General features: G+C 39.1%; 3 protein-coding genes across 3 annotated transcripts in view; 2 read left to right on the top strand and 1 right to left on the bottom strand.

Annotated features, from left to right (window-relative positions):
- Positions 1–4,150: 4,150 nt before the first annotated feature.
- On the bottom strand, positions 4,151–5,695 carry LOC139449688 (sodium- and chloride-dependent betaine transporter-like). Its single transcript, XM_071231191.1, has 3 exons — positions 5,627–5,695; positions 4,573–4,740; positions 4,151–4,276 (listed from the first exon to the last, which is right to left on the bottom strand). The coding sequence occupies exons 1-3, from the start codon at positions 5,693–5,695 to the stop codon at positions 4,151–4,153; spliced, it is 363 nt and encodes a 120-aa protein (XP_071087292.1).
- A 2,978-nt stretch (positions 5,696–8,673) lies between these two features.
- LOC139453737 (sodium- and chloride-dependent betaine transporter-like) lies at positions 8,674–82,479 on the top strand. Its single transcript, XM_071235205.1, has 14 exons — positions 8,674–8,770; positions 47,836–48,042; positions 74,845–74,976; positions 75,390–75,684; positions 75,775–75,907; positions 76,165–76,299; positions 76,385–76,488; positions 76,969–77,093; positions 78,397–78,509; positions 79,162–79,299; positions 79,603–79,702; positions 80,998–81,098; positions 81,891–82,058; positions 82,354–82,479. The coding sequence occupies exons 1-14, from the start codon at positions 8,674–8,676 to the stop codon at positions 82,477–82,479; spliced, it is 1,974 nt and encodes a 657-aa protein (XP_071091306.1).
- A 52,331-nt stretch (positions 82,480–134,810) lies between these two features.
- LOC139449697 (sodium-dependent proline transporter-like) overlaps positions 134,811–144,179 on the top strand; it is a 16,484-nt gene continuing 7,115 nt past the window's right edge. Inside the window, exons 1-7 of the mRNA XM_071231203.1 lie at positions 134,811–135,027; positions 138,594–138,725; positions 140,721–141,015; positions 141,175–141,307; positions 141,926–142,060; positions 142,602–142,705; positions 143,223–143,347. Of these exons, the coding sequence (XP_071087304.1) occupies positions 134,811–135,027; positions 138,594–138,725; positions 140,721–141,015; positions 141,175–141,307; positions 141,926–142,060; positions 142,602–142,705; positions 143,223–143,347 (1,141 nt within the window). The remainder of the gene's footprint in view (positions 135,028–138,593; positions 138,726–140,720; positions 141,016–141,174; positions 141,308–141,925; positions 142,061–142,601; positions 142,706–143,222; positions 143,348–144,179) is intronic.

Below are 144,179 nucleotides of genomic sequence, written 5' to 3' on the forward strand. Positions count from 1 at the left end.
GTATAGATGTAGCCCTTCATCAATAAAGGCGCAAAATAGTGATCTAAAACTTATAAGAATAGACTTTCACTTTCTTTGAGTTCATTGGAGTATGAACCACTTACTAATTTGTCAATAGTGTAACTTTGTATGCAAACTATACCTGAGACATATCTCATGGTCAGCAGTTGTGCCTCAAACAAACATGAAATCCAAATCATTACGAAATCAATATTGCAAAACGTTGACTGACACAATGGACAGATGTTTTCCGCACACAAAGTCGTCCAATGTAATCTTATCAATCGGTTGAATGTAGTATTTTGGTTTGGTTTGTTGTTTAACGCCGCACTCAGCAATATTCCAGCTATATGACGGCGGTCTGTAAATAATCGAGTCTGGACCAGACAATCCAGTGATTGATATCATGAGCATCGATCCACGCAATTGGGATCGATGACACGCATCAACCAAGTCAGCGAGCCAGACCACCCGATCCAGTTAGTCGCCTTTTACGACAAGCATAGTCACCTTTTACGGCAAGCATGGGTTGCTGAAGATCTATTCTACCCCGGAATCTTAAGCTTCACGGGTCTTGAATGTAGTATCCTTTGTCAGTGGGCCGATGAGATAGCATGCCGATTTAATGTTTGCTCATCACGCCATCGATTCAAGTTCAATTTCCCGCATAGGTACATTGTGTCATGTTGTGGTTACAGTAACTTGAAGTAACAAAGCAACAACTAGGCTATGCGACATAGGTGCTAATTTCAGTTTTATGTTCATGCATGTATATGCATAATAGATTAATGTAGATTTATTTTGTATGTCTTTTCCTTTTCTTCGCAGATATTATATGATAGTGCGTAACATTTAACATCACACCGACACAATTTGCATTAATTAACAGTGGGGACTCGGGACCTTTTTTCTCCGGCATCCCAAATTGGACGGTTACCATAAAAAAATAACACAGGCTCATATTAATGGTAACATACATGCAGTTTGTTTGTTTTGTTTGTTTGTTGTTTAACCCCGCAATCAGCAATATTCCAGCTATATGTCGGCGGTCTGTAAATAGCATACGTATACAAATGTCAAATACGTTATTTTATTTTCAAGTCAGATTTTTTTGCATCACATAGAGTTACTGTGTTAAATTAATGTACCACTGTCAGTGCACTTATCGCCTGGTCCATCACGTTATTTTCCTTTTTGTTTACTGCTGTGCGACTTCAGGCAACACACTTACTTATTTATACATATGGCATGATCAATACATAATATTCATCAACCTTGAACATATATTGTTAGATTAAACACAGAACTAATAAAGTAAACGTACTGCCAGAACTCCTCTGTTGAAGTATGTCCAAATGCACTTGAAAATGTATGAGATAGGTTTGAGTCCAGCATGACCGTTGTGCAGACACACAGAGTGGTGTGTTCCATGAGTTACCACAAGTTGTCCCTGAGAGTGAGTGAGTGAGTTGGGTTTAACGCCGCCTTTTAACAGTGTTCAAGTCACATCACGGCGTGTCAGCTTAATGTGGGAGGAAAGCCCGAAGTGATGCAGGTCTCAGACGTTTACAATTAACACTTCGGTGAAACCCACGAGCACGGGTATGGTGGTGACAAACCTAGAAACATAATCGGGGCGAACCGGGATTCGAACCCACAATCATAGGTTTCGGGCGCGCCCAAGGGACGCAACTCTGCACAGTGGTTGACGTTTATTGTCATATGCATTCTTGTTTCTTTGTGACTTCATGAGAACACTGGGTTTTGTCAATACTATAGGAGTTAAGACTTACCTATCACGTTGTTACGACGTAATTACGACCCACGCTTCACCTATTTACGACACCATAAGACTCATCATATCGAGCACATGTATATGTACATACTTGTTTGAGTTAGTGAGAGAGTTGGTTGGGATGTTGAATTTAGCAATATTCAAGGAAAAATACAGAAGATCACACCAGAATTGGGCTTTACCTACTGTATTCATTCGGGGAATCGAAATCGAGCCTTTGACGTCCAGCATGTCATGTTCATTCATCACCTATACTTGTAAAATGTTCTGATGAAAAGCAATTGTTGTTGTCAATGGGGTCTCTGGTGTGAAGTAAGTCATCTTTCTGTTTCATGTGTGTACCAGCTGAACACCAGCACTAGTTTGCCTTTTACATGTATGTAACGTGGCAGTGAGAAGTCAGTGTAATCAGAAGATTTCAGCTGGACAGCCCTGGACGGAAGAAAGAAGTGACGTAGCATATCCATATCACAGGAGCATGAAGAAAGTGCGATAATTTATTCTGACGAATTCAAGAACAATACACCTCAGCTAGCTAGCTATATAGCTAGCTGAGTAAAATAGGAAAAAGGAAAAAACACAAAAACGGGTGAAACACTTTAAAGCCCCCCAGCACAGACGTTGGACTACATGATGACATATGAACAATTAAACAAGCTCAGAACCGAAAACACATACATGAAGTTTTGTATCTTTCAATATTCCTATATATGATTCTGCAAAATTTGAAGAAAAGCTCGATGAAGGTAAAGGCTATCCCTAAGCAAACAATTTGATCTTTCCTTCAAAATATACCTGATGGACATTTATACTCTTTGAATATGTTACTCTGAAAATCACTTGCTACGTCGCTACTTATCGTAGTAAACAACTTTTTCAGTAACATCGATCCATGCAATTGGGATGGATGACATGCATCAACCGAGTCTGCGAGCCTAGTCGCCCTTTACGGCAAGCATGGGTTGGTGAAGAGCTATTCTTCCTCGGATCCTCAAGGGTCTATGTGTTCATGGTACCAGATCTGTTTCGTTATTCAGTATGAATTGACAACCGATTTGAACAAATCCTTTGATCAGTAATATAAGCAGATGTGTTGGATAAACTATATATATTGTTATTTCCGACGATGTTCTTAAGCTTGAGATGATTCTAAATAAATACGATGATGATTGTGATATGAAATCGAATCGAATATTCATTGAACTAAAGAACGGAAGGAAGTATTGCTGAGGCACATTTGTATATTTATTACCTCGAGCCCAGACACATACATTTATTCCACAACCGATAAAATGCTCTTGTTTACATGAGAATAACAAGCAAGTTCATTGTACAATTCCAACTTTATCATCAGCACATCAAGCTACGTACCAGAAGACCTTTTGGAAGTTGTCCGAAGGCCTTGCATGCTGTAACCCTGATCATACAAATATAACGTATTTGACTACCAGGCGACTTGGTACTTTCGTTAAAACTGATTGTCGAAAATGTTGCATGAAGGAAGTATGAAGTGGTGTTGAAAGTGGCATAAAATTTTTGTAAGAATCCGCTATGCGGATTCATACAGTTTGCACATCGGTTTTGCGATTCATACCTCAGTGAACCGAAAAAAATACACAGTCAATGCTTATAATTAAATTCGACAACGTAAAACATGCTTAATCTACAATAGTATAACTAGAAACAGTTGTATATATCAAAACAGACAAAAATGACGAGATAAATAAACATTCAGGGTGTAGGAATACATACTGTGGCGTGACATGAATCAGGTGATCGTTTATGTAATGCACCAAACTTGACACGTCAGTAGCCAATCAACGGAGAGTAGGATCAAAACAATGTTGACATGACCTGTCAGACTGTAACGAAACGGAAGAAATATGACTTGGAGAATGCGGGAGTGTCTAATGACATGGCCAGCTACCACCAGATTCAAACATCAGTTCCCTAAAAACGGGAAAACACAGTTGGAAAAATGCTAGTTAGAAATGAATCCCGAAGACATGAGAGTTGTGGAACGGAGGCAAACGGGAAAAAAACAGGCGAGCGAGCCTGCACGTTTGCGGTTTCATCCCTTCTCGGCCTCGGTTTCAAAGGGTAGTCTGGGCAATGAATATGCATGAATGTCGCTAAATGTCCTGTGCATGACGATACACGTGAGCAGAAAGGTGGGACTGAAATACTTGGATTCCCCGACATTCCGAAGTAATAAAAGTAGTGCCCCTAGGTGGGTGTGTCTTAATTTTTTTCCGTTCATTGGGAAATGAATGCAATAACACGTGACCAATTCAGCTAATTAGAATGCAGAATTTTCAATGAACAAAACGGAAATGTAATTATGTGTTGCTTCTTTTATCGATTGAAAACATGCAGAATGGTTTCCTTCAAGTTGGTCGACACGTCTCCGTCCTCCGTAATACCATATCGCTGTCTGCATCGTCGCCATTCAGGGCTTGGTGTTATGGCGGTCTTCACACGCTGAAATGATTAACAACTTATTTCAAACTATTTCCACATTATCATTATTGCCCCTATATTGTATCGACAGGGACATGCCTATAATGTAGTGTGCAGTTTTGCGGGCGACCTTGCAACGAATAAGTGGTGGGAAAATGTTATGCAATACTACATAAAATATGAAGGGCCGAAAAGTTTTGAAAATAATAAACCAGGTTATCCTAATTTAGATTTCGAGAATGAGTCAGCGGGTCTTCTGTCATAGTGTGTATCAACTGCACCAATTTTACACAATATATTTAATGTATAATACAAACCTTAGCGAAGGAGCCTCTCTGCATCAGAATATATATCACCATGGTAACAGGGATAGGGACTACTGACACTACAGCAATACACCAACCAATGGTGACAGCGATTGATGGGTTATCATAGTTCCCGTATGCTGGTGGCTTGTAGCTAGAGATGGTTAGAATCATAGCTGCCTGTGTAAAAGAAAGAGAGAAAGAGTATACTCTTTAAAATAATCCCAGTTTAAGATACAAAATGGCACAGCCGCGCTGAGGCATAAAAATACACTAGGCTAATATATGCTAACCGAAATATATAATATATAAGTTGGTTCGACATTGGGTTAACTAAACATACTCCCGGAAATGATAAATGTAGAACCATGTTTATTAGAATTATAAATACTCATTATTATGTTATGTTTAGCTAACATAATTGTTTCAGGGTTATCAGAATTTTTCTAAACTATCTGGAAATTATTAGATGATGTTTCACATGTAAATGAAACACATCACAACACACCTGCAAACGTTTTTAATCAACCAATGTGCGATGGCCACACACGAATCATGCTGATGTGAAAAGTTCAGCTTACGTTGATGCATGAATATAAGCGACAACGTCCTGTCCATAATCATAACAGATCTTTGCTAAAAGTATAGATTATTGTACGGAACTGACTATATAATAAGCGCGTGAATCCAAGAAATAGTTACTGATGCTTGTTTTGTAAGAAGTATGTATGGTCAGCCATAACCACCGTGTCTTTGTTTAACGTCTAAAATAACGCCCGTGATATTGTGCTGACGTTACTGAAATTCGGGCCTAAGTTTTATGAGTTACAGTTATCAATCTCATCTCAATCAAACCGTTATTGTCCCACCAACCATTCTCCGAATGTACCCTTCTGACACAAAATTGGAAACAAGGTATTTACACATAAATAACTTGAGAAATTGTTATGTCGTTCATATTCGTCATTGCATGTCTAACGAGCAACATACACATTTCATACGCTTTGTGATACACCTGAATCACTACAAGAGTATTAATTCATTGGATAACAGTATTACACTCTACCAGCAGCACGGACGGTACAATGATGAAGCACATCAGCTTATAGACAACTGGAAGCCGCTTTCCAATCATAACTTCCACGTCAACAGAGAAACGTTTCACACCTAGTAAACATGAATGAAACAAGTACAGAACACATGTTGGACGAATCTAATAGAAGTCTAAATGTGCGTTCCGATATAACTGAATTGAAGCAAATACAATAGTGTATTGATCCTTATCCATGTCATTCTAGTAATCGTCAGATTGTTACTTTAATAGAAAAATAACCCTCCATTATGTTGCATACATGAACCAAAAGAAGTGTGTATGTGACACTTCCTTAACGGCATACTTGACAAGTATATATACTCAAAGGCAAAAGTTACTTTCATTTACAAACCTTTAAACGAATGTATTCATTAAAGAAGAAACGTCGCTGCTATGGCCATTAATGTGACATCATCAACAACACAGCCACATCAGACACTGTTCCAGTCGTGGTCGATAACAAGTTACCATTCCTCGCAATGACATGGATTCGAACCACGCATCTTCAACACAGGCTTTAAACAGCAACACTCACCTTCCGGACACCTTACAGGACACGCGTCTCTAAAAACGTTGAGGTGAACCTTACGCGAATGATCTGTGGTGGAATTTCGGCTCAAGAAAGACACAAATGATTGTGATGAGTTTGTGATGAATATTTGAAAGCTGCGAGATGCCGTGATAACATTTTGTCAAACGGCCGTTTTACTGGTTTTCCAACAGAACAGGACAGCTTACATCACAATAACGCCAGACCCCTTGTTCTTTGAGTTGTACAACGCTATCTGACTCATAACAATATTAATGTGTTATCCTGACCTCAGGGACCATCTGATCTGTGACCAACTAGAATGTCCTGGATGAAATGGAAGGATGTTAGCAAAGTCTTCAAATTCTTCAACAATTTTGTAGGAGCTCCGGCTTACCCTTCTTAGAAAATGGAAGAGTATTCCTCAGGCCTTTCATCAACACTCAGGGGAGACGTGACAGGCATGCATCCATGCACAGAATGGATACACTCGCTATTGACAGTGTGAACTTGCCTCGGAAATCCATCGTGTAACATAACTAATTTGCCATTACCAGCAAGGCTCTTCATATAGACTGCTGCTCGTTACCCTACCTTCAGACATTGTCATTTCCGTGGGATATAATTCAACCCAACCAGTAAGCGCGTTTCATAGATTCTCCTATTCTGCATATCAAATTGCCTTTTCCATTGAGTATATATAGACTATCAACACAAATGCAAATCATCATAGAAAGCCATATTCTGAAATGTGTGTTCTGATGATGAACTAATCAGGGATTCACAAATAGTTCAACAAGTCAGTGTTAATATACCCATAGTTAGAAACAACGGAAACATTTGAACACAAACCATACAACCATCCAACAACCAGACATTCCAATACGCAGACGACGAAGCAAATCACAGCACCCACATACCAGTCTAGTAACTGGAACATGTACGTTCCGGCCTGAAATATGCAAGGGTAGTTGGTCGCAGATGGATGAACATTGCAAGGTATGTTGTTAATTATGTTCATCAGATTATACTGACCAGACGACCTACACGATTGGCTTTGTTTAAGTGTTAACTTTGAATGAGTTGGATTGAAATGTTTTCAGATGTTGTTTACAAACACATTAGGTGGAAAACATCCGAAATTATCAAACCAATGGAATAAGATTATTCGTTTTCATAAAATGTCACATGAATCTTCCAACTATGCCATATCATTAACTAATTGCATGAATTCAAATCCTACATTAAGGCACAACATACACAACTATATCGTAATGCATTTGCTCACATTGTTGGTAAAGATAAGTCCACAAACGAAAACTGCACCCATAAGCCAAGCAGCTGTTACAGTTGGAAGATGTTTCTTGTGCAATCGTCTGGGCAGAATATCCTTCACATATCCAGTTGCTGTCGATAGTTCCAAACTGTTCACATATAAGGTCTTGGTTTACATTATATGGAGCATTCATATACATCAACATGTCCCAGTCGTCTAAAGGCACAATAATTATCTCTGCTGTTTTTTTACCCTTATTCATAACAAATCTGATGAATCGCTCAGATTAAGATGTTTCTAAGTGTGTCAGACTCGTTCACCGAAAAGGTAACCACCTCGGCCTTTCATCACTTTGGGCTTTCCGTGCCACAAGCAGTGTCATGACGGAAATACTCTCCAGAGTGGCCTTCCATCCAACTAACTCTCACTCACAAGTTCTCACTTGTCTCTTACATTATAGTGGCTTCTTTGTGGTAACTTACTGACGGAAGATCAAAATTGCAAACAAGCAATCAGTGAGTGATTGAGGTATAACTCAACGTCGCTTCGACAGTATTTCGAGAGAACGGTTACATCGATTCATATCTGAAAACAAAGGACAGTACGTCGGCAGCAATTGAAAAGAGTAGATTAAAAACTAACTAAAAGTGAAACATCACCACATACACCATTATTCAATTTCATACACTTAGAGGGGGCACGGGTGGCCCAGTCGTCTAAGGCGCCCCGATTCGCTGTGCAGAGTTGCGTCCCTTTGGGCACGCCAGAAACCTATGATTGTGGGTTCGAATCCCGGTTCGCCCCGATCATGTGTCTAGATTTGTCAGCACCATACCCGTGCTCGTGGGTTTAACCGAAGTGGTAAACGTCTAAGACCTGCCTCACTTCGGGCTTTCCTCCCACATTAAGCTGACACGCCGCGATATAACTGGAATACTGTTAAAAGCGGCGTTAAAACCAACTCACTCACTCACTCACTCACTAATACACTTAGAATACGAACAATAGACCACCAGAGACCAACACTAGTTCGCATGATTCAGCAACAGTCTAAACCAATGGTATACCATGGTGTCGAAGCCCATCATCAACACGACTAAGAAGAAGAGCACCGACCACAGCTGGGGGACAGGAAGAAGTGATACTGCCTCAGGGTAGACTACAAATCCAATGCCTAGACCTTTCATGAAACACAACAATGAACTAATGGTCATTATGAGAAACAAGGGTTATTTGGATGCATATGGCGGCAGCTGCAGTCACAATGACTGGCGATTCCAGCAGCAGTTACAGGACTACCACATGGCCTTCAGTAAATGCAAAAGCGACCGTTACTAGTTTTTACAGTGTAATTTATATATTTACACAGAGACACAATGGCCACGCATATTCGACTTTTGTAACATTTGGAAAATGGACACAAAAAATTAATAAATTTGTTCTGTCATTTTAGGCATGACATAAGATGTAACTAGGATAGGATACGTTTTATTCCATACTGAAAGGCCTCAGGCCCATAGTACAATTCTGTTTTCGGGAGTGGTTACAGATCCGTTTAACAGATTATATTCTAATTAACATGGCATGATAAATGAACATTGATAGTTTATTTAGAGTATCTTCATCAGTTGTTGACATGATCATTTTAATTTTTTGTAGAGTGGGATGTACATAACAAGGCAGATCATTGTATTTTCTTCTAAGGTGGTCGTATTTTGGACAAACTAACAGAAAATGAAAGTCATCTTCAATAACATTTAAACCACATTGCTCACATATTATCAATTCTCAGGTTATGTTTCTATGCCTGCCTACTTCGATCCTACGTCTATGAGACCTGCATCTAAATTGTGCTAAACTTATTCTAAACCTTTTAAAGTTGATGTCAAACAAATAGTATTCTGGGGAAATTGTTGTCTTGAAAAGCTTGTAATAATTGCATTTTTCTGAACTTAAAACATGCGATGCACATTTTTGTAAGTATATATCCTTAAGTCTTTGGCGTAAAGATACTGAAAATGAATCTGGATTGTTTGATTATGCCAAACATACCCATAGCCTCAATAATTTTATAACGACTTTACATCATATACCCAATTGCGGATTCCATGTTTTTCATACAATAACATCATATTGTAACATTTTCTAGGTAATCTATCAATAGGCATTTTAACAATCTGGAACCAATACTTGAGAATTCTAATATGTTGAAATATGTAAAGTGGTACACGTCCACATTCACCATATACCATAACACTCGATGTAGAGTTTTTTACCCCAAGGAATGGTTTACAAGCATATAGATGGACCAGTTCAATAGTTCAGTATTCAGTATGCCCCTAGACCTCTGCTCCATATAAAAGAATTGGAGTAATTTTTGTATCAAATATTTTAAAAGAGGTTTGATATGAAATATCAGTGAAAGTTTTTAAATATGTAAGATTCCCATTAGTATCTTTTTTGCCTGCATTGCTGCATTACTGGTGTGGTAATTCCACGATAATCTGCCTGTGAAGGTTACCCCCAGATAATTATGAGAAGAGACAATTTGTAACGGTTGTGAGTTGAAGAACCATTTTTCCCTACTTCATAGTTTATTTCCCTTTTTAAAAACTAACACTTTCTTTTTCTCAGTGTTCACTTGAAGTTTACAATTAGAACAGTACAGCTCCAGTTGATCTATCAAATTCTGAAAACCTTTTATCGTACTAGAGAACAGGACTATATCATCAGCAAAAAGCAATCTGGATGCAGCTGTATGCCATCCGTACAATGTTCCTTAATTTGTGCAGCCAGTTCATTGATGAAAAAACAGAACAGGAAGGGGCTAAGAATACAGCCTTGGCGTACACCAATGTTACATGTGAAGACATCAGAGTATATTCCCCGATTTTTAACACATGACTTTACATTTTGATAAATATTGCATAATAATTTATCCATTTTATTTTTCGTTATACACGTTATATTTTCGGATAATGCGTCTATATCCTGTATTAGGATTAAACACTGTAGTTAGCGAGCCTTGGCGATTATTCACACGTTTAAGATTCACTTCAATAGGTTACAGTTCAATTCTTTTTCTATATTATTTAAAGTTGCAGAAATACAATGTACCAAATTATCAACATATTGGACTTGAAAATGGACACCTGTATATATATTTGTTTCGTTTCTTTGTATCATAAACAAAGAGTAAGTAGTTTGTGATTGGTAAACGGGTGGCCCAGTCATGTCATGATTTGCGCTTGCGTGTTCATGCACTGTTAACGATTTTGATGTTTGCATGTTTGTTGGCAGCATGATATTCACTCACGTATGAAAAGCACAAAATGATTGTTTAGGCGTCAGGTGCTCATACAAACACGTTTGTGCAACTGCAAAAAGCATCGTCTATACGCCGTGGGTATGCAGCAAACGGGAATGACGAGAAATGTGTTTGCCAGACATTTTAATGTTCATCGAAACACAATGTCATCTCTTTGGAGACGTTATCTACACAAGGACAACACGTGACTTGCCGCGTGCCTGTCGTCCACGTGTGACGTCACGTCAAAAGGACAACCATATTCGGTTGGTACATCAACGGGATCGATACCAAACTGTCACATTAACAGACGGACAACTCCTGAGCCGAGATCAATTAGTGGCAGAACCGTAAGCAACCCGACCCTGACGTCAAGCGATTCGCCCATTTTGGCCGCCACGTCACCTTTAAGACAACAAAAATGGGAAAACATACCGTTCGCAGATGGGTCTAGGAGTCATCTGGATAACTCTGATAGTCGTGCAATGATCTACAAGCGTCACGGAGAACGGTTTGGCCACGCTTGCGTTACTCAACGTCGTCAGTTTGTGGTTGGAAGTGGAATGGTATGGGGTGGCATCACAGTAGGATAACGTCCGTCCACATGTTGCACGTTTTGTAACAGACTTTTGGAGGCAGCATCACATTGCTGTACTGCCATAGTCGACTGTTTCTTCAGACCTCAACCCAATAGAACATGTCCGGAATGAGATAAAACCGCGCCTGCGACAGGACCAGACAGGTAACGCCCAGTAACACCTCCCAGGCTTATTGCACCAATGACCTGATTTCTCAATGCTCCACCACTGCCTCGCCTTTCGCCACTCAAATAGTGATGAAAACCCGTATTGAGTTGTTACACTGCCCCTCTTTTGGGTGGGTAGCTCTGTTATCAGATAAGGGATTTATCAATGCATATATTATGATAAACATTGCTAAGACAAATGACCATCCTCTTTAAGGATGATGATAAGATTTACATGCTTTAAAAATATTTAACCTATTTAAATATGAATAGACCTCGGCAATGTCGGACAAATCCATTTTATGCACAGGTGAGTATTTCCCGCATATTCTCACAATCCTCCCGTCGATTACCTGTATCGTTTGTCCAAATACCGATGGTCCTCGGGTTTATCTGCATTGCCCATCTACATCAATGGGAACGTATTCACTAGACACTCTCCACTCAACAATAACGTCGTCAAAATATACGACGTCATCAAGTTGCGGTCGCATGTTTGCATATCCAGAAATGACGTCATTATAGAACAATATTATAACGTGAAATAGACCACGCTCCGTTCTTCTTTGCGATTTATCGCGTAGCTATCTTATATTAGGGTACAATGCAGACTTTGTAAAACTTAACTTACGTACGTTTTTATGTTTGCATTCGTATCACTTGTTTACGGGCTCAATGTGATGCAAATATATCGATTAAATTAAAACAAAAAATGGCACCCTCGTGTTTAAATTCAGTTCCCTGAAAAGACTTAAAAAAAACAATATTCGTCCTTAGAGGGCAATGCGTAATAAAAGTACATGCAACAGTGAATTTTGTTTATATCTTTTCTTCTATTTTGGTGCAGATGACCAACTTCTATTTTTCATCACTAATTGATTTAATACCATCTTTAGTTAATTCGATCATCGAAACTGTGGTTTTGGAATTATAGGACTAAATTATTCAAAATGAGAAAACCAAATATGTTTCTAGTTGTTTAATATCTTGATGAAAATGTCATGTTAATTAAAAACAAATATGATTCTCCTCTGATCAGAACCCTCTTCGACTTTCCTATTGTGTTGTCTCATCATACTAAAGAAAAAAGTTTGTGTTGCTTCATTGATTTCTAGAGCTAATTAGGGAGACAATGTCCTATTTCAAGAAATACTAATATATAATGCATGCAGAAGGTAATCAAATATCATATGAACCGTATTTATTACTGAATTGTTCAGTGTGTAGTCGGTGATGCAGGATTCGATATCAACAAAAGCATTTTCTATGAAAGGATTTGGCTATTGTTATAGGTCTTGGTGTAGAGCTTATTCTCAGAAGTCATGGTTCCATGAGTTCTCGTGTAACAGGAATTCAAACACATATTAATGTGTGGATGTATGAATGTAAATACAAGACGTCAACACCACAGAATAACAGCTCTCGACTATCCGCCGAAACAGATTCCATTGGGCGTAAAAGCAAACTAGCAGTCAAAATTATGTGAATGGATCACTGAAAATCACCCGAGGCGAGAAGGTGGAAAAGCAATTATAGAAGACGGGGATATCGCCGAGTGCTTACATCCCCAGGCATAATTATAACCATGGAGGATTGCTTCGAAACTGTTTGGGAAAGAGGGAAAGAAGAAAAGAATAACGAAAATGTCATAATATATGGAGAACATATGTCAAATTTCAAACAAAGACAATACTGAATTGTTTGATAGGTATTACTTAGAAGTTGACGGATGACAAGGTAGACACAATTTTATGGATAACAACTTCTTTAATACTGTTGTTACTGTTAATCCTCTACTGTTAATCCTCCACCTACTATATATATTCTGTACAATGTCCCTCATTCAGTCTTGCTTGACAAGGGTATAAGGATCTATACCGAAATGTCGCTTCTACAGTATTAAAGAAGTTGTTATCCATCAAATTGTGTCTACCTTGAAAGACAATACTGGCTCGTTTGCCTCCCTATACAAAAGTGGAACCTGGATATTTTTGCACGTGCAAAATTTGTTTCTCGTGACAATAATTATAAAGCTGTATATTCCCTCGGCATGACTTCACACACTTTTTTCTTCTATGCGTAAAGTATGTGTATAATTGCCGAAATTGCTAGGAATCAGGTTTTCGGGTTCGAATCCCAGATTCGCTAACTATTTAAGGAAACCGATCTCAGGTATGACAGGTTACTGTTTTGGGTGTAGATGTTTGTTACCAGAGAGGGAACAGGTTATTCGAATAATGTTTGTAAGTAACGATTTCAGTGTTGGACTGAAACACTGAATATCCACAATGGGGTTTAACCGTAGGAATGTTAGGGAATGTTCCTTGGGCACGCATGGTCACCTTGCTATAGATAGAAATTAGACCGAAAGATTGTCACGTGATCAGATATGGCGGTAAACATGATTTTACATCGGTGAAGAAAAACGTTTTGGGTGATCACTGAGTGACCCGGAGTGGACATAAGGTACCAGAGAACACTTAGACAGCAGTGGGAGTGTGTGTAGACATTTGGATGGCCAGGATTGGCCTGTTCAGTTATCGAGGTAAATCCATTGTTGCTTTTCGCCCAGATGTGACGCTACCAACATGTTCATGCCTTTGTTTAGGTATGTCACTGTTCATATTGACACTGCTGATTGTTGCCGGATATGTTGAGACGAACCCAGAGCTACATGTATACGACAACGCCAGGCAGAGCCAATCACAGTCTTTGGAAAGGGTACAGACAAGGTTGTAAGTCAGAAATGTAACAGGTGCGTGTGTACCTCCTGAGAAAGACGATCACTTTGTCACTGCATGTACATTGTCTGACCTCGATATCACGCTAAAATCAATCAAAGCCGAAATTACCTCCCTTCATAGCAAGTTTGATATGTTTACAAGCGACTTTGAGAATAAAAAAGAAGACATTATGAAGGAAAATCGTGAGCTTGGTCACCTCATCGGAAGAACAGATCTATAGCTTAGAAGGCCATTCTCGTCGGAATAATTTAATTTTTCATGGATTAGAGGAAAAGTCAGGATAATCTTCGGAAGCAAGTGAACAGAATGTCAGGGATTTTAAGTGACCCGTTGAATTTGGAAACTGCTAATTCTGTCCATAATGAAAGAGCTCACCGTTTGTCTTCCAAGACAGGTAGACGTCCAACAATTGTAAAACTGACTTTGTTTGCAGATGAAGCGTTAATACTTGATGCAGCTTGGAAAACATTGAAAGGAAAGCAACATTCAGGGTATCAGAGGATTATACTGAATGGATCAGATGGATCAGATTCAAATTGATTACCATTAATGACGAAATTCCGTGATGACAACATTACATTTCTAGATTATGAGTCTTCAGCAACCCACGCTTGTTGTAAAAGGCGACCAACGGGATCGGGTGGTCAGACTCGCTGACTTGGTTGATGCATGTCATTGATCCCAATTGCGTGGATTGATGCTCATGATATTAATCACTGGATTGTCTGGTCCAGACTCGATATTTACAGACCGCCGTCATATAGCTGGAATATTGCTGAGTGCGGCGTAAACAACAAACCAATCAACCAACCAACTAAATTTTGACAAGCTGATTGCTGACGGAACTGTGTATGTGTATGATGATCAACAGGATGATATACGCCAGGTGGGCCAACGACGAAACTGGACAACTACACCAACTACATCACTATCCAAGTCTTACCCGAGGCGGAAATATGACAGTGGCCGAGTAATGATGGATTCGATATGTGCTCCTGGAATACACATAGACTCTCATCGAAACTTTCTGACACTGAATTCCTGACTTTGTTAGAACAATTTGATGTGTTTTGCTTGAAAGTATGTGTTTAAAATGCAAACCAATCGCTGACAAATTTATTTCAGCATTATGACTTATTTCATAAGGACGCCAAATGAATTCAATTTGGTAATCGCGGACGATGGTCTGGCGGGGTGACTGTTGGTATGAAAAAGATACTTTGAATGAGTATACATGTATATGAACACTGGGAAAATTACATTTTGTTTCAGATAAAACATATAACATTGCCATAGCATCTGTTAATAAGATTTATCCATGTCAACCCAGTAGGCTCGACTTTGTATAACCATTTAGAAGAAAATGGAATTGAACTTTGAGAAGATAAGCTTCTGCAGATTCTGGTTGAATTTGGGAAGGTTGTCAGTTTGTTTTGTACGGCGATTTCAACGCAAGAACGTCTAATGATCCAGATTGTGTTATAGATGATGATGATGTTTCGTATTTACCAATTGGACAAGCTTACAAGTCAGTTTATGTTGACTATCCAAGACATACAAGTGGCAGTGTTGTAAAAACAGCTGTGCAAACTTTTAAATATACATATCATAAATGAGCACACAAAAGGAGATACGCCCGCAAATTATACATTCATAACCCACCAAGGATGTAGTATTGTTGACTATTTCCCCATTTCAAAAGACATTTTTTACAATCTCTGATTTATTCTTCGCACTTACTTCTTACTTCGTACGGAATCTCACTTCGGGCTTTCCTCCCACATTAAGCTGACACGCCGTGATATAACTGGGATACTTTTAAAAGCAGCGTTAAACCCATATGCCACTAAAATGTATCATTAAAGATATATTACAGCCGTTTCAATCAGCACCACCAACAAATATTTTACTACTGATTCGCACAATCAGACGTACGCCTCCTGAAAGTGAAACAACCAACTTCCGAGAATTACTATGTTGTACTCTTACTGAACAGGAGTTTAAGGAATACAGTGGATTAGTCGAAAGTGACATAAATGCAGCTACTTGTAGATTAACGGATATCTTTTCGTATTGTGGCAGTGAAATGTTTCTTCAAAACATGAAGAGGCGTTCTTTTCGATAACAAACTATTTGGTTTGGTAAACAGTGCGAAATGCTAAAAAGAGAAAATTGGAGATTCATATCAGAGCATAATCCTCGGCTAGTGGAGCATAGACGGGGGCCCATTGCCATCTGCAGCTGTGGCGCCGCAATTCGCTTGCAGGGTTGCGTCCCTTGGGTGGGTGAGTGAGTTGGGTTAAACGCCGCTTTTAAAAGTATTCCAGTTATATCACGGCGTGTCAGCTTAATGTGTGAGGAATGCCCGAAATGATGCAGGTCGAGGATCCCAGACGTTCATCACTTCGGTGAAACCCACGAGCACGGGCATGGTGCTGACAAATCTAGAAACATAATCGGGGCGAACCGGGATTCGAACTCACGACCAAAGGTTTCTGACGTGCACAAGGGACGCAACTCTGCACAGCGAATCGCGGCGCCTTAGACGAGTGAACCATCCGTGCCCCCCGAAGTATTTAACAATACATTTTTTTATGCAAAAGAGTGTGACATATGCAGTTATATGAAAATAATAAAAGTCTTATTCTCATCAAAAGTCATATTCACTGTAATTAAAATAAAAAACCAAGTTAACTAATGTGAAAATAAAAAGCAGTATTTCCATAGCCCTGGGATGACGCGACTACTCTCATCCAGAGTTACCGCCCTTGGAAGTTGTCTCCCCTGGGTTGTCTGTTGAAGGAAAACCTTTCAACAAGTGATATTGACCGCGAAATGTCACGTATCAAGCAACTTTGACTTGATTAAGACTGCCAACATACATGTAAAGTTTGAAGAAGCTGAAAACACCAAAAATAATCAGATGTGAGAATGTGGATATAATTTTACCGTAGCAACAAAATGAAAACGCTAAGATGAAAACTGGGATGGTCATTATCATTTTTAGAGTACAGTAAAGTACGGTTATAACGAAAACGTATATAACGAACTGACGGATGTAACTAACTTACTTTTTTGGTCCCGACTATTTGCTGTAGTCATGCTTTACATATGCTTTTAACGAACTACGGTTATAACGAACTAAAATATGTAGTCCCTTTGAGTCCGTTATAACCGTACTTTACTGTATATTTAACAGGGGAGAAGGGTAAAATGAATCCAGAATAAATTGAACCTGATCAGTTAAGCAAATACCTGTCTGTATTCTTCTTGTCTGTGAATATGGTTTTGATATGTCACTCGATGGAACGTACATCGAATTTGACAAAAAGTATGAAATAGTCTCTGTTTACAAAGCTCAACATTTAGGTATCCATGCATTCGGTGATTAAATATGCATTCATTTGACGTTGATATATATCTTTTCTTAAATGGCTAAATAGTAACAGAAAAACAAACCACAGTGTGAATTGTCAGTTGGTCTCATTTATTCACAGTATGAATACTTTACTATTACCAGTTCTGGCAATACTACGTTCTCTGACAGATCGCTCCGTCTTTGGTAAGAATATGTGTACGTTGTGTACCAGGTGACACGATTCGCTGAGCATATTTGCACCGCTTGGAAAGTGCAATGGTCGTATGGTTGTGGGTTCGAATGCGGGATGCCCTCTGAATATGATCATTGGTTTGTCAGATCAATGTCTGCGTGCCTGGGTGTAAACAATGTAATAAACGTTAAAGACATGCCAAATGTGGGGCGGTCGGGTAGCCTCGTGGTTTAAGTGTTCGCTCGTAACGCCGGTTCGATTCCCGACATGGGTACAATGTGTGAAGCCCATTTCTGGTGTACCCCGCCGTGATATTGCTGAAATATTGCTAAAAGCGTCGTAAAACCATACTCACTCACTCACTCACTCACACGCCAAATTTCCATCTTTCCTCCCGCCCTATCTTGAAACGCCGTCAAGGAAGTGAATTATTGTTACACCAGTGTTAAACATCATCATAACCTGTAGTTATTGCTGTTTTCGGGTGGAACTGTATCCTACATCTACCATATGAAAGCCTGCTACTCCGACAACCCCGCCTTACCACTGGAGTTTAACGTCTTCGCTTATTGCACTAATATCGTCAGACGTGCTTGCACGTCGATCCGAGCCGAGCAGCCCTTGTATCCCCTTGGGGTAACAACAAGTACCACCTTTTAACGTATTTCTGTATGACGCACCCTAGGATTGGAGCACTGACTCGCCTCGCTCCAGACACACGCTCTATCCACTAGACCATGGAACCGGTCCACTACTGGGAACAAGGAACACTATACGGGAAACTTGATCCGGACAATTTTACAGAGAACGGTAGCGTCAGGATTAAAGTGTTTCGTCGAAAACTCAGTTCCTAACAGTCCGCGATGTCATCGGCTGGTATATTGCTGAGTGCGACGTGACACAACATTTACCACTTCACTCAATCTGAACCCACGTTTGCTGAGCTAAATCACCAAAGAAATTTAAATGCACGAATCAATGAGCTTAGCATAATATACACATGCACAAAAGTTAAGCGCCACCCACCATATTTGTGAGCTGTTACTTTTGGCACTTAATGATGGCTATTATAACGAGACGTACGATTGTTATAAGCCGTATATGTAAACCTCATGTGATGCAAAAGTTATCCCAAAGCAAGTTTATCTTGTGTTCCAAAAGAATATGAGCAGAAAGGAATTTTACCGAAGACCAGAAATTGAAGGATTAGAAAACATTGAAAAACTTTTTTTGTCATGTAACTGTCATGATATCAGCAGACCATATCAGGTCTCACATAGACACCCTAGGGAGTGCAGAGTCTATTGCAAGACGGAAACGTCAGTAACGTGTGTATGATCCACGGACATTGACCACAGCTTCAACCCTACGCCTTATACTCATTACGTTGTCAAGTCGTCGAATGCTTCTCTGAGGCAAACGGATCCATTCTTCATGAATTGCGGCTTCACGTCCAGCGAAATTTTGAACTGGCGGATTTTCCGGTCAAGAATGTCCCAGAGATGCTCAATCGGATTAAGATCCGGACTACAGGCCGGCCAAGGAAGAGTGGCAATAGCTTCTTGACGCAAATAAGCCAAAACTGCCCGAGATCTGTGTGGTCTAGCATTGTCGTCCATGTAAACAGGTCTTGTTTGAAGAGGATGGTTGTACAAATTAGGGACTACCACTGGACGAAGAACGGCATCATGGAATTGTTGGCCATTCAGGTTTCCACGAATTGTCACCAGCGGAAGTTTGCAGCCGAAGGAAACACAACCTCATATCATGACAGACCCCCCGCCCCATGCTAAGGTCTTCTGGATGTGCCTTGGTGCAAAACGAGTGTTACGTTGCCTCCAAACACGTAATCGACAATCAACAGTTCGTAGCAGCATTCGACACTCGTCATACCAATGGATCCTTCTCCAGTTGATCAAGTTCCATCGACTACGGGCACGACACCATATCAGACGATTCCGCATGTGCCTCTCAATCAGTTGAGGACGTTTTACTGGTCTTATGGCGTAATAACCAGCCGCTCTGAGGCGACGCCTTGTGGTCATCGTCGAGAGTCTCTGATGGGTAATCCACTGCAGTCTTAAATCTGTTGAAGTGGCAAATGGATTTCGTCTGACTATCTTGAAAAGACGTCTATCCTCTCTGTTAGAGTGCTTTCTTGGGCTACCAGACCTATGCCTGTCATTGACATCATTGGTTTGACCATGTTTGACAATTAAACGAGTGATAACACTGTGATGACGACCTATTTGTCTTGCAATGGCCATGCATGACATGCCAGCATTTTTCATGCCCATCACTTGCCATCTTTCAGCGTTCGTTAACTTTCTCCTCACCATGGCTGATTTTCAACCTCTATTGGAAGGGGAATCTCACACAAGAGCAAAATGCAACCACGTGTCTGAAACTTGAATTTCACTATTTATAGGGTAGGGGAACTGCAGCAACACGTAAAGCACACTTTCCTTGTGGTATCTGGACAAATTTGGGTTCATGAAACTGTGGAGGCCTAATTCAGTCATACCTCATCAGATTTTGTATTTCTGATTCCCACACGTGAAATCAAGAGACTATGAATATGGTGGCGTTTAATTTTTGTGGTGTGTATATATCAATGGTTCACGTTTCAAGTTTCAAGTGGGTGAGAGAGTCCCATTATCGCACCACCTCGCGCTTCATGTCATCAACTTTTGTCAATCCCTTTTGGTTCACCGACTCCTTCATGAGTCCCCACACATTTTCTATAGGATTTAAGTCCGGACTGAAGCTAGGCCAGTCCAAAACGGTCACATTGTTGTCCACAAACCACTGCCACGCATGTCTTGCGGTGTGTTTTGGGTCATTATCATGTTGCAAAATCCAAGTATTTCCATAAAAAAAAAACATCTGCATTTGGGATCAGGTGAGCTTCCAAAATGTCTGTATACCTTTCACTGGTTAAATTACCCTCAAAGACATACATGGGCGTCATTCCAAGTGAAGATATCCCTCCCCAAACATGAAACTTCGGACTGTACATTGGTCTCTGGTACAATGGAACGGAATGAAATTTTGTCCACATTTTAACATTGTTAGGATATACCCATACAGAGCTCTCATCTGTGAAAATAACACTGTTCAAGTCAAAGTTTTCATACGCCAAACACCACTCTAAACGTTTATCCTTGTGTTCTTGTTTCAAGAGCGGAGAGGAAATTCCTTTCTTTTTTTTCTCATCCAAGTTCAATCAAATTTCTTTTTACTGTAGATTTGGATTCATTTACTGTCCCTCTATTTACCATTTCATGTTAGATATTTGAGATACTCGCCCTTCTGCTTTTAGAAGCCAAAATACCCAGTCTCACACGATCACCAAACACCAGTTTTCGAGGTCTCCCCGCTCCTTTTCTGTACTCAATTCCTGAACCATTCTCAATATTCTTCTTAACTCTATACACTGCAGACAGAGGAGTATCTGTGCTCTTTGCTAATGTAGCAGCATCAGTGATGCCTTCATCATGGAGCTGTAGAATCAACCTTATTTTCTCCTCTCACTCATGTCTGACATATATCAGGAAAAGTCGTCTGCTCCATAATCTTATGTCTTATCAATGTTTATCATAATAATTATATTCATTGATAAATCCCATACCTGACAACAGAGCGACCCACCCAAAAGAGGGGTAGGGTACGTAACAACTCAATATGGGTTTTCATCACCATTTGAGTGGCGAAAGGCTAGGCAGTGGTGGAGCAACCAGATCATTGGCGCAATAAGCCTTCGGAGGTGTTACTGAGCGTTACCTGTCTGGTCCTGTCGTAGGCGTGGTTCTAGAGAAACAGTCGACCATGGCAGTACAGCAATGTGATGCTGCCTCCAAAAGTCTGTCACAAAACGTGCAACATGTGGACGGGCGTTATCCTACTGTGATGCCACCCCATACCATTCCACTTCCAACCCCAAACTGACGACGTTGAGTAACGCAAGCGTGGCCAAGCCGTTCTCTGTGACGCTTGTAGATCATTGCACGACTATCAGAGCTATCAAGATGACTCCTAGACCCATCTGCGAACGGTATATTTTCCCAATCTTGTCGTCTTAAAGGTGACGTGGTGGCGAAAATGGGCGAATCGCTTGACGTCAGGGTCGGATGTTGTGCTCCCTCAGCGGGTTGCTTACTGTTCTGCCACTAATTGATCTCGACTGTTAATGTGACAATTTGGTATCGATCCCGTTGATGAACCAACCGAATATGGTTGTCCTTTTGACGTGACGTCAAACGTGGACGACAGGCACGAGGCAAGTCACGTGTTGTCCTTGTGTAGATAACGTCTCCAAAGAGATGACAATGTGTTTCGATGAACATTAAAATGTCTGGCAAACACATTTCTCGTCATTCCCGTTTGCTGCATACCCATGGAGTATAGACGTTGCTTTTTGCAGTTACACAAAATTGTTTTTATGAGCACCTGACAGCTAAACAATCAATTGTGCCTTTCATACGTGAGTGAATGTCATGCTTCCAACAAACACGCAAACATCAAAATCGTTAACAGTGCATGAACACGCAAGCGCAAATCATGACATGAAAGTGAGTGAGTGAGTTGGGTTTAACGCCGCTATTAACAGTATTCCAGTTATATCAACGCGGCGTGTCAGCTAAATGTGGGAGGAAAGCCCGAACTGATGCAGTGATGAAACCCACGAGCACGGGTCTGGTGCTGACAAACCTAGAAATATAAACGGGGCGAACCGGGATTCGAGCCCACAATGATAGGCCTCTGTACAGTGTGTCTGTACAGCATCTCTGTACCGCGAATCGCGGCGCCTTGGGCGACAGGGCCACCCGTTTTTACCGTTACCAATCACATACTACTTAGTATTTTAGTACTTGATACAAAAGAGGTCACAGATGGCCGAGGGGTCCAATGCGCCAGGATTCGCTGTGCCTTGGGCAAGCCAGACACCTATGATTGTGGGTTCGAATCCCGGATTGCCCCGAATATGTTTCTCGGTTAGTCAGCACTACATCCATGCTCGTGGGTTCCACAAAAGAGGTAAACGTCTGAGACCTGCATCACTTCGGGCTTTCCTCCCACATTAAGCGGGGCGGTCGGGTAGCCTTGTGGTACAAGTGAGCCAGCATTTAGACCCAACTCACTCACTCAATGTTGTAATGGTAAATTCTCTTCGTTGTTTACCATAACCAATCACAAACTACTTACTCTTTGTTTTTGATACAAAGAAACGAAACAAATATATATACAGGATTCCATTTTCAAGTCCAATATGTTAATAATGTGGTACATTGTATTTCTGCAACTTTAAATTGTATAGAGAAAGAGTTGACCTGTAACCTATTGAAGTGAATCGTAAACGTGTACGCCAGAAAATAATCGCCAAGGCTCGCTAACTACAGTGTTTATTCCTAATACAGGATATATACGCACCATCCGAAATTACACTGACGTGATAACCTCTATGTCTCCCAAGGTGCATGCGTTATTGTTTGTAGTGGCATGACAGATACCAGATAGTTTTCTTTAAGTTTCTTTAAGATTTGCAATACGCTTTACTGGTAAATGTGTACGAATTCTAATCTTGTTTCTGTTTCTTCTAGGTTTTGTCAACCTTGCCCTGCGGAAACCCGCCACCCAGAGTTCGCAAATTCACAAGCGTGGGCCCCAGAATGCAGTCAATGGTTTCTACAACATAGAAAATGATGAATCTAAACATCTGTTTTGCAGTTATGTTCGGGGCAAATCTACGTTAGTGTGGTGGCAGGTAGATCTTCAAGCAACAGTTACAGTGGAAAGTGTCAAAATAACTTAAATTAAATAATGATATTCAGGAACGTTATCACTGCATGACCATCCTCCTGTGTGAAACACCGCCTCCGTGGCCTAGTGGATAGATCGTCTTCCGGGACAACGGAAGGTTGGTCGTTCGATCCCCGGTCGCGTCATATCAAAAGACGTTAAAAGATAATTGCTGTTTATCTGCCTTGCATAGAGGGGATAAACGAGAACTGGTCGGTTCGGAATCAGTACACTTAGTCTGAGTGGAGTATCCATGTTAAACTACGGCATGGTATCTCAGTGGGCTAGCACTATAAAACTAGAATTAGTCAGGACTATAACTAGCAAAAACACACATATAGCACAAAGACCCGTGATGATCCGGGTTAGAATTCAGCAACCCATTCTTGTTGTCAGAGGCGACTAACGGGATCGGGTGGTAAAGCTCGCTGACTTGGTTGATACATGTTCTCAATTTCCAATTGCGTAGATCGATGTTCATGATGTCCATCACTGGATAGACTGGTCCAGACTCGATTATATACAAGGCGCTGTCATATAGCTGGGATATTGCTGGGTGCAACGTCAGTCAGTCAGTCACTCAGTGAAACTGCACAGTAGCCACTACAAAAGTGGCGTTGCAGATTGGTTTGGTGTAATATTATTTATGAACATCCATAAGACTTTAGTGACTCTTCATATAGCACCGTCTAATGTCTAATGCCTCATTCGAAGAAAACAGGTACTAACAGTCTAATTGTGACAAATGCCACAAATCAGAATGTAGGATTGTTAGGGTTGTTCTAGGATAACGAACGAATCTAAAACCTATTAACATATGATATATTATGTAAATACAAAATAGGCAAATAGGTCCAAAGCACATTCTATATTTCCTCAGATACTTTGAGTATGTTTTATAGATTGTACTCATGTGGAGAATGGACTCTGAATTGATTAGCGGGCGCTTTAACCACTAAGCCGTCCTAACACTCCTGCATGAACTATCATTCATGTAAGGCAACGACATCAGCAAGAAAAGGTTACACTACCCCTGACTATCGCGGACTGCTCATCAGTAAACTACCCCTGCCTATCGCGTACTGATCTTTACTATGCTACACATACCTTTCGTGTATTGATTTTCACCGTACTTCCCGTACCCATCGTGTACTGCTCTTCACCTACTGCCCCTACCTATCGCGTACAACTGTTCAAAATACTACGAATTAGTCCAGTTAATCTCTATTTCCTTCATGATAATGAATATTCTTCTATGTATTTTCGGCGATATGCAAGCCATATGTATTGGCCTGTAAATAATCGAGTCCCGGCCAGACAAACCAATGGTTGGTGTTATAAGAAACGATCCGCGCCCCCATAGTTCGATGGCACATAATCAATCAAGTCACATAACCTGACTTCCCGATTCATAACTTCGCTAATCCCTAAACATGCGGGTCAGAATAAGTTTTCAGGAAAAGGCATCAAGGGCGACTTAGCATATCGTACGAGGCGACTTAAGGGAACGGGTGCTTAGGCTGTTGCATGTCATCGTATCCCAATTTTCTGGATCTATGCTCAGGATGTCAATCCCTGGATTGTGTTTTCTAGACTCGTATTGCTTGAAGCGTATTGCTTGAAGGCATGTCTAATGTCCGTTGCTATGCGCCAGACAATGCCAACAAAAAATATGTTACCAATAATCAGTCAGATCACATGTCAAAATGAGAGTATGTGACCAAAACTGAAATATACTATATATCTCGTCTACGTTGTATTCAATCCCCAGCCACGTCATGCCAAAAGTTTCTCCTTGTTGTTACCCTGCCTGGCGCTCGGCATAAAGGGGTTAAAACAAGGACTGGTCGTCTCGGAGTCTGTATACTGTGTCTGAGTGGGGTATCCATGTTAAAGTGTGGCATGGTATATGTTCCTCAGTGGGATAGCACAAAAGAGCGGCATAAGTCCGTACTAGTACAAGCAGCCACGCCACATACAAACACACACACAGACACACACACACACACAATCAATGAGCACGGATATGGTGCTGACAAACCTAGAAACATAGTTGTGTGGCGATGTAAATATACGCGACAAAACCCTGATATATCTGCTCAAAATAGAGTCCGGATCCACTGTACGATTTCGACTCTTTCAACATTTGTTTATGAATCATTATCAAATAGTGGTGATACCAGTCCCATGTTTTCTAATTTCCGTATTGTTTATATCTTATATATCGCTAACTATTATATTTTTAATTGTCAATGATATATTGACATCGAACAATGGACGACATTTCGATATTATAGTTCGCGCTATAATTAGATTCATCATGGGAAAGTACTGGTGTCAGCAGACTTAACTTTAGGCCCAGAAATTCAATTTTCGTAGTTTAAATTATATATTTACAAAATAAAATCCAAATGGACCCCTGAACAATGCTTGGTTCAGGGGCTAGAACAGGGGCAATCTAGACTTGCCAAAACATTCTCGAATTGAAGTTGGGTTCTTATTTAAATATATTCTCAGGGATCTGGGAGACAGACTACGGTGCCAGTATCGCATGGAATACTGATTAGAAAGGGGGAATCCTGCTAGGGTTAGTCTGGGCCATTGTAATCGGATAATTATGTTGCTAAGTCTAGAGTTTGGACTGCTGACAGAATGGAGTGAGTGAGTTATCATTGCTTAGCGCCAGCATCAGCAATATTGCAGCTATTCGCTGTCTTATCTTTCCATATGAAAGAAAACATGATAAGAGTGATGCCGAAATGATCAGTCAAATGTCTATTCAAGCGTAAAGACAGACTTTTGAACAGATAAGATTTTGGCATAGTGTTTAAATTCTTTTAAATATGATAAAATCAGGTGGTTAGAAACTGTTTCAAACACATCAAATGAGGTATGGAGAAGAAGAAGAAGAAGATGCAGATAAGATCCTTGTTTGGACATAACTCCATAATATATTTCTCTGGTTCGAGTACAGACTTATATGTAGAATAAGGGTTTAGAAATGATGAAGAAATAATTTAGCATGCCAATTCTGAATCTCTATGTCTTTACATCTTTGCTTAAAACATTGTATAAAATTTGATATGCTGCCACACTCCTGTGCGATCCAAACATACGTAAATCCGGTTTCTAATAGCAGCAAACGAACATGGGTTACCCTGTTGTGGCAGCCGTTTTCATCCTGTGATTTCAACATGTCATTACATGCTTTTGGGTATCGATAACTATCCATATACAACAGCCTGCACCAATAAATTATACAACGACTAAAATAATTAACACATAAGTACGTTCTACCTATGTATGGACATTATTATGAAAACGTTGACGGATACAGTTGTGAAATAAAGGGGTTATTTTTCTTTCGGGAATGTCAATGTAGAGATTAAAGCAATACCACCACGCACATCGTCTGTTTTTATAAAATATATGACATTGTGATTTGATATTCATAAAAGCTCCACAGACGCTGCACACTTACGACAAAAACCAGCAGCATCACATATATGAATATAACTTTTTTGTATACAAGGTACATTGATTACTTTGAAGTTAAATTATGTATCTAAATGGTAATTTTGTAGGTTTAAAAACACACATCCGACTTTTTAGTAGTTTTGGTCAAACAGGTGTCAAGTCGCTGTCTCAAAAGGCTCGATTTGCTTAGCCCTAAAGATTATTACGGCAAGCAGCGCTCAGCCCGCTAGTTGGTCATAGTTTCTGAGCCATGTTATTTTCCCTTCCGCCCAGCCCTTACTGTAATGGTATAGCCCCCCAAAAGCCTTGAATTTCCACAAGCCAAGGTTAGGCTGTAATTTCCATCTCACGAGGGTCATTTTTGAATTAAATACAGTTGCTTGTTTCTATCAAAAAAATACTTTTTCAAAGAATGAGCCTTAATCCAACCGGCTGTCCAAAATATCCAATTCAAGTCTATAATTGTTCTGCTAGTCCAGATAACCTGGTGGACAGGTTATGTGTGCATGCAAGCGTAAATCCTTTATAAAGTAGTGGCCATACCTTCAAACTGCCCCTTCCCATAGTAGAGCAAAGCAAACTTAGATTTTCCTTATGTTTTTTGTCCAACAGACTAGAACATGATGGATGTGGTCAAATGTGTTTTGGTGTCAGATAGTGTTTTGGTGTCAAAATGCACTTTTATTTTGTAAAAATAGAGAACATCAAATAAAGTCCCCCAAAATGTAGTGTATCCATTGCTTCCTTATTTTTATCATTTTTGTGATAGTTAACACATATTAGAATTTAATTATTATAAGGTTGTAATTATAACCCCTCACAAATGGAGAAAAGGCCAAATATGGTAAATTTTACTCTATTTACATTTTTCAGTTATTGGAAAATAAACCGATTATTAGTAGTATTATCAACTAAGCCATTTGATATCTCAAAATGAGCTGACACGTCTTATGATGAGACGGCAGTGTCCATATTCCATATAACATTAAGGATTTTAAAAACAATTGGTAATATGTTACCCCACCCCCCATTTTGTCAATATGTGCAATGTTTATATTCCCATTGCTAATTTCAATAATAACAGATTTATACAACACATACGTATCAGCGTTTGGAAATACCTTTTCTATGTAGGATGTCATTAAAGGTTTGCCTAAAATCAATGATTATTTAAACCACTGAGGATATATATAGTATAAAAATGCTACTGGTGCACATACAACTTTGTTGATGTTCTGTGTATGCTTGGTTAAGCCCTATAGAATATACATAGAAACAAACACAAAATGTGCACAATAATATCAACGTAACTGCTCCCCCTCAAAATGGACAAGCAGATGATACTGTGGACTCAATCTCAAGACACATAGAGGTATATAAGGAAAATAATTTATGGTCGTCAATAGAGGTTATCACGCGAGTGTGTTTGGGGATGGTAAATATCCTGCATTAGGAATAAACGTTGTATTCAGCGAGCCTAGGATATTTTCCATCCCCAAACACACAAGCGTGATAACCTCTTTATCATATAACGTCATTTTTTAATTCTCTGCTGGAAAATCGCTTTCCTCTCACAAACATTACCGAAACATTGCGAGTTTTCATGGAATGCGCGCATTAATATTTATTACGTCACTGGGTAAGTGATGTGTCAGTCGGACAGTGACAGTAGCCAATATAGTTCCAACTGAATTATGTTTTTAACACATTGGCAAAGCAACATATACGTGAAACAACAATTGTTTTTTGCCTTTCTCGGCAATCCATCGGTCTATCCGCTAGAGTAACTGCCCTTTGTCAAAGGGAAGCTACTCTAACCCTAGTCTATGAGACGTCACGGCCACGTTCATACGTCGTTGACAGTCGGCCTGTCCTGTCATAACGTTAAGAAGTGCAGTCAGATTTATACACAGCGACAAAACGAAACAAGGTAACATCAAACATCTTTCTGCCAAATCCAACTTTTTTTAATTTATTGAAAATGTTTCAAGCCGCAGAGGTCTACAAGCACAGATATGGCTACTGATCCCGCTTGGCTAGGCCTAATGCCCTCCCTGTTTCGAAATTTATATCTCCAAACTTGCCAAATTTTTTAAAATGCCTTAGCTACGTTAGAGTTAGACACTGATTTTCAGTATATTAGACTGTTCTTTTGATAATGATAGCTATTATCCCTGTAGTTTATCCGGATTCCCGATGGTTAATTCTGACTCGATTGCCGAATGGCAAGGGCGACGCCATGTTTGTTTATAAACACTGAAAGTAGTCCCTACTTGACCTTTGATATTTGCATCTCTATCCGCATATGACCCCAACGGATATCGTTTTTATTCGTTGGCTTTATCCTGCCGAGAAACCTAACCATTATATGATAAACTCCTTTATTATGAGGAACACAACGTTTCGGACTTTATACTTTCTCTATGAAGCAGAGGGCATATATATTTTCCTGTAAGAACAACAAAAGTAATAAGATAACAAAGGTGTGAACTTCACAAGGGAAGTCAGCAGTTAATTGGCGCTGATTTGCAATTAGCAATGGACAAATGGAACAGTTAACAGTCTCCGGGCCAATGGCAGAGGCACCAGCAGCGCAAGTCCCAACCCTAGATCCCCTGCAACTGTGACCACCAATACGCTGGAGAAACCCTCAAATCCCTCAACACCAGACACAAAGAACTTCAGACCTCTGTCAACAAACTATGCCGGAAATCTGCTATTAAATCAGCGCCAATTAACTGTTGGCTTTCCTTGCTTAGTTTCCACCTTTGTTATCTTATTACTTTTGTTGTTCTTACAGGTACGTATAATAGGGTCTCTGATTCATAGCATTAGTTCAACTGAAAAAGGAGTAAGTATTTACTCCGAAATGTTGTTTTCCTCAAAATAAAGAAGTTGATATCCATAAATTCCCTACTTTATGTGTACCACTTCTTAATGTCATTCAAAGACTACATGAAGGTACCTAAACCTCATAATCTGAAATATATCAGAATATTTATGAATACAATATTGCTCTCAATACCCAAGGCACTGTATGATTTTATTTGTAATTACATACATGATTCTTCATAAGAGGATGTCAATTTACCACACACCGCGTACAGTTCGGTATGATTAGTCTGTCAAAAGTAACAACAAATGAATATGACCGAGAAATAAACGAGAAATATCTTTACTCATGGTCTAAGAACAATATTGTAGCTATGTAGCCATCCTGCGTTCGAAACACACCTCTGCACTTGCACACAGCAGACGTAATTCAAAATTAACATATCGGTTTTTGGTTTCCACAAAAACACTCAATGTGTTATGATGTCACTGGATTTTCTGTCTGGTCCATTACTTGATTCTCTAGCCTCTTTCAATAATACTGTCGCATGGAAGGCGACATATAACGCTCACGTTTATGCAAATTCTGTGAGTGGCAGGTGTTACCGGTAGGGCAGGCCATGTTGACATTTCTTACTGATTTTCAGTGATCTATTCATATACTTTTCATGGCTATTTTACTGTTACGTCCAATAGAATCTGTATTAACGGATATTCGAGACTGGTTGTTCTCTGGTGTTGACGTTTTATAACTGTTAAAAAATATTTTGTTCTGTTATCTGCTGCCATTCTGAAATTTAAGGGTCGTGTGTATAAGATGTTACCTCATTTACAGACTGTAATAGTGTGTTATGGTATAAACTAGGTTTAAAATATACTTAGCTGTAAACATGCTTTGGATTCATGTCGCTAAAAGGAACAAAGTATTTGAGTGTTTTAAAGCTATGCTTTAATGATATGTCAGGGGCTCAATATCCCCAAAGTGTGGAGTATGCATGTAGTTATTGGTGTAATTCATTAGTTACCCCCTACCTCTTGCGAGTCAACACGGGGTACGTTTACATACATCTACTGTCCTAACAAATGTTATATCAAGAGTCTGGAAGAGTCAGAAGAGATATGTCAACTGTTGTGCGATGTTAGTCGAAACACATTTAGACATTAAATACTTGATTACCTTAATTATCTCACCTCTTTGCTTTGATAAATACAGCAGCGAGCAAGTATCGAGCAAAGATTTTAAAATGTACATATTGAACGGACATGTTTAATATCTTCCATGGTGTTGATGTTGTCATGTTGTAAGCATCCCATAGCAAGATACACAAAATACCAAAACTGTTTAAATGGTTTACAAGGTTAGAGGGTTAGAAAGAAGGTTGGGTGGATCGGTGGAGTGTGCCTACCTCTAATATGAAGACAGAGATCATGTAAGTTGACTAGAAATAAGCTGGAGAAGGATAAAGATAACATGTTATGAAAATTATTTGAACTCACATTCACTGAACGATACACTGTTTGGGACCCAAGCTTCAATACCGTAATTGAACTGAACTGAGATAATCAAGACTGGATATTCTCTGGATCTTGAACATTGTGATACGTTATATTCCTTTGGTGATGTCTGGTTATAAATTCAAAAACGACAGCTTTCTCAATATTGCTGACACTTGTTGAAATGTTGAAGAACTTGTTAGTTTGGATTGAGCCCCCTGGATGTGTCCCTAAACTCGGCTAGAACATTCGTCCTCCTGCTATACTTTTGAACACTCTGGATGACCTAGGCTGTGTCCAGGCTTCCAACACTGACAAGATAGCTACAATGTTCACACCTACAGAAGATGCTTTCAAGCAACACATGATGAGAGCCATGTTTCTGACGACAATATGGCTGCAGATACATCACTCATCTCTTCTGCAGTGACAGATCTGGACTGCCACATACTGAACACTGCACCTGCTCTAGTTGTTAACCTAAAGGCTTGAGTGACAGTATCAGTGGTGGCAGTGAATTAATGTATCCTACTGCATTAGAGAAAAATTATTGGATTTGTTAATGAGTTACTGACAATATTGAAGCAATTGCATATTAGTGCTTCACATTGACACTACAAAGTAAGCCAATATGATCAGCAGTTATAGTTCATATACCGATAGCCTATCAACTCCGAAGTATCACTTCTTAAACGCCTCCAGCATCAAACTTTTATCTAAGCACCAAAGTATGTCCAGAGTGTTTTATACTTGTCTAAGAGACCACTAAAATGGATTGTCAATCTGATTGTTTGTCACCATACCCCGACGGCGTGCGTAGAAAGATGATCATCTCTAATTCAGTGAAAAGCTAAATCCTTGACGGTAATCGCCTTCTAGCTGATGAGATTATTTATTGTTTCAGATCTTCAGTCAAGGCGTGATTGAAGCCAAACGATTCACATATTGCAAACATTTCCATCCAGTACATATCCTCTGACTTTAGATACTACAGTACCACCAAGTATAATTAAAGTTGGTTGTTTCTCTGTGCCTAGTTACCTCTAAATCACACGACATACTCGCTGTTTCAAATAAGATTGGTTGGTTGGTTGTTTAACGCCGCACTTTCAAATAAGAGAACTTTGGACGTGGTCAGTATTCTTGTACTCGTAAGGCTGCTCTCCTGTGGTGAAATTGGCCATGATGGTAACACATGTACTTCTGAAATGCTCAAACTGTCAAGGTGATCATATGTCATCTTTAATGACTGTAGGGAATATATGTTTCAACCTACCGTACAAAAGATAAATAGGAACAAAACATCAGCTTCTCCGATGACAGGAAACAAGCAAAAGTAGTCACATCTTATGTCATGCCTAAAATGCCAGGACAAATTCATTTAAGTTTTGTGGCCATTTTCCAAATATGACAAAAGTCAAATATGCGTGTTTATTGAGTCTCTGGGTAAATATATAAATTAGTCTGTAAAAACTAGTAATATCCGCTTTTGCATATTTTGAAGGCCATGTTTTTGGCTTGTAACTGCTGCTGGCTTCGCCAGTCTTTCTGACTGCACCTGCCGCCATATGCATATAAATTACCCTGGCATGACTTCACCAGATGTGTAGATGAATGAACATAGTGTTTACGTTTTGTTCAATGTATCTTCCACCTTCCTCAACTATCCGCTAATCAGATCTGCAGACTTTGTAAGATCAACCACAAAAGCCCTGTATCATCATGGGCGACTTAAATAATCATAATCACCTATGAGGGAGTCCTGATACAAATAATATCCCAAACAATCAACCCGATAGGAGTAACATAAAGGCTTCCTCACGTTCGCGTGACATTTCTCCAGTGGAAGCTCCACCACCATGAATCCACAACACATTATACAATGGAATTGTAGAGGTCTTAAGAAGAATTTTAATTAAATACAACTTTTAACCAAAGATTCTAAACCGTCAGCTTTTTGTCTCCAAGAAACATATCTGAAACACACAGATCTATTTGATATCCGTCAGTACAGTGATAAAGCTACAGGAGGTTCGTCCATCCTGGTGAAGCAGAGCATAATGCATAGCCCTGTTCCATTCAACACTACTCTTCAAGCTGTTATGTCCGTGTTACTTTGAACACAATATCTTCCACCTTCCTCAACTATCCGTCAATCAGATCTTCAGACTTTGTACGATCAGCTCCCGAAGCCCTGTATCATCATGGGCGATTTAAACGATCATAATCCCCTATCTGGGAGTACTGATACAAATAATAAGGGAAAAGTCCTTGAAGATTTTATCTCGAACAATGAGTGAGTGAATGAGTTATTATTTAACGTTACATGGGCAGTATTTCAGCCATATCGTGACGAGAAGTTATACATTTATGATACATTTATGAAACATATATTTAGACTAAATAAAAAGCTGTCAACGATGGACAGTAGAATAACTAGAATATCACAGACTTGATTTAAAACTAGTTGAGAATATAAAAAAACCCAGTAAGCATTAATGAACAACACCATAAAAATGGGCTAGAGATCGTCAGCCACTGATGGGAGATCACCATACTGTGGACCATAGGGACTTAAAGAACCTTTGCTTCCTGCATGGACCCGGGCAGGATTTATATCATCCCTTCAGTCACTGGCGACAGTGTACCAGTTAAGCCTGAGATTAAAATAACGAATATGCTACGTTTAAAAGACTGGTATGCAGAAAAAGTTGTGTTGGAGCTATATCATGAAAGTAAATATTCGCAGCAGAAACGAATGATTTAATTCTTATTCCTAGTGATGGAACAAGAGATGTTTTCTTATTGTAAATATCTTCGTAAAGAGGATTAAATACGCAATTAAATACTGGATTTGACTGATTGGAATATGATTTAGTGATGTACTGTAAAGATATTTTCAGACGGCGTTGTTTAAGAGAAGGCTCATCCGCTTCAACAGACAGACTTTGAATACGAGAAGTGCGAAAGGCTCCAAGGCAAAGCCTCAGTCCTTGGTGATGGATAGTATCAAGTTTTTTAAAATTACTTATACAGGCCCCACCATAGACGATGTAGCCGTAATCAAGTTTTGAACGGATCAGTGACCTGTATAAGTGTAAGAGGGTTCTCTGAACCCCCTTCCCACTTTGAATTAGATACAACTTTCAACAAATCGAGTGCCTTCAGACATTTAGCTTTAAGTGATTTAAAGTTAGATGGCTATCAAAGATGAGTCCCAAGAATTTGGCCTCTTTTACAACTTTGATAGGGAAGCCATTCAAAAATATTTCAGAGTCTTTATGCGGCTTATATTTTCTGCAAAAGTGTATACAGTTGGTTTTAGATTTAGAAAATTTAAACCCGTTTTCGAGAGACCACTTGTGAATTTTATTTAGACAGATTTGGAACTGCCTCTCTATTGTATGCATATTTTTACCACGACAAGATATATTAAAAGCATCCACGAACAGTGATCCATCCACTTAATCACTTAAAACCTTGGACAGACTATTTATTTTAATATTAAACAAGGTAACAGACAAAATACTGCCTTGTGGGACACCCTGATCCTGATTATAATGGTCCGACAGGGTGGAAACCCACTCGGACTTGAAATTGTCTGTCTGTTAAAAGTTGTGATATAAAATGAGGTAAACGACCTCTCAAACCAAAATCATGTAATCCTTTAAAATGCCATACTTCCACGTAGTATCTTATGCTTTCGCAAGATCAAAGAAAATTGATACTGCATGTTGTTTATTTACAAAATCATTTTTAACAAAGGATTCTCTAATCGTACTAAATGGTTGATAGTACTTCGATTTTTTCGGACACCACATTGGATATTTGTAATTAGATTATTGGTTTCCAGATACCAAATTAATCTATTATTCACCATTCGTTCCATGGTTTTACATACGCAACTTGTTAAGGTTATAGGTCGATAGTTAGAGGGATCTGTAACATCCCGGCCAGGCTTTGGTATTGGGACTACAATGGCATTATGCCATGAAGGAGGAAAATTCCCTGATGTCCATATTTGATCAAATATATCTAAAAGTGTCTCCAGGCATGATTCAGGTAAATGTTTTAAAAGCTGGTAGTGTATGTTATCAGCTCCCGTTGGCGGTATGTAGCTCATGTAATGAGAAGACTTCATTATAGTCTTCACCATTATCAGAAATGAAATTTACTTTTATCTTTTCCTGCTGTTTCTTAAATTTTTGAAACTCTGGGACATAATTAGATGTTGAAGAATGTTTTGCTAACGTTTCTCCAAGCTTATTTGCAATATCAGTTTTACTCGTTAATAACGTGTCACCTTCCTTAAGATGGTGAACAGATGATTTTGAACCTTTTCCTTTTATTTTTTGTACTATATTCCACACCTTGGATATGGACGTGTGGGAATTTATTTTGGAGACATAGTTCCTCCAAGACTGACGATTATTTTGATTGGCATTTGTAATTTTAACCTTATCTAGATTATATGGACTGTAGGATTGCGGCGGAAATACTTTTCCGCTTTCTTCCTATATTTTCTTGCCTGTTTGCATTCGTTGTTAAACCATACTTTACGCATATGTGGAATTGCAGAGGACTTTTAAATTGCTTCATCAGCAATTTCATTCAACATGTCCGAAAACAACTGTATAGGATCTTGAACGTGTTGAAAAATGTCATGTGTTAACTTTTCAGTGGATAATAATTCATATAATGACCAATTAGCCTTTGTAAAATTCCACCGTGTTAATGGTGGACGATCAGTAGGGTTAATAGTTTTAAGGATGGTAGGGAAATGATCACTCCCACAAAGGTCATCATGAACTGACCATTCAAATTCGTTGTAAAGGTTTGAATCTGTGATTGACAGATCCAGTGCTGAATATGTACCAGTAGCTGGATGTAAATAAGTGTTTGAATCGTCATTACATATGCAAAGATTGTTGTCAGAAATAAAGTCTTCAAGCACATTTCCCTTACTGTTTAGTATTTGGTCTTCCCTATAGAGGGTTATGCCCATTTAAATCGCCCATGATGATACAGGGCTTTGGTAACTGATCCTAAAGATTCTGAAGATCAGCCTGCTGAAGAGTATTCAAAGGAGGAATATACAAGGAGCACAAAGTAAGTGTAATGTGCAATGTAAGTCGGACAGCTACAGCTTGAAGATTTGTATTGAGGGGAACAGTGCTATGAATGATGCCTTGCCTGATCAATACAGTAGAACCTCCAGTAGCTTTATCACCTGGAGGTGAAAACGATAGCAATTGTATTGCCTTAAATCAAATACATCGTTTTGCTTTAGATATGTCTCTTGGAGACACAGTGCTGATGGTGTAAAGTCTTGAACTAGTAATTGTATCTCATTAAAGTTTTTCCTCAGTCCTCTGCAATTCCATTGAATTATATGAGGCGTTTGAGTCATGGTGGCTCAATTGGTGTCCTCACACTCGAGCGTGAAGAAAATGAACTCCTAGCACTGACCCGAGAAGACGGAGTTACCTCCATATCCGAAGGTCCAAAGGAGTTATGGACAGGCACCTCTGAAGGAGAGGGTCTCCTAAGATGTTGTCTATTTAGCTTTTTACTTTCTGTGTTTGTCATGCGAACATTTCCTGGTTTTTCAATAATTGGTAAAGCTTGTGAATCAGTCTGTGATTCTGAAGATGATGTACTGGGCTGACAATCTGATTTGTTTGGCTGAATGACAGATGTTGTTTCAACTGGTTTAACAGAGTGAACCCATGTCAACTCAGTCTGACATTCTATGGATGAAGTGCCAACAGAACGAGATACTGCAGCCGAATAAGTTTAAGTTGATGGCAACTGATTAGCTACTTGCTTTTTGGCTTCAAGATATGAAATAGTGTTGTGATGTTTCAGTTTTAATATCAGGGATTCAGTTTTCCATAAAGGACAGGACTTTGACCATGCTTCATGTTGGCCATTACAGTTTGCACACTTGACGTCTTCCCTACATCCATTGCTGTCATGTTGACCACCACAATGCTGGCAAACCTTTGATCGATTACAGGTTTTGGAACCATGGCCAAATTTTTGGCAAGTATAACATTGGAGTGGATTGGGGACATACACCTCCACTCTGATATTAACATAACCAGCTTTAATTGAACGAGGGATACTTGGTCTATCAAATGTGAAGAGATAGGTGTTCAGGGGAGTGATAACACCATTGACCTTTTTGGTGAAACATATAACAGCTGTCACCGCTTGATCCTTTAACTCTGTAACAATATCTTGTTCAGACATGTCCGAAAGGCATCAGGCTCTGTCTCGAACAATGCCTCTACTGGAGTTTAAAGTCTTGTGTGCTGAAACAGCAACCTCAACATTTGCAAACTGACTGATCGATAAGAGGTTTAGGGATTGCTGTTTCTTCAGACATTCCACAAGAATAGAACCACTACGGAGACGAGTGACATTTTTCACTTCTCCACAATGTCTGTTAATAGCTTTTGAAATAGCAAACGGATTCAATTTTAAAGGTAGTTTGTCAGCAGCCTCGATCACCAGGAATGGGGACCATGAATCAAATTTGTTGGGAATGTTCCCAGAATCATCTTCTTCAAGACGTCGTTTTTTGTCGTAGCGAATTGAATCTCGAGCAATGACTTATGCATCTTCAATGATGGTGCTAATACCTATCTCCATTCCACTGGCACATACTCTGCCCTAGATCTTTCACTGACAGATTCAAAATATTTTAAATGATTCCGAATGGTCGGTCCATGAAGACCTTTGTGAAAGTGACCATTTTCAAACAATACTTATAACTATTAATCCGTCTGACGAATAACCTTCAACAAGGTGGAACAATTGGTCTTTATTCCAAACACTATGTTCTGAAAAACTAAAACCTAACAGTTTCAGGAATGTTCCTGATCCTATACAACTTTTTTTAGATATATTAAATTCTATTCTATTGGAGACGAAAGCATTCCTAAATCCTCTTCAAACCCTCGTATACGTAAACCATGGTTCGATAATAATTGTAAACAAGCTTGGAAAAATAGGAAGAAAGCCGAGAAATATTTTCGACGACATCCAACTGTCCACAACTTGAATAATGTTAAAGTTATGTGCGCTAAAGCAAGACGTACCTTTAAACAGAATAAACGTCAATCCTGGAGGAACTATGTATCCAAAACCAATTCCCGCTCACCCACGTCCAAGGTGTTGAACATGATTCAAAACATTAAGGGCAAAGGATACAAATCTGGAGTTCACCATCTCAAAGATGGTAATACACTTTAAAATGCTAAATCCGAAATTGCCAACAAACTTGGTGATACTTTGGCAAACCATTCCTCATCATCAATCTATAATCCTTAATTTCAGAGGTTTCAAAAACAGCAGGAAAAGAAAAGAGTCAATAGTAACTCTGATAATGGTTAGGATTATTATGATACGTTTTCAGTCAATGAATGATATACTGCCCTAGGGCAATCTCATGACATTGCAGCAAGAGTCGGCAGCATCCACTATCAGCTCCTGAAACACTTGCCCGATTCATGTTTGGAAATGTTACTTAGTATATTTGATGAAATATGGACAACCAGAAATTTCCCTTCTTCGTGGCACAATGCTATTATTACTTCTATTCCAAAGCCTGGGTGACATCCAGTGTGGTTTTCAAAAAAACAGAAGTACCATTGACCATTTGGTGCGTTTAGAATCGTTTATTAGAAATTCCATTGTCAACAAACAACATACTGTATCAAACTTTTATCTAGAGAAAGCATATGATACAATGTGGAAACATGGTCTTTTAAAAGATTTGCATGAATTTGGATTGAGGAGCAGATTACCTCAGTTCATATTTCAATTTTTAAACAACAGACAATTTCGAGTACAAGTGGGCCCTACCCCAGATCATTTTGATCAAGATCAGGGTGTCCCTTAAGACAGCATACTATCAGTCACACTTTAAAGTATTAAACAATAACGTTGATGGTTCACTTTTCGTGGACGATTTCAACATTTCTTGTGGTAAGAATATGAATACAATAGAAAGACAGCTACAGCTCTTTCTAAGCAAAAAAACACTTTTTGAAGCAGGATGCAGCAGAAATATTGTATTTTTTTCGAATGACATCATGATCATAATCCCTCATAAAAAGATCTCTCTTATTTGTCACTATCATCAACTAAACTGCCCCTACTGTTCTCCAACCATCCGTGTTAAGACTGTCCTCACAATATAAAAAACACAATATATGAAATCAAAAACATTTCTCCTACAAGATGCAACGGAAATAAAAAAAATTCGAATGACATCATAATCATAATCGCTTGTAAAAGGATATCTCTTATTTGTTACTATCATCAACTAAACTGCCCTCAAGGACCCTTTAGTTCTCCAACCACCCGTGCCAAGAGTGTCCTCACAATGAGACATATGGTAACTGTGAACTCAGCAAGAGGGCGGGTCTCATCTGTCATGTTGAGAACGAGCAGCCTTTGTGTGGTTTTAAACATCGTATAACAATTTAGCAAACTTTGATATATAAACAGCAAATATTATTCATTTTAATGTCATCTTGATATATCAGATGAACCTTACATATTCTTTGGAAACTGAACAAAAATAGCTAGCATGAATATCATAACGTACTTAGCTAGTCTATACTCATAATGGGCGACCTTTTTCAATTTATTTTCCCTTCACTAACCGGCTAGGTGCGCTGACGCAACCTTAAACTGACAGTGCATGCGGGATGCGCAAAACAAAAAGGACATGTTACTATCTCACCTATAGACAGTTAACCAGTACAGCCTCCACCTCTGTCACTAACGGTCATGCTTGCATATCTATATGCATATGGACAGTATATCTTGTCGCCTAAAGAACGATCTATCAATTATAATGTCCTGAGATATATGTCCGTGATCAATGATACTACAGAGATGACCACGACTGCTCATGTTGTAATATGAAGACACTTGATAATCGTTCGTTGCGAGGCGGTGAGATCCGCTGAGCCTTCATTCCAGGGCACTTTGTGGACGTTTTGCAATCGGTACTCAACGTACTGCCCTTGTATGAATATCATACTTTAAAAAAAGACTTTCATTGTATACGTACCCATATCTATATCATATAATCGCCGATAAGGCTATATACGTAATACGTATATATGTACTATAACTGAGAGAGGTGAAAAAATCTGATATTACAAACAATGATGACACGTGTGTATATTGCAGCTGAGTAACTGATTGTTTTTTGGATACATGGTAGATTTTCATTTGGTAGATTTCTAAAAATATATTTTCAGAATCAAACCAAACATGAAATCATATGTCAGGGGACATAGAATTAACATTCAAAATTCATTTGTTTTATTCTGAACGTTATTTTTATTCAATTATTAATAAAGGCACAGATGTATAATAATTATGATTCAGAGGAAAAGGTCTGTCACAGATGTTTGTGTGCTGCAATTGTTGACGTATCTCCAATTTTATTACATTGAAGTCCACGGTAGTATGGAAAGTATTTGTTATATACACAAATAAAAACGTTAAGCATTCCCTAATATATTTCATTATTGTTTGGTCCCAATATTTGTAACAGTCATGAAAGCTTTAATTACGGGAAGAATTATGTTTTCTCAAGATGATGTAATCAGTCATGCGTGACATGCTCAGACAGGTGATGTAGGACCGTCCCAGATCCGGAAGACCTCCTGTGACGACACATCGCGAAGACAGGGACCTTCTTCGTCTCATACGCCGAGAACGCTTTTTAACAAGTACTCGTCTGAAACAGCTGTGGTTGTACATGCCCAATCGTCGTTTCAGCACCAGAACTGTCAGGAACTGGCTAAAATCAGCAGGACTGAGGGCTAGACGAGTCATAAACGAGTCCCTTGTTGAGAGATCACAACAAAGCTGCTCATTTAGCATGGTGTAGAACTGGAATCTGAGACGGATCCATTGGTCAGACGAAAGTTGCTTTCTTCAAACGAGAGTTTGGAGGCACCGGAACACGGCCTACAACCCCAGGAACATTAAACCGACTGTTGCATACAGCAAGGCATCGGTAATGCTTTGGGGGTGTATCTCTCATGATTGAAGGTTGAATGTGGTCACCATAAGGGTCAACTTAACTGGGTCTCAGTCCATCCGGGACGTTTTGAGGCCAGTCGTCGTTGCTAATTTTGACAACCACCCTCTTGCTACTCGACCTCAGTACATGGATGACAATGCCAGGCCTCATCGTCCGCATGCAGTCGTGGATTACATGAGGGCCAATGCAATAACAACTCTACCCTGGCCAACAATCAGCCCAGATTTCAACACCCTTGAACTTATTTGGGATATTCTGGGGCACGATTTACGCCAAATGGAAGCAGCATTGCATCAGGAGTGTTTGTTGTTGACCCATCAACAGATCAACAGATGCATGGGACGTAGGATGGAATGCGTCACCCGGACACGTGGCAGTTATACCAGCTTATCATCTGTTTCATGTGTCATGTTATGTAGAGACTTTAAAGAACATTTTCACATGAAACATCAAACGAAACTCGTTTACTTAATCCTGCAGCTCCATACTTTTTTTAGGTATTGTCTAAGGTCAAATAAAGTAACAATGTTACCTTGATGTTTTTGTCAGTAAATTTTAATCACAACTCACCAACATCTCCTTATTTGTTGTCAAATGTTTGTTTTATCCGTTGACATTGGTATCGCCCAGCTCCTGTGGTCAGTCATCCCATGCCATGATTTTTGCCATTTGTCATTGTTCAGAAATAAGGGTGTGCTTTACTTTTTCTTTTGAGTGTATTTTTTCATCAGTTAAGGAATTGATGCGGGAAACACAAAGGCTGATAATTAGAACGAGTTTGCATTACTTTGCTGATGCTATGATACCCCAGACTGACGCAACGCTCCTTTCCGGCGAAGCAAATGCAGTGGCAATATACCGTTTTTCAAGGCGCTTTCCCCCTCCATCTTCCATCCTGACAGTGTCAATTCGTGTTTTAGTTGAAGCCTGAATACAACATCTGGCGACGAGGATGGGATCTCTTCAAAATTGAAGATGTGGATGACATAATAGACGCTGTAATAATAAACGGAGGGCGTGAAATTGCTAGAAATTACCAGATGATACGCTGTGGTTAGACAACTACTAGAGGCTAAGAGGAAAGCTAAATTACTTCTTTACCCAAGCCTCCCCCCAAAACAAAACAAAAAAAACGAAAAAAAAACGACAAAGCATGACCCTCAACCACCAGAATTCCGGCCTCCACCGACACAGGGGCGCAAACCATGGCAAACAGGTTGCCCAATTTAGTCGCCTCATATGGCAAGCAATGGGGTGCTGAGGACACACTCTACCCTGGGTCCACACGGGGGAAGAGCTATTGGCGTTACCCAGCACTCACCACTCTTCATGAGTGCCTACAACAAAAGAAGAAGAGGTGATCAGTACAAAGACGAAAGGTACAAGATTCGCATGGAAAGTAATTCAGAGAGACAGAATACAAAACACCATAATATCAAGGTGGCAGATTACGTACTGTTACGACAGAAGAAACAGACTAAACTGACGACACCACATGAACCAGCATTCTACAATGTTGTCAGTGTGAAATGATCAACAATAACTGCGAAACGATAAAGCGATGGGAGAAGTGTGACCAGACATTCGACACATTTCAAGCATGTGGACAGTGTGATTTGTGATCTGAGACCACATGCAAACACAAAATACAGTGGTGATAGCATAATAAGGTATATTCACCCAGCGGCGACTGTGGTCAAGCTTCCGAGATGGGCTAGGCAGGGAATCAAGGATGATGAGCGATCCTCACATGAAAGCTGGTTCCAAAGCGATGAAAATGCGTGGAAGTGAGAAACCAAATGTGTGACTTTGTGACATGCTACTGTACCCTTATATACAGTCCAACTCGCTTACAGAACACAACAGAATACCCTATATCAGTGAACAAACTCATGCATTAACTCTGACACTTGAACTGTTTGCTCAGATGACAAATGTATTAACTTAGCATCCAAGTTAGCTAATACTTCAGAATTGTTAAGCGTAGGGTTAGCCAAGTAAGCAAACTTGAAAGGGTCAAATTCTCATCAGTATCACAATTTGATACAAGGTGAAACAGTGGCAACACACTTCATAGGTACATTGTCATTTCTTTCATGTCACTGTCTAATCAGCTGTATCTTTTACGACGGTCTGATGTTTGGACAACATAAGTAGTAACACTGACTTTCCTGTCAATAACATACGGGACCCGTGAAGATCTGGGGTTGAATAGGTCTTCAGCAGCCCATGGGCATGCTTGTCGTAAATGGCGACTAAGCTTATCGTGGGGGGCGACTAGCGGGATCAGGGGATCAGGCTCGCTGATTTGGTTGATGCAGGTCATCGTGTCCCAATTGCGTAGATCGATACTGATGATGTCAATCATTGGATGGTCCGGTCCGGATTCGATTATTTACAGACAGTCGTCATATACATGTAGCTGGAATATTGCTGAGTGCAGCATTAAACAACATGCAAACAACAAACAAAACTACGGACCGTGGAACCTAGCACGTAATGATTGACCCAGGATTGACAAAAACAGCAAGACCTTATCCCCAAGACTGAACTTTCTCTCTTGAGACTTTGTCATATTGTATTTTCATTTTGTCCTGGTATTCGTTCAAGTTGTCCCTTGCAACTTTACAAGTTGAGACATATGAGACATATCCATTTCAGACATTTCATTCAGCCAGTGTTCTTTTTAGTGCTTTAAGTGCTTTAAAGATCCACGGCCAGTATGGCCAATGACAAGGTCAAAAGGACTAAAACCTAGGGACTCCTGAACTGACTCCCTCACAGCAAGCAACAACAAATGAACGCCTTCATCCCAATCCTCCTCAGACTTAAAACAGTAAGTCCTTATCAAATTTCTTAAGAGTCTGGGGGCACGTGTGGCCCAGTCGTCTAAGGCGCCTCGATTTGCTGTGCAGAGTTGCGTCCCTTGGGCAAGCCAGAAAACAATGATTGTGGGCTCGAATCCCGGTTCGCCCTGATTATGTTTCTAGGTTTGTCAGCACCTCGTGGGTTTCACCGAAGTGGTAAACGTCTGAGACCTGCATCACTTCGGGCTTTCATCCCACATTGAGCTGACGCGCCGCGATATATTTGGAATACTGTTGAAAGCGGCTCTAGATGCATAGCCTGTTGGAAAACCCCTGACATGTAATCGTTTTTCTTGGAAAACGCTATTACAGAGAACTTGTGTCAACTAGGTATATTCATTCATAATAAGGCCTGTAAATCAGAGAAATATGCATATCAAGAAATATGTCACCAAATTAATGCGAGTGGAGACAGCTTGCCTCGAATGTGTCATGAAATTAATGGGATTAGCCCTGCCTTTGAGGTGCAAAACAGATAATCAGCTAATGAAAACACCAAGACTACAGAATGATGTAGTAATGGCTGATATGAGTTCGATTGAAAGCTATCATTTGTAATCTTCAGAAACTTCAACTGTCCATTTAACTTCTATGAAGTCAAAAGCAGGAAACTTTATCCTCATCTTTCAGGAAGTAAAACATGAAAGAGTAACATATACATGCATTAAATTGAACGATACTTGCCCATGTGACCAAAGCTGAATCTTCTCTCAACTGGCAGTAGTTACAAAATGCCCCTTTTGTGCTTGTGTATAGTGTCCCAAGAAGAAATTATTGTGATGTATGTGATGTGATGTACGTGATGTACTCACTGTTTCCTGAATTGGTCGCGCAATATTGATAATGATATGTTGATAATAATGTTTATATAAATAAGAAGTTGATATGATCATAGTCTTCTATATCCCCCACCCATTTTAACACGTTATGGTCCCAAACCAGGTAACTGACCCAACATTTCCCTTAGCCCATGTCAAAATAGCTGCAATGGAAATTCTCAAATAAACATTTCTAAAACTCCTTAATATCAAATGGCACCTGTTCAGTATGTACTTTATATATTGACATGCAATGTTTGGTAAGGAAATATTTAACAGTTTATTTGTTATACTCCATAAGTGAACCCACCCTATATGAAAACTTAAATCAAACTTGTTGCCATGGAAACGTAAAAAAAAATTTCTTTACATTCCTAAATAGCAAAAGGCACCATTTCAGTATGTGCCTGGTAGACATGCAAAGTTTTTAAGAAAGTATTAAACAGTTTTTGAGTTACGCTCCGGAAACGAACACCACCCTTTTAGAACCTAAGTCCAACTTGTTGCCATGTAAACGTAAAAAATAAAAATTTCTAAAATTCCTAAACAGCAAAAGGCACCAGTTCAGCATGAGTCTGATAGACATGCAAAGTTTTGTAAGAAAGTTTTGAATGAGTTTTGAGTTATGCTCCGGAAACGAACTCTACCCTATAGAAACTAAGTTCAAATGGTTGCCATGGAAACGTAAAAAATAAATAAAAAACTGTTTCCTAAATAGCAAAAGGCCCCAGTTCAGTATGTGCCTGGTAGACATGCAAAGTTTTGTAAGAAAGTATTTAACGGTCCAACTTGTTACCAGCGAAACGTAAAAAATAAAATTTTCTAAAATTCCTAAATAGCAAAAGGCACAACTTCAGTATGTGACTGATAGATATGCCAAGTTTCAATCAAATACACTGAATTATTTCTGCTCCGGAAAAGGAAATGATTACGGACGGACGGACGAACAGACAGACTGGCTGATCGCTATATCCCCCCGCATTATATGCCGGGGGGATAAAAATTCGAGGGGTCGTCGTCCTGACATTCCAAGCTACAAACTGTCGTTGTTTACAGTTGTCAATTGCTGTCAACACATGATAGGATGGGCCGTCTCCCTACCAATCTGAAGATGTATCATCAAGCGCACTGACTGCACGTGCAAGTCCTGGTTTCTGTCCCGACTTGAGAGTTGTGACGCAATCTGAGTCAAGGTCGTATGTGTAAATATTATCCTCGATATAAAGCTTATCGAATTTCAGATATGCTTTTTGATCATTTTCACGACCTTGAATCATTACAGGTAGCAATTTCTTTCTCTTCTGCCTTACCCTCAGGGAAAAATCTTCTGTGATAAACTTACCAGTGTTTTTCAAAGCCTTTGCAGCCTTCAAAATAGACACTTTGTCCTTTTCGTCCGCTATATTTCAAATATATCGTGACGACATAAAGTTAAGACTGACAACAAATATGTTTTGACCTTAAATAACTAGATGATCACAGATTGTATTTAAAACAAGGTTGAATGCATGTAAAGGAATAAACGTCCATTTTGACAACACAATATACAAACGGGCTATAAATCGCCAGCAACCAGAGTTAGGCCACCATACTAGGGACCGTGGGGACTTACACACTTCTGCTACCAGCACGTTTCCCCCGAAAACATTACACCATCCCTTCTTACTTACAATATGTATTCATCGTATATATCAAAAGTATTAATATGATACTGCTGCTGGGTTCGTCAGTTATTATGACTGCAGCTGCTACCATATGCATGCAAATATTCCAAGAGCATCCACAGTAGATTGAGGACATATACATAATTCATATAAATTACTACTAATACGTCCCATATATCTTTCATTTCAAGCAGCCAACTCCATGAGGACGCATCATGCATATATATAGGCACGCGAATCATCAAACACTTTTCCAAATTGACAGAACGTCGAGGGGAGCTAGCTGTAACTGAATAGTAAGTTTAATTGTTAACTTTATTACTTCATTCTCTTGCGTTTCTTTTAACTCAATGTAGACGTATCTTAACCCGATACGACTGTCGCTTCTGTTTCGGTAGACCATATTGTCAGTTTGAAATCACTTGGTTTCATCACTGACGGTATGTGTAACTTGGTGAATCTTATTTCCGGCCTTTGCATCATGGATTAGATTTGGACTCCAGCAACCCATTCTTGTAGTAAGAGGCGACTAACGGGATCGGGTGGTGTGGACTCGCTGGCTTGGTCATCTTATCCCAGTTGCTTAGATCATGATGTCAACCACTATATGGTCTGGTCCAGATTCTATTATTTAAGACGGCTATCATATAGCTGGAATATTGCGGCGTTAAAGAACAAACTAACACACAAATCATGTTGGCGGGTAACATAGTATTTGATGCGCGTATTTAATATACATGTATTTAATTCCGTCGGTTGCTACCGCTGGTCCCAAATGAAATGTCCGGGCATAAAATGCTCAGTAACTGCAGCATATCACATACACAGTTCTGAAGTATCATTTCGTGCATAGGGATTTTGCCTATACGTGTTTTCTGGTGGCCACGTGACCCAATGCCCTTGAATAAAAGTATCACCATGTTCACCCCACGTCCCCGTACGTAGATAACAAGAAACGTTCCCTTATACTATATTTGAGTTTTTTTCACTTTCATTATCAGGATATCCGCACGCCCTGCTGAGGATGAGTAGGGAACAGACCGAAAACGTTGCTCTTCAGGAAGAGCTCTATGTAAGATGTGATGAAGAACACACGGAGAAACCACAATGGTCCAACAAACTTCAGGGCGTCGTTGCCCTGCTTGGATATTCTGTCGGTCTGGGTAACTTGTGGCGGTTTCCCTACGTCTGTCAAAGGAACGGAGGAGGTACGGTCTTGCACATTATATCTAATGCCCCCATTTCAATACGACCACGAATATCCCAAATCACCCCGAATAGGAAATTGTTCTTGCTCGTAGATGAATCTCAATCATTTCTTGAAGTTCTTAAATGAATCTTATTTGATTCCCAAATATTCGTACAGTTTGCGGGAGTTCGTCGAATCGGAGTGAAAGTTTTTGTTTGTCAAAATCTTTCGTGGAAGGGTCCCCGAATTGCAATTTAGTGGCTGTATCGTAATCCAATCGTAATTGATTCTTAAATTCCGTAACAGCTTCGTAATCGATTCTTTTGCATTCTTGGCTATTCTTAGCGATTCGTGGCTCCCAAAATCTTTTGTCCTCAACCCGAAAACATTCCGAAACAGCCACGAATGTCACGAATCAACTACGAATCATGTAAAAATGATGTAAGAACAACACGATTACCCAAGGACCATGACCAGAGCAACACGCGCTCTCCGTTGAGCCTCCATTGTGGAAATGATGGGTTGGCCAGCCTTTTGGGACCCGAGAACATGCCGAAGTGAAGGGATAAGTACCGATTTTCACAAACTATTCGTAAATATGTCGTATTAGTCGTATCTTATACGTTGCGATCGTCCTGCATTCGTACATGCATTCGGCATAGTCGTAACTTAGTCGAAGGTGATTCCTACAATTCGTGCATGATCCGTACATGAATCTTGTAATTCGTACATGTTTCTTAATCCATTCCTGGCATTCTTCATATTTTTCAACCCGATTAGCCACGAGTTTTCGTAACTCCGTCGTACGTTTGTCGTAACTGCTTCGAACCTCCTACCGATTCTCCACAATTTCGAAAGTTTCCGATTCGGGATGATTCGGGATATTTGTGGTCGTAGGGAAAGAGGGGCATAAGAGCGAATTCTACCAAATGTTTTATGATTAGACTTAAATGAGAGTCAGTTCCAGTTAGCTGGAATTCACGGTGATATTTTCGTTTCTCTGTCGTATACCTAGTTGTACGGATATTGACACTGATATCAGTGTATTTAATTTGCATAATTCTTGCTAAGCATAACTATTTGCTGCATGCTGTTTGGTGAATTCACAAAAATTGTTCCATTGTGTTAAATGATAGTCAGTTCCAGTTATCTGGAATTCACGGTGATATTTTCGTTTCTCTGTCGTATACCTAGTTGTACGAATATTGACACTGATATCAGCGTATTTAATTTGCATAATTCTTGCTAAGCATAACTATTTGCTGCATGCTGTTTGGTTAATTCACACAAATTGTTCCATTGTGTTAAAATTGTTCGATGTCCGCCTTGAACACGTCCTTTGACACTTATTCAACTATTGCCATGTCGCAAAAAGAATTACCTTTATTGCGAAAAAATGGAAGCTCGGAATCGTTAAAGCATATAAACGCTGGGGGGAGTTTGGAATGATGCAGGAGAATAACCTAGTACCTTTTTCAATGAAAGTTGTCATTGATTTCATCGATAGCTTTAGTCCGTACACAGTCAGGAATTAAGTTGACATGAGCATTAAGCTATATAGGACATATATCAAATACAAATTTCCCATCAAAAGAAAATTGAGCATACTCTAGACATGAACCAAACTCTTTCCTGACGTCTGGAATAGTGTTGGTATTGATAGAGGTTGTACCCCATTTGTCTAAGACCCCAGTTGCTACTGGAGTATAGAGTCCTAATAGACTTAATCCTCTCTGTAATTAAGATCAAATAAACAGTTTGTTAATTTGTGAAATAATTGACCTACACGGATTCAATAGGATTATAGAGTTATTTGTTTTATTTTCTACGAGCATAGATTTAACTAATGAACCATTTGGTCATGAAAACAACTTTAATCTAAAGTTCTCACCACGGCTATACACAATAAGCCTTTACGTAAGGCAAATACAAAATATATAATCTCTGTGCATAAATAAAACATTGACAGGGGACAATACAATAATACACAAAGAAAGGTAAGAAATTGTGATTATTGCCTTAATGTTAGAAATTGTCATACATTGGAAGATGAGTTTCATTTTGTACATTTGTCCAATTGTACATTGTACATAAACATATTATTGGCATGGACAAAACTAATGCAACCTTTTCAAAGAATATGTTGGAAAACTTGTAAATGTTGGTAAATACCTTCCTGATTGTACAAAAATAAGATCAATAAGTAGTCTGGTTCAAATTAAGAACTGGCTATGTTCATACCTGGACATCTGACTTTGAGTCAGGTAATATTGGGACGAGGGACCAGGAACTGACCATTTGATATTCCGGAGGGCTAGGAGTTTTTTATTGAGACCAGATATTTTTCTATTTATTTTTTATTTTAATGATTTGGGGGGACAATTTATGTATTGTTCGATATGAAACGGCCGGCCCCTAACTCAAATAAAGGTGTTTTTGTTTCTGTTCTCTTCTTACGCAAGCATTGAGTTTTCTCAATGTACTTGTTTTTACGTGGTTCATAAGTGCTAAGTGATGTGAGCATGTAATGTACCTTGATGGACTAATACATTACACCTTGTTGAATTATTTCTGTGTCTATTAAAGCCTTTGCAACAATGTAAGTCATGTATTCTCACGAGGTGTCTGACAAATGGGGTATCATCGGGACTAATCCATTTTATCACCATTTCTAAAAATCAAACATCAAATCATAGCAATGCGAAAATAGAAACCTTATCAATACCAAAACATCTTATATAATTGTCTACAAAAACTGGTGTTGAACCTGAGAAACAAGCAATGGATAGAGGGAGAACTCAACCGTCACATTTGTGATTTTAAGGTATCTGCCACATGGGGTAAGACGTAATGGAAATGCATACATTTCCAAGTATCCAAATCATTTGGTAATATTTACAAATATGCCAAGTTTGGAAAGGAAGTAGAAATGCACACATTTACATCAATAGAGGTTATCACGCGAGTGTGTTTGGGGATGGTAAATAACCTGCATTAGGAATAAACATTGTATTTAGCGAGCCTTGGCGAGCTAAATACATAGTGTTTATTCCTAATACAGGATATTTACCATCCCCAAACACACAAGCGTGATAACCTCTTTATCATATAATGTCATTCTTTACTTCTGTGCTTCAAAATCGCTTTCCCTCTCTCACAAACATTACCGAAACATTGCGAGTTTTCCTGGAATGCGCGCATTAATATATATTACGTCATAGGGTAAGTGATGCGTCAGTCGGACAGTGACAGTAGCCAATATAGTTCCAACTGAAATCCGTTTCTTATACAGTGGCGAAGCAACATATACGCAAAACAACAATGGTTTATATTTTCCTTTCGCGGCAATCCATCGGTCTGTCCGCTAGAGTAACTGCCCTTTGTCAAAGGGAAGCTACTCTAACCCTAGTCTATGAGACGTCACGGCCACGGTCAGACGTTGTTGACAGTCGGTCTGTCATAACGTTAAGAAGTGTAGTCAGATGTACGCACAGCGACAAAATGAAACAAGGTAACAATTCAAACATATTTGGTTCCAAATCCAACTATTTTAATTTGTAGAGAAGGTTTCAAGCCGCAGAGGTCTACAAGCACAGATATGGCTACTGATCCCGCTTGGCTAGGCCTCGTGCCCTCGCAAAATTGTTTCGAAATTTATATCTCCAAAGTTGCCAAAACTTATAAAATGCCTTAGGTACGTCACAGTTAGACACTGATTTTCAGTATATTAGACTGTTCTTTTGATAATGATAGCAATTATCCCTGTAGTTTATCCAGATTCCCGATGGTTAATTCTGACTCGATCGCCAGATGACGAGGGCGACGCCATGTTTGTTTATAAACAGTGAAAGTAGTCCCTACTTGACCTTTGATATCTGCATCTTTATCCGCATATGACCCCAACGGATATCGTATTTATCCGTTGGCTTTATCCTGCCGAGAAACCTACCCATTATATGATAAATGTTTATACCCGTCCATTATGCAGGAGTGTTTTGTCATATTTGCCAGGGCGTGGCGACACTAAACCAGATTTACGCTGGTTTTAGTAATATTCCAGCAATATCATCACGGGGGACACCAGAAATGGGCTTTAACTATATGAATGACATTTACATGTGTGTGTATACCATATGGAATAATTTGGACATTATAATTTCACGCTTTATTTTAGACGTTCGAAATGATACATTTCCCTTAAATGTACAGACATTTATAGGATATTGTTACGATTTCACACGTTTGACGCAGGTTTGGCATATATAAGGTAAAACTGGCATCTATGCGTTTGAAATATCTAGAGAAATACAAGCTGAATGAATGATGCCTCAATGCTTATTCTACCATGAATTTGGAATTTACTCGATTCTGATTGGTCAATCAGAGGCTATTAAATCACAATAAACCCCCTCTGGTTGAAACTGGTTGAAACAGCTGGCAATACAGCGGAAGCTATAGCTACTATTCGTAGAAAAGTACTATTTTCAGTCATTATCGGTAGGCATATTTAAATAATTATATCTACAATTACAGGTGACAAAATGTACAGATGCGGTTACTATAATTTTCAAAGGATGTGTGGCAATACATTTCGTGCAGAAAACACGATAGAAATTTACAAAGGGAATGTGTTTTACGTTTTGGAGACAACAGAGAGCATGGAAATTTGGCGCTTTTCTATGTACGACTGTGAAGTTGCCGTGCTTGTATGCCTTCAATGCCTGGCATATGTTCGAGTGAAGTTTAACGGTGTTCACAAGCTGCCTGAGAATATACAGCGCCGGACTTTGTTAGGTGATTCCGTAATTCAGATCGATAACCCACTCAACACACTGAGCACAACCCATGCCGCTTCACTTAATACACTTGCTAACACCAAAGAGTTCACGTTTTATTTTGTCATGGGAGAATGGAGATAAATATATTGTGTTTTCAATGTAGAGCTAGGTTACCTGTAGATTTAACTGCGCTAAATCCAACGTTTGAAACCTCACGCTGCGCGTTCGGTTCCGAATTCAATTAAGCGGGGTTAAATCTACAGGTAACCTAGTTCTACAATCAAAAAAGCAGTATGTTTATCTCCTAAATCAAAAGCATATTGGAAATACATGGACATATAACTGAGTCAATCTCTGCATGCGCTCTGTATCCCTGCAGAGTAATTAAACAAGGTCAGTCTCCTGAGACTGGACAAATAATGCTCAGTACACGAACCAGGGATATTTAATTGAAAGTGGCCATGGGGAAGATCTTTTAGAATGCTGTAAACCCTTAAACCTATTTGGAATGTTTTAAACTCTATTTCATGGAATATTTAAAATCCCAAAATAAAATAAATACAAGCTATGGATCTCATGTGAAAACATTTAAAGATGTGCTGGATGATGTTATTCATCAGAACAAATATGATTTTACCCAAGATGAACATGGTAAGCCCTTAAGTCATTGACGCGTTATACATCAAGGGGTATATAGATATCATAGCAAACGATTAGGTTATATAGATTCCTTTGATATTTTATGCCAACTGTATGTTGACTTGTTCAATCTTGTCTTTTTCTACTGCTTACGTACCCGAAGCATGGTAATATGCGTTATTAAACCAATATAAAAGAAAAAAAGGTGAGAGTCGGGCTTTTATTTAAATGGCACATCACTTTATTGAAGGAATGTTTCTTACATTCGTAAATATCAATAATCAATGCAAAAGAAAAACTGATCTAGATTATCCGCCGAAAAAATTACAACTTGACGTAAAGATCAAACCAGCTGTAAAAATAATATGAATGGACCACTGAAAATAAGTGATGACATCAGATGTTCGCGAAAGAGGAAAGTAATATTGCAAAACCGACAGTTGTTATATTTGGAAGAATAAAAGCAAACATATCCTTCACCTTTGGAGAACAAAAGCTGGAAATATAGAAATTTAGAACACCAAACCACAACCTTCCCATTGAGACTGGAAGATGGAGCAATAGTCCTGAAGAAGATCGCATTTGTAAAATATGTACCTCACCTGGCATTGCAGACAAATTTCACTTCATTTCACTGCATATATTTCAATGTCGGGTTTTCAGAAAACAACGAAAAACATGTATCGATACTAAATACCTAAACTGCCCAAACATTGTGTTTCTAAAACGTCTCATATATACTCCTTAATGTCAAGATTTATAGCAACTTGGTAGGTTCCGAACAGTTATTAATACAGATTTAAATAAGTGTTAATGTATAACGAATATAATCTGAAATTGCATTTACTAATGGTGTACAGCAATAGTTATGTATTAATGTATACTCCCTGTCGTCTCGATTCACTGTTCATATTTTATATGTCATGTATTATATAAACTGTCCTCATAAAAAGCCCTATGATTAATGGGAACTGGTGAGCTAACAGAAGGGTCCAGTTAGTCCGGTTATCACAATATTTAGCCTAGCATGTGGAGAATAAAAGGCCTTACTGTGGCTCTGAACATGTTTTAACGATTTGGCAAACTTTGATATGTAAAACGGGAACTATAATTCAGTGACAGTAATCTACGGTTATAACGAACTCAAAGGGACCACTCATTTTAGTTCGTTGTAGCCGTGGTTCGTTATATGCATATATACAGCATAACTACAGCAAATAGTCGGGACAAAAAAGTAACTTCGTTATATCCGTAGTTTACTGTATGTTTCATCTTAATATATCAGGATAATCATGTTTACTTTGGGGATACTATAACAATAAATAAAAGTTTCATGAATATACTATCAAGTATATGCTCATAATTCCCTTTATTCACTCATGCGGTTGATTCTTCATTAAAATTCCTTATCAATACAGTAAAGCATGAAATTAGTCACCACATAAAGACAACTGGCCTAAAATGTGTCATGAAGTTAATGTGTGTGGACCTGAATTAGAACTTAAAAAGCGAATCAGCAAACGAAAACAACAAGACTGGTGACTTAGAATTCCACGATCTAGTATTAGCTGCTAGAAGTTGGATTGAATGATATCATTTGCTCTCTTCACAAACTTAACTTCAACTGTTGATATAACTTCTATGAAATCAAAAGCAGGAAAGTTTAACCTTATCTTTCAGGAAACACGAAAGAGCAACATGAATTGAATGGAAATGTGCTTGGATGTACTTCACTGTTGCTTGGATATGTTGCACAATATTGATGACGATATTGTTACGTGTCGATTTCCAATTTGAAACAATATGTTAACCCAGAAATCGGTATTAAATGAATTTTACCATCAACAATTTTATCAAACAATTAACTAGGTTAACAAATCAATAAAATTCACTGCACAGCAATTGATATGGCAGTGCACTATACAGTGGTAGTACAATATTCAATGGCAGTGTAAAATGTGAGAGCAGGGGAAATTACTATGACAAGATTAATAATCACCTGGTCGCAACAGTGGTCAAGTTTCCGAGGTTACATCCCATTAGTGAGACATCCCATTAGTGAGACACCCATTGTAAGACAGTGGAGTAGGTGGGATTAATTAGCTAACACAGCCAGTCTACCCACTTAACAATGGTCACAGCCCATGATTAGCGGATTAATCAATAAGAGTAGGCCAGTAATTCTGTTTGATTATTCTCAGGAAATAACTTAGTTAGGAGCTAGTAGGAGCTTACTAAAAAAGTTGAGATGCATGTTTTGATAAAACTTACTTATTACACATATAAATCCCCCCTAGTCTGTGAACACCCTAAACTTAAAATACCCAAAATAGACACAACACTAGCTAGCCAAATAAATAAACAAACCGACCCAAACATAGCTAAAACTACCACACTAGCATACATACACAAAAATTGGCCAAATTGGTGTCACATTTACACGGACGGATCCTCAGATCCGACCTCCAAACACACGGGTTTCGGAGTCCATACCACACAACCAACTAAAACCACACAATCCTTCCGACTCCCAAATAACCAATCAATATTCACGGCAGAACTAATGGGCATGGCCTCAGCCCTCCATAATCAAGAATCCAAAAACCACAAAAAAATCCTAATACTTACTGACTCCCTAAGTGGACTGCAAGCCCTCCAAAACAAAAATACCAAAAACGACCTAAATTAATAAATCAAATACTTAAAAGCTCCAACGACCTAACAAAAGCAGGCAAACAAATAACCTTCTTGTGGATACCCGCCCACGTAGGAATATACGGTAATGAAAACGCCGATAAAGCAGCTAAACTATCCCTCAAAATCCCAGAAATAAGCTTAAACTTACCCATCTCAAAATCAGAAATTAAAAGTGTAAACAAACAAAAAATCACAAAAAATGGCATAATCTATATCTAAACTCAAATAGCCAAATCAAAAGAGTGCTCAGCAAACCACTAACCAAACAAAAAATTCTCCATCCATCAAAAAAAATCGACAGAGTAATCACTAAACTCCAAACAGGACACACCAACCTAAATAACCACCTAAAAAAATTTAAAAAACACACTACAGGTAACTGCCCACACTGCAAACAACCAGAAACCCCAGAACACGCACTCATCCACTGCACACACTACCTAACACATCGAACCGCATTACAAACCATCCTCAATCTAAACAAGGCTCTCACTCTAGAAGCAATACTAAACCCACAAAATAAACTAGAAAACTTCAAGGCCTTAGGCGTATTCTTAATAAAAACGGAACTAATAAAACGCATCTAAAACCATAATAACCTACCAAATCAAAATCACAAAAACAAACAATCATCCACCATACCCAGCTCCCTTAGTTCTCCTCCCCAACCCCATCGGCATCTATTCCAAATCTCAAAATTCCCAAATTCTATATAAGCAACCCCTAAAGCCCCCTCTTGGATTGCACAGACCACCCTCGCCCCTTTCGGAAACACATTAAATGGCCTGGCCGGGCCCGTGTGCGAAATACGCGTCAGTCGGAAAGCGCACGTTAAATCTCCAAAGTAAGTAAGTAAGTAAGTAAGTTCCTAAATAGGGTAGGCCCTAAAACTCAATAAGCGCTCATCTATAAATTATCATGGACTTGCTTTCAAATCACCCTAAACAACAACAAAAATAAACATCATAAATATCTACCACTGGCATCAACAAAAAATCCAAGCAGAGGATCTAAACATACTTCAACAAATAGGCAAAAAGTCAACAATTTTCCTAGGAGACTTTAATGCCCACCACCCCTCCTGGGGCACGGGGGAAAAAATAGATAATCACGGTAAAATAATCTCTGAATGGATAGAGGCCAACGACTTCGTATTACTTAACAATAACCAACCAACCAGATATGATAAAAGCAATAGAGACATGTCGGCTATCGACCTAAGTATATGCACCTCACACTTAGCCCAAAGCACTCAATGGGAAGTTCACGACGCCCCACTAGGAAGTGACCACTTCCCATTAAACATAACCATAGGAAATACCAACGTCCCCGACAAACCCGAAAACTCAGAACCCAAATTTAACTATAACCAGGCTAACTGGGATAAATTCCAAAATATCTGCAAACAAGCCAATCTAAACGAGATAGAACATAATGACCCAGAAACCTTCTGCAAAAACCTAACAGAATACATAATCACCTCAGCTAAAAATTCAATACCCTTTAGAAAAGCAAACAAATCAGGCAAACCCTCAGTACCCTGGTGGAACGAGGAAATAGAACAAACCAGACAAAAACGTAAAAAAAGCCTTCAATAAAGCCAAACGCGACCATAACTACATACCTATAGCCCACAAACTAAACCATGAGGTCCAAAACCTAGTCAAAATAGCCAAAACCAGGGACTGGAAAAATTTTTGCGAGGGATTAAATAACCGCACAGATGCCAGGACGGTCTGGCGCAAAATTCATGCCATTAGAGGCCTAAAAAGACACAAAAAAACTCCTAATATAAATAACTCAACCAACCCCAGCGAAAAAGCAAATAACCTAGCTAAACACTTTTCGACCATCAGCAGTAACAAAAACTTCAGTGATAAATTCCAAACAAAACTCAAAACAGAATCCAAACCTACCAAAGAATTAAACGATAACCTAGAAATAAACCAACCCTTCACAATAGAAGAACTAAACTATGTACTCCAAAACAGGAAAAAGGGAACAGCCCCAGGACTAGACCTAACATCCTACCAAATAATCAAAAAACTCCCTCCCAAGCTACTACAGTCACTACTCAAACTCTATAATCTAATCTACCTAAACGGCCAGGTACCAACCTCTTGGAAACAGGCTCTAGTTATCCCTATCCCTAAACCCGACAAACCTACAAACCAAGCTAACTCTTACAGGCCAATATCTCTGACCTCAAACTTATGTAAAGTAATGGAATCTATGACCAAAAATAGATTACAACACTACCTAACTCTAAACAACACCATAAATACAGACCAAAGCGGGTTCACTCCTGGCCGCTCAACTCTAGACAATCTCGCCCGGTTAGAACAGGAGATCAAAACAGGACAACTCAACAAACAATATACTACAGGCATCTTCTTGGACTTCTCAAAAGCATTCGACATGGTTTGGCACAACGGGCTAATTCAAAAACTTAAAGAAATAGGACTAAAAGGACAAATCGTTAAGGACTTCAGGACTTCCTAAATAACCGAAAAATCACAGTGGGTATAGACCAGGTTCTATCGGACCAGTGTCCCCTAGAAAACGGCACTCCCCAGGGCAGCATTCTTAGCCCAACACTCTTTAACATAATGATCAATGACCTCTTCGAGGGCCTATCCCCTAAAATTAAAACATCCAAATTCGCAGATGACGGAGCCCTCTGGATCCGCACAAAAAGTATGTCAACTTCCCAAAATCTACTCCAAAAATCCCTAAATAAAATACAGCAATGGGCAGACAAGTGGGGCTTCTCCCTAAACTCCGAAAAAACTACAGGAATAGTCTTCAAACACCGAAAAATGAAACACACCACCCCAAATCTTAAATTAAACAATAAACCAATTAAGTTCCAAAAACAAACCAAATTCCTAGGGCTAATCTTCGATCAACACCTAACATGGGAGACCCACGTTAAAAACTTAACAACTAAATGCAGCAAAGATCTAAACGCACTAAGATGCCTCACCGGCTCCAACTGGGGGGCCTCCAAAGATACTCTACTCTCTCTCTACACATCACTAATTAGGTCTAAATTAGATTACGGATGTGCGATCTATGATACGCTTAGCAATAACCTAACCAAAAAACTAGACTCAATCCAATACCAAGCTCTTAAAATAGTCACACGTTCCCAACATGGCACCTCTCTCACTTCACTTCAGGCCTTAACAGGAGAAATGCCACTAAACCTACGTAGGCAACACTTAACCCTTAATTTCTGGGCCTCGTCCCAATCAAACCCTCTCATCCAAAACCTCATAAACGAAAATATCCGCCCTCGTAACCAGGCTCTAACTAGGAAGCACCCTTTACTTACTCCAATATCTCAACGAATTTTCAACTACCTAAACGAAAACCAAATAGATAACCTCCAACAAAACTGCAAACCATCAAATATATTTACCCCAAAACTAAAAATCCCCAAAGTAGACACATCTCTGGCAAACTCAATAAACAAACAAACCGATCCAAACATAGCTAAATCCACCACACTAGCTTACATACACGAAAACTGGCCAAATTGGTGCCACATCTACACAGACGGATCTTCCGATCCGATCACAAATCGCACTGGTTTCGGAGTCCACATAGCACAACCAAATAGGAACACTCAATCTTATCGACTCCCAAACAACCAATCCATCTTCACTGCAGAGTTAATGGGCATAGCATCCGCCCTCCATAACCAACATGCTAAAAAACATAAAAAAATCCTAATACTCACAGACTCACTAAGTGGACTACAGGCCCTCCAAAATAAAAACACCAAAAACCGCCCTAAACTCATTAACCAAATACTCAAAAGCGCAAATAACTTAACAGAGGCAGGCAAACAAATAGCATTTATCTGGATCCCAGCCCACGTAGGAATATATGGAAACGAAAACGCCGATCAAGCCGCCAAAAAATCCCTCAAAATTCCTGAAATAAGCCTTAATCTACCAATATCTAAAGCAGAGATCAAAAGCATTAACAAACGTAAAATCACCCAAAAATGGCATAAGACATACCTAAAAACAAACACACAGATAATCAAAATCCTCAAAAAAACTCTAACCAAACCTAAAATCCTCCATCCATCCAAGAAAATTGATAGAATAATCACCAAACTCCAAACAGGTCACACTAAACTAAACAGTCAACTCCTAAAAATAAAAAAACACGCAACCGGAAAATGCCCACACTGCCCACACCTGGAAACAATAGAACATGCACTCTTACACTGCACGCACTACCAAACCCACCGAGCAACACTCCAAACAAATCTAAAACTAGATAAAGCCATAACCCTAGAATCAATCCTAAATCCACATAACAATATAGAAAAATTTAAAGCACTAGGCGTATACTTAACTAAAACCAATCTAATTATCCGCATCTAAAAACACTCAACCACACCACATAAACAAACAAACACACACCAACACACTCCCTTAGTACACTACCACACCCCTAGGCATGCATTCCAAATTTCAAAATCTCCAAAACTTATATAAGCAACCACTAAAACCCCCCTCTGGTTGCAACACCTTTATTTTCCCTTCAAAACCACGCTAAATGGCCCGACCGGGCCCGTGTGCGAAATACGCTCCAGTCGGAAAGCGCACGTTAAATCTCCAAACGTAAGTAAGTAAGTAAGTTTTACTACAGTGGAACGCAAATGGCCTCAAGAGCCACGGCAATGAACTGACTGCAAAGAACTAAAAATAAACACACCGAACCTAGAAGCAAACGGTATCCAAAAAACAAATAACAACCAAAAAATTAATATCATAAATATATACCACTGGGTAGAAAAACAGGTCAAACCTGAGGATTTAAACACCCTCCTCCAAATAGGCAATAAATCTACAATCTTCCTAGGAGACTTTAATGCCCACCACCCTACCTGGGGTATAGAAGATAAAATAGATAAACACGGAAAACTCATCTCAGAATGGATAGAACAAAATGACCTAATACTACTAAATAACAACCAACCTACTAGATACGACAAAATACACCACAAAATGTCGGCTATCGACTTAACCATATGCACCCCAGATTTAGCCCAAAGTATTCAATGGGAAGTACACGGGGTACCACTAGGTAGTGACCACTTCCCCATAAATATAACTATAGGAGACGTAAACATCCCATCACCAGCCCCAAACCAGGAACCTAAATTCCACTACAACAAAGCCGACTGGGACAAATTTCAGGACATTTGCAACCAGGCTAACTTAGCTGACCTAGAAAGTAACGACCCCGAAATCTACTGTAAAAACCTCACTGACTATATAATAAACGCAGCTAAAAACTCCATTCCTTTCAAAACAACCAGCATAGGCAAACCCTCGGTTCCTTGGTGGAACGAGGAGATAGAACAAACTAGGCGTAAACGCAAATCCGCATTCAATAAAGCCAAACGTGACTTCAAACACCTAAAGATAGCACATGAACTAAATCACAAAGTACAAAAGCTTAGTTAAAACAGCTAAAACAAGAGACTGGAAAAAAATTTGCGAAGAAATTAACCATCATACTGACGCCAGAACAGTTTGGCGCAAAATCCACGCCACTAGGGGCATTAAACGTCATAAAAAAACTCCCAACGTAAACAATTCAACAAACCCCACTGAAAAAGCTAATAACCTAGCAAATCACTTCTCGACCGTCAGTAGCAATAGCAACTTCAACCAAAAATTCCAGGAACAACTAAAAGCAGAAACCAAATTTACCAAAGAGCCAAAAGATAATAACCTAGAAATTAATCTCCATTTCACAATGGAAGAACTACTCCACGTCCTACAAAATAGGAAAAAGGGCACAGCCCCAGGCTTAGACCTTACTTCATACCAGATAATTAAACAACTACCACCCAAACTACTCCGAACTCTTCTGAAACTCTATAACCTCATATATCTAAACGGACAGGTCCCATCACCTTGGAAACAAGCCCTGGTCATACCAATCCCCAGACCCAATAAACCAGCTGACCAGGCTAATTCATACAGACCAATCTCCCTAACTTCTAACTTATGCAAAGTAATGGAATCAATGGCCAAAAACAGGTTACAACACTACTTAGAACAAAACAACATAATAAATCCAGACCAAAGCGGTTTCACTCCTGGACGCTCAACCTTAGATAACCTCGCCCGACTAGAGCAGGACATTAAAACAGGCCAACTTAACAAACAATATACTACAGGCATCTTTCTAGACTTCTCCAAAGCATTCGACATGGTTTGGCATAACGGGCTAATACAAAAACTACAAAAAATAGGACTTAAAGGTCAAATAATTAACTACATCCAAAGTTTCCTAACAAACCGCAAAATCACCGTGGGCATAGACCAAACGCTATCGGACCAATGTCCCCTAGAAAATGGCACTCCCCAGGGCAGCATCCTAAGCCCAACACTCTTCAATATTATGATTAACGATCTATTCGAGGGACTATCCCCCAAAGTAAACACATCAAAATTCGCGGATGATGGAGCCCTCTGGATCCGCACTAAAAGCATTAAAATGGCCCCAAACTTACTACAAAAATCTCTAAATAAAATACAAAAATGGGCTGACAAATGGGGCTTCTCCCTAAACTCAGAAAAAACCACAGGAATAGTATTTAAACACAAAAATATGCAACCCGCCACCCTAAACCTCCAACTAAACAACAAACCAATCAAATTCCAAAAACAAACCAAATTCTTAGGATTAATCTTCGATGAACATCTCACCTGGGATGCTCACATTAAAAACCTTGTAACCAGATGCAGCAAAGACCTAAACACGTTAAGATGCCTAACCGGCTCCAACTGGGGGGCCTCTAAAAACACCCTCCTCTCACTCTATATATCACTAATTAGGTCCAAACTAGACTATGGCAGTGCCATTTACGACACCTTAAACAACTCTCTCATTAAAAAACTAGACTCAATCCAGTATCAGGCCCTAAAACTAATCACACGAACTCAACATGGCACCTCTTCCACCTCACTCCAGGCCTTAACAGGAGAAATGCCACTTAAACTACGTAGGGAACAACTTACCCTAAACTTCTGGGCCGCGTCCCAATCAAACCCACTAATCGAAAACTTAATAAAACAAAATATTAGCCCTAGAAACCAAGCCCTAGCCCGGAAACATCCACTACTTACTCCAATTTCCCAAAGAATAACCAATTACCTAAACGAACACAAAATAAATAATCTTAAACAAAACAATAAATCATCCAATATCTTCACTCCAAAACTTAAAATACCCAAAATAGACACAACACTAGCCAATACACTAAATAAACAGACCGATCCTAACATCGCTAAAACCACCACACAAGCATACATACATGAAAATTGGCCAAATTGGTGTCACATATACACAGACGGATCCTCAGATCCGATCTCAAAACACACAGGTTTCGGAGTCCACATCGCACAACCAACCAAAGACACACAATCTTACCGACTCCCAAACAACCAATCCATATTCACGGCCGAACTAATGGGCATGGCCTCAGCACTACACAATCAGCAATCTAGAAATCACCATAAAATCCTCATCCTAACCGACTCCCTCAGTGGACTACAAGCCCTCAAAAATAAAAACACTAAAAACCGCCCCAAACTAATAAATCAAGTACTCAATAGCTCAAACAACTTAACTAAGGTAGGTAAACAAATAGAGTTCATTTGGATCCCCGCCCACGTAGGAATCTTTGGAAATGAAAAGGCAGATAAAGCAGCAAAATTATCCCTTAAACTCCCAGAAATAAGCTTAAACTTACCCAGCTCAAAATCAGAAATCAAAAGTGTCACTAAACAAAAAATTAACAAAAAATGGCAAAATATATACCAAAACTCAAATAGCCAAATCAGGAAAGTACTCAAAAAAAACCTAAATAAACCCAAAATACTACACCCATCCAAAAAAATCGACAGAATAATTACCAAACTACAAACAGGCCACACCAAACTAAATAATCACCGTAAAATAGCTAAACTACACACAACAGGAAACTGCCCACATTGCAAACAACAAGAAACACCAGAACACGTACTCATTCACTGCACACACTACCAAACTCACCGAACAACACTACAGACCACCCTAAATCTAAAAACCGGACTTACACTAGAATCAATCCTAAATCCACAAAATAAATTAGAAAAATTCAAAGCCTTAGGCATATACCTAATAAAAACAGGACTAATTAGTCGCATTTAAACCCCAAATAAAATATTAAAACCAAAACTACCTTATTTGATAATCACCCAACACACACAGCTCCCTTAGTTCGTCCCCCACCCACTCTTGGCATTCTTTCCAAATCTCAAAATTTCAAAATTACTATATAAGTAACCCCTAAAGCCCCCTCCTGGGTTGCACAAACTCACTTTTCCCCTTTTTGGAAACACATTAAATGGCCTGGCCGGGCCCGTGTGCGACATACGCTTGAAGTCGGAAAGCGCACGTTAAATCTCCAATATAAGTAAGTGAGTAACTGACTGCACTCGTCAAAAAAAAGGTGATCAAGCCTCATGTCATTCTAATACAGGAGACTAAACTCAGTGAAAAAGCCAAATTCACACTACCTGGGTACACCCAATATAGAAAAGACAGAAAAAGACTTATGCCTGGCAACAAGGGAGGAGGACTAATCACCCTTGTCCACGACAGCTGTACCTCCAAGAATATTGAAGCAAACGTAGGAAACCTTGAAACCCAAGTAATCTCCCTAAAACTGGCAAATGGCAACGAATTACGCATAGCTAACATATATCACAGGGTTACCCATGAAACGAACATGGAAGAGCTAACAAGACTAGCTCAAATAGTAGGCAAAAATGGGATAATCCTTGGTGACTTTAATGCCCACAGCCCTCTTTGGGAAGACAGGAATGATTCATGCAAATACGGCAAAATGGTAGAGAAATGGGTTGAGGACGACAATCTCATAACTCTGAACAACGGCAGTCACACACGTTATGACCAAGTCCACAACACGTGGAGTTCAATTGATCTCACAATTGCCACCAAACACCTCGCCTCACATTGCCAATGGCAAGTCCATGACGACACTTGGTGAAGCGATCACCTTCCTATACTCACCTACATAGGTAGCCCACCACAATTAGAGGAACAGCCCGATCCTCAGCCCACATGGGACTATGCAAAGGCTGACTGGCCTAAATTCAGGAAGGAATGTATATCATTCAAGTCCTCAGAAATTGCCTCGGATGATCCTGATCTTTTTTGCCAAAATCTCACCTCAGCAGTTATTGCCGCAGCTGAAAAATCAATTCCGAAAAAAGACCACAAAACTGGCAAAACGCCGGTACCATGGTGGAACAGGGAAATAGCAAAAGCTAGGAGAGTGAGAAAGAAAGCCCTAAATAGGTCAAAAAGGGATAAATCAGCCTTTGCCCAAGTCCGAGCAGCCAGGACGAAAGTAAGACAACTCATAGACAATCAGGGGTAAGCGGAAACCCACAAAAATTCCCAAGTTAGCCAACGCCCATACAGTCAAAGAAAAGGCCAACATTCTAGCTGAGCACTTCTCATCTGTCAGCAGCAACACAAATTGCAGCGAAGAATTCAAACAGGAAAAAATGCTTATGCCTAAGATCTCAAAACGGCCGCAAAGCAAGCATCTGGTATACAATATACCATTTACTGTGACAGAGTTTGATGATGCGATACAACATAGAAAAGGCACAGCACCTGGTCTTGACACAACCAGTTACGAGATATTGAAAAACCTACCTGATCAAACCAAAGGCTTACTCACTGAGTTGTATAACACGATATGGTCCAAAGGAGAAGTCCCAAAAGCATGGAAACATGCTGCGGTTATCCAGCTGCTAAAGCAAGGGAAAGAAGAAGCCCTACCAAACTCTTATCGACCGATCTCACTCACCTCAAACATGTGCAAAGCCATGGAAGCCATGGTTACAAAAAGGCTCATGCATCATCTTGAAATTGGCAATCACATAAAACCTGACCAAAGTGGCTTCAGGAAGGGACACTCGTGTCTAGATCATATTCTAAGACTGGAAAATGAAATAAAAAAAGCCCAATTAAACAGACAATATCTAGCCGCAGTATTTCTGGACTTCAGCAAAGCCTTCGATATGGTATGGCATGACGGACTCCTCTCAAAACTATCACAAAATGGAGTTGAAGGGAACATGGCAAACTTCATAGACAGCTTCCTGCAAGACAGGTCGCTATCAGTTAAACTAGGGAACAATCGATCGGATCCTATGGCACTGGACAATGGCACGCCACAAGGCAGCATCATAAGCCCAACCCTGTTTAATATCATGATCAATGATCTTTTTGACCATGTCAACTCTCCTACCCAAACTTCTAAGTTCGCTGATGACGGAGCAATATGGGTAAAGTACAGAGATATCTCACAAATCAGAAAAAAACTCCAGTCAGCCCTGGACGGAGTAGATCAATGGTGCAATAAATGGGGATTCACCCTTTCAAGTGAAAAAACGGTTGGAGTTCTATTCAAACGCCGGGGGAAAGATGCTATGATACCCCGTGTCTCCATAAAAGGCAAACCTATCAAATTCGAAAAATCTGCAATATTTCTTGGAGTTATCCTTGATCAACACCTCACTTGGCGCAAGCATATAGAATATGTGGAAAACAGATGTCAAAAAGACCTGAACGTATTACGGGCAATTTCAGGCACATCGAGGGACACTCAGCTGGACCTCTACAAAGCTCTTATCAGATCAAAAATTGACTATGGTTGTGAGGCTTTTCACTCAGCATCAAATACTGTCTTGAGGCGCCTAGACAGAATACAATACAAAGCCCTAATGCTGGCCACAGGCGCAGCGACAGGCACCTCACTAGAAGCACTACAAGTAGAAACGGGAGAACTCCCATTGAAACTAAGAAGAGAGCAGGCAATATTATCGTTCTGGGGACGAACATCAAACCCTTTGGTTAAAAAGATATGGCAAGACAAAAACGCTCGAGATGAAGCCCTAGCTCGAAAAAATCCCTCACTAAAGCCATCTGGGATATTAGTACGTGAACTCATTCGAAGTCACAATTGCGATGACATTCAGCCTCCAGAAAGTCACTACAAAGGGTTACACCCTCCCTGGACTTTACAAACTCCCAAAGTTGACATTGCTTTAACATCAGAAGTCACTAAAAGAGAAAACCCAACCCTACTACGATCAGTAGCTATCACTAAAATTCAAACTACCTGGGACAGCTGGGCCCATATATACACTGATGGATCCAAGAATCCTATCAACAACAGTGCTGGTTACGGGATCCATATCCACAGCTCCAAACCCCAAGCACATTCAGTTCGCTTGCCTGATGGTCAGTCAGTATTCACGGCTGAATTGGAGGCAATTCATCATGCACTCAAACTCATACCGGAACTCCCGGAAGCAAAGGCAGTCGTCCTATCAGACTCGCTAAGTGCACTTCAGGCCATCAGTGGGAGAAACTCAAACTCCAGGCCAAACACAGTCAACAATATTCTATACGAATATACAAAACTATCGGACCAAGGGCAACAGGTGGAGCTGTGTTGGATCCCCTCTCACATAGATATTCATGGAAATGAAAAAGCAGACTCACTGGCGAAGCTAGCTCTAGACAAAGCGGATATACAGCCTATTCCCTTTAGTAAACTAGAGATAAAAAGCAAAATCAAAGCCTCCATAGCAAAAAGATGGCAAGCCCAATGGGACGCAAGTAAGATCGGCAGATGGCTATACAAAATGCAACCCAAGGTCCAACAAAAGCCAAACTCATACTCAAATGAAAGGAAAATTGAAACTGCTATCTCACGCCTCAGACTTGGTCACAAAAAGCACTATGACAAGGTTTGTTCATCTTGCAATCAGGCTGAAACCATTGACCACCTGTTACTAGAATGTCAAGACCATGCCCCAGCCCGGGCTAGGTTAAAACAAAAATTGCAGTTAGATCCGCTATCTGTCATAGATCTCCTAAAGCCAAGAGATGCAATAGCGAAGGCCAAACTAACTCTATTTCTGAGAGATGGACAGCTGCTCGAACGTATATAAACAGAGCAGCCAAGGATAAAAATGAAATCATATCAATATAAAAAAATAGAAATCATATCAATGCAAAAACAGAAATTATGTGAACACCGAAATCACAATAGATATGTGAACCCTTCTCACACACAGGAGTCCCAAAGAGGGACAGGTCAGCCGAAATTGCCTAGGCAGAAGGCGACCTCTTAAACACCTAATGCAACAACAACAACGAACATTTCAAAATCAGAAATTAAAAGTGTAAACAAACAAAAAATCACAAAAAATGGCATAATCTATATCTAAACTCAAATAGCCAAATCAAAAGAGTGCTCAGCAAACCACTAACCAAACAAAAATTCTCCATCCATCAAAAAAAGTCGACAGAGTAATCACTTAACTCCAAACAGGACACACCAACCTAAATAACCACCTAACAAAAATTAAAAAACACACTACAGGTAACTGCCCACACTGCAAACAACCAGAAACCCCAGAACACGCACTCATCCACTGCACACACTACCTAACACATCGAACCGCATTACAAACCACCCTCAATCTAAACAAGGCTCTCACTTTAGAAGCAATACTAAACCCACAAAATAAACTAGAAAACTTCAAGGCCTTAGGCGTATTCTTAATCAAAACGGAACTAATAAAACGCATCTAAAACCATAATAACCTACCAAATCAATATCACATAAACAAACAATCATCCACCATACCCAGCTCCCTTAGTTCTCCTCCCCAACCCCATCGGCATCTATTCCAAATCTCAAAATTCCCAAATTCTATATAAGCAACCCCTAAAGCCCCCTCTTGGGTTGCACAGACCACCCTCGCCCCTTTCGGAAACACATTAAATGGCCTGGCCGGGCCCGTGTGCGAAATACGCATCAGTCGGAAAGCGCACGTTAAATCTCCAAAGTAAGTAAGTAAGTAAGTAAGTAAGAACATTTCATGCACAATCATGGCAGGTTTGCAGCAGGTTGAGTTCATTACCAGTCAAAGAGGTACTCTCCAGGTCCTCTTTCAGGGATATCTCCACTACAAGAACAAAGTAAGACAAACTGGTACTCATTGGCGATGTGCCGTTAAGACCTGCATTGGCAAATGTACAACAGTTGGAAATTTTGTTAGAAATTTCACTGTACACAACCACCCATCAGAAGACACCAGCAGAATCAAGTTCCTTGGCAGCTTAAGAAAGAGAGCAAGAGAAGAACCAACCGCTCCTATGCCAGCCCTCTACAACGACGAGGTCTTGAGACATGATCCGGAGGCTGCAGCTATATTTCCCTCCTTCAGCTCAGCCGGCAGCGCCATGTACAGACACCGCAGTCACACCATCCCGAAACTCCCTAAAACCAGAGCTGAAGTCGACATTGCAGCACCCTGGAAAGAGACCCATGATGGTGAGCAGTTTCTGCTTTTTGCCGACGGTGAAGAAGACAAGATGCTGGTATTTGCAACTGATGATCAGCTTAGAGTCCTCCAGTCAGCTTCCATTGTCTACATGGATGGTACTTTCTCCGCCTGCCCAGATCTTTGGAATCAGCTTTACATACTGCATGCACGGAAAGGAAGCATTACCTGTCCCCTAGTCTACGCATTGATGCCTGATCGTCGGACTACAACTTACCAACGCCTCTTTGCTCAGTTGAAGGTCCACATCCAACAACTACTGAACCAACCATTCAACCCAGAGACATTCCAGGTGGACTTTAACTGGATTTTAATGGATTTTAAGGGATGGATGAATTAAAATGTTGAATTAAATAAAGTAAAAGAGGGTATCAAACATCTTGAGTCATTTCTTTTGTTTATAATAAGACAAGTCCATTTTCATGATAGGGGTTAATTACCTGATTAACATGTGCAACCAGGTATGACCTTGTTGTTTTAAGGTGTCTCACAACTGGACTGTCTTACTAATGGGAGGAGACCGTTTCCGAGATAGACCTAGGCTGAAAACCAGGGTGAAAAGTGATCTTTACACGAAAGTTGGTCTTGATGTAATGTCAGATGAAATATCAGATCCCACAGGCATGCCCCTGCTCAAATTATATAGTCAAACAAGCTTCCAGCACTTTCCACACAGTCCAGGGTCACTAGAGCATCACATGATATTCCATATGTTTATATGACATCCATCCATGCTTTTGTGGAAATTTACAGATAATTGGAGCATCTAAATGTAATAACGTCCTCACCACTGCTTACATTAAATAGTACTCTAACACCTGACAACAAAGCATTGTCCAAATATAAAGAAATGGAATTCTACCGAATCTCAACAGAATAAATGTAATTCAGTTACAATCATTGTTTAACAATATATTATACTGTCATATAAAAATATGTTAGTGCGTTGAAATATTCATAGGGTTCTTTATTGAATGTAAAGTGTAGAGGATTACTTCAGTTTAGAATTAATAATATAACTTTGATAATGATATTAATGTCATTAATATACCTTCAGATTATAACAAATAACAGTTTGGTAATTGTTTCATATTAAAATAGAGAGAGGTGTGTAGTTTATGGAGATTACTTCTAATATTGACATCGTTAATACAAATCATAATTCTTTAGACAACATGGACAAATATACATATATACGATCAGAATAAAGCATTCTCTAATATCATTGTAGAATTTATAATAGTGTGTTGGCAGTGTGTCTCAGTCACGTTGGGCTCTGCAGAGAAGCAGGGCACATATACGTACATAAAACGTGCTTGGAATTTGTGGCCAGAGACTGTGTCATATCATATTTAAATCATATTTAAATACATGTAACATAGCTGCAGGGCAGATAAGTTACACCAATATATAGCAAAGCAGTGTACACGTACATATCGATTTTATCCCGACATACGTTTGCATTATAATTTGTTTGTTTCTTTTGTTATTTAATTAACGCCGCACTCATGAATATTCAAGCTATATGGCGGCGGTCTGTAAATTATCGGTCTGTCCGATATTCAGTTATGGCCTGATGAGACTCATACGTGGTACGAGTTGAAAGCGCGAGCCAATTAAAACTGTGTTAAGTGTGTGTGTGTGTGTGAACTCCAAATATCAGATCACGCGACTACCCATTCAGCCAATCAGCATGAAGAAGCAGTGTAAACTTTATATGAAATTATATATGTATAATCAATGTCTGTACAAATATATTAGGGAAATTAAAGGGACACCTAAGTTGGATAACTTTTGCTCAATCCCGTTGACCATTTACGTCAATAAAATATGTTTAAAACAAACGTCATGCTTGTTATGTAGGGAGGATAAACGTTTCAAAGTTTTAAATTTGTAACAAAATTACTTCCGGTTGACAACTGCACAAAATGTACATAATAAATAGGTTACTCCATGTGTCTTGTGAAATATCCTCTTTGTACGCTCAAACAGTTTTTGTTTTTGTAATAAAGTAAAGGAAAAGTATCACGGCAACAATTCCGTTCACTTCTACCCCCTAAGATTGAACAGACATTCGGGTTCTACTAGATGGCTACAGTAAAAACATATCTTATGATGGATGTTTTATGTAACTGATGAAACATATGGTAATAATGAAGCTTGCTGATCCTTTGTTGATCGTTGTACTAAAGACCGGGTTTCACTGATTGTGGTCAGATGGCAACAATGGCCACTCTCCCACATATAGACTAACATCAACACATGGAAATCAGGAATTTATGTATAACCTTCAAGGCATTGTGAGATAAGTGATCGAAAGAATAGCCTTGTTGTGGACTTACTGACCTCAGTATGTTCAGAAAACAAATATCTCGCGAATTTATCGCATTTGGCTGTCAACTAATTGTTTAAATGTTTGTCCTGTGAAGTAGGATGATCACTTCACTATATGTCGACGATTCAGGTAATCATTTCACAATAGATATATAGTTAACATGTGGTAACAATGAATACCAAACACTGAGCAAAAACCTCGTGAATTCTACTGAAAGCGGCCAGAAGGTTAGTAAACAGCGAATTTACTATCTTTCCCGGTAGAGTGCACGCGGATGCTGAAGTTTAGTAAATATCACTTATTAAAATAGTATAATTCACTATTTAAACCACACTGTAAGATTGTGTTAAGAATGCAAACACATACAAGATATGTTTAACAATGTGTTCCAACCCTAAACGGTATGTACATTTGCTGTGTTCAATCTGAACACGTTTTGGGTCTAAAGACAGTAAATGAGCAAATGCCTCACAGAGTAAACATCACCTACACATAACATGCCCATAATCCAAACATGTTTAGAATCAAAACACAATTAAACATGTTTAGAATACCATTCAGTGACAGAAATGGTGTCAGATGCAAATTCTTATTTTGACCTGTACCACATGTTCCCGTGCTTTTTTCAGGTTAACATGTGCCTTGTTTTTGTATGTGTTTGTTTACTTATTGGTTAACGCCGCACTTAGCAGGTCTGTAAATTATTGAGTACCAGTTTGTTTGTTTTTTTTCTATTTGAAAAAATGCCTTCTTATAGAAAAAGGAAATGTTATTCTTTCAGACAGTAGCACGGCAAGTGTAATATATTTATTATGTACCCTTTGCTTGAACAACGAATGTGTCGTCCTTTATAAAATAAGTATATTTTATGCTTGACTGATTTTGCAAGAACGGGCGCTTTGCTCGGCCATTCTTGCATATGCATACTCAACAGCAATCTCTCATTGCAGAGGGGCAGGGGTGGCCCAGTCGTCTAAGGCGCCACAATTCACTGTGCACAGTTGCGTCCCTTGGGCACGCCAGAAACCTATGATCGTGGGTGCGAATCCCGGTTCGCCCTGATTGTCAGCACCATACCCGTGCTCGTGGGTTTCACCGAAGCGGTAAACGTCTGAGACCTGCATCACTTCGGGCTTTCCTCTCACATTAAGCTGACACTTTGGAATAATGTTAAAGATGGCGTTAAACCCAATGCACTCACTCACTCACATTGTAGAGACGTAGTTAGCACAAGTTTCATTCTCGTTATTTGATGCCTACGGTAAAATTAATTAATAAACTACTTAAGAACACAACAATGTTGTCATCCATTAAAACATGAATTTGAACATTAGAACATGATATGTAAAAAATGCTTATAACGTTATATTTTATTTTGCATTTATCATCTTATTGTAATATCATTTACCATCATTTTCATGTCAAAAGCCATAGATTTCGATCCAATATATAAATATTTATCCAGTGTAAATATATTCATCATTGTCTTATTTAATCGTAAATTTCTTTCTGTTTTTTAGAAATATAACTAGCGCACTAACATAAAAAATGCTTGATTTTCCATTTGTACCATAAAAAAAATTTATCGATTGGAAAGTAATGATTAAAGTAAGCATCAGTTCTGAATTTGAAATGATTTATATTCGTGCATAAAATGTTTAGCATCTTCAAATGGATCTCAATATGGACAATATTATATCACCGTATCTTGTGACAACTTTTGCCCGGCTATGCTACTTGGTTATAGACGACTTGAATACAAAATAAACTGAGCATATTTTCCAGGGCGTTCAGCTGGGGTACCATGTAGGTAGCAGAAGTTCCGTAAGTCCCCATGGTCCCTAGTATGCTGGCTTAGTTTTGGTTACTGGCGATCTATAGCCCATTTTAATAATGTATTGTTGAATGATAGATTATTCCTTTAATTGTTTTACTTCTAAACTGATAGTCTTAGACTAGTTTTCATACTGTCCGTCGATGACAGGTTTTTATTCGTCTAAATTTAAGCATTATTAATGTTCTCTTTACGATATGGTTGAAATATTGCCGATGTGACGTTAAATTTTAACTCACTCACTCACTCCAGTGCGTTCAAGTTAAATGAATGCATTCCGTTTGTACGACAAAAGCATTAATTATAAGTGCGATGTGCTAACACAACAGGACGAGTTACGAAATCTACGTCTCGTTTTAGCCAATATCGGACATACAAACAAATAATAATATTCGTCGTCGTTGTCTTAAACCACATTAAGAGTATATTATTTTATTATGTTTGATACATTGCTATCAACCTACTTCCGTTTGCATAGAGCTAAATTAAGACGATCACGCCAATGACATTATTTCAATATTTGTATTTGGTTTGTTGTTTAACGCCGCACTCAGCAGTATTCCAGCTATATGACGGCGGTCTGTAAATAATCTAGTCTGGACCAGACAGTCCAGTGATTGACAGCATGAGCATCGATCCACGCAATGGGGATAGATGGCATGCATCAATGATTGTAAGTAACATTCAAAATTGAAAGTATTTGGTATACCATTATGAGTGACATCTCTACGAGAATAGTTATGTTATAAAACCATTGGTGTTTCATATTACAGTTTAACATATTTGAATGTTCCTATTGGTTTTATGGTTTGTAGAGGACTTATCCCGATTATCGTTCTTTAGAATCCAGGAGTAAGCTCAATGGATAACGTTCCAGATACCTGTTTGTGGCTTTCTAAAGTGTTTCAAGTCCTGCTTCGCTTGGGGCTTCCGCACACCCACATAACAATACCCAGCTCGAGTTTTCGCGCCTGTTATAACTGAAATACAACACAAAGCAAATTCAAACACAAAACAAACAAGCACTCTACTCACCCCTCCCATTTTACAACTGCAGGTGCGTTTCTGATTCCTCACATGATCTTCATGATTGTTGTGGCTGTACCTCTGTTCTTCCTGGAGGTTGCTCTTGGTCAGTTTTCCCGCAAAGGACCCATAGGAGTGTGGGCGATGTGTCCTTCAATGAAAGGTAAATAATAACGGTTACATCGACTTATATTATTCACAAAATCCAAGTGTAGTAATGAAGTCACACAGTATACCTCAGCTGTCAGTCGAGAATAATCCTGCATAATGTTGATATCAGAGGAAGTTGATAAATTCTCCCAAATGAAGCTTAACTATCGAAAACTGATACGATGAAGCCCTTCACGGAAACATACATGTTAATAAACTTTGAAATAAGAATGCAAATGCATATGGACTACCTCCACTACTTGTATTAAGCTTTGGGTCCATCCGGTTGCGAATGCCCCATAGACACATTAGGAAAGAAGGAACAACAGATTTCGGTCAACCTCCATGCTGATTTATTTGATGTTTTGTGTGCATAGAAGGAAATTCAAAGAGGTGGTAAGATTCGTGATTCATTTCGTTTGCAAGGTATCGGCTATGGTATACTCATTCTCAGCTGTGTGATCATCCCGTACTACAGCATGGTATTTGCATGGGCCCTCTACTACCTGTACAGCTCCTTCTCCTTCGACCTGCCTTGGGCAACTTGTGGCAATTCATGGAACACACCGCAGTGTGTGGCTGCTGGAGAGTCGAGACGTACCACTAACAGTTCGGCACAGATTGCTATGCTAAGTCTCAACACTACTGAAACGATGGATTCAAACCAATCTGAAACATTTACAAATGCATTTGGTCACACTTCAACGGAGGAGTTTTGGCAGTAAGTGTTCTTCATTAGTTCTGTGTTTAACATAATGTTATCTGTCCAAGGTTGTTACTAATTATGTATTCATCATGTCATATTTTTAAGATACAAAGTCCTTGTTATTTCCTCGGGCATAGAAGACATGGGATCGTTGCAGCCGCATCTCGTCATTTGCTGGTTTCTTACCTGTCTGAGCATGTTCCTGTGTGTGATGAAAGGTGTCAAGTCTCTTGGAAAGGTATTGTTCTTTGATCCTACATTATCTGTTATCCATGTTATCTTCCTACATTGCATGTTTCGTTTTATGAGCGTTTCTAAAAGATTCTCATTTCATCATTTGCCGTTGTGTTATTGTACTGTTTTATCGTATTAATAACGAGCGAATATTAAAGTGTATTTCTATGGTCATGCTATGTAGTATCATGTTTATTTGACATTTAAAAGAATACCTGTGTTTGATCATTCTATAATGATTTCGATCTGTTTCTGTCATAGGTGGTGTACGTAACTGCGACGATGCCATATGTCTTGTTGACCGTGCTACTGGTCAGATCGTGCATGATGCCGGGTGCTGTGGATGGGATTTTGTTTTACCTAACTCCAGATTTCATGCGTCTTCAAACTACCCAGGTCAGCAAATTCAATGAATATTGGTTCTATAAAAAATAACGTACGAAAACACCCAAATTCTCTAACGACTTGCTTTAATTCATAGGTGTGGTTAGAAGCAATTCTTCAGGTTTTCTTCTCTTCGGGGCCAGCTTGGGGATCCCTGATTGTCATAGCGAGCCACAACTCTCCCCACAACAATATTGTCAGGTGAGGGTTGCATGAATCCACACCACTGCACTGAAACGATCCACGTATAAATGTTTAGCACAGTGTTGCCATTCCGTTTTTTCTATATTGTGTTCGGGGGCACGGGTGGCCCAGTCGTCTCAGGCGCCACGATTCGCTGTGCAGAGTTGCGTCCGTTTGGCACGCCAGAAACCTATGATTGTGAGTTCGAATCCCGATTCGCCTCGATTATGTTTCTAGGTTTGTCAGCACCCTACCCGTGCACTTGGGTTTCACTGAAGTGGTATACGTCTGAGACCTGCATCACTTCGGGCTTTTCTCCCACATAAAGCTGACACGCCGTGATATAACAGGAATACTGTTAAAAGCGGCGTTAAACCCAACTCACTCATTATATTGTGTACAAATATACGGGAGGAAAACAATTTATAATTGGGATGAATGTAATAACATACACTTGTACAGCCATAAAAATCAAATAACATGTCTTTACATTTTCAGAGATGCTTTACTAGTTACCTTATTAGGCGAGTTGACAAGCGTGTATGCCGGTTTTATTGTGTTCGCGACAGTCGGTTTCCTGGCTCACAATCTTGAGCTACCTGTTTCTGACGTCATCACATCAGGTGAGTTAAATGCATGCCTGTTTCTCAAACAATAAACAAACACGTATGTGAGGTGATATGTGCCATAACGTTTTGTGCATGTAGTGATTTACTGAAACGCAATAAAAACACAAAATTACCCTGAACTTGAAATCAGAAAAGTTGTGTTTTGTCCTTAAGTCCATCTCCAAACACACTGAATTACTCGCACAACGAGATTGTTTGGTTTGAATATTTCATACCTGAACACCCAAAATATGTGAGAAAATCAAATATGCGTCTTTAACAAATTGTGTAACTATGTATAGATGGGTGTCAGAGAAAAATGTACAATTGCATATTACCTATGCAATCTTTCCGCTTCGTAAACAAAACTGCGGGATTTAAAAGCGCGGGATTTCAGTTTAGAATTGACCTCCGGCAACCTTTAATGGTTGGAAGAGGCGACATACTGGATCCGGTCGGTGACTTGGTTGATGTCATCGTGCAAATACACATCAATCCAAATACTTGCTCATCAGTTCATTACACGGTGACTTTATTGTTGATATGATCGTGCCCCGACGGTGTGGGGGCGGACGGGTAGCCTCGTGGTTAAAGCGTTCGTTCGTCACGTCGAAGACCCGGGTTCCAATGTGTGAAGCCCATTTCTGGTGTCCCCCGCCGTGATATTGCTGGAATATTGCCAAAAGCGGCGTAAAAACCATACTCACTCACTCACTCCCGACGGCGTGGCGTGGCGTGGCTCATAATATTAATCACCTGCGTGTTTAATCGAGTCTTTGTAATTACAGTTTGCCGTCATGTAGCTAACATATTGCGGGGCACAATAACAAACTATATGAAATATCAACACATTGTAAAATATTGAAATCTAATGACTACAACAACCGTAAATATGTGAGGCACTTTGAAATCAATTTCCAGAAGCATTGAATCATAATCGTCCTCATTTCATCAATACCATCATTGTACGTTTACATCAGTAATGGCGAAACTGACAATGCGACGAAATACCTGCGTACTGCTTTGGCAAATACTTTGGGTCAAATGAACAAAATTATTCAAACATAAATGACGAGTCACAAGTTATAAAAACAGTATGCGATTATTATAGATACTAGCATTTATTACTTTTACGCCACACGAGTCGACATGGAGGATACGAAAAACATGAACAATCCAATACTAGAATCAGTTAATCTCATGTTGTCAATGAGATGATATATATTTTACAGCTTTGCTGTTTTCAGCGTCTCGTCTGAAAATATGTTTTTCATAATGACCATTAGTGCCATTAGTTCATTGTTGTGTTTCATGAAAGGTCCAGGCATTGGATTTGTAGTCTACCCTGAGGCAGTATCACTTCTTCCTGTCCCCCAGCTGTGGTCGGTGCTCTTCTTCTTAGTCGTGTTGATGATGGGCTTCGACACCATGGTATACCATTGGTTTAGGCTGTTGCTGAATCCTGTGAACTTTTTGTGGTCTCTGGTGGTCTGTTGCTCGTATTCAATGTGTATGAGATTGAATAATGGTGTATGTTGTGATTGGAATGTTTCACTTTTTGAAATGGTTAGTTTTTAATCTACTCTTTTTATCTTGCTGCCCACGTACTGTCCTTTGTTTTCAAATATGAATCGATGTAACCATTCTCGGCATTATATGGCTGAAATACTGTCGAAGTGACGTTGAGTTATACCTCAATCACTCACTGATTGCGTATTTGCAATTTTGATCCTCCGTCAGTAAGTTACCACAAAGAAGCCACTATAATGTGAGAGACAAGTGAGAACTTGTGAGTGAGAGTTAGTTGGATGTAAGGCCACTCTGAAGAGTATTTCCGTCATGACACTGCGTGTGGCACGGAAAGCCCAAAATGATTGGATGGCCGAGGTGGTTACCTTTTCGGTGAACGAGTCTGACACACTTAGAATCATGATTATTAATCTGAGCGATTCATCAGATTTGTTACGAATAAGGGACAAACACCGCACAGCTAATTATTTTGCCTTTAGACGACTGGGACATGTTGATGTTGGTGTATATGAAGGCTCCATATAATGTAAACCAAGACCTTATATTTGAACAGTTTGGAATTATCGAGGCAGCAACTGGATGTGTGAAGGATATTCTGCCCAGACGATTGCACAAGAAACATCTCCAAACTGTTACAGCTGCTTGGTTTATGGGTGCAGTTTTCGTTTGTGGACTTATCTTTACCAACAATGTGAGCAAATGCATTACGATATAGTTGTGTATGTTGTGCTTTAATGCAGGATTGGATTTGGCATAGTTGGAAGATTTATGTGACATTCTATGAAAACGAATACTCTTATCCCATTGGTGTGATACTTTCGGATGTGTTTCCACCTAATGTGTTTGTAAACAACATCTGAAAACATTTCAGTCCAGCACATTCAAAGTTAACACGTAGACCAGATTGTCTGGTCAATGTGATCTGATAAAGATAACTAACTACATGCCTTGCAATGTTCATCTATCTGCGACTAACTACCCTTAAATATTTCAGGCCGGAGTGTACATTTTCCAGTTACTAGACTGGTATGTGGGTACTGTGACTTGCTTTGTCGTCGGCGTATCGGAATGTCTGGTTGTTGGATGGTTGTATGGTTTGTGTAAACATGTTTCCTTTACTTCTAACTATGGGTTTCTAAACACTGACTTGTGGAACTAATTGTGAATGCCTGATTAGTTCATGATCAGAACACACAATTCAGAATATGGCATTTCTGTAATGATTTGCATTTGTTTTGATAGTATATATATACTCAAAGGAAAAGGCAATTTCATATGCAGAGTAGGAGAATCTATCAAACGCGCTTACTGCCTTGGGTTGAATTATATCCCACGGAAATGACAATGTCTGAAGGTAGGGTAACGAGCAGCAGTCTATATGAAGAGCCTTTCCGGTAGTGGCAAATGAGTTATGTCACACGCTGGGTTTCCGAGGCAAGTTCACACTGTCAATAGCGAGTGTATCCATTCTGTGCATGGATGCATGCCTGTCACGTCCCCTCTGAGTGTTGATGTAGGGCCTGAGGAATAGTCTTCCATTTCCGAAGAAGGATTAGCCGGAGCTCCAGCGAAATTGTTGAAGAATTTGCTAACGTCTTTCCATTTCATCCTAGACACGTTTAATTGGTCACAGATAAGATGGTCCCTGAGGTTAGGGTGACACATTAGTATTGATATGAGTCAGATAGCGTTGCACAACTGAGACAACATGTGGTCTGGCGTTATTGTGATGTAAGGCTGTTGGAAAAAACAGTAAAACGACCGTTTGACAAATGTTATCACGGTATCTCGCAGCCTTCAAATACCAACTCATCACAATCATCTCTGTCTTTCCTGTAGCCGAAATTCCGCCACAGATAATTCACGTAACGTTCGACTCGACGTCTTTAGAGACACGCGTTCTGTAAGGTGTCAGAAAGGTGAGTGTTGCTGTCTAGAGCCTGTGTTGAAGATGCGTGGTTCGAATCTATGTCTTGGCGAGGAATTGTAACTTGTGATCGGAACAATATCTGATGTGGCTGTGTTGTTGATGATGTCACAGTAATGGCCATACCAGCGACGTTTCTTCTTTAAAGAACATGTTCTCTGGTTCAAATAAATACATTCGTATAAAGGTTTATAAGTGAAAGTAACATTTGCCTTTGAGTATATATATATTTTTAAGTATGTCGTTAAGGAAGTGTCACATACACACTTCTTTTGTTCATGTATGCAAAATAATGGAGGGTTATTTTTCTATTAAAGTAACAATCTGATGATTAGAATGACATGGATAATGATCAAAACACTATCGTATTTGCTTAAATTCAGTTATATCGGAACGCACATTTAGACTTATATTAGATTCGTCCAACATGTGTTCTGTACTTGTCTCATTCATGTTTACTAGGTGTGAAACGTTTCTCTGTTGACGTGGAAGCTATGATTGGAAAGCGGCTTCCAGTTGTCTATAAGCTGATGTGCTTCATCATTGTACCGTCCGTGCTGCTGGTAGGGTGTAATACTGTTATCCAATGAATTAATACTCTTGTAGTGATTCAGGTGTATCACAAAGAGTATGAAATGTGTATGTTGCTCGTTAGACATGCAATGACGAATATGAAAGACGTAACAATTTTTCAAGTTATTTATGTGTAAATAATTTTGTGCCGAATTTCAGTAACGTCAGCACAATATCATGGGCGTTAACAGACCATTTTGGACGTTAAGCAAAGACACGGCGGTTATTGCTGACTACGCATACTTCTAACAAAACAAGCATCAGTAACTATTTTGTGGATTCACACGCTTACTATATAGTCAGTTGCGTACAATATTCTATACTTTTAGCAAAGATCTGTTATGATTTCGGACAGGACTTTGTCGTTTATATTTATGCATCAACGTAAGCTGCACTTTTCACATCAGCATGATTCGTGTCTGGCCATCGCACAATGGTTGATTAAAAACGTTTGCACGGTGTGTTGTGATGTGTTTCATTTACATGTGAAACATCATCTAATAATTACCAGATAGTTTAGGAAACTTTTGATAACCCTGATACAATTATGTTAGCTAAACATACCTCTGAGTGTTTATAATTCGAATAAACATGGTTCTACATTTATCATTTCCGGGAGTATGTTTAGTTAACCCAATGTCGAACCAACTTATATATTATATATTTCGGTTAGCATATATTATCTGAGTGTATTTTTAATGCCTCAGCGCGGCTGTGACATTTTCTATCTGAAACTGGTATTATTTTAAAGAGTATACGCTTTCTCTCTTTCTTTTACACAGGCAGCTATGATTCTAACCATCTCTAACTACAAGCCACCAGCATACGGGAACTATGAGTACCCATCGATCGCTGTCACCATTGGTTGGTGTATTGCTGTAGTGTCAGTAGTTCCTATCCCTGTTACCATGGTGATATATATTCTGATGCAGAGCGGCTCCTTCGCTAAGGTTTGTATTGTGAATAAAATATATTTTGTAAATTTGGGGCAGCTGATAAACACTATGACAGAAGACGCGCTGGCTCATTCTCGAAATCTAAATTATGATAACCTGGTTTATTATTTTCAAAACATTTCGGCCTTTCATATTTTATTTAGTATTGAATTACCTTTCCCCCCACTTATTCGTTGCAAAGCCGATCGCCAAACTGTAGGTTAAAATATAGGCATGTCGCTGTCGAAACAATAAAGTAGCAATGATGATAATGTGTGGATTGTTTGAAATAAGTTGTGAATCATTGTAGCGTGTGAAGACAGCCATAACACCAAGCCCTGAATGGCGACGATGCAGACAGCGATATGGTATTACGGAAGACGGAGACGTGTCGAACAACCTGAAGGAAAACATTCTGCATGTTTTCAATCGATAATAGAAGCAAGACATTTCAACGTCACTTATATGCCACTTTCAACACCACTTCATACTTCCTTCATTCAACATTTTCAACATTGATCAGGGTTACAGCATGCAAGGTCTTCGGACAACTTTCAAAAGGTCTTATGGTAGCTGGATGTGCTTATGACAAAGTTGGAATTGTACAATGGACTCGCTGTTTTTCACATGTTCACAAGAACATTTTGTCGGTTGTTGAATCAATGTGTCTTGTCTTATCTTGAGGTAATAAATATACAAAAGTGTCTCAGCAACATTTCCTTCCGTTCTTCAGTTCGAATTAATATTCGATTCGATTTCATATCACAATTATCATTACATATATTTAAAATTATCTCAAGCTTAAGAATATGGTCGGAAATAACAATATATTGTTATCCAACGCATCTGCTTAGATTACTGATCAAAGGATTTGTTAAATCGGTTGTCAATTCATACAGGGTAACGAGACAGAACTGAGCGCAGTCTGGTACCATAAACATATAACGGGTTTTTCTTTCAAATGTACATATATTTAACAAATCTATTTGAGTAATGATGATATATATATATATATATTATATAATATTTTATGTATCACTGAACAAGTTGTTTATTACGATAAGTAGCGACATTTCGGTGAAGGAACTTGCACCGTTATCACGCAAGTGATGTACAGAGTAACATGTTTTGGGATTTGTTCTTCTACGGCTTTGTTACTTTTGTTGAACAAGTAGAAATTTCCATCAGGTAAGTGGGGCACGGGTGGCCCAGTCGTCTCAGGCGCCGCGATTAGCTGTGTAGAGTTGCGTCCCTTGGGCACGACAGAAACCTATGATTGTGATTTGAATCCCGGTTCACCCCGATTATATATGTTTCTAGGTTTGTCAGCACCATACCCGTGCTTGTGAGTTTCACCGAAGTGGTAAACGTCTGAGACCTGCATCACTTCGGGCTTTCCTCCCACATTAAGCTGACACCCTGTGATATAAGGGGGCGTTAAAACCAACTCACTCACTCACTCACTCACTCACTCACTCACTCCATCAGGTTAATTTTGAAGGAAAGATCAAATTGTTTGCTTTGGGATATCCTTTACCTTTATCGAGCTTTTCTTCCAATTTTGCAGAACCATATATTAGAATTTTGTAAGATAGTAAACTCCATGTATTTGTTGTCGGTTCTGAGCTTGTTGAATTGTTCATAAGTCATCATGTAGTCCAACGTCTGTGCTGGGGGGCCTTGATTCAGTGTCACCCGGTTTAGTTGTGTTGTTTTCTTTTTTACATTTTCAGCTGACTAGCTGAGGTGTATTGTTCATGAAATTGTCAGAATGAATTATTGCACTTTCTTCAGAACATTCATCAGACTCCTGTAATCTGCATTAGCAGCGTCACTTCTTTCGTCCGTCCATGGCGGTTCAACTGAAGTCTTCTTGTTACACTGACTTCTCATTTCGACGTTGCATACACGTTAAACGCAAATTAGTGCACACATGAAACAGAAAGATGACTCACTGCACACCGGATCTGTAAATAATAGCGACCAAGCTGTTTCCATAATCATAAGTAATCTTATTGTCCATTGGACATTTCCGTCTACATCATGAGCCTGTGTTTAATGGGAACAACCAAGAAATGGTTATTCGATCGTGATGCATTTGATACGGATATTATAGGCGATATTAGATGATTAATGTCGTTAGAAAACGCCTTCTCTGCCTGATACGGATCTGTCCGTTTTGTATTGTCTTGGTGCCGTCTTCGACGTTAATGTTCATTGGTCAAGGTCATTGCATCGGAAGGGCGACATGCTCAAATACCTGCGAAACAGAGATGTCGTAGGTCAGTGGGTCGACTGTTGTGGTGTCGAGACGATGTGACGAGCCTGTTGTGGAAATGCAGTGCGCAAGTACCGGTCATCCTGTGGCTCCGTTACGCGTGGTCTACCTGATCGTGTGTACTGTCAGTCTAGATCTGTAACGTTCAAACAGTCTGACGATGGTTGCCCGTGTACATTTGCAATTTCTTGCAATCTGGTTTTGGTTGGCATACATTTGCCTCATTCCTAGGCTCTCTGTCTCTGTTGTGTAGCTAAACGAGACCTGTCGATTGTGCTTTTTCACTAGTTGTGATGTTTTCCCACCGATACATTGCATGTGTATACTATTTCTACATGGTGTTTTTGAAGCTTCCCGAAAAAGGTGTTTATTGTTCAGTGCTGCAAATGCATCATCCAAACCAACGGGATGTGTTTTGGGAATAACGTTTGTGGTATATATCGGCAAATGTTTCATCCTCGTAACGTTATGATTACGTTTGTTTTTGGTCAAATTCAATTTTCATGTGTGTACATTAGGTACGTGTATATACGAGTTCTCAGATATTCAGACATTCAAGATAATAATTACGATGACATATATTGTATTAGGTCGGTTTAATTTTCTGTTTGTTCACAGACGTATATCAACATGTACGTATAGTCGATTCTAAAGGGGCAAAAGATAAACGCTGGATTGATATGTGTTGTATTTTTCCTTTATACCATAATGGCAAATATGATCGTGATTTTATCGTGTGTATGTTTGATGAATACAGCATTCTCTCACAAACCATTCCATATATTGAGCTGAATGAAGATCAACATCTGGATATGTCCATGATGCAGTTAATCTTGAACAATGACAATATAAATTATATACGTACCGAGAGTTGCTTAAATTGCAAGTGTTCAAGGTATATCACATTTGTAAGTCAACTTTGTCCATTGAGTGAAATAACTGCTGCAGCCATTGCATACGTGGAGGGATATATTCTGGTATTTCATGTTTAATACGCTTTGATCGGAAAATGTGGGAATTGTGTTCGGTCTTCTTCCTGACAGTGCAATATTACTCTGCTCATGTAACACCAAAAGTTATGTTATGCATAAAGAATAAGAAATGTTCGTCGCAATCGAAAACTTTGTGATGAATAAAAGTGTCAATTAGGACGTTATTATCGTAATTATTGCCACTTAGATGTAAACCTCACAGTCATCTGTCTATAAAATATGAGACACATTGACAACCACAATTGCTTTTCATCTAAACATTTTACAAGTATACAGTCACTGTGTATGTCGGTGATGGATGAGCATGCCATGCAGGACTAGATAGATTCACACGTACTACGGGGCGGAGTGGTACCTTGTCTGCAACGCCCTCTCGTGACGCCGAAGGCCCGAGTACGATTCCCCCAATGAATACAATGGGTAAAGCCAAATTCTTGCGTGATCTTCTGTATTATTCCTGAACTATTGCTCAATTCAGCTGCACAACCAACTCACCCACTAACTCAAACGCCTATGTACATGTGCTCGATATAAAGAATCGTATGCTATATATCTCGTCATTGGGTGAAGCCTGGGTCGTAATTACGTCATAACAAGATAGTGAGTGAATGAGTGAGTGAGTTAGGTTTAACGCCTTTTTTAACATTATTCCAATTATATCACGGCGTGTCAGCTTAATGTGAGAGGAAGCCCGAAGTGATGCAGGTCTCAGACGTTTACGACTTCGGTGAAACCCTCGAGCACGGGTATGTTGCTGACAAACCTAGAAACATAATCGGGGCGAACCGGGAATCGAACCCACAATCATAGGTTTCTGGCGTGCCCAAGGGAAGCAACACTGCACAGCGAATCGCGGGGCCTGAGATAGGTAGTATCTGACTGGGCCAGATGGGTAGTGTCTTTACACCATTGTATTTACGTGTGAAATAGTACAGACATTAGTTTCATGCGTGCAATATTAACAGAATGAACACACAGAACAAGGTTTTGTTTATGTGCTCGTCATGTTCATCCCCGCCCGTCAGGTCGCTCGCTTTGCCTGAAGCGATAATTGATAACTGGCCACATGTTCCAGATCAAGTAAACCTGCCTTTTCAGTGTGAAGAGAATTATCTTCGAAAAATCACGACGCGCTGTAGCTAGACAGTGTACAGCTCCATGTATATCATATCCAGCATTCAACAAAGATTACAGCTGCTTGTATATCACAACATCATGCAATCAGCAAGATTAGTAACTTATACCACGGCGCTGTGTAGTAAGCGAGTGAGTGAATTAGTTGTGTTCAAATTTCATTCTTGTTGGTATTTCTGTTGATAAACCCATTTGATTTGTGTACAACTTTTTGAAATTGCCTGCCTGACTATTCGACAAGGAGAAGAAGGCAATCGCTGAAATGCCGAGATTATATACTGACGCGTAAAAGAAACGTCACCATGGATAGATATATGAGAAACCTTATTTGTCCAAACACTGTCAACATACTTTGAGACATATTAAAAAGATCAAACTTGGCAAAACTGATCATCAAGGTTGAAATTGAAGTGTCAAATGTTCTTAAAGTGAACACAACACTAGTTGCTGAGAAAATGGCATCACAAGTCAGTATCTCGTGTGTCCGCCATGTGAATTGATGACTGCCGAGCAACTTCGATAAATAGAATGGATGAGGCGGTTGATGAAGGCCATAGGCACTTGAGCCCACACTCTGAGGAACGCCTGACGCAGTTCACCTGCGGTTGTCGGCCTTGGTCGGACGTCAATTAGCCGTCTTTAAATCTCGTCCCACAGGTGCTCAATGTGATTTAAATCAGGACTGAGGGCAGGCCACTGCATTGTTCTGATGCCATACTGCTGGAGGAAGTCTCTTGTTGCTTTTGCAGTGTGGGCACGTGGTTGCGGCGACGTGCCAAATGAGGTATGGCGTGTGGTCTCAAGACTTGATCAATGTACCGAGCTGCTGTGACACCTTTGTCTCTCCCTGGACCGATGTTCTGGAAGACCACAGGGCCGTTTCTCTGTGCAAGACCAATTTAGGGAAGGGCACACATCTTGTGTGGAAGACTGACTCGAAAACAAGGTCTGACGGATTGAACGCAATTTAGTAATATATTGAAGAGATAGTTAAATAGGTGTGTTCCCAATATGCCTACAGTCCCATTCTGCCTACAGTAGAATCATGAAGTTATACGGATCAGAAAGTAATGCATGAGTGAACATGACTTCTACCTGTTACACCTGTGATAGGCACAACGGAAAACACGTGTGAAATGAAACAAAACCGTAACACATGATGAAAGTCACGGATCTATTATACTTATAAGATAACACAGAATAAAAATATAACAATAGTTTTGCCATTACTTTCACAATCAATCAACCAAAGTTATTGCACAAATTTTATAAGTGACCCGCGGCATCTGGGAACTGCATTGTTGCCCTTCTTCCGGAGTCGAGATGGTCCTTCAGTCCATTTCCCGGTGCACACGTTTTCGGATTTGGGGTAGGTCTCCGAGATCCAGTTGGGCACGCTTTGCCTTGTTCACTGCTTCCAGGTTCTTTATATGATTCACGAACAGGAAGATGTAGGGATGGGCCTTGGAGATCCTGTTTTTCAGTTGATGATGCCACCCTTCGAGGTTGTTGTTGGTGCGGGGTCCATTATTTCTATATTGACTCCACATGCGCCCTTGAAATCTGGCGTCATAGTCAACCCATGTTGACGTCATGTAGCCATTGATTGATCTGATCTCGGAGTCAGGGCCCTTGCAATCTGGCGTCATAGTCAACCCGGGTTGACGTCATGTAGCCATTGATTGATCTGATCTGATCTGATCTCCTCCATCACGGCGATCCAGGTGTCTTAAACTTAGTCAAGTGGCAGTGGGGGAAGGGCTGCAGCACGTCTGACATGGGCTTGGACATGTGGGTTATCCTTGTAGTTGGCAGTAAGACACGTGTCAGCCTCCTGAAGAATGTTCAGCATATCATCAGTTGCAAGCACAAGCAGCTTTTCATCGTCACCATAATTCACACACAAAAACTGATCTCTAGGTTTCGTTGTATGTATCAGGATGCTGGGGAGACGTAGCTGCTCTTCTGACTCCACTGGTGCTGATCTAGATCTGATGAAATCGCCAACAGCGATGCAACGACCGTTGCACACTCTTCCACTTCCAGTTGAGCCGGTAACGGTAACCTCCATTGAACACTTGCTGAGATCAGATCCATGAAAAAGGATATCAGTGATTAGAAGTCTGAAGGCAGTTCAACTAAAGAATAGCATGACATACTCAGGATAGACGATGATTCACTGTTTGAGAAAAGGGAGCTGATGGAAAGTTACCTTCACGATTTAGAATACAACATAGAAAATCAAGGACGCAGGAGAAATAATATAATAATATCTGGACTTCCTAAATAACGTAATCAGTCATATATGGCATTCAAAGAGAAAGAACTGGATGTACTGAATAGTGCCACAGAGGTAGAGAAGAAATGCAAGAGGGGAGAGATACTAGAGAAAATGAAGCTACACAGGAAAGCAAATCTGGAGGTACAGAGACAGAGTACAGACCTCAGGATGGTCGTGAAGATAAGGATAAGAGACGGAATACGCGTTCGAGGTCACAGAGGCCAGCAGAAGGGAGATGGAGATAAGGGTGTTGTGACCAGCGCCTATATACTGATTTTACTTATCAAGATAATCCATCAGGTGAGAGAAGCGACAGTAATAATAACATTATTATTTTCTCTTTCAGAATGTATCAGACGTCATATATAAGTTAACAGATAATGACTCAGTCATCTATGTGAACACAATTTTATAATTGGTGTCACAAAAACCTGGTTGGAAAATGTAGACACTTTCAGGGACTCTCTTCTTTATAGTAATGTTGCTGGTAGTCTGTCTCAGACAGGCAGACCTTTAGATGTAATAAAACTACTTGTAGAGAAGCACCACCATCGATATATGAAATGGTGTAGAGTAACTGAAAAATGTATTTCTATGTATATATATAAATAAATCCTTGCTCGACCGTCAGCGTGACATTTTATATGCATGTGAATATATCCATCCTGAGCGATCTAGCTGGTGTAACATTTTGTATTTTTGTTGTTGTAAAAATAGCACCACTATATTTCAAAACAGTTTGTTGAACATTTTATCAGAATGAAGAGATGCTATTGTTATTTGTGGTGGAGACTATAACATCAGAACAGGAACGAAGTCGGATTTTGTAGAAAATAGCATTATTAAGTATACCGAAAATAATAAATTCGTTATGGTGTCTTTAGTTTCCGTATACGGTGTCATATGAGGTTAGCAGAGAATATTGTTCTGCTCACCTAATATGACACCGTATACGGCAACTAAAGACACAATATTTACTAAGGTTAACATGGTGAACCTCAAAAATGTCTGGTCTGTAATGAAAAGTTTCAGGAATCCTGTTCAAAATGTACATTTTAGATATTTGTGATGATTGTGCCAATGAAGATGTCACATAGGATGTTCTCAATGTGCCTCAAACAAAAGACGGAATATGAAATAGCATTCATCATCTAAAACGAAACAAATCGGAATATAGATGACATCTTTTCTGAATTCTACATTCGGCTTATCTACTTCCCCCATACCTAGAATTGTTATTTAATCTGATGTTTAATGAGGGATACTTCCCGAAAACATGGTCTATTGTCATTTTAATTCCGCTTCATTAGCAGGCGCTTCTGATGATGTCAACAACTACAGAGGGATAACTCTGTTGTGCATCTTCAGTAAAATATTTACTTCTTTTATTTAATTTACTAAGAGTCTTTGGCCGATACCATGGATACAATTTCTGAAGGATATCCAACAGCTGATAATGGCTTTATATTGCAATCTCTGAAACAGCGTTATATCAGCAAGAAATGGCGGACGTTTGATGCATAATTTGTTGACTTCTCCAAAGCATTTGGAAATGGAATAAGTTACTGTGATAAATGGAAACTAATTGTCAAAACAGTTATTGAAAATAGTTGTAAAGTTGCCAAAAATGAAAATGATCCTTTCACGGTGAAACTTTGAATGTAACTACATTGTATAATTATTTGGGCGATTACTTCAGTAACAATATAAATAAAACGTATAACGGCCCTTACTTTCGCCCTGGACTTTGTTCTACATGCAAGCGAGAGGATCATTTGACGGGAAAATAGTGAAGTATCTTTTGGCACATTATTTTCAGTTCGAGTAGCTATAGTATTATAATAAACCTTATGACCTATAATAACCTTTAAAGGTTTATGTTTGGTCAAGGCTAACTATAATTCCTAGAATTAGCTGTCGGGGAATTAGCAAGGGACCGCACACCTTAAAACAACCAAGAGAAGCATCTATTAGTGGCCAGTCTTATATTCCGTCTATCTCATCAGTCATTTACATATCACAATAAATAATAAAAAAGTGCAACCTTAGACAATTAAAGTATGTCGAAAATTATGAATTAACAGTTACAGTATAAATCTTACAATTTATCATACAATAAACAAATGCATTTAACAATGAAATGAAGACACTTTACATTTGGTTGAAAATGTAATACACGTGATATAGCGCAACTGAGGACGATGTATTTTAGATAAATAGGATAACTCTTCGGTAAGACACGTACTACATGTGTTACCGATAACTAAAATAATCATACATGATCTTTGCTATTTATTAAAAAAATATGAAGAACGTAATGATAAGCGTTACTTTAATAGCAGAAGATAACCTAAACTGAATAATAAGGATACACATACATTAATATATAATGATCTAACCTAACTATAATACTAACTTTACTGGTTACCTTAATCATTAATGTCTAATTTAAAATGTTGATTATATTCAAAGCAACTGAGAATATAGAATGCAATAGAAAACAGGAAAAAAAGGAATGTAATTTAAGAACATACAATATATATGAAGTGAACATATCTTACCTTAAAACAACCAAGAGAAGCATCTATTAGTGGCCAGTCTTTATTCCGTGTATCTCATCAGTGAGGTACCCGGTACTTACTTACTTACTTACTTTGGAGATTTAACGTGCGCTTTCCGACTGATGCGTATTTCGCACACGGGCCCGGCCAGGCCATTTAATGTGTTTCCGAAAGGGGCGAAGGTGGTCTGTGCAACCCTAAGAGGGGGCTTTAGGGGTTGCTTATATAGAATTTGGGAATTTTGAGATTTGGAATAGATGCCGATGGGGTTGGGGAGGAGAACTAAGGGAGCTGGGTATGGTGGATGTTTGTTTGTTTATGTGATTTTGATTTGGTAGGTTATTATGTTTGTAGATGCGTTTTATTAGTTCCGTTTTGATTAAGAATACGCCTAAGGCCTTGAAGTTTTCTAGTTTATTTTGTGGGTTTAGTATTGCTTCTAGAGTGAGAGCCTTGTTTAGATTGAGGGTGGTTTGTAATGCGGTTCGATGTGTGAGGTAGTGTGTGCAGTGGATGAGTGCGTGTTCTGGGGTTTCTAGTTGGTTGCAGTGAGGGCAGTTACCTGTAGTGTGTTTTTTAAATTTTTTTAGGTGGTTTTTAGGTTGGTGTGTCCTGTTTGGAGTTTAGTGATTACTCTGTCGATTTTTTTTGATGGATGGAGAATTTTTGGTTTGGTTAGTGGTTTGCTGAGCACTTTTTTGATTTGGCTATTTGAGTTTAGATGTAGGTTATGCCATTTTTTGGTGATTTTTTGCTTGTTTACACTTTTAATTTCTGATTTTGAGATGGGTAAGTTTAAGCTTATTTCTGGGATTTTGAGGGATAGTTTAGCTGCTTTATCGGCGTTTTCATTACCGTATATTCCTACGTGGGTGGGGATCCACAAGAAGGTTATTTGTTTGCCTGCCTTAGTTAGGTCGTTGGAGTTTTTAAGTATTTGATTTATTAATTTAGGTCGGTTTGGGGTATTTTTGTTTTGGAGGACTTGCAGTCCACTTAGGGAGTCTTTAAGTATTAGGATTTTTTTGTGGTTTTTGGATTCTTGATTGTGGAGGGCTGAGACCATGCCCATTAGTTCTGCCGTGAATATTGATTGGTTATTTGGGAGTCGGAAGGATTGTGTGATTTTAGTTGGTTGTGTGGTATGGACTCCGAAACCCGTGTGTTTGGAGGTCGGATCTGAGGATCCGTCCGTGTAAATGTGACACCAATTTGGCCAATCTTCGTGTATGTATGCTAGTGTGGTAGTTTTAGCTATGTTTGGGTCGGTTTGTTTATTTATTTGGCTAGCTAGTGTTGTGTCTATTTTGGGTATTTTAAGTTTAGGGGTGAAGATTGTTTGCAGTTTTGTTTAAGAATTTTAATTTGGTGTTCATTTAGGTAGTTTGTTATTCTTTGGGATATTGGGGTAAGTAATGGGTGTTTACGAGCTAGAGCTAGGTTTTTAGGGCTGATGTTTTGGTTGATTAAGTTTTGGATGAGAGGGTTTGATTGGGACGCGGCCCAGAAATTTAAGCTTAGCTGTTCCCTGCGTAGACTTAGTGGCATCTCTCCTGTTAAGGCCTGAAGTGAGGTGTAGGAGGTGCCATGTTGGGTGCGTGTAATTAGTTTGAGAGCCTGATATTGGATTGAGTCAAGTTTTTTGGATAGGGAGTTGTTAAGGGTGTTGTATATGGCGCAGCCGTAGTCTAGTTTTGATCTAATTAGTGATATGTAGAGAGAGAGGAGAGTATCTTTGGAGGCTCCCAAGTTAGAGCTAGTTAGGTATATTAGGGTGTTTAGGTCTTTACTGCATTTAGTTGTTAGGTTTTGGATGTGAGCATCCCAGGTGAGATGTTCATCGAAAATAAGTCCTAAGAATTTGGTTTGTTTTTGAAATTTGATTGTTTGATTGTTTAGCTGGAGGATTGGGGAGGCGGGTTTCATGTTTTTATGTTTGAATACTATTCTTATTGTTTTTTCTGAGTTAAGGGAGAAGCCCCATTTGTCAGCCCATGGTTGTATTTTATTAAGAGATTTTTGGAGTAAATTTTGGGCCATTTTCATGCTTTTAGTGCGGATCCAGATGGCTCCATCATCCATGAATTTTGATGTGTTTACTTTCGGGGATAGGCCCTCGAATAGATCGTTTATCATTATATTGAAGAGGGAGGGGTTGAGGATACTGCCCTGGGGAGTGCCATTTTCTAGGGGACATTGGTCCGATAGAGTTTGGTCTATACCCACGGTTATTTTACGATTGTTTAGGAAGTCCTGGATGTAGTTTATTATCTGACCTTTGAGTCCTATTTTTTTAAGTTTTTGTATTAGAGGTAAGGTCTGATCCTGGAGCTGTGCCCTTTTTCCTGTTTTGGATTACGTAGAGGAGCTCCTCCATTGTGTAGGGTTGATTTATTTCTAGATTGTTATTGCTTGATTCTTTTGTGGGTTTGTTTTCTGTTTTAAGTTTATCTTGGAATTTTTGGCTGAAGTTGGGGCTACTGCTAACGGCCGAAAAGTGGTTGGCGAGATTATTTGCTTTTTGGGCGGGGTTGGTTGAGTTGTTAATGTTAGGGTTTTTTTTATGTTGTTTTAAGCCTCTAATGGCGTGGATTTTGCGCCAGACCGTTCTGGCATCTGTACGGTTATTTATACCTTCGCAGATTTTTTTCCCGTCTCTACTTTTGGCTATTTGGACTAGTTTTTGAACCTGGTGTTTTAGTTCGTGGGCTATGTTTAAATATTTGTAGTCGCGTTTTGCTTTATTGAAGGCTGATTTACGTTTTCGTCTAGTCTGTTCTATTTCCTCATTCCACCATGGTACCGTCGGTTTGCCTGTCTGAGATGTTTTGAAGGGGATGGAGGTTTTGGCTGCGTTTATTATATAGTCTGTTAGGTTTTTACAATAGGTTTCTGGATCCTTATTTTCTATTTCGTTTAAGTTAGCTTCGTTGCAGATATCTTGGAATTGGTCCCACAAAGTAGCTTTCAATCTAAAATTAGCCGATCTTCCCTTCTTCCTCTTTAACCTCCATCTAAAAGAACTCACCGAATAAAATAAAAAATAAAAAATAAATCACCAATCACCCGAAACCAATAATGGAAGGTCTCAATATTTTTCAGTGGAACGCCAACGGACTCACCTCCAACGGCCATGAATTAAAAACTAAATTTAAACTAAATAAAGGCCCTCACATTGCTTGTATACAGGAAACCAAATTCTCAAAAAAATCCAAATTCACACTACCTAACTACAACTCAGTTAGAACTGACAGAGCTAAACCGAAAACAAGAAGAGCCGCAGGAGGACTAATCATATTTATCAGGGAAGATATAAATTACGAAGAAATAAAAATAGACACGCCAAACCTTGGGATCGATGACATGCATCAACAAAGTCAACGAGCCTGACCACCCGATCCCGTTAGTCGCCTTTTACGACAATCATAGTCACCTTTTACGGCAAGCATGGGTTGCTCAAGACTTATTCTACCCCTGAATCTTCACGGGTCGGAGTGTATTGGAAGATGCGATGAAAAACAAATGGTGAAAGCACAATGATCTAACAAGCTTCAGGGCGTTGTTACCCTGCTTGGATATTCTGTTGGTCTGGGCAACTTGTGGCGGTTTCCCTACGTCTGTCAAAGAAACGGTGGAGGTACGGTCATACTCATTATATCATTATAACTGCCATAAAATCGAAATTCGGGCCAATGTTACATACTTAGTTCGGAATAATGATTGTCGGTTCCAGTTAGCTAGACGTCACGGTGATATTCACGTTTCTCCATAGTCTACATATAGATTTTCTCTTGCATCCAACATTCACATTGTAGACACAATTTAATGGATAACAACGTCTTTAATACTGTAAATAGCGACGGTATAGATCCTTATACCGTTGTCAAGCAAGTTGTCTTGCCATTGTATCATATTATGTAAGTCTGTCTTGCCATCACTGCTTGCTTCATGCTGATTGGCCAGTTCACGCTAATTGTTCCATTGTTTTCTGATCGCCTGAATACGTCATTTGACGCAAAGGTCAAGCTGTTTCCATAAATAACTGACTACATATTGGAATTGTTTTCAACTATTCGCGAGAAAATGAGCACAAAAGGAAATGCATTTATTGCAGAAAAAAGTCAGTTAAAGGGAAGCTCAGAATTTTTACAACATACGAACTTTGGGGACAATGAGGTATGCTGTAAGATTAAAACCTACCTTTTTTAAAATTGTATGTATGTCATCATTTATTTCATACCTTTAACCTTCATCTTTAATATGTAAACAATCAGACATTAAAATTGGCATGAACATACATTGAACTGACAGTACATACAAACATCACACCAAAAGAGAACTGAACGTACTTTAGAAGGTTTAGTTCTGAAACAAAAACCACTGGTTTCGTTGTCAAAATTGAAACAGGCAAACCTGATTGCAGCATGTTGATGTTCGACGTAACACATTTTCAGTCTATAACTCATGCTGATCTAAGACAATAAGAGTATACAGTGAATGTTGCACTGCAAAATATTCATTTCCACACCTCCTGTACGTGATTTATTTTTAGATTAACCATTTGGAAATTCCCCCATATATTAATTATTAATAGTTTACGTTACCATACGTGAAGAGTAGAGTCATGATAGTGCATAGCTACGTGTCCACAAAACATGATCTTGCATGAGACGTTTTCATACTGGTGAGGAGTATTGGAGTATCTACGCATTTGTTAAACCTCAAAGAACCAAATGTATTGTACAAAATTAATATACAAATTGCACTCCCTACTTTATCACAATGAAATATCAATCTTGATTAGACCGTCAAAACTACGCAAATATACCGTATCTGTATTTTACTACTAATAAATAAATACATGTACTTAGGGCCTTTTCTGTAAATGTATAGATGTATGTATGGCTTACGCAGCTATTTGCACCCTGAGGATAAACGTCATCATAAGTTCAGTTGGTGAACTGATTTGTCAGTATTTGTACAGAGATTGTTGTTTTATTACGCCATTTTTAGTCTTACGAAAGCTATGATTGGAGGACTGTCTATATTTTTAACTTGGAAAGGAAAGCTATGTCCAATGCATGTGAGCGGGTTCTTGGACAAGAATGAGGTACTGGGGACATACGTTGGTGCTTTGATACAATTCAAACATTTCTGTAAAAACGTTCTACACGTGCACTCATGCAATACATGTGAATCTTCCTACTGATATTTGTGTTTATATATACTGGTCCCGATAGTCGTGCTTTCGAATCCCAGATCTATGCCGATTGTTACGGTCGGTCTTTGAGCTTGATTTGTGTGTTAGTTGGTTTCTAAAGTGACAACGTCAATCTATGCGTCATGACCTGCGTTGAGGTTTCGTTCGCCCCAAAACACCCCAAGTTTACGTGCTGTGATAGAACGCATCCACTTAAAGCAAACTCAAACATGACACAACACAAACAAGAACTCTACTCACCTCTTTCATTTTACAACTGCAGGTGCGTTTCTGATTCCTCACATGATCTTCACGGTTGTTGTTGCCGTAACTCCCTTCTTCCTGGAAACTGTCCTTGGTCAGTTTTCTCGTAATGGCCCCATAGGAGTGTGGGCGATGTGTTCTCCAATGAAAGGTAAATAATAGCGATTATTATTGGCAAAACCCAGTGTTCTAATGAAGTCACAAAGAAACACAAATGCAAATGAAAATGAACGACAACCACAACTTGAATGTATTAAACTCTGTTTCCTCCGAGTTGGAATCTGGTTGCAAATGTCTGATGTAGACAGCAAGAAGGTAGGAACAGGAGATTTGGGTAAATATTTTCAACCTAGTTGCCGTCAATATTCATTTTGAACTTTTTGAGTTCATAAACATAAATCCAAAGATTCATTTTGTCATTTGGTTTTCAAGGTATCGGCTACGGTATACTGATAGTCAGCTGTGTGACCGTTCCGTAATACAGCATGGTATTTGCCAGGGCCCTCTACTACCTTTACAGCTCCTTCTCTGCCGTCCTGCCATGGACAAGGGGGAAAGGGTGGCCCAGTCGTCTCAGGCGCCGCGATTTGCTGTGCAGCGCTGCGTCCCTTGGACACGCCAGAAACCTATGATTGTGGGTTCGAATCTCGGTTCGCCCCAATTATGTTTCTAGGTTTGTCAGCACCATACCCGTTCTGGTGGGTTTCACCGAAGTGGTAAACGTCTGAGACTTCCTTTACTCCCACATTAAGCTGACACGCCGTGATATGACTGGAATACTGTTAAAAGCGGCGTTAAACCTAACTCACGCAGTCCAATGGACAACTTGGGGCAACGCATGGAACACACCACTGTGTGTGTGTGCTGGGGGGTCGAGAAGTGGCAACAATATTTCGGCAGATGTTATCTCTTGGTTGTGTGCACTCTTACAATACACCGAGAAGATGTTCCTTCTCATGTTACGCCAAGTCCTTCCTTTTTTTAAACTATCCATTTACCATCACTCGATACCTCTTTATATTTCTGTAATCATCTCTTATTTTCGAATCTTCCATGCTGTTTTGGAGAGTATATTTTAAGGAAGCCTCGGTATTTTCAGCATGTCGTTTTACAATAATTTTCTCATAATGATCATTTGTATCATTATTGATGAGAACATCTGATGCATGAAACGGTTTTTTCAGGTCCATTGGATTTGTAGTCTACCCTGAGGCAATATCACTTCTTCCTGTTCCACAGCTGTGGTTGGTGCTTTTCGTCCTGGTACTTTTGATGCTGGGCTTCGACACTATGGTATACCAATAGTTTAACCTGTTACCGATTCTTCTACGTGTAAGCAATTTTAGTATTTCATCAGTATGCTACATATCCTCTACCACGAAATGTCCTCTACCTACAATGTATGAAACAAAGTTTGGAAAGAAATTGACATGCCAGAAACGTGTGATTGAGTGGGTTCAAGGGCGCTCGGAACGGTATGTCCATCATGTCACTGCATATCAGTGGAAGGCTCAAAGTGATTAAAGTCCAAGGCGGTTACCATTTCGGTGAAACCAATGACAACGGATATGAGTCTGGCAGGACTAGATTGATATTAATCAGGGCGGGTCATCGGATTCTGTCACGATTAAGTAACGCAACTCTGATTACTGTGTCTTTAGACGTCTGGTATACCTACGCCAAAGCGAATTTGCAAAACGAACATGTTTATATAACTATGTATATGCTCCAGATACTATTAACCAAGACATCATATAGTTTTGAAATATCGAAGCAGCCGCTGGGGGTGTGGAGGATATTCTGCCACAGCGATTTCACAAGAAACATCTTCCAACTGTCATAGCTGCTGTGTTTATGAGTGCAGTTTTCGTTTCTGGACATATCTTTACGAGCAATGAAAGCATTTGTTTTCGACACATTACAAGATATCTGTGTATGTTGTGCCCTAATAGATGGCAATTGATGCATGTTGCTAATAATATTTGATAGTTGAAAGGTTCCCGTGACAGCTATATGAAAACCAATACCCTAAACTAAATGGTGAGTTTAGTTCGGATTTTTTTATATTAATTTTAATGTACTTTTAAACAACATTTTAAACATTTAAATCCAACTCATTCAAAGTTAAGACATCAAACGATCGTCTAATGCACATGTATAACATGTTTTGTAGATTGTCTGGACAAAATAGTTTTATTAAAATAAATTATGGAGGAGTGAAGACGTCGCCTATCATCCTCGACATGTTTGGTTGGTGACAGATCAGATGAGCTTGCTGACAAGAGTAACATAATCACAATAACGTTATCATCAGACAGATACTGCTACACCACTCTGATCTGGCGTTATCGTAGCGCAATGTCACTCAAGTGTCGTTCTGTTGGTGAAACGGCCGTCTGAAAAAGCTTATCCCGGTATTAAATTAGCATTCATATTCCCACAAATCACAATCATCTGCGTCCTTCCTGCAGCCTTTATGCCACCACAGATAATAATGCACGCAACGTTCACCCCGACGCCTCAAGCAACATTTGTCCTGTCTGGTATCCGGGCTGTCAGTGTTACATATTGAACATGCTTGGTTCAAATCAAAATGTTTTGGCGATGAATTGCGAGGGGGGCGGTCTCTGACATTGCTGTTCTCTTGATAATGTCGCCGAAAGTGCAATTTGGTGTTCGTATGGACGTTGAATTGGCGTGCCATTTCAACCTGGGAGCAACACGGTTCATTTATTCGTACGGCGCGCCATGTGTCATTTTCACTGAAGAGTGACACGTTGAAATATTATCAAAGAAGTCAAATATCGTCTGTTAAGACGCATGAAAATGATTACCCTAATATTTTGCTGACGTAACTGAAAATCGGTCCTAATGTTTAAGAGTTACAGTTAATCTCATCACAAGCAATGAATTGTTGTCCTGCCAAACGTTCACCAAGATACCCCTTTGAAATACACAATAGATGAAACAAGGTATTTGCAGATAAATTGTGTCTTTATTATGTGTGTTCATGTTCTTCATAGCATATCTAACGAGCGATATAACATGTGATACTCTTTGTTATCAATATGAATCACAGCAAGAGTATTAATTCATTGGATAACAGTATTACACCCTACCAGCAGCACGACAGGTACAATGAAGTACATCAGCTTATAGACAACCGGAAGCCGCTTTCCAATCATAGCTTCCACGTCAACAGAGAAACGTTTCACACCTGGTAAATATAAAAACAATAGAAACTGAACATAAGTGTGATAGTATCTCCTACATATCTAGAAGACTAGATAATTATGCATTCCAAAATAACTTAATTTAAACAAATATATGAATGTAATTGTCATAAACCATGCCATTTTTATTTGCACGTTTATTCGAAAAAGTAACCCTTCGTTATGTTGTAAACAGAAACCAAAAGATCAAGTGTACAGATAATAATTCCTTACTGGAATATTTGTAAAGTATATATATACTCAAAAGGCAAAAGTTACTTATATTTACAAACCTTTATACGAATGTTTGGATTTGAGCCTGGGAAAATGTTCATGAAAGAGTTAACAATCAACCAAATGTCGGTGGTATCGCATGGTTTTTGCAAGACATAACGAATATTCGGTAGAATTTGATTCAAACGGTCTCTAGAAAAAGTCAGAGATCCAATCCCTTCTCATTACCACTCTAATCAATAGCGACAAAACCCTTTCTATATTCGTAAGAAATCTCTTCTAAAAGCTGAGTTGAATGTGCAATCTTCGGAAGAGCAGAAAAACGTCATTTATGGCGTTTAGCAAAGACACGGTCGTTATTGCTGATCATACATACAGGTACCTCTCATTAAGCTACTAAGCACCGGGAGCTATTTTGTGGATTCATAAACACATGCTTATGACAAAGTCAGATTGGAACCAGAGATTTCCAATGAAACTGGAAAGCGTTTTGTCACAAATAGTTATATATCACATGAGCATGAATGGAGTATGGCCATCGCATCGGATTATGTGTTCGAATTTGAAAACGAAATATGCATCTTATTGTATTTATTAACTCTGACAGCAAAATTCGAAATTAGGTTGGGATATAAAAACAGGGTTATATTTAAAACAGGGACTAGTTTAAAACGTATAATATCTCTCTGTTTGATTTACTACGTACAGGCAGCCATGATTCTAACCATCGCAGCCTACAAGCCACCAACATACGGATACTATGAGTACCTTTCAATCGCCGTCACCATTGGTTGGTGTATTGCTCTGCTGCCAGTAATTCCTATCCCTGTTACAATGTTGACATATATTCTGATGCAGAGAGGACTCGCTGACTCATTCTCCAAATTCTTAATATTTTTGGTTTTCAATACATTTCGGCCCTTAAATTTTTATCTAGCATTGTACAACCTTTTTCCAGCCATCTCAGAACTGAAGGTATAGGTAAAGGTATTCGATATCGCTGTCATTACAATATAGCAGCAATTGCATTACTGATAAGGTGTAGACAGTTTGAAATGAGTTAAAGCTTTGTAAATCCTTTCGCGTGTGCAGACAGTCATAACTCCCAGCCATGAATAATGGCAAAGATGCAGACAGCGAGGGACATGGTATTACAGAGGACGCAGACTTGTCGAATAACTTGAAGGAAAACCTTCTGCATGTTTTCAATCAATAATAAAAGCTACACACATAAACGTCAAGCATATGCCTACACATGTATATACTGAAGCTTTATGCACCACGCACCCTTCCTTCAGAGAACATTTACAACACTGATTTAATAAAAATACTGATTCGTCTATTTGTTAGCTACGTTTTTTTTGTATGATCATGGCAACATCATTCAAGGCCGAGAGCAAAGCTTTTAAAAAGTTTTATGGCAGACATGTGCTTCTGATACAGTCGGAACTGCACAGTCGACTGTTAACATTTTGTCGGCTGTTGACAACACATGCAGGGGAATAAATATTTAAAAAACAGTGTTATTACTACCCCCTGCCATGGGGCAAATAAGAATTTTGTCATATAGTAGTGAATAATATTGAAGTTAATGTGAGCTATAAAAAAAAAGATAAAAAAGCGCTAGGAAGAGATAGGGTCGCTTAATGTCATCAGAGAAAATGATTAAATGTGCAATTAATACACACAAAAGGCCCCTTTTCTTGAATTTGTTTTTATGGCATCCAGTATTTCGAAGTAAGCTTGCAAAGTTTCATTTATTTAACTTCAGTAGTTTGTGAGAAAACTAGTCCCGATTGCAGACACTATGCACTTTAAAATCATGGGACAAGTTCCATTCGTCTATAAAAAGTAATTCAAGACGCCAGTTTTCGAACTCATTTCTTGAAACCGTGACTAGTAACATCAGCGTGTAAAAATTCATTACTCTTACTTAGATATTTGTTCAGAAAATGTGTCCCCTTTGAGTAGCGGACAGACAGACGGACGAAATCCGTTTCTAAATCCCCCGCCCCACTTCGAGACGAGGGATAATTAGATCCATCTGAAACCTGTTTCTTAGATAGTGGGGTAGCTACATATAAGCAAACTAATAATTGCCTACAGTACACATATTGTTTCCACTTGCCCATCTATTGGTCCGATTGGTAGAGAACTACCTTTTATCAAAGGGATGCTACTCTAACCCGAGTCAATTTTTAAGTCGTATGTTTAGAGTCTGCATGTCCTGTCATAACGTTACCAAGTGCAATGTCAGATATACACTCAGCGACTAAATGAAACAGGTTACCAATTCAGCCAAATGTTTCGAACAAATCCTTTTGTTTTCAAATGGAGAAAAGGCTCCAAACCTCAGAAGTCTACACGCACAGATATGGAAACTGATATCGCTAGGCTGGTGTCCTCGCTAAATTATTTCGCAATTTTATAACTCCAAAGATGTCAAAACTTGTAAAATGTCTCAGCTACGTCCCAAACAGATACTCATTTTCAGTATCTCAGGCTACTGTTTTGAAAATGATAGTAATTATCCAAGTAATTTCTGCAGATTCACGATGGTTAATTCTGACTCGATCGCCGATTGACAAGGGCGACGCACTGTTTGTTTGTAAACACTGAAAGTAGTTCTCACCTGACCTTTCATATTTGCATATTTTTTACGGACAAGGTAATGTTAAATTTTAGAAACTTTGACCAAAATTACCCAGATATTTAAATGACAACTTTTCATGCTATGTTACTTGGGGTCACATCTCGTTTGCGGTTCAGTATATGATTAGCCAGTGGATGATAAGTCTCTGTTTTTCTGCATTGGGTGTAAAAGGCAGAATACTGGTGAAAATTATATGAATGGATTACTCAAAATCAGCGATGACACCAAGTGTTCGCGAAAAGGTGAGCATGTGAGACAAAGAAGTCTTTAGAAAATACAAAAAGATTGTGAGCCATCCATCATAAACATTTTCTCCTCAGGCCACTGGACCAACGATGTTTCGTCAGATGCAATGTAATTTTTCCAACTTATGATGATACCTAAATGTGTTCAAATCCGGTTTTCAATGTGACTATTTCTTACCATTAATCATATCTGCCCAACATGTATTGAAATTTGGTTAATGTGTGGTTAGTTGTTGGGCTCAAAATATATGTTCCGCTTGCTAACAATGTAAGTTTTATTAAATTTGACCTAGATTTTACCTTCAACCATACAAAAAGATGAAACCTAATCTTCTTTCTGACATTACTCAGACTATTTTGTACGAAATGTCATGATAATTAGTAACTTTGTACATGTGTAGTTTCTGTTCGCGATATCATAAATTTGGATCTTGATGTGACGTTTGCCTCTGAACCATACTGAAAACTAAAACATTTTGCCATTACACATGATCAGCCATTTTTTCACAAAAAAATCGTATATGTTTCATTTGTTGAGGCATTAACATGTATGTTCCACATTTTAACATTCGACCTTGTGTTGACCATGCTCTTAAATTATTTCAAGATGCATATTTGTCTGCAAACTTATCTTGCTCTGACATTGAATCAGAGAGCTGAACTTTGGGATGTGAATTTCTCCTTGTGTTGACATCCTATTGTGTTCAAAGTTTTAAATATAGTTTTAGTTTTTGCAGAAAGTGTTTACAGTGCAGTGGCACTACTTTTGTTAGTGATAACGCTCAGATCTGAAATATCACTCGGTAAACTAGGTCCTCATTTTTGCAATAATTGCAACATCTGTTAATGACCGCATTCATGGTTTAACTGATACGATGAAACTTCAGGGGAAAAATTCCCTGTTCGAGTTCCCTGTCAATCGCATATACAAACACGATCCGAAACGTTGTAAATTGACCCCAGTTTTCCATTCCGATCTCCTGCGTAAATCTCCTTCTGTTCAACATGATTATACGTTCTTATTCTGAATGTGAAAGTGTCTTTCGTTTGAAGTTGTCGACGAAGATGTTTGTGCAGCCAAGATCTTCTAATTACACCGATTTCTAAAACGGTAGACACATTATGCAATATAAGAGGGAAAATAGTGATTGACGTTTCACTAATGAAACCGTACGATGACTGGCTGCTCAACGTAGACACCAGATCGGTAAATAAAAGCAACAACAAAAAACATTTCCAAAATTTTTAGAAATCAGTACTCAAAGCAGAGGCCATTCTAATAGTCAAAAAGTGATATTCTAGATGTTCGCGAAAAATGTGGGCGTATCTTGTTTCACCCGTCACAAATACATGTTAAGGAAAATCAGTTGTGTCGGACAGGATGTCTGAGATTCCAATAGCTGCACTGTTTGACTTTTAAGTGACCTTGCAGTTGTTCTTCATTCTTCATATATACGAATGACTTCTTCATTTAATGAATGTACGAGTACATTGAAATATTACTAGCGCTGTTATTTTCATGATAGCACACACTATGGAACACTTTGTATGAATTAATGTTTGTGCATAGAAATATCAATTCCAATGTATCAATATTCATATATAACCTGATTCGGAACCGGTATCCGGTTTACCTTTTAAAGGAGCGAACAAGTCAACTTGCTTACTTTTAAATTCACATAGTTAACAAATTCTCAAACACCACAGTGAAGTGAAAACGCTGGAAACAAATATGACTACAAGACAATTGTTCTAATTCTTCTTCTTGTTCACGTCTTTCACGGTTCCCGGTTCCACCATCTGCAATATCTCAAATGTGTTAGGCCAACATAGCATGAAAAATCATGTTTCCATTTTCGGGAAGTCTTCCCCATACCCTCCCGTTAGTATTCACAAGGTGCTGTTCCTGTCTTGTTTAACCTGCTACTGCATATACTTGTAAAATAGCTTAGTTTTATCCTCTATATAAACATCATATGGAGATGTTTTATTGTATAGTATATACGATATAATTTTCCTTCCCGAATTTTATATTTTGGATCATGTGTTAAGGTTGCCTATATTGTATTGAGGGTGCGCTTTTTTCTGTTTGTTCACAGACTTATACCAGTATATAAGTGCACTGATTTCTTTAGGTAAAACAATAAAGGTTGTATTGACACGTGTTGTATTCATATCTAAATACCTTTATTAGAAATGTGAGTGACCGTTTGACACTTTCTTTTATAGGTATTTTATGGTGAATATATTTAATGAAATCACCAACTAACTGGTTGATGTGGGCCGTGCGAGTTCGACGTTGGCGAGTGCGGGACTGGGGATGCGTCATGTTCTCCGATGAGAATAGAAATTGCTTGTTCAGAAAAGATGGTCTTGCTTGAAAATGGTGTAGGGATCTATACCGAAACGTCGGCCTTACAGTAATAAAGGAAGTTGTTATCCATAATTTGTGTCTACTTTGTCATCCGTCAACTTATAAGTAATGCCAATAAAACAAATCTTACTTTGTGGAATTATTATTAATCTTGTAAAATGATCCTTCTTCTCTGTCTCTTTCTCAACTTAACTGCGCTCAAGGACCCTGCAGTTCTCCAACCATCCGAGCCAATCCTCAACATGAGACATATGGTAATTGTGAACTGAGCAATGTATGCCGTGAATACTATAAAGTAATTACCTAGCATGAATATCATAACATACTTAGCACGTCTATGATCATTAGGGCGACATTTTTCTATAAATCTTCCCTTTACAAACCCGCTAGGTGCGCTGATCCGAAAGGTCCAACCGGAAACTGACAGCGCAGGTGGTATGAGCGACACGAGCGGTACGTGTTACTATCACACCTACAGGCAGTTAGCCATTACAGCTTTCACCTGTTAGCAACAGTCACGCTGGTGTATGAACAGTGTATCTGTTCGCCTAATCAATGATCTATCAATTGTCACGTCCTAAGATATATGTTCCGTGTTGTATAGTTTCATTGTAGAGGGACCCATATCTATGTTGAATAATCGCCGATGAGGTTCTATGCATGCAGTTCAGTGCAGCGGCTTGGCGATGCGGTACGCCAAATGTGTAGGTCTTATGCAACGTAAATTAAAGTTCGTCAGTTCACCAAACTGTAAAAGAAACAGACACTGAAAATTAGCATATCATAACACAATGTTCAAAATAGAAGAAATGGAAATCACTGAAATCTATTGTTTTATATTCGTAAGGGTTAATGATGAATGGTGGTTGTTACATCAATATGTTTCTGAATTGCGCACAACGTTATATTTTTATTTTATATATATGTATACTTGTGAATGTGTACTTGTATTAGATTACACATGCATGACTTTTGAGCAGTCATAATATATAAGTATAATCTGTTTAATGTAAACACAAAAACATGCATTTAGACATATATACATTGAATGATTGTGGGGTTAAACTAGCATTGATGTCATGATAGAAATGTTCGATTAGAAACTTTCTAAAATCATATTTGCTATATCATAATATCTAATAAATAGATTTAAGATTGTAGGTGTCTTGAAGTACAGTTGGATGTAATTCAGGATATATAGCTATTGCAGGAAAGTACACAGGTATTAAGGAAAACGACTTGTCAATATAATAGATGTTGCCAAAACAAGAAGATACAACTATCGTTTACATCTATTTATGTAGCATGCGTACAATTTGTGAAGCCCGCTTGTGGGGTAGTCAGTATGATTTGTGTTTGCTTGGACCAATGTCTGTAATTACTACTATTTGAAGAGGATGAGTATCAGAATTATGTAAGTATGGTGGATCAATGAATTACCAACTGTGATGACTCCAAGCACTAAATACAAATGATGGGACACATTTTACAAGGGTCATAATAATACGTGTAAATCCTTAATTTCAAACTATGATGACAGGTGTGTATATTGCATCTGAGTAACTGATTGGTTGTTGTGGCATGGTAGATTTTCATTTGCTTCAATCAGAAGGTTATTTATTTTTCAATTATTAATAAAGGCGCGGATGTATAATAATTATCGACCTGTGTGCAAGGCCTGTCACAGATGTCTGCAAATATACATTGATGTCACGGACTATGAAAGGATGTACATGTGTTATATCTAAATGCTGCAGTAGTTAAAGAGCAAGTTCACACGAAAATAAACCTATTTTTCTTGTACTTTTTCATCATGACAAGTATTTACCTAGTAGTTTCAGAGGCAAACCAATACAAATATAACAAGTATCTTATTTATTTTATTAATTCAATCTGTTTATATTTTTCACATTTACCAAGAGTGATATTCCCATAATAAACACACCATGGCTTATGTCCCTTGCAATATGATGTCATAGTGCCAATTGATAAAGGAATGACGTCATAAGACTTCATTAGATCCGCATCACGTAGTGTAGTTACAGGTGTGTGATTCTATCTTCTCAGATGCGCAGCCTATTGTTTTGTTTGGTGCCCCGCTGTTCAAAATACAACGCTAAGCACAATTACTCTCAACTTATTTCGTTTTCCAAAATCGCGACTGAGAAGATAGCAATGCATGGATAACGTACTGTAGGTTTCGCGATGATGGTTGCAATTTCTGTATTGAACTATTTTGTATCTATATTTTATATTGTATTTTATATCTATAATATTATCTATTGTAGTATGATTGTCTTTTGATGTAAAAGTGTTGTGTGGATGACATATGAAAGTACAGTGTGAATGACATATAAAAGCATAAATCTGATACAATTTGTACACTGTAAACTGATGACATTTGTATTCAGGCACCCAGTACTAGTGAGGCCGAAAGTACTACTTTTACAATTTCTTAGTCAGTGTACATATTAAGTAAGACGAGTTCTATGGATGAACAACTTCTTTATTACAATTAGTGCGACGTTTCGGTGTAGATCCTGACACCTTTATCAGGCAAGTGATGGGTAGGGCTTACTTACTTACTTATATTGGAGATTTAACGTGCGCTTTCCGACTGCAAGCGTATGTCGCACACGGGCCCGGCCAGGCCATTTAATGTGTTTCCAAAAAGGGGAAAAGTGAGTTTGTGCAACCCAGGAGGGGGCTTTAGGGGTTACTTATATAGTAATTTTGAAATTTTGAGATTTGGAAAGAATGCCAAGAGTGGGTGGGGGACGAACTAAGGGAGCTGTGTGTGTTGGGTGGTTATCAAATAAGGTAGTTTTGGTTTTAATATTTTATTTGGGGTTTAAATGCGACTAATTAGTCCTGTTTTTATTAGGTATATGCCTAAGGCTTTGAATTTTTCTAATTTATTTTGTGGATTTAGGATTGATTCTAGTGTAAGTCCGGTTTTAAGATTTAGGGTGGTCTGTAGTGTTGTTCGGTGTGTTTGGTAGTGTGTGCAGTGAATGAGTACGTGTTCTGGTGTTTCTTGTTGTTTGCAATGTGGGCAGTTTCCTGTTGTGTGTAGTTTAGCTATTTTACGGTGATTATTTAGTTTGGTGTGGCCTGTTTGTAGTTTGGTAATTATTCTGTCGATTATTTTGGATGGGTGTAGTATTTTGGGTTTATTTAGGGGTTTTTTGAGTACTTTCCTGATTTGGCTATTTGAGTTTTGGTATATATTTTGCCATTTTTTGTTAATTTTTTGTTTAGTGACACTTTTGATTTCTGATTTTGAGCTGGGTAAGTTTAAGCTTATTTCTGGGAGTTTAAGGGATAATTTTGCTGCTTTATCTGAACTTTTCATTTCCAAAGATTCCTACGTGGGCGGGGATCCAAATGAACTCTATTTGTTTACCTACCTTAGTTAAGTTGTTTGAGCTATTGAGTATTTGATTTATTAGTTTGGGGCGGTTTTTAGTGTTTTTATTTTTGAGGGCTTGTAGTCCACTGAGGGAGTCGGTTAGGACGAGGATTTTTTGGTGTTTTTTAGATTGCTGATTGTGTAGTGCTGAGGCCATGCCCATTAGTTCGGCCGTGAATATGGATTGGTTGTTTGGGAGTCGGTAAGATTGTGTGTCTTTGGTTGGTTGTGCGATGTGGACCCCGAAACCTGTGTGTTTTGAGATCGGATCTGAGGATCCGTCTGTGTATATGTGACACCAATTTGGCTAATTTTCATGTATGTATGCTTGTGTGGTGGTTTTAGCGATGTTAGGATCGGTCTGTTTATTTAGTGTATTGGCTAGTGTTGTGTCTATTTTGGGTATTTTAAGTTTTGGAGTGAAGATATTGGATGATTTATTGTTTTGTTTAAGATTATTTATTTTGTGTTCGTTTAGGTAATTGGTTATTCTTTGGGAAATTGGAGTAAGTAGTGGATGTTTCCGGGCTAGGGCTTGGTTTCTAGGGCTAATATTTTGTTTTATTAAGTTTTCGATTAGTGGGTTTGATTGGGACGCGGCCCAGAAGTTTAGGGTAAGTTGTTCCCTACGTAGTTTAAATGGCATTTCTCCTGTTAAGGCCTGGAGTGAGGTGGAAGAGGTGCCATGTTGAGTTCGTGTGATTAGTTTTAGGGCCTGATACTGGATTGAGTCTAGTTTTTTAATGAGAGAGTTGTTTAAGGTGTCGTAAATGGCACTGCCATAGTCTAGTTTGGACCTAATTAGTGATATATAGAGTGAGAGGAGGGTGTTTTTAGAGGCCCCCCAGTTGGAGCCGGTTAGGCATCTTAACGTGTTTAGGTCTTGGCTGCATCTGGTTACAAGGTTTTTAATGTGAGCATCCCAGGTGAGATGTTCATCGAAGATTAATCCTAAGAATTTGGTTTGTTTTTGGAATTTGATTGGTTTGTTGTTTAGTTGGAGGTTTAGGGTGGCGGGTTGCATATTTTTGTGTTTAAATACTATTCCTGTGGTTTTTTCTGAGTTTAGGGAGAAGCCCCATTTGTCAGCCCATGGTTGTATTTTATTTAAAGATTTTTGTAGTAAGTTTTGGGCCATTTTAATGCTTTTAGTGCGGATCCAGAGGGCTCCATCATCCGCGAATTTTGATGTGTTTACTTTGGGGGATAGTCCCTCGAATAGATCGTTAATCATAATATTGAAGAGTGTGGGGCTTAGGATGCTGCCCTGGGGAGTGCCATTTTCTAGGGGACATTGGTCCGATAGCGTTTGGTCTATGCGCACGGTGATTTTGCGGTTTGTTAGGAAACTTTGGATGTAGTTAATTATTTGACCTTTAAGTCCTATTTTTTGTAGTTTTTGTATTAGCCCGTTATGCCAAACCATGTCGAATGCTTTGGAGAAGTCTAGAAAGATGCCTGTAGTATATTGTTTGTTAAGTTGGCCTGTTTTAATGTCCTGCTCTAGTCGGGCGAGGTTATCTAAGGTTGAGCGTCCAGGAGTGAAACCGCTTTGGTCTGGATTTATTCTGTTGTTTTGTTCTAAGTAGTGTTGTAACCTGTTACAACACTACTTAGAACAAAACAACATAATATGGGTAGGGCTAAACAACATAGGTATATATACACTTATTGACATCTAAGTTGTTACAGTGACTAGTGATGGACACAGAGTGGTGATTAAGCTAATTGGAAGCCAGTGGATGACTACTGAACACAGAGTATACAAGCAGAGTAAACAAGCAGACTGATGGAGATGATGGAAGCCACTGTTTTAATTGGATGGACAAAGGGATTTAGCAATTAGGTGATGGTAAGCAGGCGGGATGTAATAGCCTTGGTCTCTGTTCATTGCTGGCTGGATCCTTTTGATGTAGATGGCTTCTAGGAGTTTCCTGATTTTGTAGTCTGATTGGTTGTTGGCCAGGATCGTGATGTTGTTCCACTGGATGTTACGATCGGGGTGGGTTCGGGCGTGGTCGGAGATGGCTGATTTTGGGTCATTTTTTTGTACTGAGGTCTTGTGTTCTTTTATTCTAATGGGTAGGGGCCTGGATGTTTCTCCTACATAGGAGTCGCCACAGTCACATTCTATGTGATATACGGCTCCAGCTGGGTCTTCTTTCTTAGATGTAGGGGCTTGCCATTGGCGCTGAGGATGTTCTGGATTGTCCTGCCTCTCTGGAATACTGTATCGATGTTGGCGTGGTGTTTGAGCAGTCTGCGGATCTGGTGGCTGGCTGTTCCTATGTAGGGAAGACTGATGACAAACGGGGCTGTCTGTTGTCGTGGAGGCCGCTCTCTAGGGCTGAGGATGCTGTTGATTGTTTTTTCAACTAGGCTGGTAGGGTAACTGTTGAAGTTAGTGAATACATGGCTGAGGTTCCGATTTTAGCTGTTGTGGCGTGGAACAGATGTTGACGGCACGTCGGGCTAAGGTGGCGATGATTCCTCTCTTGATTTGATTTGTGTACATATCATTTGGACTTATCTATATAATAAATATTTTATTTTTCAGGTCCCTCAATGATAATATGGACGAAAATAAAAGCGACAAAACCCTTTCCATATTCATAAGAAATCTCTGTCAAAAACAGACTTACGATTCTGACTAAATCATGTGTTAAAGAATGGCTATCAAATAGTGATGATACAAGGTGTTCGCGAAAGGTGAGTGTATCCTGCTCCACCGGTGTCAGAAGAAATTCCTGGCGTTGAGATCCATTTTCATTGTGTGCATTTAACCAGTAATCGTGCTATTTTCTTCAGTTTTTCCCCCGGCCTTCGCCCTTGCCAACAACTCATCCACCCATCAGCCAGAATTACAGTATTACAGTATTACAGAAACTTATAAAACGAAACAGCAAAGGCTGATTGTTGTCAGAGACCATAAAACAAGATTTCAATGAAAAAGTTTAATTTAGTGAGCACAGAGTAAAACAGTACATACATCAGATGGAAATCGTTCACGAATCACCTCGACAACAGAAGATGGAATAACTTTTCTCTGATTCTTCAACTATTTCTGCAAATCTCAAAAGTGAACCTCTTGTTTATAAAGTGTAGATTCTGAAATGAAAAGTGTGCTTCATCAGTCGCACAATTCAAAACATTACAAAAATATCATACCGTTTGAATATATATTTTTGTCTTTCAATCTGGAGGGATGCCTATATAAGAAGCAACTTATATTGATGATATATGCATAATTTCTATACCATGTTAATAATTCAGTAATAACCAAAACAGTTTATAGTGTTCTATCATGTTGACATGATGTGTGTATTCCTATTGGTCTGAATAATTCTTGAAATATTGTGAACATGTTTCAATATTATTAATGAAATTTAATAACCTTACAAGTAACATATGTATCCATAACTGCCTCTCAAATAAACATTTACGGAGATTTATTTTACTTGTCAGATTTGTTTGTTTTGCATGATAGATGTCAAATGCATAATAAAATAAATTGATTAAAGTTAATCATATTATATGTTTTCTAAACTATATTTCAAGTGTTCAGATATAAAAGGGTGGTTAAAGCGTTCGATCGTCACGCTGAAGACCCGGGTTCGATTCCCCACATGGGTACAATGTGTGAAGCCCATTTCTGGTGTCCCCTGCTGTGATATTGATGGAATATTGCTAAAAGCGGCGTAAAACCCTACTCACTCATATAAACAAATGACTGCATATTTCAAAATATGAACTTATTGAAGATGCAAAACAATTTTTAAAATAAAAACTGTTCCAGATTATTGCTGAAGGGAACAACAACAAAGAATTATAATTATGATTTACCCATTCCTTTATTATGGGGTTCTAAGGTCATTCCTTTGGGACATATACATCTGTTTCCACCTTTCTTCAGTATTGATTCCTGGAAACTTCAATTGGAACCACAGCATTACATTCACAAAGCAAATAATTTTATCTAAAGTTTCAGGGCATATTTTCATATGAGCATTTTGAGCTCTGTTTCATCTCTCTGGTCTACTGGTGTAAACAACTCACTGCATAAGGCCTACATACCGTATTTGCTAGGGGGGGGGGGGAGGGGGGGGGACTAATGGTGGTCAAGGTTAGTGATGATGCAGCCGTAGCAGTCAGAGGTTCATGTATCAAGCTCGTTCCTGATGGGAGCGACATCTGGACAGCACAGCTAATCTGCCTTGGACTGCACACACACACAGTAACAACAAGTGCAACTGTGACATTATTGCGCAGGATAATTATGTAGTATTTAAAAAAATCTCTTATTTTACATAATTGATCTTAATCACCACAACATTTTAATTTTTTCTAAATACATATGTAACGGTTATACGGTACACATACTGTATTGTGTTATGAAACTATATTTTTACACCATTAGATAAGGTATGTTAACATTTAGAACACACTGAACATAGGTTATGGGGTTTATCTGCATGTGGTTATTTCCAGCTATTGAGGGCAGAGTTTTAAAGGCGGTTGTTACAGATGCTTTGACCAAAAAGTGAGGTCAAGAGGTCCAAATTTCCAAAGAAAAGTTTATGATTTTGAAATATTTTTTGATAATTTTCTTAAATAATTTATAAATATTATAAGTGACAGTAAATGAGCTTTTTGTAAACATTTTACATACATCTGGTCCACTTATTATAATTATATATTAACCATTATATATTTCTTTAGTCTGTAAACATTTTTGTTATAAATCTGGCCTAATAATGGATGATAAATAGTTCCCCTGCAAATCTGCAATACATTTTCTATGAATGGTTGTCAGAACAAACCAATAACCAATTATCTATTAAATATATATAGGCCTACTGCAGTTTCACTTTCAATTGGGAACGGTTTTGTTCGGCGGGTGATTGTGCTGGTGGAAGTACGACATCCATGCAGTTACTTATCCATAAAATATGGCAGTTATTTTTAATTCGGATGGGTAAAAGCTCAAAGAGAATCCTGGTACTTACTTGATGTACCCCATTTTCGTGTTACCTAAAGCATATGCTCTCGTAATCAGCTGGTAATGTGTAATCTTGTTGAGACAACGTTTTGCGACAGATCGTCTTTGTTTCCTGTACATTGCCAAGTAGCGTTGATCTGTAGGCCACAGGCGGTGGCCATAGTTATACCTAATATAGACAAACTTAAGACTGACGACATTGCTTATACCGGTTATATGGTCGTAACGGGGAAGGTGCGGGGTCAATGAGCCTGGCTGACGAAGCTTGCGCGTCACCAGGCGTGACAAAAATCTCTTAGAGTTTTACGTTTCCGCTTCTGATTTTGTGATCATGAGCATATAAGTAATTTAGGTATACACACATCAAAGTGTTATTCTTACCACGGTGTCGCTGGTAATTGTGTAGATGTTGAGTGACACTTCAGGTGATGTACGTGGATCTTCTCTTGTTTCCACTTGATTTTCATCGTTTCCATACCGCGAAACTTGCTCGTGTTGGTTCATAAGCGTATGGTTTTGCGATTTCTTGATGGATCAAGGGAACTTCTTCCGATCAGGCAATGTATCGGATACCATGTTGTCTCACCATAAACTGGTACTGGATATCTTTTGTGTTATGACAAGACAGGGATCCAGTTAAATTGGCACCAATGACGTCATAATTTAGGGGGGATAACTCTGGCCTGATTAGCTCGGAAAACGAAGGCCTCATAACGGCATGACATTTTCAGACTTATTGTGAGCTTCCTACTTTCACTGTGAAAATGTTCAAACACTGATACTAACTCATTCTAAAATTGCGAAAGAAAGAAAGTGTTTTTTGCGAGTACACTTCCCCTTTAAGGTCGTAACGGTGGAAATAACACAAAGGTTGATGATTAGAACGCGTTTGCATTATTTCACAAATGCTATGTTAACCCAAGGCTGACGGAATGCCTCACTATTTTCTGACGTAAAATAAATGTGGTGGCAATATACCGTTGATCATGGCGCTTTCTCCCTCCATCTTCCATTCTTACAATTCGTGTCTTAGTTAAAGACTGAAAAAAATGTTATTCTCTACTAATATTCACTACAAAGTATGTGCAAGTTAAACATATTCAGTAGTAACGACCATGTTTGGATGACAGGGCAACAGGGTAACGTTATAGCTTGGCTATACATGTCACTAGTCGTCGCAGCGCTATTGATCTGGGAACCGGACCCGAAGTGACATGTTGGACGATCGCGTATATCATTTCAAAAGGAGAAATATTGCCCTTTTGAACTAAGCGGTCGGTTTTCGTGAATACTGTAAATCATGAAATGAGTGACACCAAATTAATGTGAGTGGTGACCCCTGGCCTACAATGCCTCAGATTAATGCGAGTAACCCTTCCTTTAAACTATTAAAACTCATCAGCAAACGATAACACCAAGACTTTAGACTTAGAATTCCATGATTATATTTTGGGGGATAGAACTAGGATTGAATGTTATCATTTGCTATTTTCACAAATTGAACTCAACTGCTAATCTAACCTACATGAAATCAAAATACAGGTAATGTATTATCAAGCAATTATTTCATTTTGATGCCAAGGTAACATTTTTCATGATGTCAGTGTTAAACGCTGATGCGTTTTCAAGTTTCAAACTGAACAGAAAGGACCGCAACATTCACATTTTTACTGACTGCCTGAAGGTAGTGTGGTGTCCCTTCAGGCACTCATCGCAGTCTCGTCGTAAGCTAGCGTTACGTCACATACATGTACATGTTCATGTAGGAATACCAAAGGTTGTTGGTTAAGTGTCTCTACATAAACGAATGGCGATAACACTAGCCATGGCAAGACAAAAGGCAACAGAGATATCTCTGGTTTAGCTCAGTTAGCGATGTGACACACAAAAATAGCACGTTAGCGGTACCCCATGATTTCTCTTCAGTGTATTTATTCCGATTGAAAAGGTGGAGCTCCAAAACACTCGATGCCCAATATCAACTTAACAAACGGACGACGTTTACATTTATAGTTTTACTGTAGTATACATGAACATACTAATTTGCCTCTCTATGCAATAATTGGTTCATTTCATTTACTTCATCAACAATTACTTTTCCTTTACAAATCTTTTGCAGCACTCCCTCTGAGACCAGGGTGCTGAGGCTCTGAATCAATGACGCTTTCTTGAATATACCTAGTAGTACGCAATTAATATCTTATCTTAAACTCCCTATACCAGCCTCACGCAAAATGTCATTTAGGCCCATTTGTTCTCAGCCTTTTCTTAATTATCGTAATATCACAGTATGCTAATGTATGTAGTTTGTAAAGGTCCGATATAACATCTTCGGTTATTGATGTGCCATTCTTCTTGTGATTTTATTAAGCTGAACTGTCATGAGTATGATCCCCACAATAGTCACTGTTCACAGAACTGCAATGTTGATGTCGAAACTTGCCGTATCTCATTATTATTGTCTACCTGCAATAGTGTACACCAAAAGGTATTCTTATTCCGTGACTATCATGTACGTCGAAGTCAACGATATTCCATGACTGCTACATGATTGAGTGAGTGAGTGAGTATGGTTTTACGCCGCTTTTAGCAATATTCCAGCAATATCACGGCGGGGGACAACAGAAATGGGCTTCACACATTGTACACATGTCGGGAATCGAACCCGGGTCTTCAGCGTGACGAGCGTACGCTTTAACCACAAGGCTACCCGACCGCCTCGCTACCTGATTTGCCGAACATGGAGTGAGTGAGTGAGTGGGTTGGGTTTATCGCCGCTTTTAACAGTATTCCAGTTATATCGCGGCGTGTCAGCTTAATGTGGGAGGAAAGCCCGAAGTGATGCAGGTCTCAGACGTTTACCACTTCGGTGAAACCCACGAGCACGGGTATGGTGCTGACAAACCTAGAACCATAATCGGGGCGAACCGGGATTCGAACCCACAATCATAGGTTTCTGGCGTGCCCAAGGGACGCAACTCTGCACAGCAAATCGCGGCGCCTTAGACGACTGGGCCACCCGTGCCCCCTGCCGAACATGGATACGCAATGACGCACAATGAGCATGCTTCCATGCATCAAACTATGATGACACCAGCTGCTCACAAAAAGGCGAACCTACCTCACCCCACCGGTATCACCACCAACAAATACCTGCAAAGGCAAGCAAATTCCTTACCCGAAAAAACTCGGTTACACACGGTACAAGTCAAAATAGGGAATGACACAGGAGATCATTTTGGTCACTGACGCGTCAAATCTGGAAATGTCTTCTACGCTTCCACCACAAAGCCGTCTGAAAGCCCCACAGATGCCCTGAAGGGTGTGAATGCGACCAAACAACACCGAGCAAGGGTCGCACTCGCCGAAATCATTAATCATGATAATTACATACATTTTCCCCTAACCTTAAAGTGAGACTGGGTTAACCATACTAGTCCTCAAAATCGAATATGCATCCTTTCTGAAAGGTAATGCTTAAGATAACACACGCATCACACCTTTTCTCTAGATGTGAATGCTGCTCTGATTTAAATCTGTTCTGTTAACAAGATATGTGCAACTATGCTTTTCTTTTGTGCTGTCATGATAAGTTAAGATAATGAAATACATCGCCCCTGTATTCATTCCATGTAAGGTTGGGTTCAGCTTACTGCCCTGAACCCCCTGCAGTTCTCCAACCATCCATGCCAAGCCTCTCCCTACAATACGCCACACGGTTACTGTTTGTTATCTGATCGGCGAAGGGTCCTTCAAGGTCCTCTCTCCTGCCTCTGTCCAGCTATATTGCGTCTGTCATGTTGAGAATGGGTATCCGTCCTGTGGTTTGACATTATTTTAACAATACAGCAAACATTGATATGTAAACATCAAATATAATTCAGTGGTATGTCATCCTAATATATCAGTTCAATATCACCTAAATCCTATCTATTGTGGGGATAATATCAAAATAAATCACAGTTTATGTTGAACTGGCATGAACATCATAACATGCTCAGCAAGTCGTTGCTCATAATTCCCTCTACTCCCGCTGAAGGCTCTGCTTGCTTGCTTGTTTGTTGTTTAACGTCGCACTCAGCAATATTCCAGCTATATGACGGCGATCTGTATTAATCGAGTCTGGACCATATAATCCAGTTATTGACATGGTGAGCATCGATCCACGCATTTGGGATACATGCATCAAATAAGTCAGCGAGCCTGACCACACGATCCCGTTAGTCGCCTCTTACGACAAGCATAGTCGCCTTTTACGTCAAGCATGGGTTGCTGAAGACCTATTCCACCCCGGATCTTCACGGGTCCCGAAGGCTCTGATTTTGGATAAATTTCTGTTATTTCTTAAACGCACCTGAGGTACATATCTGTAGTACCCGCATATGGGCATATGTGGAAATCAAGAAGTGTGTCACTAAAGTAATGCGAGTGTCGACCGCTGGCCTAAAATGCGTCATGAGATTAATGCTATAAGTCCCGCCTTTGAACTCTAACAACTAATCAGCTGACGAAATCACCAAGACAGTAGATTTAAATTTTCATGATGTAGTATTGTCTGATGGAAGTTCAATTCAAAACCATCATTTTATTTCTTGAAAATCTTAACTTTAACTTTTGATATAGCTTCTATGAAATCAAGCAGGAAAGTTTATCCATTTCTCTCAGGAAATAAAACATGAAAGAGTAGCATGTGCATGTACCTGCCTGTGTGACAGTTTCACTAAAGGGGAATCTTCTCCCTACTGGCAGTAGTGACAAATGTTCTTTTTGTGCTTGTGTATAGTGTTCCAAAATGAAATTATTGTGGTGTACTTACTGTTGACATCATGAGCATCCTTACTTAGTACTCACTGTTTTCTGAATTGGTTGCACAATACTGATAATGTTACGTCGGTATGTTAATATGTTAGTAAAAAAATTAAATAAATAAAAAGTTCATTTGTTCATATGTTTCTTCGTTGAATATATAGAGTAGATGACTACAATGTGTACTTCGGTGAGGATTAGTAATATAATTTTAGTTATGATATTACTGTAATTATTATACCTGCATATCATTACAAATAAAAGCTTAATCATTATTTTATATTAAACATAAAGACAGGTATTTGGTTTATGGAGATTATTTCTAACACTGGCATTGTTAATACAATTCTTAATTCTGTAGGATATTACAACATGTATAAATTTAAATTTTGTTTGTGTTATTTAATTTGTATGATTAAATCTGTATTATTTTGAAATGTGTTTTGAGACTCGATGGCGTGATAATACAATGTAATGTCCTTCGATTGTTTTTTTTTCAATTAATCTTAGAGTAGTGTGCCGTCTGCTAGCCCAACTAGAGACTTCTGGTAACAGTTTCATCACAAGCTGTCAATCACCCAATGGCCAAGCCGCGAAGGTGGAATGCCCTCCTGCTGAGTTCAAAGAAAAAACAGTCTGCTCATGCATATTTTAACTTCAATGTCATATCTTTACTTGTCATCGATGTATTGACATCTGACCATGGACGACAACTCGATATCCCAAACAAGTAATATTCATATATGTGATGCTGGGACAGAAATGTGTCACCATTGTGTAGCGTCCCGAAAGAAAAATAACCCCTTTATTAATGCACTAGCTTGGCCTATTCTGCCAGCAGTCAAAGTCGAGAGTCAGCAACATATCCGGTTACACTTGCCCAGGCTGGCCCACGCGGGATTCTCTCTACTAATCAGTTCTCCATGCGATACTCATACCATAGTCTGTCTAGACACGAGAGACAAAATGTTAAGGGACTCCATCTCAAGTCTAGAATGATTTGGCAAGTCTAGATTGCCTCAGTCCTGGCACTGAAATCAAGCTGGACTCTGGGCTCCATTTGGATTCGATTTTGTAAATATGTTTGGGAATAAATTTTAGTCCACTGACAACGGTACATTCCCATGATGAAGTTATTTATAGCTTTTATTGGGATATCGTGTTGTCGTCAATGGTCAGATGTCAATACATCGATGACAAGTAAAGATATCACATATCTCGCTTCACTTTTGCCTATATATTAGAGACGTGTTTGTACATTACTGCAATGAACATGTACATGACCACGCACGTTGTATGAGCAAAGCCTGTTATTCTATTGTGCTGGAATTTAACTGGATCAGCGGGTAATATATGATACTATTGTTCCATCGATATCTCTTCTGGTTGTTTTAATATATTTTTAATATATTTCACTGAATGTATACACGTACATACATAATGTATAATTTTACTGCCATTCCAAGATAACATATACATTTGTCATCATTTACTTGTGGGCATGCGTTTTGTTCCCGTTTGTTGTGAGAGAAACATTTGTGTATGTCAGTGCGCTCATGACGCTATCACAAGATTAGTTTGGCTCTTCTGTCGGCGGAAGCTACCGCCCGTTATCGAAGCTGGCTGATACAGCCCCTTAGGGACCCGAGGTAGAATGTGTCCCCAGCACTCGTTGCTGGTCGTAAAAGGTGACCGAATTTGGCAATCAACTTGCCGTGGGTTGCGTCCCCAATGTGGGCAGAGGAAGGGAGTCAGGTGGCTGAGGGCACCGGAGACGGAAACAAGTTCCTGAGTCCAACACACCAACTTCAAATAAATTAGCTGATATCCCTGTTAGCTGTTCTGCGCACAATACCATAAATTTTAGGAAGGGCTTAATCCGTGACCGTGATCATAGTCTAGCTGAAGAGACCATAGACGAAATTGTATCAGAACTTCACAGTCAAGGTGTGATTGAAGCCAAACCATTTTACATATCGCAAAGATGGCTGTGTGTTTCCATCCAACACATACCTTCTCATTTTTATACTACAGTACTAACAGTTCAGTTAAAGTTAGTTGTTTCTATATGACTGTGGACGTCTATATACCACGACCTACACCCTGTTTCACTCGCCAGAAAATTGGATGTTGACACGTCTTGTACACGCATGGCTACTTGCTTCAGATGTTCTATTGTTAAAAGCCAGGACAGCGAAACTGTAGAAGCCGGCGTTTACTTTAGCGTCAATATCAGTGACGAAAAGGTTTTTTGTCACTCTATCAAATTGTATGAACTTAACCAAGTCTTATGTAAGAGATTTTTTACTTTACAAGCAAGGTGATTATCAACGCCTAAACAAGCTTATTGTTTCCACAGATTGGGAAAAAATATTGAAATGTGTAATTCGGTCAGCGAATTTTAAGCCTGTGACGCCCTAACAGTAGCACGGAGTCAATATGTAAAAGAGTGCGCACCCTCCAAACAAGTAATAATTAGCCCAAGGGATAAAACCCTGGTTCAACAGCGAAATTCGACGAGCAATCCGTATCAGAGAAAGCCTCAGAAATAAGACAATATTATCCTGCAAACCAAATTACTTTCTAAGGTACTAAAAACAAAGAAATACTGTTAATAATCTCCGAAAACAAGCAAAAGAGGATTTCATTTGTAACTTAGATGGGTTTTTGTCAACTGTATCCAAAGAAAATAACTCCTACCATTGGTACTTACTTAAATGTATTCTGAAGGATTCTGGTACTACAACAACTATACCCCCTTTGGTCACTGATGTTTCAAGTATGCCAACTGCTTTTTCAGATCCCGGAAAGTCTGACGCGCTAAATACATATTTCAGTTCAGTCACAGCTATCGATAAGTGTAACCATTTGTTACCTGATACTTATAACAAATGTGATGCTGAACTCCAAGATTTTCATGTTGAACATAACGAAATAATCGTTTTGATAGAGTCACTTCCAGTAAAGAAGCATCGCTTATTGAAACATCGCTTATTGAAACATATTGACCTTTCAATAGCCACACCATTGTATTTATTTTTCAAAATGTCTTTGCTTAAGCACGAATTTCCACACCAGTGGTAATTGTCACATGTCATTCCTATATGTAAGAAAGTGGATAAATCTTCACCTTCCAATTATAGACCTGTATCACTACTATCCTGTGTCAGTAAGATTTTTGAGCGAATCGTTTTCAAGAGGTTGTTTAATCATCTTATAGATCACAACGTGCTGTGTAAATACCAATCAGGATTTGTACCAGGACAATCAGCTACTTTTCAACTACTAGAGATAAATCATCAATATGTATCTGCGACATTTATAAAGCATTTGACCGAGTGTGGCATATGGGTTTATTACACAAGTTAAAACAATATAGTATTAGTGATAACCAACTTAAATGGTTTCTGAGCTATCTCGCAAACAGACGCCAAAAAGTAAATGTTAACTGTTGACTCTCCAGTGAACACATCCTACACCAAAGGGTAGACTGTCACAAGCACCTTGGTGTTACATTATCACAAGACGCAAAATGGAACGATCATATCAATAATATTCGTTCAAGTGCATCAAACATGGTTTCATCGATTAGAAAACTTCGGTTGAGTAGATCAAACTTTTTATCAGACCGACTTCAGAATATGCCTCAGTTGTCTGGGACAGTTGCTATTCCTATAATGCTAATATATTAGAATTGCTACAACTTGAGGCAGCTAGAATAGTAACAGGATTAACTATTTTTTCTTCCGTCGCAGCCTGTATCACGAAACTGGATGGCAGCCTTTAGCGTATAGAAGAAACGTCAACAAACTTGTAACTATGTATAAAATAATGAATAAGCAATGTCCTTCATATATAACTGAACCACCACCTGTGTCACAAAACGTCAATCATAATCTCAGAAACCGCCATGATTTTGTAGTACCATTTGCACGGACATCTACGTTTAAAAGGTCTTATGTTATAAAGACATTCGGCTAATGGAATAATCTATCATCGGACCTATGGGATAGTTCGTCAATATCTTCATTTAAAGCTGTCGCATCTGAGCAGCCCACATCACTACCTATGCACTATAGCTGCGGTAAGAGATCTGCAAACATATTGCACACTAGATTGAGACACACTTGTAGCACACTAAATTCCGACCTGTTTCGTGTTAACTTACCTGATACTATTTCCTGTAAATACGGAGCTTCTTGTGAAAATCAATTCATTTTCTTCTTTGAATTTTCTTTATATGATGATTTCAGGGAGACAGCTATCAATAATCTTGGAGGACAAAAAACTTTTGTATTCTTTTTTGTTGACCCAAACCTTAATGTTTTCCTGAATACAAAAATATTCTTGTCTGTACACAAATTTATAGAATCGACTAACAGATTCAGTAGCTAGCATGTTATTGTTTCCAAATTGTTAATCATTTATTTTGTTAAATCTATATATAAACTCTAAAATGTATAATATGTGCATATGTATGAAGTACACACTGTCTTCACTTTCCAGCACATTGTACATAACCTTCATATGAGCACTGTATATATATTGCGCACTATGTTTCCACAATGTCAAGCTACAATTGTAAATTGTTCATTTCCATTATGCAATATTATGTTTAACTGTATATAGGGAGAAGGCAGTAATAAGTGTTGCTCTTGTGCCCAATCCCTTTGTCTTTTTGGACAATAAAATATGTTTAATGATAACGTGGTTAAATTTATCATGATAGTAACACATATGTAGATCTACTTAACCTCTGAAACGCTCCAACTGTCACGTTAATCATATGTCATCTTTAACTAACTTTAGTCAATATATGTTAGAATTCATCTTACAAAAAATAAGTTTCAACAAAACATCAGCTATTCCGCTGCCAAGAAACAAGCACACTAGTTGCATCTTATCTTATGGCTAAATATCCAGAACAAAATGCATTTTCAAAATATTATAAAAATAATATGCATTTCCATTGTATCTCAGTACAAATATGTAATATAGTCTGTCAAGTGTGACTGTAACTGCTGCTGGCTTCGTCATTTATTCTGACTGCAGCTGCCAACATATGCCTCAAAATAAACATGGCGTGAATGATTGAATAGATAAACATATAGTCATCAGGTAAATTAAAACAAAGTCACGATATAATTAGCTGGTACATAGCCATAAAAAGACACATCACGCATATATTTCGGTAAAAGTCTCATCTTGCATTTTACCATATTGTCAGGACATCGAGTGGAGCTAGTTGGAAATACCAAGTAAGTTTGAATGTTAGCATTAGTTTTTCTGGCCTTAATATAACACAGTGATGACGAATCTTTTAGTGATCGGAAAACCTTAAGAAGCCTATATCTTTCACAGCTGTGGTATTCACACTCCTTATTGAACCATGGCTGTTTACTTTTAGAAATATAAGAAGGGCGTTTCATACATTTCGCAGCGGTACATAAAACATCTGAAAATACCTCAACTGCTTTAACAATTTTACCTGAAGCGATAAAATCTGAACACTTGTCAAGCATTGAAATAGAATTTGTAGACAGTAAACTGTCTCTAAAAGTTTGAGTTTTGTCCTCGTTCCACACAAAGCGGTAGCTGTCCCCTGGGTCTCGTGCAACACTCTCACTGTCTCTCGATCCAGAATTGGCACGTGCGTGAAACATGTAACTGGCATATGGGTCGACTCTGTTCTATTTGCAATGTCAAACTGTTTGCACAACATAAACAATGAAGGGGATGCAACAATATAGTCGATTACGCTTGTGCCATTGTGGCTGATGAAGGTATAGTCACCTTTTGCCGCGTCTGATCCACATCGGCCATTGAAGATGCACAAATCCAAGGCACTACATAACTATAGTAATATCTTACCAAGGCGATTAACAGTAATATCACAAGAGAAACGTTTGGTGATCACATTGCCATAAATATCAGAAGGTTCCTGAATGCCAAGCCTTTCAGCAATATTACTCTCTGCGGCATCGGGCTCATTACCGATAAGTTCTCTATCATACATTTGCATATGATTATATACAAAACCAAATTTTTAGAATATTCTGGAAAGCTACAAGACGGCTGTTGGAAGCGAAGGAATATATGCTGTTCAAATAACAAAAATGGCGCTTTGCGAAAAAAACGATTGAAGAGTTAAATAAGAAATTTACAGTTTAAAACGAAACATTTTCAGCAGAATAACAAACTGCAAGACGCGTTACTCCATAAAAGACCTTCTATCATTGTCAATGTGGAACTAACATGAAAAGGAAGTTTGTGTATGGCCCAAAAGGGAGACAATTTGATACAGTACAGTACCGGGAGATACAGGGAGATAGCTCTAGTAAGACAATAGTTCCGTCAAAGTCGTATGTTCACTGTAGTGAAATATCTAGTGTTTCACACTGAAGTATATAATAAAATATTATGTCTGAAATGGGTACCCATGTTAAAACTGGTATTTCAATGGGCCAATACTATATAACCGGTACATTTCTGTGTTTTCCAAAATACACAATGGGTATATTCAAGTATCATTACACATAATTCAAAACTTATTTTTATCACAATTATACTAATTTGAGGCGTTCTTAAAACATTTCGCCCAAACACAAGTGTGTGACTACAAGTTCATCAGATTAGAATTTATAGGAACAGTTACAAGGCACATTTAATAAATTAACGTAAATAATTATACAACAGTTGATCATACGGGTGATAAAGCCGGCATACATCTTCCGTTGTTTGTATGACCAGTCAAGCGTATTGGTAAAGCGTAACTGGACGAAGAAACGACGTTTTTGGGAGGCTTTTTAACCATCGTTTTTCCGTCCAGATCAAGTCGTTATTTGACATCGGAATTTACTGCGAGTGAACGATGTTATCAAGCTCCTCACATTTCTTGATTGACATTGACAATCCAGCATCAGCGTTAACCGGTATGTCTATTTCTCAGCTTCCATAGCTCAGCTCTCGCGTGTTCGACTGCAGGCAGGAGTTTGACGCGGTGATCGTGGCTGTTATCGGAAGTGCTGAATTCTACGGTTCTGCGCATGCGGATTGTTATATATCTTGCTCAAATTTGCCGTCCTGTGTCTTCACGACACATACATTGGTTTCAGATGTTATTGGTTTCAGATGGTTGCTAGCAAGTGAGAAAACTGTTTTTTTATTATACCTTTCACTTTCTTCCGGCCTCTAATTGTCATCTGACCTGAGCACATTGAGTCGGGATTCATTTGCACGCGCCACTTATCATAGATCATATAGTGATCTGCGTAATATTATAATGAAGTCGACTAGGTTCTGTTATTGCCAACAGATTACGTGTCACAATATCAAATGAAGGTATCTATTCTATGACCGATCCAAAACCGACCCAAGCAGGGATGCAAATGTTAATTGTATGCTATACAGTGATATGGCAGTGTAACAGAATTTGACAGGTTGTATTCCTCCAGATTGTGTTCATTAGGTTCAATGTTAAGTCATGAAAAATGACTCAAAGGGCGAACTGTTGAATTTAATTGTTTAACTATATTTGAATTTGATTGTTTAACTATCAAATGTTTCCCTCAGATATTAGATACTGGATGTATCATACGTTGTTCTATTTATGTCATCTTGGAAATACATTAACGGCTGTTACCGTTCTCAAATTATCATTTCAGTTAACATCTATACTGTCCGTTGTATCAAATTTTAATTACAAATATCAAGAGCAGCTCATATTGTGCCAGTGTCTTACAATCTGAACAGTTCCGAGTTAGAATAGGTCTTTGGCTACCCATGCTTGATGTAGGGGGAGGCGACTAACGGAATCTGCTGGTCAGTCTAGCTGACTCCGTTGATGCATGTCATCGTTTCCAAATGCGTTGAACGATGCACAGCCCGAAAGTCGATTGAGACAGGCCGCCGTCATATAGCTGAAATACCCTCTTACTGCAACGGGACCATATATGGTCCCGCGAAAATGTCCCTTTTCAACTGTGAATTATGGTGTCAAACACGGAGTGCGCAAAAATAACCATCATCACCCTATCATCTCAGCTGTAACACAGTGTAACTCAAATTTTATACAGTGCTACTGATTGCGAAATATGGTGATATTGGTAAAGTGGTTACCGCACTTTTCGACATTTTTTCTGCCATTTTGAACTTCATGCGAATGACTTCATTTTTTTATTATGACCCGATGTCATTTCTTAAGACCCCGGCAAATTTGAAAATGAAATCTGATCAAATTGATCTGAAAGATTTACTTTTCCCGACGGTACAGTTATTGTCGAAAGAGAACTAACGTTTAGTTCGAGAACGGAAGTGGTTTTTTTTCAAGTATTGCATATGTTTTGCAACTGTGTGTCATGGCGACCTAGCCCGGCGCTAGAGACGAAACGACAGAGGGATTGTCTTTATGTTTGTGATGCTGATTTACAGAAAATATTCAAATCACAGATATAGAAAGATAGCTATGATCGATCGTTAGTATTAAGGTGGTATAGTGTATATTTATGGGCAGGAAGTTCATGATCAAAACCTGAACATTGAAAGGGCCAAGCCCTAAGTCATGGAAAAGGCACGTTCGCATAATATCTGTGCCGCGATTTCTTGTCTACCGGTTGCCCCACATGCTCGCCCGTTTAGACAAATAACTGCTCCATTTTTTCATATGAAATGACTAAGAGTCGTGTGCGATTGCTCAAACTACCTGACCGTGAGAATGGCTTGACCTAACTGTTTCACATTTTGTCGCAAAAGGAGATTTCAAAAGTGTGGCCACGACATCTGAGTGAGTCGACGCCATATTGTAAACAAATTGTTTCAAAGCCGGTTTCACATGTGGTAGCTCGGTTCCTGTGTCTGTCGATGGTACACGCGATACAAACATAATATAACTACTGAAATCATGAACATTACTTCTACAATGATGACAGCAATACCCTTTAGCATTTGTGTTAACCGCTTATGGATACGATGTGCTGTAAAGTTCGATTTTGATTTGCTTTTCCTTTCATTGAAACTGTGATAATGGCGCTATGATTGGTTTGCTGAAATAGTATTTTCCGTGAGTCTAATGTACATGGTACATGATTTGATTGTACAAGATAATTGACAACCAATAGTGTATTCATATATATCATCAGATGCACATTACTAACCACAGAAAATTGAATATATATTATCACGGCAGCTCGTATTTCCAACATTCCATGGATAATTGATATAAGACTTACAAATTATTGTACTCCCGATTAACGTATGATAATCTATTGCAAATATTCAACTCTTATTCGAAATATTATCTGAAATGAGTAATTATATATCTGCAATTTTATTCGCCGCTGTGAATTTGTCGTCAGCAATTTGTAGACAGGTGACTGTGAATTGACCTCGCGTGTTCTGACGTGAATGACGTCACATGAAACAGCAGATCTAGGGTTGTGGTAGTATAATGGATACACGTGGTTTCATTTTCCAAATAACAATATTCTGTTTGACTGAACTTGAAAGTATATATCTTGTACATCACGCTCGGAAAATGTCCACGGCGACCGACGAGAAAATAAGACCGCTTATCACTTGGCTAACACTGTTACAATATTGGGCGCAGTTTTCCAATGTGGGTATGTTGACATGTGTTTTTCTTATCTGTTCGACAGCTTGATATTCCAAGAAAATAATGTAGATTTAGTTGAGTAAGGGATAGGAATGTTTAACAGTGAGAAAGCTGTCAAAATGGATTCAACATTAAACAACCTGGATTTAATATTTTAGCTTCATATGAATTAGAATCTCGAATGGTTCAATTTATAACATCAACAATAAACGTATATCACAATATAAAGATAATCGATTTCTGAAAGACAAAATGTGTTCAGTGTAAATGTGATTTCGTTTTTATTTATGTTTTTGTCACTCTGCATTATCTCAATTATCAAATACCTCGATCAGTGACATAGAAGTCCTACTAATTACCTTAGTTTGAAATAGATGTTTTTCAAAAATAAATATTTGTCTGAGAGCAAAATCAGAGCTTTCTTGTGGTTCTGTTTTCACCATTTTAATTTGTACACCCTCCCTCCAAGCTGTAGTTTAGCTAGGGAAAAATTAGGAAAGACATAATAACTGAAAACCATTTATATTAAACATTTTGCTGGTTAAATTTTAGAAGTTCAATACCAAGAACATATCTTTCCTTTTATGACAAATAATTCCATTAATTTCATTGACCTACGATCATTATCTATTTCAATCTTTTCTTTTAGTAAGATGGGATGGAATGGGAAACTACTTGAAATAAATATATCGTATGTCCTTAAATATACATGTACATACATAGGTGTTCATCCACTTTTAAAGTGAGTCTGACCACCCGATCCTGTTTGTCGCCATGGAGACAGGGAGACCCTTCCTTCAACCCCACCTTTCCCCCACTCCCAGCAGCTGCGTTGTAACTCGTTCCCCTCGAATCCAGAATTCCGCTCGCCTGAGGGGACGGGCCACGGAAGAAAGAAGAGGAAGAGGAGAGACATCCCCTCTCCCGAACCAGCCTCCCGACCAACCACCATCTCAAGATCCACAGACTTGTCCCACTTCTTCCTTAGTTGTGGTGTACCGTCCTCCGACCACTTCATCGCCAACACCGCCTCCCTCCTCTCCAAGAGTCTCTACCAGATTCCCGACTCCCAGGAAGAGAATCTGACCAAGAAACTTCTTCAAGCACACTACTGCTAGACTTCCAGCCCACACGCTCGCCAGCCGACGAGGTGCCTTCCAACGCTTGACCTTCGCTTCATTCCTGTTTTGTTTGTTCTCTATAATCAGAATTTATAACCCGACCAGGAACCGTACAGAACATGTTGGCAAAGCACAGCGCGTAGAGAGGAGAGAACATAACGCAAAGCACTGCTGTTAACATCTGACATTTGCCCTGAATCTATATTGTTCTGCTGTCATTGGGCGTCTATTAGAGGGCGCCTACCACAGGTGCAAATGTAACCCAAGTTTGGGATGGTCTCAAAATATTGCTGTTATTGTACGTTATTGAGGTATGTGTTAACGGGGATAGCAATTAAGATATATACTGCATTATATTTGCTTGGGAAAATGAGGGAATAATTAAAAGCTATGAAACGGTACGAGTATTGGAAAGTTGGGCTTCTTTAATCAAGAATTTGTTGTTCTAGAGATAATGTCTATGGCCAGCATCTGACTCAGCTGATGACGTTTTTGAATCTGTACCAAAAGGCATAATAACTGGCGTAACAGGATTGAGAACTACATCGCCATGTTGGCGGTACTGACATTCTGTTTCAAGCCTTTTGCCATAATACCCCTCGCGTGATTCTAGCAAAGGCTGCCTTGATCCTCCCTTCAGACTATTCATGGTTAGCGCGACAATATCTGGTTCCCGAACGTAATGGTAACTGGTGTTATCCATACCAGTGATACTGAGGTTATTTAGATTGGATAGTGGCTGATGTTCCAACCAGTCTATCATCATTCATTTCCTTATGATAATCAACAGTTGTCATTTTCGCCTTGAAGAGTAGCTGACAGTAGGCAGACATCCATCAGTAAGCTCCAAATCACAATAACCTTTATTATATGCTATCATGGATGCTTTTCGTCCATCTGACGGTAGTCACTTGTAATCAATTGAATGATTCTTATTCAACCAGGCTTCATCAAGGTAAATGATGTGGAAGCCCAGACTGCAATAGTCATGAATGGTGCGGAGATAATGGGACCTCACAGACAGGATTGAATGTTTTCCTCTGAAAACTACTGGGTCATCGCCACGTGCAGTGTATCAAATCCCAGCTCGTGGATAGCAATAATTAATGTTGTCTGGGAAACATTGTGTCTTATTTCCTTCCAAATTCTACTACAAGTCGACAGTACCTTCTCCCAATACATGTTGTACAATGTACCCGTAATCACCCCTATTAAAGCTGTCTAATATCCTTTTACGTCCCGGTTTTGTCTTTGAGACAACCCTAATGTCTTTGTTTTAGTTATCATTTCGTGGACCTGTTGGTATGAAAGCACCATAGCTTGGGCAGTTCGGCAATGCGCCTGTAAAATTGTCGATAGGACTCGTTGTGACTGAAATACTTTAAACCACAGTTAGATAGATAGTAAGTCGATATTCCAATAGCAACAGTCTATGAATTATATCTTGTTTTAACGGAACAACATTTATTTTTAGCATTTCCGACAGTCCTTTTCATATGTTATCAATCGCTTGCACGTTATATGTACATGCTGACGGGGATTATAGGAACCTAGAACCCTGAACAAGGATATATACTAGTACATGTTCACCCGATCATTTTAGCTCGTCGTATGTTTATTTAATTAATTAGAATATGAACATGGTTACTGGTAACCAGCTGTACATAACACCACATACCTTTTATTGTTTTAGCTTTTGAGGATTATGCACACATTAAAAAATATTTAATGGTTAAATTCACACCATACCCTCATGTGTCGCCGTAGCTGAGGTCGACACTTATATTCGAACCCCGCTGGTTTTCCGAATTTTTTTAATCATTTACTTGTGAAAATATACAAACCATAATTCCGTCTATTCCAAGTTCAAATTATTTGAAATGTTGGTTCAAGATCATGTGTAACGTACAAACAACTATCTATTCCTGAAAAATAATGGAGCGTTTAAACACTGGAATGACGTCAGATGTGTTATAATAAGTATTTCTTTTATGTACTGCCTATAGAATAAATATTCTGGGTATGAGTAGAATCTGCTTTGAACACTGTTTCGGTTAATGTTAAGGCTTATTGCGTGAGGAAATTCGAAACCCGAAGTGACGTAGATGAGGGACGGTTACCATGGATATGGTGCTGACAACCGATTATCAGGACGAATCTCTTTGAACAAGAAGGTGGATGTCAATGGCATGTTTTGGTCGATATTTGCAACAGTAATGAATGCACTTTCTTCCCGAACGTTCTCAATGTTATAGATTATGTAAATCCGGCTGAGGTCAATGCAGGATGCTAAAGTACCCATGGTCCCTAGTATACCGATCTACCTTCAGTTGCTGGCCCGCTTCAATACTAGTTTTAAGTACATTCCTGTGATAAGTGTAGTTATTTTACTGTGCTTCGTTGGCATGTTTTTTAGGTAATGCATTTATGATTGATAGTCACCATATGGCTGAAATATTGCCGATGTGACATGAAATTTTAACTCACTCACTCAATGATATACAGGCTTTCGAAACAGTATGCATGTCACTACGAACTTAATCTGTATTTATGCTAATATTCCTTCAACGTGGAAGAATAAATTTATAAGCTAATGTTTCCAAATGGTGTTGTAATCTTACATCCGTTGTAGGTTTCACGTTACCAAGACATCGTGACACTATATGTATACTTCATATTCATGTACAATCTGTAGCCAGGCTGAATAAATAAAATACAATACTCGAATTGTAACAAGAAAAAACATAGTTTTGTTTGTTTGTCATATTTGTGCGACACTAAGCAATATTCAAGCTTTATGACGGCGGTCCAGTTTATCGGATCATTATCGTGAAAGAAAGTAAACACTGAAATCAGAGTGCAATGTAGTGAACGAGCGTGTATTTCAGCAGGTAGAGGGAAATACAGGGACCAGTTCCACAAAGCGCTGCGACAATCGTAACTCCCATACCCAAACAAAGACTTACGATATATTTACTTCTAATATCGCTTTGTGGAACCGGACCCAGAAGTGGAGCAGATCGTACATAATATCATTTTCGTGAACACCCAAAGCACTGGTCTGATGTTGTGAAACCAAGGATCAACAGCAACCAGGACGTCCATGCAGGTAGCAGAGGTACCGTAAGACCCATTGCGCCTGCTTGTAGGGATCAACTTTCAGTTGCTAACGGGTTTTTTAAATGTACTGTCAAGTAATTGTAATGACCTTTTAATGCTCTAATGCTAGTTTAATGTACAAATGTGTGGTATTCTGTTCACTATACTCTCCATCGTCGACATGTTGCAGATATCATTATTGTATAACTAATACAAATCTCAACACGGCTAAAATGTCTAAATTGTTCTAAGTTATGAGGGACTGTGGGGTAGCCTTGTGGTTAAAGCGTTCGGTCGTCACGACGAAGACCCGGGTTCTATTCCCCACATGGGTACACTGTGTGAAGCCATTTCTGATGTTCACTGCCATCATATTGCTGTAATATTGCTAAAAGCGGCGTAAAACACAACTCCCTCACTCACACAACTATTACATACTGCGAATCCCTTCTGCCATAAAGGGCCCATATCATAAGATTAGATAGAATGAAATTCCCCGCCATGAATGAAAAGGTCCTGTTATAATAGCATGCGAGGGTCATAGTCACGGCATACATTGGTCACGACGGGAGAAGAACAACAATTCAGATTCAAATATACCATGCCCAAAAGTATCGGATAGTTGGAATCATCAAGACATATCTTCTGCTCTATAAAGTATTGGCAAATGGAAGTGATATGATCATATATGCTGGGAAATAGGCGATCAGAGTTTGTTCTAAAAGATGGTGTGATGAGATGGTGGCGTACTAGTTCTTCAAAGAGGCCGGGGTTCAAATTTAAACTTGCATTTTGCAGACAACGGGTAAATATCGGGTAAAACCACCTCTGTTGGTCAGACATGCACGAATTCTTCGCGGCATGCTTCTGATGAATCGACAAATGTTAGCTTGACTCATGTTGTTCCGCTCATCAGTGAGAGCAATACCGAGTTCATTTAGAGTGGTGGGTTGACTTTGACGTTGACGTCAGCCAACGACGTCTCAGACGTGTTCACTTGGTGCAAGGTCAGGGCCGAGTGCTTTATTGTACCTAATAAAGTCGATATATTTAATATAATATCACAGATACAGATATACAGTTTTGGAGCTCGATAGTCACATGTTGTCGTTGTACAAAGGCATTGAAAACAGTTCATTGTCATGTCACATAAGCCCGCAAGGTTGCGCTGAACTCTCGTGTGACCGCCCCGGGCAGCAATCACGGCTCTGCATCTCCTCGGCACTGTCTTGAAAAGTGTACGAAACGGTCCTGAGGAATTCTGTGCCAATCTGCTTGTAACGCGTTGGCCAGTTGTGGGAATTCTGACGTTGAAATTTAAGTCGATCGAGTTCATCCCAGAGGTGTTCAATTGGGTTGAGATCTGGAGATCTCGACGGCCAGGGCAAGACGTTGATGTCTGCATTAGGTAGGTAGTCTACCGTGACACGAGCTGGTTGCGGTGGAGCGTTGCCCTGTTGAATAAGCTCCCTCTGGTGGTCATTGAAAATTCCAAGGCTGTAAGGTATGGCACCAACGATGTCGATGGATCTGTTGCAAAAAAGGGTTGATAACTGATCTTCTGGGTCTGATTCCAGCCTCGCGAATATGGTTCCTGACAGTCTGGTCCGATATCCTCCTCAAACCAGGGATGCGCCATGCAGTCTCCGTAGCTGTGGCATTGAGATGTGGAACAGTCGAATGTAGCGATCCTGTGCAGGGGTGGTAGCTCTTGGTCGGCCGGTTCTCTGACGGTCTGAAGTGGAATTGAACTGTGTATCGGTCCCAAAGGCGGCAAATGGTGCTGTGGTGGACGTTGAAGTAGCGTGCAACAGAAGACTATGTCTCCTTGGATACGTCCTATGGCGTTGAGTGTCGGCATTTTCTAACATGGAAAATGTTGACAATTGAATGACAAATTATTGGCTTATGCTTGCCTTTTTATAGCCACCACCACGAGTTACGAATGCCATAAGTTGCACGTGCATGTTGCTTTACTACTGTTCTCCTCCATTACATGTTTGAACAAATGGGAAAACAATGCCGTTTAAGACATTGCAAATCGTCAATGGCCTCGTTTTGAGACACCGTTTGTCGAATATCAGGCCACCAACATTTTCCAATAACATATGTCCAATTTATTTACCAGATTTTTTGTGTAGTCAGGTTCTATGAACTACATACTATACCTGTACGTTTCTTTTTTTAAAGAGTGTATTTGTTTTAAAACTAGGATATGACATACTTGCCTTGTTCATGTAGGTGAATAATTGCGGCGATATCACGGGAGTCACAGACCGTACAGCCAGCACAATGGATCGGACGCCACATGTGGACGAGGAGATCCCCATGTCGGAAACCAACGTCAACACCCACAACGGCACTCGGGATATCGATATGGTCACCGTGAGTGGAGATGGAAGGGTCAAGTGGACCCGACAAATGGATTTCTTTTTGTCCTTGGTTGGATATTGTGTTGGTTATGGAAATCTATGGAGATTTCCCTACTTCTGTAACAGAAATGGTGGAGGTAAGAATAATTAGGCTTTATTTGTAAGTTGAATATGATGAATTTGATGTATAAATCACATATTTTGATTACAAACGTACACTGCTAGTAAGGCACAGCTCAAATCCGAAAAAAAGTTATAACACGTATGCCTGCGGGACATGCTTCTCCTTGTAAACTTGATTATCTGTCGTAACAACCTGCGAGAAATAATGAAGTCAAGTCATTGAGAAACACGTCGCGACGGTATGTGCGTTGGTAATAATGTACGTGTATGTACATATCTATATGCGCATATCATGTTGCGTAGCATATTCGTAAATCAATAATGCAATCATGTGTTTTCATACAGTTATATTCTCGTGTTAATTATTTAGTAGGGTCATTGGGGTTGGTTATCAATTTATTTGGAGGAGATGTTTTTGTGTAATAGGTAGTACCTTTTTCAAAGTAATAATATCAAACGGTACATGATTTGCATAAAAGCATATTTTCGCGAATAACTAGTACCATCGCTATTGAACAGTGATTAATAAACACGTGCTTCATGACAGTCACTCTGCTTTAACAATATTATTTAATTTCATATAAATAAAATATATGTAAATAAACTTTAAGAATATACCATTGAAAAAGTTAATGTAAAATTGGTATGTGCTGTAAACGATATTAGTCTGCTGCGTGAACTGGCATAAAGTGACAAGATGAAAAGTGAAATAATTGAAATTGTTAAATATATGTGCCTTAATTTGCCTCTCATTTAATGTTTAAAATACGTCGGCAATATTGCTGCCATATGGTATAGCCATATACTTTAGCCATATTGATGTATATGTGTAAATACTTAGTTATGTTTAAAGTATTTGTAAAGAATGTTATTTTAAAGTAATTTAATTAGATATATATATTTTTGAAGATTTACCTACTTACATTGTCAATACAACTTCACTGGGTTTTCTTCTTCCAAATACTAAATGTGTGTTTTGCATTTCCGGGATGATGGCACCCTGTTTAAATCATTAGGTTTACCTAGTTGCCGGTACTGATGCAGAAACTATTTGAATATAAAAATATACTGCAACATTTTAAGGTGTCGGTCTTTGTTGATTTTAAAAACCGTTGACTACATATCCAGGTGAGCTACACGGTGTAACCAGGAGTTACACTCCCGGTTATGTCTATATAATTTATAAATAATTAATAGAGAATGTTTTAATTGTTTATGGAATATTATGGCACATGTAAAGTGCTATATATTGAGTGTATATGAATGAATATGTGTATGTACTTAAATGGACTCAAAGTATATCAACCGGGGAGCTCAGGTAGCAAACACCTACCCTTAATTAATTGGTTTTTTTAAATGAGTGACAGGGAGCTATGTAGAAGGCTTCAGTTGACTGGAACAACCTCTCTGATTTACGAGGAATTTAATAGGTCAGAGTTTAGTAAATGGAATTAGTTTCAAGTTCGTGTTCCGAACCACGTAGCAGGAGTTAGGAAAATGAATCGCAGGCTGAATAAATGGGATTAACGAGGGGAACAAGGTCAGAACCTTGTACGAATGACTAGGTAGATGTTTGCTTAATCAATCGTGGGTTTAAGAAGTAGAGTCAGTTGGAGTTGGGGAATAAAACTACGTGGAAATGGTGTTCGTGACGCTGAGACCAAAGGTCGGGAAGTCACCGCGCTCCCAGTTTTCAGATTGCTTTCAGTACGTTTGTGAAGTATCAGATTACAGTATTAAAAATGAAGTTGTATTTTCCTATTGTGCTGTCTCCTGATCTGAAGACCAAATAAATAGCCCCGACAGTTTTAGGTTTGTTCACTCGTAGCGGTGATGCATGTCTGCCATTTCTATTCAAGTTTTCAAATGCAACAGTTACGTCTGTTTCTGTGTTTGGAAATGACAGACTTAAAGGCAAAAGTTAGACTCAGGTTTTAATGGTATTGTCCATGACAAAGTACAGATAGTGGAGAAGAGAAACAAAAGTATTTTATTGATAGAGCGAGACACTGTAGTTCATCGATTGTCTGGACCTTGTTACACAGCCTGTATTGTTTCAGTTGTTTTTGCAAATGCCGAGTATACACAAGTAAACTTTGTCGAGGACGATCAATGTCTCTCAGTTGCTTCCTCAGATCTAAAAACATGCACAACCTTTTGTAGTCTTTATTCACATTCTCCGTGCAGGGGTTCGACCCACAGGCGTCCCAAAACACCTGGGATCCTTGGTTTGAATAGATAAAAGTGTCGGAGGTTCTGTGTTTGGCGCTGGCGTGTTCCCAGTCGTCGATCCAATGCATCCCATAAATGTTGGAATGAGTTAAAATCTGGAGACGTGGGGGCACCATGGCAGGATCAGGATGTTGTCATTCCTGAAAAAGGCTGTCAGTGTGAGGACGGACGTTGATTTTTGTGTGGAAAATTACGTTCGCTTGTTGCATAATGGGAATGACGTGTGGCCGAAGAAATTAACCATGTAACGTGGTGCCGTTAAATTCCTCAGAACTTGCACCAAGTCTGTTCTATCAGTGTAGGAGATGGCTGCCCCCATCATCACAAAAATACCGCCCCATCTGTCAACTTCCTGTACGCAATTTTGTGCATAATGTTCCCCACACCTGTAAACACGACGTCTGCCTTACGCACGGCGAAGCATAATACGTGACTCATTACAACACCAAACTTGTCTCCATCGCAGTTGTGGTCATACTATGTGACCATGACAACATTGACGTCGCAGCCTATGATGACAAAATGACACATCGAGCTGGTCATCTGGAGGCATTCGCGCTTTAATCGGTTCCGCAGTGTCTTGGCTGATATGCTACGCAATCCTGGTATTGCCGTAGTTGCAGAGGTGGCCATGGTGTTTTTTTCACGTAGCTGTATTAATCTGTCCTGTGTCCTAGTAGTTATACGTGATCGACCATCAGTGTATGGTGACCTTTATTTCTTTGGCAGGTTTACGTTTTTCCACTAAATAAGTCTCTATATTTACTTAAGTTTGAAGATGGTATGAAACATCTTCTACTGGCAAGTGTATCTAAAGTATTTCCGTATCTTAATGATATAGTTGACACATACTATCTCCTAAATAAACCTTCTGAACAACATTTTCGGTCAAACACATTGTTTACAACGCTTACGTTCAACGCCACAAATGCATCACCAAAAGGTTCTCATTCGTAAGATTAGTTATCTGACTGAAACATCTATGTATTGTTGTTTGTTTATTAGTTGTCATAAACTGACCACTAGGTCATAAGAAGCTACTTCTTGGCCTAAACATTGATCTCCTAACTGACAATAATTAATCCGATATTGAATGTCCAGAAACATCGCCAAATAAATAATTAAATAAAAACGACAAAACACTTTCTATATTCATAAGAAATATCTGCTACAAGCATAGTCCATTGTTCGACTTATCATGAACATAATACAAGGTGTTCGCGAAAGGGCTAGCGTATACTTCCCAATCGGTGCCAACGGTCACAAGTCACGAAATAATGTCCAACTGTAAGAGCTGAAAAACCTTATAAATGCATTACTCATGTTTCTAATCAATTTTTGTTACTAGGGGCGTTCCTGATTCCCTATTTGATCTGCCTCGTCCTGGTAGGCCTACCGCTATTCTTTTTGGAGGTTTCTATTGGTCAGTTCTCTGGACGTGGGGCCATGCATGTGTGGAGCATTTGCCCTCTCTTTAAAGGTGATGTTCTTGGAAATGATATGCAAAATATTTTTCCACATTTCACACTCATCTTAAGATGATAGATAATCTGTAACCTGATATTATAACGTGTTGTACTTTATATACTTTTGTTACATAATAGGTCCATGCCATTACTCAGCGACTTTTTCTAACACACTATGTGATACCATATTTAAAAAGTACAGTTTGTCCTTCCCCCATGTGCAGTTTAATAAAGTATAGTTTTGCCCTGAACTATTATAGTTGAAGCACGATGACGTTTGAGTCCTACAATAGTTCAGGACAAACATATTCTTTTTTACACTTCACATGGGGGTACGTTTTTCACATAATATAACACAGCAAAATTGTGTAATCTGAAGTTAAATCAGTCCCACTCTATTATCGGTACAGTATAATGTAACAGGATGTGTATTTATATTTATAGCTTTGGTTCATTTCAATCACATTTTGCTTGTGATAAACGTCATCGTTGAGTTTTGATCGCGTGCTTACAATCCGGATAAGGATCATCAGTCTGTGACTACGAACGGTTATATATCAATTGAACTAGATCAGAGACTATAAAGCGATCTTTGACGAGGTCTCTAACGCTTTTAATACTACACCTCCTCTTCTTACAGTCCGTACTGGTAATCTAGTGATGCATGTAAATCAATATATATATATATATATATATATATATATATATACGTGTGTGTGTGTGTATGTGTGTGTGTGTGTGTGTGTGTGTGTGTGTGTGTGTGTGTGTGTTTGATTCCAAGTTAATTGTCAAATTAATTTTTGCTGACATGTCGCAGGAACAACAAAACGATCGTGCTCTGAGTTTGATGAGTAGTTTATCATCTGTAAAGGCCTGTGAATATAACAAATTAGATGTTATGTGACAGCTAGATTGTCCGGCATGGTGCGTCTCATCACACAGACCATGTAGTTGTTTAAACCAGTAATTAAAAATATATCTATAATTCAACATGTAAGTTTTGAAGTAGCAACTAAATTGAATATCAAGCAACTGTAATTGCAAAATACTAACTTCCAGTTTCCCATTGCATATGGCTCTTTCGGTATTAAAGTAAGTATTATCTAGAATTATCTATAATATAATTCACACTTGAAAATACACCTATTGCATGTTTGGATAAAACAATTCAAACTTGCAATTTTTCTCCAATTCAGACCTAGTTAACAACCTATGACAACTGTCACCATTACAAATTGTTTGATACATATGTTTTTCCTTCTCATGATTGTCAACACCATGAAGTGTTTTATCCAATTCATTGTAAGAAACTGTTTCACAAATCAATAATTGATATGGATGTGTCTTCTTGATTGACAGGAACTGTGTTACCTCAGATACGTCAGATCACAGAGGGAGGTCATTTGAACCACGTCACGACGTCAGCGCATTATGGCGTCATTCAAAAGTGAACTTTATCGCAGGGAAAGGTCCTGTCGGCGCGTTTGATTTATTTTTTCAATCTTAATCCATCTCAGAGTATACCACAGAACATGACTGCTTTTCATTCCAAACCACGTGTAAACCGGTGTCATACCATGCCGTACAATTCCATACCGTGTCATATGACAGCATAACAAGTATTACTTCGAATATACCATACACAAGGAAATCACATAATTTCATACCACATATAATCTGATGCCACACCATTTCATACCGCTACATACTAAACGTTTGTTATGATATTATTATCCATGTTCTTGTGAAGATCCGGGGTAGAATAGATCTTCAACAACCCATGCGTGCCGTAGAAGGCGACTAAATTTGTCGTAAGAGGCGACTAAAGGGCTCGATGACGCTAACATGGCTGATGCTCATGATTTAAATACCTGGATTGTCTGGTCCTGATTCGATTATTTACAGACTGACGTCATAAAGCTGGAATATTGGTGAGTACGGCGTTAAGCAACAAACGAACAAACAAACAAACATGATATGATTATAATATATCCACACTTCTTCCTCAGGCTTGGGTTATGCGATGAGTATGATCTCCTACCTGTTTTCATTCTACTTCAACCTGATCATTGCCTGGGTCCTGTACTACCTGGTGATGTCCTTCTATCCTGTCCTGCCCTGGACCACCTGCTCCAACTGGTGGAACACGCCCGCGTGTACCACGTGGGACACGCCCCAGACAGGCAACGCTAGTGTCATGTACAACGTTAGCTTCATTGGCTCTACGGGAACATCTAGGAACGTCAGTACACCAATCAAGAGCATTTCTAATGTTTCAAGATCAGCAGCGGAAGAGTTCTGGCAGTAAGGAAATGGCTACTTTAAACAAAAAAGTAATAAACTTCCTAGCAGGTGCTCACATAGGATCTGCAAATGTTATTAAGTGCATACCAGATGCTTATTTGATGTGAAATATGTAGTCTCAAATATTAATAGTCATTTGAATACACAAGTTTGTTTCAGGTACAACACACTGCGTGTTTCTACTGGACTACATGAAATGGATGGACTTCAGTGGCATTTGGTTGTTGTTTTATTTGCTGCATGGGTCATTATTTTTCTCTGTCTGATGAAAGGTGTCAAATCTGTTGGAAAGGTCTGTAATAGTTCCATTCCGTTCTGAGGGTGCGTGCAGGGGGTGCGAGAATATGGTTCTTGTGCTATAAAATTTGCTTCAGAGGGAAACCAATCATTGTGTCCTTGTTTGTTGATAGTTTGTGCAAATTGTGCAAATTCCTTGAAGTGTAAACATGATAAAGAGATGTGTATCAAAGCAATGTTATATGTTGTTAAAATAAATGAAAGCAGAAAAAAGATGGCTTTTGAGTGAGTTCAGTGTGTTTGGATTGACATGTTAAACTTATACATTTCTGCATTATTGGTCTGCAAAACAAACCCCTCCTATTAGACAACATACTGTGGATCTGAACTGCAGATCGTCACTGACCTCAGGAAGAAGTGCTTGCATCTAATGTACTTGAGATATACCCCTGTGTCTATGGTGAAAGTGTCATTTTAACCTTGCATGTTATGGGACCCCTGTGAGATATAATTAGTTCTTATTTGTTATTTCAAGTGTTATTAACGTATTCCCTACATATAGACATAGGAGACAATCAGCTTCTTGAATATAACATGACAATGTCGGTACAGATGACACCGGTAGTAGGCATCGTCTTTGGAGATGGTGAGTGATCGGTGGTTCTTCTTCCAGGTGGTGTATGTGACTGCCCCCCTTCCTTATATACTCCTCACAGTCATCATCGTGCGCGCTATGATGTTGCCTGGATCTCTGCAGGGCATCATATTCTACGTCAAGCCAGACTTCAGTCGACTGGCTGATTTCAAGGTCAAGTAACTCTCCATAGAAACCCATTCCATACTCACAAGAAATTGTTGGTTAAGCAGAATCCATTGTACGATTCTGACTAGGTCTTAAGCATGTGTTTGTTTATGAATCATTATTAACAAGTGTTGTACCGGGTGTTCGTGAAAAAAGTGAGCGTATCCTGCCCCCGTGGCACCCGTCACAAACACCTTTGCAAGTCAATTGTTCACCTGAAAAAACATGGGAACAGATGGTACAAGTCAAGACGAAATAGTAATAGTATTGGGCATCATTTTTGTCATGATGCATGGAATTTTGAAATGACTTTGAAATGTTTGACGTAACACTTTTTGAAAGTTCAACTACGGCAAATAATTTTGGGCAAGAGTGTGTTATCCTATTTGAAATTGACTTGTAGACACTTAAAGCTTGAGCTGCTAGAATATTGCAGTATGGGGAGAGAACGTTGAATATTGGAAAGTTGAAGTCACCTGTCATGCAGTTTGAGTATCATGTACGCATTTGGCTCGCAGCTGCAATCGGAACATATCTCTGTTTTCAGGTGTGGTTGGAGGCATTGCTGCAAATTTTCTACTCTCTCGGCATCACCTGGGGTGGCCTTCACACCATGTCCAGCTACAACAGATTCTCCAACAACTGTTACAGGTATACTCACTGACATCATGTTTTAGAAAAAAAATACTGCAATTGGCGTGAACGCTTTGCGCTGAATGTGAAATTTTGTTTGTCCTCCTGCTATGGCTCATAGTTGAGTCAGTAGTGTTATTGTTTTACGAGTGCTCAATTATGGTCTTCACATTATTTAGTATGCGATATGTGCAGCAGTAGTATGCGAGCATGTTTATATAAATGAACAGTTTGTAGAATTTATAAAGAGAGTCTTGGGGGCAAGGGACTGACTGACTGAGTATGGTTTTACGCCGCTTTTAGCAATATTACAGCAATATCACGGCGGGGAACACCAGAAATGGGCTTCACACATTGTACCCATGTCGGGAATCGAACCCGGGTCTTCGGCGTTACGAGCGAACGCTTTAACCACTAGGCTACCCGACGTATTCAAACATGTGTATCTATGGAAACATTATATACTTTGGGCCGAAAGGTCTTATGTCCAGAAAAACATATCGAAAGAGTATTATGTCTGAATCAAAACCTGCAGAGATGCTGTCATCATTACTTTCCTGAGCGAGGGCACCAGTTTCTATGCAGGCTTCGCCATCTTCTCTGTTCTTGGATTCATGGCGGAGAAAAAAGGAATGCACATATCAGAGGTTACCAAAGCAGGTGAGAATGGTTTAGTAAGAAATCAATAAAGACTGGTCGGTAAATAGACCCAGAACAGCCGTTTAGAGTAAGATGCTGTTGAGAGACTGATAAAGTGAAATGGGTTTTACATCACTTTCAAAAAGAAATCCTTTTGAGTTTGCTATTCAAATATATTTAATGAAATACCATGAACGCAAGCACTGTTCTGACTATAATCAGGATAATAATTAAAGCAAATCTGGCATACGAACCAACGACACGCAACTGTACTTCATAGTGGGGTTCATGTGTCTTACGTTTATGGCGATATTTTCCTTTATTTGACCTTTACACTTTGAGCACTTATGAATTCTCTTAAAGTATTCTTGGTTCTGTACATGATATCTCCTAAGGGCGCATTCACACGGTACAACTAATTGTATACAATTTGTTGCTTGCAACACATTGCATCGTGTGAACAGACAAGTCGGTCAAACTTCTGACGTATGAAACTTGTTGGACGTGAGTTGTGCGAAATAGGACATGCTCTATTTCCATGAATTTTCATTTCTATTTCTATTTCAAAAGTATCGGGTATCTGCTCTTTCTCCAAACACCAATAATCATAATCAAAGTACGGTAACCCTATATTCATTTTCAAACGTAAAAACTCTGCACCTTACCTCTATGTTGGATAGTGTTACAAACTTACGATTCTTTCGCGTCTGTCGAGATGCTTTTCACATCACATATATTTTACACTCAGCTACGATACATACGTCTCTGAAGTCATCATATCATTAACAATCAACTGACAAATTATCTAAATCACTAATGCAAATGGTCCAAATGACATCATCCTAAATATTCA

Source organism: Haliotis cracherodii, unplaced genomic scaffold, assembly GCF_022045235.1.
Source record: "Haliotis cracherodii isolate W230 unplaced genomic scaffold, xgHalCrac1.p SCAF_10, whole genome shotgun sequence".
Classification (NCBI taxonomy): domain Eukaryota; kingdom Metazoa; phylum Mollusca; class Gastropoda; order Lepetellida; family Haliotidae; genus Haliotis; species Haliotis cracherodii.

Excerpts from the sequence above, each read along its gene's own strand:
- LOC139449688 (XM_071231191.1), bottom strand. The coding sequence starts at position 5,695 with ATGATTGGAAAGCGGCTTCCAGTTGTCTATAAGCTGATGTGCTTCATC. Across the intron at positions 4,741-5,626 it reads TTGTACCGTCCGTGCTGCTG|GCAGCTATGATTCTAACCAT; the intron begins GTAGAGTGTAAT and ends TCTTTTACACAG. Across the intron at positions 4,277-4,572 it reads AGAGAGGCTCCTTCGCTAAG|CGTGTGAAGACCGCCATAAC; the intron begins GTTTGTATTATA and ends TAATCATTTCAG.
- LOC139453737 (XM_071235205.1), top strand. The coding sequence starts at position 8,674 with ATGAGAAACAAGGGTTATTTGGATGCATATGGCGGCAGCTGCAGTCAC. Across the intron at positions 74,977-75,389 it reads GATGTGTCCTTCAATGAAAG|GTATCGGCTATGGTATACTC; the intron begins GTAAATAATAAC and ends TTCGTTTGCAAG. Across the intron at positions 82,059-82,353 it reads AGAGCGGCTCCTTCGCTAAG|CGTGTGAAGACAGCCATAAC; the intron begins GTTTGTATTGTG and ends GAATCATTGTAG.